This window comes from Squalius cephalus, assembly GCF_949319135.1.
Source record: "Squalius cephalus genome assembly, chromosome: 9".
Classification (NCBI taxonomy): Eukaryota; Metazoa; Chordata; class Actinopteri; order Cypriniformes; family Leuciscidae; genus Squalius; species Squalius cephalus.
Window position 1 is genome coordinate 25,322,032 of NC_137130.1, and position 144,179 is coordinate 25,466,210.

The 144,179-nt window shown below is 37.4% G+C and overlaps 6 protein-coding genes across 15 annotated transcripts; 3 read left to right on the forward strand and 3 right to left on the reverse strand.

The window, feature by feature from the left end:
* Nucleotides 1-1,101: 1,101 nt before the first annotated feature.
* mgat4a (alpha-1,3-mannosyl-glycoprotein 4-beta-N-acetylglucosaminyltransferase A) lies at nt 1,102-60,888 on the forward strand. Its single transcript, XM_079882360.1, has 16 exons — nt 1,102-1,298; nt 1,643-1,933; nt 22,009-22,176; nt 24,366-24,506; nt 35,316-35,449; nt 40,462-40,508; nt 40,595-40,708; nt 44,806-44,881; nt 50,194-50,308; nt 51,470-51,600; nt 51,818-51,925; nt 52,577-52,770; nt 54,713-54,791; nt 55,242-55,302; nt 56,791-56,903; nt 57,882-60,888. Exons 2-16 carry the CDS (start codon nt 1,840-1,842, stop codon nt 57,906-57,908), a joined length of 1,602 nt encoding a protein of 533 aa, XP_079738486.1. The 5' UTR covers nt 1,102-1,298; nt 1,643-1,839; the 3' UTR covers nt 57,909-60,888.
* Nucleotides 60,889-61,597: 709 nt separating this feature from the next.
* On the forward strand, nt 61,598-64,859 carry coa5 (cytochrome C oxidase assembly factor 5). 2 transcript variants are annotated; one of them, XM_079881205.1, is made up of 4 exons: nt 61,624-61,846; nt 63,827-63,910; nt 64,645-64,714; nt 64,748-64,859. In XM_079881205.1, exons 1-3 carry the CDS (start codon nt 61,745-61,747, stop codon nt 64,684-64,686), a joined length of 228 nt encoding a protein of 75 aa, XP_079737331.1. In that variant the 5' UTR covers nt 61,624-61,744; the 3' UTR covers nt 64,687-64,714; nt 64,748-64,859. The 2 variants fall into 2 exon arrangements, with proteins under 2 accessions (XP_079737330.1, XP_079737331.1); XM_079881204.1 differs by having other exon boundaries at nt 61,598-61,846; nt 64,645-64,859.
* A 256-nt stretch (nt 64,860-65,115) lies between these two features.
* LOC307164385 (nucleoside hydrolase) lies at nt 65,116-76,915 on the reverse strand. 6 transcript variants are annotated; one of them, XM_079881201.1, is made up of 8 exons: nt 76,641-76,915; nt 72,940-73,003; nt 70,590-70,663; nt 70,174-70,358; nt 66,793-66,972; nt 66,590-66,701; nt 65,617-65,753; nt 65,116-65,482 (listed from the first exon to the last, which is right to left on the reverse strand). In XM_079881201.1, the coding sequence occupies exons 4-8, from the start codon at nt 70,348-70,350 to the stop codon at nt 65,135-65,137; spliced, it is 954 nt and encodes a 317-aa protein (XP_079737327.1). In that variant the 5' UTR covers nt 70,351-70,358; nt 70,590-70,663; nt 72,940-73,003; nt 76,641-76,915; the 3' UTR covers nt 65,116-65,134. The 6 variants fall into 6 exon arrangements, with proteins under 6 accessions (XP_079737327.1, XP_079737326.1, XP_079737325.1 ...); XM_079881200.1 differs by lacking the exon at nt 76,641-76,915 and adding an exon at nt 73,062-73,167 and having other exon boundaries at nt 72,940-73,000; XM_079881199.1 differs by lacking the exon at nt 76,641-76,915 and adding an exon at nt 73,082-73,131 and having other exon boundaries at nt 72,940-73,000.
* Nucleotides 75,219-103,758, reverse strand: inpp4aa (inositol polyphosphate-4-phosphatase type I Aa). Of its 4 annotated transcripts, none has more exons than XM_079881193.1 (24): nt 103,623-103,758; nt 92,988-93,199; nt 92,144-92,188; nt 91,456-91,574; nt 89,643-89,759; nt 89,481-89,560; nt 89,259-89,367; nt 88,280-88,370; nt 86,813-86,960; nt 86,468-86,598; nt 86,244-86,348; nt 86,053-86,161; nt 84,701-84,718; nt 84,157-84,343; nt 82,866-83,084; nt 82,650-82,791; nt 81,516-81,545; nt 81,239-81,411; nt 80,265-80,388; nt 79,890-80,157; nt 79,661-79,758; nt 79,095-79,207; nt 77,113-77,267; nt 75,219-77,030 (listed from the first exon to the last, which is right to left on the reverse strand). In XM_079881193.1, exons 2-24 carry the CDS (start codon nt 93,085-93,087, stop codon nt 76,898-76,900), a joined length of 2,814 nt encoding a protein of 937 aa, XP_079737319.1. In that variant the 5' UTR covers nt 93,088-93,199; nt 103,623-103,758; the 3' UTR covers nt 75,219-76,897. The 4 variants fall into 4 exon arrangements, with proteins under 4 accessions (XP_079737319.1, XP_079737317.1, XP_079737320.1 ...); XM_079881191.1 differs by having other exon boundaries at nt 82,485-82,791; XM_079881194.1 differs by lacking the exon at nt 84,701-84,718.
* A 2,759-nt stretch (nt 103,759-106,517) lies between these two features.
* On the forward strand, nt 106,518-120,911 carry slc9a2 (solute carrier family 9 member 2). The gene is made up of 12 exons (XM_079881196.1): nt 106,518-107,090; nt 108,811-109,274; nt 112,940-113,190; nt 113,634-113,851; nt 114,828-115,027; nt 116,772-116,861; nt 116,957-117,027; nt 117,473-117,640; nt 117,837-117,942; nt 119,014-119,127; nt 119,478-119,568; nt 120,195-120,911. Exons 1-12 carry the CDS (start codon nt 106,820-106,822, stop codon nt 120,530-120,532), a joined length of 2,382 nt encoding a protein of 793 aa, XP_079737322.1. The 5' UTR covers nt 106,518-106,819; the 3' UTR covers nt 120,533-120,911.
* On the reverse strand, nt 120,911-132,791 carry mfsd9 (major facilitator superfamily domain containing 9). The gene is made up of 6 exons (XM_079881203.1): nt 132,662-132,791; nt 131,687-131,774; nt 130,260-130,303; nt 126,968-127,097; nt 126,664-126,873; nt 120,911-124,349 (listed from the first exon to the last, which is right to left on the reverse strand). The coding sequence occupies exons 1-6, from the start codon at nt 132,743-132,745 to the stop codon at nt 123,496-123,498; spliced, it is 1,410 nt and encodes a 469-aa protein (XP_079737329.1). The 5' UTR covers nt 132,746-132,791; the 3' UTR covers nt 120,911-123,495.
* Nucleotides 132,792-144,179: the final 11,388 nt, after the last annotated feature.

A 144,179-nucleotide genomic window follows, 5' to 3' on the forward strand; every position in this document is an offset into this window, starting at 1 on the left:
CGGTGAGACATACTGAACAAATATGAAAATAAGCACATAGATACACAACAATAAATATATGACTAGGCAGGCTTTAGTGTTTAAAAGGAAGAGATATGCATAGAAATAAAAATAGACAAGGAGACAGAGTGCAGTCTATGAAAAGACTACGTCAACGAGAGATTAGGAAAGACGAAAGCAAAAGTATAGGCTTTAGTGTACTTTAAAAGTATAGACTGCAATTGGTATGGGGAGCAGTAATATCACTTTTGATGACACTACATTACAATAACAAGAATAGGGAAAATAAATGAAAAGATATGAGAGAGGGTTGCATACAATAAAGGTTTAGGCCCACAAGCTATCAGTGATAGTGAAGGTCAGATAAGCCAATCAATTATTCATCAAATGTGTGTGCCCTCTGGCGCCCACATTCATACATGGCATACACGCACATCTAAATGTATCTAAATATGACAGATGACTTATGAGCAGTATTATTATATGAGTAGTATAAGTAGGCTATTCTCAGGAAAGAAGAAATTAGGACATTTTATGGCTTGCAATATTTATGGGTAAGTTTTCCATTTTTAAAGTAATGTATAAAATAAAAAATATAATATATTTTATAATTCCATTGTATGTATGCAACTTCCTTATAACATTAACTGTAAAAAACAAAAAAAACAAAAAACACACACATGAAATTTAAAAATATTATTATCATTATACCACTTACACTCAGTATTTAGATTCCTCTTTATGGATTTTCTAAATGTGAATTTAAAGTAATTTATTGACTGACTACTGACTATACAACATTCAATCTCCTAAATTGAAAAATATGTTCCAATATGAAATTTGCTGTGTGCATGTGTGCCGTGTGAGCTTACTTGCACATGGTACTTTGACAATGGAATATATTAAATTTAATAGAAAGAAAAATAGTAACTAAAAAAATCAATAAGTAAATAAATAATACTTTGAGTGAGTGTGCGATAGGTTCAGTCCGCCGTGTGGCGGCAGACAGGAGCTGTTGCTGGCTCCTGCCAATCAACGTCATTGATGGGTGGGGTCTGTTGACTCCAGCCAATCATGTGTCTGGGTGGGCGATCGTATCTTGTGTGGGTGTGTTCTTCAGCAAAGTTTGATTGAGAGATCACACCACCGCTGAAGATTCTGGCAGGACGGTGCGTTTAATGTGGCTATTTTAACGAACATTACAAAACGTGTTTCTGCTCGTTTTTTTGTTGTTGCTGGATCTTCAGTTCTTATGAGATCGAGGCGGACCGGTTGGTTGTTCGACAACAGGCTGAAAGGTAAGAAGTGTTGAACTTGGGGCTGTTGATCATGCCAGTCTGACAATTGGGGTCCTCCGACAGGTAGTCAACTCTGTTTATCTTACAGCCCCTAATTATGTGTCCTTTTCTAACCATTCAATGTTTTATTTTACTCAATCACCCCTCCCCCTATATACATTTACCTCTGCAGTGATTCATTTCCTTTGAAATACGGTTGCATATTTAAACAGCTATGTTATCTGTTAAACTATGTTGTAATCAATGCGGTGGAAAAAAAGAAGACCGAAACAAAGACAATATATGTTCTCACGTCTATTTCTGTGCCTTTCCGTGAATCTTCATTTATTCATGATCTCTTCCAGTAACGGCAGACATGAGGATTGCACATCTTTCACTGGAAATGCATCAGTTCCGCTGGGCTGCCTCGTGACTCCAGCAGCGACCGAGAGGAGGAGGAGGAGGAGGAGGAAGAGGACAGTATATGATCCTCTGAAACGCGTATGCACGCCTGGATCTGGAGGACCAGAGGACCAGCTGCACGGGGAGGCGCTGAAATGAGATGAGGCTCAGACATGGAACTGTTGCCACTGCGATTGTTTTCTTCACGTCGTTTCTCAGTCTGTCCTGGTACACGGCTTGGCAAAATGGCAAAGGTGAGTTCATCTCTGAGAATCATTCAGTTATGCTGTATCACACAATTGCAAGTGCAAGTTTTAAACAAAAGTTCAACAAATGTATTGTTATCCAGTAATTTACAGTGCAGAATAAATTTGGCCTTTTAGTTGGTTTATTACTTCTCCGGCCAAATTAAATAGTTCCAGTAGAAACCAACAAACTTTGTGTCACCCAAGCATCACTGAGTCTAAAATCTGGTCTTAAAAGTCATCAACAAGATTTCCCTGCCACCCACTCAAGTCATTCAGTTATCACTCCGCTCCACCTCCGGGTTTTTCATTTGTCACTCTAGTGAGAGAAACCCACTCTAAGCGAACGAAGAGTAAAATGAAAGAAACACTTGTTGCCTCCGAAATCGCATACTGTCTCAGTACTAGTACATTTGATCAAGAACTTACTTGGCTACTGATAAAAAAGTATTTTCTATAATGAATGTATGTAGTATGAATGGAATCCGGAGGCGCTACATTCGCCATGTTGTCGATGTCATGTGACCCACAGCGTAAGTTGCATCAAAGCCACTTGAAGTCAAGCCTGCAAGGTTAGAAAAAAAGTGCAGTGCCTGCTAACACTGTGGTATGCAGGGAAAAAGACCAGAAGCCCTCTTTTCTTGAATGGATGTCAACGGAGGATGGGTTTCACTACGCTGAATGAACCGCTTTTGTTGCAAACCGGCTTATTTAACAAATCGACAGTCCATCGGCTGATCTTCAACATGTTTGCTCTTAAAAATTAGTTTTGGATTTATTTATTTTTAACAAATGAAAACAAAATGCTGTTTTATTAGAGAAGTCACTGACATGATTCCGTTTACGGCACTTCTCAATCATTTCTATGGTATCGGCAAACAGTGATTGACTGTCACGCAACTCTGAACGAAAACCAATGACGTCAAGACTGTAATGTGATTGGTTATCAAGGCACACTTGATCTAAGTTAGCCGATACGCTTTCTCTAATAGTAGAGCCACAGACCCTCCCAATAATAAGACCAGTAATGCAATAATAAGACTTGTGATGCAACCTGAACCATAATCACATTGTGTTTGTTCATTGGCCAGAGGAGAACTGGTCTCCTGACTGAACCTGGTTTCTCCCAAGGTTTTTGTTTTCTCCATTCTGTCCCCGATGGAGTTCGGTTTCCTTGCCGCTGTCGCCTCTGGCTTGCTTAGTTGGGGATACTTAATATTCAACAATATTATTGATCTGACTGTACTGACGCTGTTGTATGAGAACTGAACTGAGCTGGACGATGACATCATTTGTTGCAGAACTGCTTTATAGATGAAATGAACTAATTTAATAATTGATGATCTTCACAATGGAACTGAATCCACACTGAACAGACTTCAGCTGAACAGCAGCCGAAATGCATCATGTTCCTGGTATCACTGTAAAGCTGTATTGAAATCTGTAATCTATATTGTATAAAGCGCTATATAAATAAAGCTGACTTGACTTAATGTAGTTTTCGGCTATACTGTTTTATGAATACTGTGAATTCGGACATAATACTCTTCATGTACTGTTTTTTTCTGGACTAACTGACTTCCTGAGCATTGCTCACCTAGGCTGAATTCTGAATAGCATTCTACTCTTACTGTTTCTGCCATATATGGATATGATATCAGTGCTTCAGTGCTTAAATATCGACATGCTTGGAATGCCACCTCACCAATCAATGTAGAGGACCAGAACTGGTGTATAATTAATATGCAATTCCTTAAAACAAACTAAGACACCCTTTTTGTTTAATTTCCATTTTTGGTGAAAGTGGTAGGGTGCGTGAATTTTATTAATTGTAGTAACTGTGGTATTTTGGCCTAAACTACTGAATACTTTGGTTATACTTTACAAGGTGCTTGATGGTTAAATAGCTGAGCTGGTGACCAAAAGGTTATAAGTTCAAACCCCACAAGAGGGGATCAATAAACTGATAATGGACACCACAGGTTGTGAGAACACTTCCAGTTAGCTGCACTATAGTTGACATTAACCTTAAAGGAATTCATATTTTCTGGCCATAAAGTGTCTCTGGACATGTCTTAATGTTGGAAATTTGAGTTGAGAGAATAATACCCCAGGTACTCTAGTTGGAAATCGATGAGCTCTGGTGCACATTGTGACAGCTCATTGCTCTATGGTCGATCATTCTCTAGTTAAATCCATCCCTGTATTGATTAGAATTGTATACAGCAAAATATACAGTTCTATATGCTTGTTGATGATCTTTGCCAAACTCTGCTCTGATCTGATTTTCGCTTCTGTGTTATGCAAGATTTCTCCTTGGGATTTAGCCAAATGTAGAGGTTGGCCAATTTGCATTCCGCATCATTTATATTCCCATCACAAACAAATGGGAAAACATTTGTAATTGCTACGAGATGTTGTAACACAATGCGTTATCACAGATATTTCATTCCATTTTCATGCAACTGTTGAAAGACATTTTTGCTCTTTGGTACTTGGGAGATTTGTGTTGCAAATCCGTTTGTTTGATTTTGGTGAATTGAATTTCTGTATGTCTTTTTTTCTCTCTCTCTACCATTTTATTAAGCAGTACACACATTCACATTATACAGACATTTCGATTACTATATATTTGTCTCTTTGTACCATCAAGCTATAAACAGGTTCTTCTACAAAATCAACCTTAAAATTCAAGACTCAAGGCTGTATAGTAGACCACAGTCCTGGAGAGGAATCTTAAAAATTAAAAATCCTGTTAAGGTTAATTTCATTGAAGATGCTGTTTATAGCTTGAAGGTACAAAGAGACACTTGTGTGTCAGCTTGTTGGATTCATCTCTGAAATGTAAGCTAAATCTAAAAAATGTGATGCATAACTTTAGCTGATGAATATTGTAGTCAGATCGAAAAAGCTTTAAGAGAGAAAGGTCACAGAATTCATTGACATGATGAAACCCTCCCACATATGTACACACCTCGGAAGTTCGTGGAGGGCATTGATGTCACTGTATGTAGTGACTCATTATGGCATAGCTCGATGCCACTCGGGTCTGAATAATTCTCTTATTGACTTGCTGCTATGTTGCCTTTTCTCAGTCAGGCTTGCTCTGCATGATATCGAGTGTTGTTCGCTGTTTGTATGGGCCAACACATTTACAATCTTGTAATTTCAGTCTTATTGCACTGTTATTTCCCTTTAAGGTTTAAAGTTCAACCTGATAAGAACTTCAATATATTTGCAGTTGTTGTGGGTGTCTTACTGGTATGCAAAGCTCATTCTCATACTATATACTTGTCAGAGTAGTTGATTTGTTCACTTCAGTGAATGCTACATGAAATGGAAAGTAAAATAGGGCTGTGCTGACTGCTGAGTCAGTTATGAATATGATCTTGTGTTGTGATGCATCATGGTTTATTGAATCACATATGTATTGTGTCATGACAAGCTTGTTCAAATTAAACTGAAAGGGGGAGGGGATTGTCTCCTTTAATCAACTTAACGATCATTGCTGTATGGTTTTAATAACACTTTCAATACCACAGCAACAACTTATATTTACTTACATTATTTTAAAGTATTTTGTTCATTTTTATGTAACGTTAAAACAATGCACACAATTTCAAACATATGGGCTCTGTAAGATTTTGTTTTTAAAAGAAATTAATGTTACACTTTATTTTAAGGTGTCACTGTCACAGTGTAATTATATATTTAAGTACTGAGTAATATTAAGCAACTACATGTACTTACTATAGGGTTAGGGTAGGATTAGGATTTGGTTGAAGGTTAATTGCATGTAATTATGCATAATTTACTGTTATTACTATGGTAAGTACATGTAACAAATGTAACAAGGACATTGTAAAATAAAGTGTTACCGAAATCAATAGTTGTATTCAGCAAGAATGCTTTAAATTGATCAAAAGTAAAGGTAAAGACATTTATAATGTTATAATAAAGATTTCTATTTCAAATAAATGCTTTTTTTTATTACTTTCTTTTCATCAATGAATCCTGGAAAAAGTTGGCCTATTACGGTTTCCATAAAAATATTAAGCAACTGTTTTCAACATTGATAATTAATAAGAAATATTTCTTGAGCATCAAAACAGCATATAGAATAAAGGATCATGTGGCACTGAAGACTGGATTAGTGAAAGAAAATTCAGCTTTGCCATCACAGGAATAAATTGCATTTAAAAAAAAAGTAATATTTAACAATGTTACTGTTTTTACTGTATTTTTGTTTTGGTTAACAATATTTTTAATTATCGGCTAAGGCTTCTGTAGTTTACTGTGGCACGGGGAAAGATCTGGCCTCTTAACTGAAAGGTTATATCTTCAGAGCCCATAAGTGTTGATCTGTGACTCTTCATTATGCCTTTGATCAAAGCACTTAACTCCAGGGGACCCTTTAATATGTTCGCTGGAAGTTACTTTGGATAAAAGTGACAGCTAAATCAAATTAGTAATTAGATGGCACCTTACATCATTCCACTCGCTTTCCTGTTTTAGTACCAGAGGTTAAAATTGCACCATTGGCTTATACATCCTATTTTCTTTTCTTCTCCTCCGCTGAGCCCACAGAGGCTTCGCATCCTCAGGGTGTGTGGAAAGCACAATGGGCCAAAAATAGCGGGCCGGGGAAGGCTTGATAAGCCTGAGAGGAGCAGTGAGGGAGGGCGCAGTTTCCTAATGGAGCTCCCGGAGAAGACTCAACGCTCATCACATACACTTAATGCTTGTGCTTCTGTTTGGGCTGGATTGTTTAGCTTCGGGAGGAGCCCACGCGTGCCCTGTCGAGAGGAGAGCGAGGGGGCCGCGTTAAGCACGCTTCTGAGAGAGAAAAAGAGTTTTACAATAGAAAGATAATGAACTCTGAGACTCTTCAGCATGTAAGGAACCAGAATGTTCTCATTAATAACCATTGTCTTGTTCAGAGTGATGCTAGTTGCATAATTCCCTGCTCTGGCTCCAAGATCATTCCAGATCATTCTGCTATCAGCGTTTCAGACAAGTCCTCATTGAGTCACCATTATACTCTTATCACTGTGGCATCCTTCGCCATTCTTCCTCCATATTAGGCTGGAGAACGCAACCATTGTCGTCGAGCCGAGTCCTTGAACATTTCCAGCCCTTGACATTTTTCAGTTTCACCATCTCATGCGCCCCATTTTTCCGGTGCCAACGGCAGCAGTTCTCGATAGCTGTCACTTGAGCTTCTGTGATGTAATTTCTGGAAGGTGTTTTTTGCCTCTCTTTGTAACCTCTCTGTCACACTCACACACACACTCACTCACTCAATGTCAGGTGTTGTGTAGGTATAAAATAATGTGTGCTACATTCTTTCTCTGTAGGGTTGGTAATTGAGAACCGGAAAATACTGGAACATTTGGTTCTATTATAGGAACATTGTATTAAAATACTTAAGGAACGTTCATTCTGCAGGTGCCATTTGTTTCCTTCATATTCATACACGTGTAAAAAATAATTTTGCAATTTATAGTCAGTGCCAACTTTACTATGTTAATATACTTGATAAATGTCAATAAAAATTTGGTAACTTTATATCATGTTGTTTAGATTATATACTGCAAACTGGTACCATTGCAGTTTTTCCTTTTTAAGTAATTAGCTATTCCATAAATAAAAAAGCTGTCATAATGACAATCAGAAAATTTTGGTCGTGTTGAGTGAGATTCACCAGCTTTGTCCATTTTGTTCCTCAGTGTCACATTTGTGTGGGTAGTACAATGCCACCTAGCGTTCAGAACAGCAGCGTATCATGTACCCGAAATAAGCAATATCATGATATCGCTATTTATCGTAAATAAAATATATACAGATATTTTCCCAATACTGATATACCGTGCAACCCTAATTAGCATTAGCTTAACGTTAGCCACTTTACATGGCCGCGCGCTCTAACATTAATGTTAACCGAGATAAATGTACGTTCTTATCAGACACAAAGTGTTTGTGTGGAGTGTGGAAGCTAAATAAGTACAGTACAGCGACGTCTAACTTAGCATGCATTCATCATCTACTATTCTGTGGAGATGAGTCAGCGTCACCTCTGACATTGACTTGGAAAACACTAGTGTATTAATAAATATTAAAGTGTTTAGACAGTCTTTTTTTTTTTTGTCACATTTAGAATCATTACTTTTGCCGTTGCGTTGTGGCAAGCTTTATGCATTTGCATGAGTACTTCATTTATGTTTTAAATGCTCATTATCATGGTTTAATATTTCTCTGTAATGTCGAACAATGTTAGCAATGCTAAACACAAACCTAATATTCTTTATGAGCCATGAAACTCAACCATTTTCTGGTGGTATGTATTTAAGTAATTAAAAATAATATCATAAACGGGCGATTAGTCAGCTAAAGGCTTAAATAAACAACTAGTAGTCGACTAGAAAAAAATCTTAAGTCGGGGGCAGCCCTAGTAAAGATTGTCCTTTGTATTATTATTGAACTGCATACGCCCAACAAAAATGAACACGATAGGCTGAATCTGAAACATTTTTAAATTTCGCATTAACTTTGAGTGTTTCAATGTAAATGTTCTTTAGCTAGTGTTTCGAAATGTCCCTTATTGATGGCTCCATTTTCACGGCACCAGATTACCACACCTCAAGTGAACCAGTATTTAATGCAGTAATAATGTTTATGTGATTTTGTTCATGGTTTTAGATCGCTTTCTCTCTGACTCTCATTCCCCCTTAATCTCTTTCCCTCTGGAGGAATGGGATTGGATTTTTTTCCTACAGTGCTCACGTTAGTCAAACTTGCTACAGAGAACATAATAACAGTGCTATCATATTTGTAGATGTTTGTTTGTGCAGTGGGTCTGACTAGGTGTTTTACAGATGTACACTGCATCGGTGTGTGTGTGTGTGTTTTAATGTGATTACTCATCAGATTTAGCCTACAGCTATTTGAGGATTTTCCACTCTCTCATATTTCATCATTGATCTGTTTATTTTATGGTGGTTTTTGCTTATATAAATACAGAATTCTGCTCATACCGCTTGCAGAATCTACAAGATGTGCATCTTTTTTTGATATGATGAATTATATATATATTTTTTTAGTTCTGCCCTGATAAAGCTTTTTACAAAACCCGATATTTACAATTATTCCACAAGACATATAGTTTATAGTTATTTTAACTTGGTTCTAATAGAGTGGTGTTGGTATTTTTGTAGGCCAGCCCAAATGTTAGCATCTCCCGGGTTCCCTCGTCAAAAACCCAGTAGGATTTTTTGATTGGCTTTTGGATTATTGCAGAAAATAAATTCTGTGACTTTACACCACGGTTGCATGACTTCAGTGTCACATCACTAAGCTTCCAGCTAGAGGTCTGCGCGGGACTGTTTTTTAAGTCCCGCTCCCGCCCGCTCCCGCTGGGGTTATATCCCGCGCCCATCCGTTCCCGCTATACACTATTTGTTCACCCGCTGTCTGCTTAGAATAATTTTCTTCCCGACCCGACCATCCCGCTTTAATATAGATCTCCCAGAATTTCACATGTACATTTTCACAGAGAAAATAAAAATGTAGTCTGCACAAACATTTTTTTATTATTATTTTATTCGCCTTGTCAATATACAAAATTTAACATTTTGCTGCAGACAGTAGGGGAAAAAATATCGCAGCGAAAAAAAAAAAGAAGTGTAGGCTATTATTTTTATTCGTATTCTCAAAATTCGTAACATTTTGCTGTTAAGCAAATACAATCAATGCATGACAGAAAAAACCGTTACTGGTCCGTGCGTGCAGCGCGTGCATAACGGTCCTGAGTAGCCTACAGGGCAGACTGTAGCCTATACCGGGTGGTCGATAAGATTAAAATTAGGTAAAGCGAAGATATGCTGTTCTGAAAGAACGTCGGCGTCGGGAACGTGATATTGAATGACCGACCGCTCCCGTTCAAATTACACCAGAGTTACCGACCGCTACCGTTTTTTAGTCGGAAATTTAATCCCGCGGCGCAAAATATCTGCCGCGGGAATGCAGACCTCTACTTCCAGCAACTCTTTCAGTTTCAACATTTACCTTGAAAGTTTGTTTTCGTTATAAGTATGACACAGTAGCTGTTTCAAGCATTTAACCAACATACAACCATACAAAAAACCCATTGACTTCAGTAGAATGGAACTGGAAGTGATAAAATGCCAACTCATTTCCAGGTTTTGGCCAACAAAAATACGTTGCCCCTTCACTACTCTATTTTTGTGTGAGCGGTGCACCAACTGTTTGACACATGACATGTTACAGAAAGTTGCATATACGGTATGTAGCATATATATATATATATATATATATATATATATATATATATATATATATATATATATATATATATGGTTTACATCAATATTAATGCTGGCCAGATTATCAAGAACCAAGGGTTTGTAAACTTTTAAACAATAATGGAATGAAAATTTTATGATTTCAGATGATATTTTGTCTTGTGGAATATCTGTTATGAAGCTTCTTCAGGGCAGAACATGAAAAACAATATCACATTTTTATGATCTGTCTTATTTTTTTTTTTGTTTCTTACCGATTTTTCTACATGCCCCTTTTCTCATAAGTTTTACACATCCTTTGCCTGTGGCATGCGCAGAAATGTTTTTAGGTGCTGTGACTCTCTTGTGTCTCAACTTATTAGAAAAGACTGAGGATTTCCATCATTCTGTATGTCCTGCAATTAATGAATGCCATTGCTTGCTTGCTTTCCCGACACATGAGCTAACTAGGAGAGGAGGAAAGATGAAGTCATTCATTGTTTGTTCGGTCTGAGAACTGCATTTGTATCCCATCCATTCCAAACCCCTACCTTTCCCTTTGTTCTTGCTCATGACTCTCTCTCTCTCTCTCCCAAAACAATTCACGACCACATGTCATATGACCAACACAGTGACTGTCACATTTTCTCTGTCTGCATTCCTTATTCCCTCATTCATAGGCTTTTTATGTTTAGCTTCATTCATTTAAACAAGCCTAGTGGTGATGAATTCAAACATGATCTCAGTGCAATTGATTTGGAGATGCCAAACCCATGTATTCACTCTGAATGTGAAAACTGTTGCCGTCAGTCTGGCTTCATGATGGGAGTAACACATTTTTTAGTAAAATAAAAAAAAAAGATTTTGATTTTAAAATCTGCTTACGTGCATTTCCCTTTTAATTGGCCAGTTTTGTGTATAATTGCTAGCGTTAAATTAATAATTGTTCATTATATTGTAGGGCTGTCAAACGATTAATCGCGATTAATCGCATCCAAAATAAAAGTTTGTTTTTACATAATACATGTGTGTGTACGGTGTATAATTATTTTCTATATATAAATACACACACATGCATGTATATATTTAAGAAATATTTGCATGTATATACTGTGTATATATATTTCTATTATATATAATTTATATTATATATAAATATTTTATATATGAATAACACATTTTCTTAAATATATACATGCATGTGTGTGTATTTATATATAGAAAATAATTATACTCCGTACACAGACATAAATTATGTAAACACAAACTTTTATTTTGGATGCGATTAATCGCGATTAATCGTTTGACAGCCCTATTATATTGTTATTTATTTATAGATGTCTTTTAAAAAATGTATTTTATTTTTTCAAATTAGTGTTCAGCAATTTTGTTCATACACATACACAAACATGCATACACACATATATACATATACATATATATATATATATATATATATATATATATATATATATATATATAATATAATATAATATAATATAATATAATATAATATAATAAATATAATCAAAATTATTTCAGTTATTTCAAAGGTCCTTATAGACACTGGCCAAGCAAATAAATATAGTAAAGAATAGGATAAAAACAACAATGTTTTGGGCACAAAATTCATTTTATTATGTATTATACATTTATTAGTTATTATGTAAATCACATATCTTTCTCGTGCTCTCTCTGTCTCCCACTCAAACGCACACACATACAGTACGTGCCTGGTATGGACACACACTTGCGTGTTTTCAGCGCTGCTCTGAAGATTTTATCAGTCAAATAGTTTAGCAACTTAAAAGCTACATGACGTTTTTCACGAGGTGCAGATAAACGTAGTTCCGCTATTAGTAGACGCTGGTAGAGACGGACGGACTGAGGTATTCACACATGCTTAATCTGTCTCTCTCTATATAACTGTACTAGACTGCTATCAGTGGCTGAAGCCTCCAGTACTAGCTCTAAAACGACGTTTTGGAATTAGCAACGGAGGCTTGGGGTGAGATGCATAAGAAATTAGTCAAATTAGGACAAAAACCTGACAAACGTCTTTAAATACATCATCTGAACAATTTTTTGAGGTGTGGTAACCGGTGTAACTCGGGTGTGCATTATTTTTCTAATAATTTAATGGCCCGTCGTCAATTATTCCTTACGTGTGTGTGTGTAATTATACAAAAAACCTGCTAAACATTTATTTGGAAAAAATACTTTTTAAAGATATTTATAAATGAGGCCATTAGGGTATTATTATTACTGTTACTATGATCACTAACATTTTTGAGAATGGTTACTGTAAATGAGCCGTAGAGGAGGAAATAAAGAGGGTGGGTTAGTTTCCTTTGGCGAGCTGATCTTGGTTGCAAACAGCTGCAACTCTCTCCCTGTTTCTCATTTATTGTGTATGCGACAGAAGGAACATGTTGTGAACTTTGCGTATCCCTTTGGGTCTCGACCTCTGCACTCTGTCCTTGTTAAAAAGCATGCGTTGAAAGCATGTGACTGTCCTCTAAAGACACTCTCTCTAACACACACACACTCTGATAACCTTGTGTTGCTGTACACCCTTGTCCCAGTGATTCTCAAAAGTGCTTGTGTCGGTTCTGCAACTATGTTTAAATAACTTCCTGTTCCTCTGTTTAACGTGCAGTATTCATCATCATTAGAAAGTAGCCAAATCTAATTTCCAGTCTAAAGCAGCTAGAGGCTTCCTGTTTTAAAATGATAAACTTCAGTTTTTAATCTCTCATCAGTTTTCAGTCTGGCATCTGGTGCAACATCCAATCTACTTTAACCGTTTTTAATTTCTTAATGCACATTTCTGGTCTAAAATGAAATGATTTATTGGTGCATGTTATTCCAAATATAAATGTTTGTTTAAAATGTATTAACTCACTTACAGTAGGCCACACTGGCTAAAGGATACTATTGGCTAAAATAGCTAGTATAATGTCATTGTTTTAGCAAACTGGCCTTTTTCCACTCAACTCCCAATTAAGGGTGGGCGATATGGCAAAAATACTGTAAATTAGAAGGTGATCAGGGAAGTAAATTTGCAAGGAGGGTGTGACAAATGTTAATTTCCTTTGTTTTCTCAGAGAGTAGCCCTCTCTTCCAGTTCTTCCAGTTCTTCCAGTTCTTCCAGTCTTACAATACCATATCACATTTTTTTTCCAGGAAAATCACGATTCAAGATTTTATCACGATTCTTTTTCATGTTGGTTATACTATTTTGCAAGTGACTGAGCTGTACAGCCAAACTAATGTCCCTATTTTAAAAACAAAGCCTTATTACGTAACAAAATATAAAAGAATGCCAGACATTTAGGCCAAAGTGGCGAAGAAAAAAATCTGAGAGATCTGAGATCTGCTTGGTTACAAAATAAAACATATACATAAAACCCTACTGTACATAACGGATAGCAAAAAACTAGGAAGAAACAATTATTCAAATGAAAAAACATTTTTTTTTTTACTTTTTTTTTTTTATAAATGTGGAAAATATAGCTTTTCATAATCCCCTCAAAAAAGTACACTGCGGTCACATTTACCGCTGCTTGCCAAAATATCGCCGTTTGAATTGAAATCCACTTCAATCCAATTCTGGAGTGTTCAATGATTGAATATAAAAGTTCACACATATTTCGCCCATGTTCAAGTTGTTAACGCAAATCGCCATGTTGACAGCAGAAAGCTGCTTGGTTTGAAGGGTAAGTTCTGTATGAGCAATGCTTCATGCAGTCATGGGCAGTGGACCTTTTTTTTGCCTGTGAAATTTCACCAAAATTTCACTAATGTGACTTCGTTTTAATTAATCCTACATGCTGGTCTGAAAAATGTTATTCTGATTGGTCAGTCGCAGAATTTTTTTATTACTTTTCTATAATAACTGCTAAACTCTATAAATGACAATTGTCCTGTTCAGCTGATTTCCTGCATAACTGTGCAAGATCCATATGTCTCAAGTAGCAGTGTAAGTGAGCTAATACAGTCAGCCAGTCATTATAGTAAACACAGGGTTTATTTTGTGATTTATATGACTACATTATGCCTTATTTCATTGCATTACATATACAGTATTTCACCTCTTCGGGCTCCAGTCAAATCCCAATAGATAAAATAAGCTCTTGCCCTACATTATTTCCACCTCAATATTCTCTTTCACTCGGGCATGTGTCACGTTATATAAGTTTAATGGGTTGCAAATGCAGTTTTCTGTTGTCAGATACACTGATTACTATGATGCCTCCAGATGGGTATCTGAATGGACCTGAGTATGTGTCTATATTGCCTGCTTTTTGATGATATATGACATTGTGCATCAAGACACATCAAATATGTTTGTGTAATGAAATACAGAAGCAACAACAACCCCATTTTAAAACCCATTTATTTGGTGCAGGATTAAGATTATTTTCCTTAGAGCTGTTCATTAACATGCTGTTGACAGGCAGGTTGACAGCGTGATTGAACAATATGTCAATTTTTTGTCATCTCTGTGTAAATCAACAGCTCTTTTCTTAGCAAAGTAAGCTTTATCCAGCACCAAATGGATTTAAAAACTTGGTTGGAACTTTTGTATTACATCAGAAATGCAGTGAATGTCCCCACACACTCTGTCCCATCCATCACATGCACTTCTTATATATACATCTGGGTAAAGACCTGAGAGAAACAATGCAAAGAGAAAGGAGGCAGGGATTGTGGGGGAGAGAAAAAGATAACAAGATTAGTGGGATGTGCAACAGTTTATGTGCTAATCCATTTAGAGTGACTGCAGTCCGTCAGGATATTAGGTGGACTATCTGTGGTTGAGACAAACACTAGGGTAATGCTGATATAAGGGCTGGTTTGTAGATTCTTGCATGATATTGTGATGCATAAAGAACTAATTGAGAAGTACTTCTCAACTAGTGGCCTGGGTTTTCCTCAGTAAACTTCCAATGGGGCCGCAGGATGAGTTTAGTATTTCAATTAATTAAAAGCCCCTAAAGGGACATGGTTGTGGAAAAAAAGTGAACGCAAACATTTGCGCAAGAACACAAAAGCGTTGACATACTTTTTCCTATATATATTTCATTTCATCACCATGTCCCTTTAGGGGATCTGTAGAAATCATATTTCATATATTTCTTTTTCCCACCTCAATAACCAATTTATTTTTATGAAGAATATACAGTTCTTGAAACTTCAGGAATCACAAAATGAAACATGGTTAATTAAATATAGCCTGTCATTAGACTGTACTTCTGTTAATAAACAGTTGGAAAATAAGCAGCTTTTCCATATTTACAGATATAAACCCAAAAATATTTTAGCCTATATGAGAAAGGGGGCCTTTCAATCAAAAAGGTTGAGAACCACTGATCTATACCAAACACATGCACAATGCAAAGAAATTGTACCAGTCTGTTTTGTGAAATTGGACTAACAGACCTAGACCTGGACTTAGAAGTAGCTTGGCGTTGTTCATTAAACGTTATCCAGACTACAGTTGGCCTCGGCATAGTGCGTTTGCTTTGAAAGTGAGAGGCGACGTATTCAATACTTAAATTATATTTGTTTATGCCTTGTTTTATGTATATACCTAGACAGACTAAATGAATGAAGACTGTTGAACGACTACACAAGCTTCATTATAACTGTGCTTGTTCTTGTGTGAACAGGGAATTAGAATTAAACAGGTTTTTAATGCTTTTCTCACTGCTATTTTTCAAGACTTCTATAAATCATGTGAAACTGTATGTATCAGGACAGGGAGGTTACTAAATACTGCAGAGGCGTATGTAGGTATGTAAACACAGGCAGTAAAGAGCTCCGGTTCTGACGTCAATTTCATGAAAATTTCCAAAGGAGATGTTTTTCTGCGGCGTGAATGGTCTGAGTGTACTGAGGAGGGAGCTCTGGATTGAGAAAGTGTCACTGAGATTTTATTGAAAGAAGTCTCTTATGGTTGCAGTTATTTGACAAAAAAATACAGTAAAAGCTAATGTTTTTTTTTACCATCTAAAATAACTATATTTTAAAATGTACTTTATTCCTGTGATGGCAAAGCTGAATTCAGCATCATTACTCCAATCTTCAGTGTCACATGATCTTTCAGAAATCATTCTAATATACAGCTCAAGAAACATTTCTTTTTAAGCAGTTTTTTGCTGCTTAATATTTTTGCGGAAACTGTGGCACATTTCAGAATAGTTTGACGAATAGATACAATGTTTTTAATAGGCCTGTTTACACCTGGTCACTTAATGCATTTTCTCTGATTGGATAGCTATCCGATTGTGAAAAGACCAGGTGTAAATGCCCTCCCAAACGCTTTCGAGACGGATTTAAATCCGATCACTCAAACCACTTCAGACGAAACTGGGAATTGTTAAATGCATCTAGAATGAAACTGAAAGTAAGTCGCAGATGCTCAACACACATTTTCATTTAAAGTAGTGTGACTAAGCTGACGCAGCTCTTTCTCCTATTGAGGTCTTTGATCTTGAAATTAGCTGACGATAAATAAAACGCAACGCATCTGTTGCTTTCATTGACGTGAACTCTGTTAAATGTGCATTTAGTGTGGGAATTAAAAGATCAGATTTGTATTCGTTTTTTCGGAGACACATTTATGTAGCCAAGTGTAAATGCAACTGTTTTAACAAATCATATAGCTATATGATCAGTAGAAACAAATGATGTGACCAGGTGTGCAGGCCCAATATGTACTGAGCTGTTCAGTATACAGGTTTTTGTTTGAGCCAAAACACTTTTCTCATCTTGTGTGTGTGTGGTGTAAAGCCCTTAAGGATGGAAGCAGCTGATTCTGCACACGTCTATTGTCTCTCGTACATCACTCAGCCCCCAACAAGCTCTCTGCCCAGGGCTGCAGCAACACCGTACGTCTTATTAAACTTGTGGTTATGTGCGCGTGCGTGTGTCTGAGTGACACTAACACATAACAGCCGTGCAGCCCTTCAAAGTGTGCCTTCTTAATTTAGATTGCAACCTAGAAGCCTGAACACGTCTTTCCCACACTCAGCGTAATGTCATTTTCTTTACAGCAACACAGGCCTAACATTTACATTTTGTTTGCCGACGGTGTCAGATGTATTATGAAAATGTGCTGATCTGCTAACAAACATGTCATTTGATGCCCTTGTTATTGTTGGATGGAGTGCCTTTTCTCTTCAACATACTAAAGTCATTATCTTTTGGAATATGAGCGTTTCCCATTAGCACTGGCTGATTGCCTGCCCAAACCACAGAGGAGTTCAGTAACAGTTCAGCTTGATCAGTAATGTGGTATTGAGCACAGTGAGCTGTTGTGATTTTCTTCTTGTATAGATATATTACTCAGAATTGGTTTACCAGACACCATCTTCCTAGCCTGGAAATCCAGACCTAAATCTAAAAGATGAATGGTCTGGCGTCGACTAATGAAAATCGGCCAGCTCGAGGGGCGGCACCAAGCATGCAATTGAAAATCTCACTGCACGCAATTGGATAACACTACGACTAATCACAACAATAAACCCCATATGCTTAGCTTCCAGCGAAGCTAACTGGTACATTATACTCTTACTGTATCTGGTCGGCAAAACAGCAAAAACTTCCTTCTTGCAAAGGAACGATTCGAGCGCCGTCTTCTGTTCCTGTTTTAGATAAAAAGCCAAGTCTAACTCGTTCATTGTAGCGGCCAAAGCCGTTTCAAACAACTGGTGTTCATCCATAGCCATCTTGCAATGTTTACTAATGACTTCGACGTCACAGCGCTGTCGTCACCTCTTAGCTCGCCTCTGGCCCTCCTATATCAGATAACCCGATGTGATTGGTGCAGCTCAGATCGAGGGGCATATTTAATGAGCATCATTACTCGACACCAGAGTAACTCGCTGAGGAAATTCAACTTGTGCTCTCGCGAGAACTCTGGATTACCAGGGTACCATCTTCCTGCAGGTTTTGTTGTCTTGTGTAAATTGTATCTGTCTAGCTATATATATTTTAGCTGTTTCTTTAACCACAGGAATTTTTTATAATTTGTGTATATTTTTTAAAATGTACGACTGGCTCTCATTTGTTGAATTATTTCCACCACAACCAGCAATTTTACCACCAATAAAGGTTCTTTTCAAAAGGTTGTGTCAAAAACAGCAGTTCACTATATTTTGTTAGACTATTTAGCATACAAATTGTCATTTAGTATACACTGTCATTTTGCTTTTTTATAGAAAATGTAATTTAATTCAGTTGGACAATTATAAGTCGCAGCAAGAGTCAGATTTCACTTATAATGTGGCGAGAGTAAGGAGAGATGACTGACAGGGCGATGGCGGAGGATTTGGTGCACAACAGATCCTGAGCGTCATTGACAAATATCTTGTAAAATGTTAGGTCAGTATACTACCTATACACCGGTTACGCGTGATAGAAATTTCCAAAAGCAAGGGCCACATTCAAAAGCGATTTCAATACCCCCGTGTAGAAAGCGGCTCCCTGATGGCTTTAAATTATAGGCCTATACACAGAGTAAGCGTGATTGTGAACTCAAAAGCAAAGCTAGCGCACATTCAAAAGCAATTCTTCTCCACCCCCCTCCTGGTGTTAGCTGTAATACCGGTGTTGTCGCAAGTTCATATATCGGTGTGAGAATTTCCTCACTGTGACATCCCTATTATAAACCCTGTCCTACTGTAGCTGAAGGGGAAACTACAATGCTGAGATTCTGGATCCTTGCAAAACCCCCTCGTTTGTAAGATAGAGCTCGCTGGGACTGTAGAAGTTTGGGATAAAAGCGAGATCAAGAGGAAACCTGTGAGAGACTTGCAGAGGTCAAACAAACAGTCATTCTTCCAGCTGTCATAGCGGAAGTTCAAAGCGATCAGGCTCCCGTCTGAATGAAGAGAGTCTGACATTTCTACACATAAATCGATGTTCTTGCGGACAATTGGACATGAAAATCCTCACAAAAACTGAACCATGAGTTTTCCGATCCTTAGAAGAAAATCAAAGTTGATTTTGACCGTTTGTTTCAGTCAGATACAAACCACACGCACAGCCTACGTTGTGTGTAGAGCCAAAACATTGAGCTTCCTGAAGCTCTGAGACCGTTTCAGATGCATTAAATGCAAGGTCTTGTTTCAGGGTGAGGTCTGAGTCATTGCATGTTGAGTCTGCAAATAAAGCAGGCGGTGTTACTCAAGGCTAATCTGCTGTAACAGAGGGCACTTCCCACTGGCTCTGCCTCAGACCTCAAGCTGTCTCTCTCTCTTCTCTCGCTCTTCTTCAAGATGAGCAGCAGTAAGATAGCCTTCCTGGAAACCCATGTTTCACAGAAACTGATGGAATCAGGAAAAGGAAGGTCTGTTTCCTGAAAATAATGCTTTTGCTGGCTTTAGGTGTTGGACAGTTATTAACGTTTTAACGAGTTTTTATTTTTTTATTCAGCCCAAACTTGAGACAATCCCATGTTGATGTTTGTTGATCTGTTTTTTTGTTGCAACCAACTGTTACACACACTATTATATATTGTTGTGCTACATCCAAACATTTTGAATAGTAAGCCTTGTCTTGGCTATATGAAAATGTAAATAATGTTGTGCAGCACAATAAGGCTGGAATAGGGTTGGCGTTAGTTTTTTTGTTTGTTTGTGTGTTGACTCTCTCTCTCTCTCTCTCTCTCTCTCTCGCTCTCATTCTCATTTGTGTTAATTTATGTAAATGTAAGTTGTTTACATATTCCCCAATGATTCAACTTACCCACTCACTGTTTGATGTGACAGTTCACCCTTAAAGGGATAGTTCACCCAAAAATGAAAATTCTGTCATCATTTACTCACCCTTAAGTTGTTTCAAACCTGTATGAATTTCTTTTTTCTGCTGAACACAAAAGAAGATATTTTGAAAAATGTCTGCAACCAAACAGTTGATGGACCCCATTGACTAACATAGTAGGAAAAAAATATACTATGGAAGTCAATGGGGTCCATCAACTGTTTGGTTGCAGACATTTTTCAAAATATCTTCTTTTGTGTTCAGCAGAAAAAAGAAATTCTTACAGGTTTGAAACAACTTGAGGGTGAGTAAATGATGACAGAATTTTCATTTTTGGGTGAACTATCCCTTTAATGTTGGGCACATTTTCAATTATAGCTTTAAGTTATCACATTTTTTTATAACTTAAATCATACCTCTCTTATATTTCCTTGCTTGGAGCAGTGTTATTTTAGTATTATTTATATTATCTTGTATTTTTTATTTGCAGTTTTTATTTTAGTTATGTTTTAATAGTGTTGTTATGTGTTGTATTATTATGTTTAACATTTCTATTTAACTATTTTAATTCAGTTTTCTTCAGAATTTTTAATCTTATTTCTATTATTTATTTCAAAAATGTAAAATAACACTGGCCTAGAGAACAACAACTCAATAAAAAAGGGGCACAACTTACGCCCGTTTCACACATACTCCGTTTGCAGTGCGTGTGCGGTGCGTATTTTTTTCCGTACCCATGTTAACAGGTTAGAGCTTTCACACTGCACACGGATGCAGTCCGTCGATCCGTTCCAGTTGCGGTGCGTATACAGCAGTGCCGCGATTGTTTCCGCACCGAGTCTATTTCTGCTGTGCTGCAAACGCTGAATTAAAGTGACAGCGCATGTTTCGTGGTCAAAATGAACACAGATTGACCTGTAGTAATTTCACCATAAATGCGATTAATTAAATAAAATGTAGTAATCTCACCATAAATGTATTTAATTAAATACTACTTTTTTCACTTTAAGACCGGGGTAAAGCAAGGAAAGCTACAATTTACCTCAACAAGGCGACATAATGAACAACTCATTCGTGGAGGTGGAAAAACAAGTTCTTTGTGACATGCAAGATTTATTGTAGCCTATTCAAATTTAAATGAAAAAGAAAATGCATGAGAGTCGGCTGTTTTTGTCAATTTTAAGTTTTAATTTAAAATGTTTGCGATTTAATATAACTACATGGTTAAATATTTGACCACTTGCTTGAGCAACTTAATATAAGTAGAAGTAATGCATTGAATAATAGGCTGACGTACGTTGTTTAAATTGTTTAAATTGTGAGAGAATCGCAATGCTGAGACGTTAAGGGTAAATCAAGGGAAAATACAATTTACTTCAACAAGGCAACATAATGAACAACACTCGTCTCATTCGTGGAAGTGGAAAAACAAGTTCTTTGTGACATGTAAGATTTATTGTATAAAGATTTAAATCATGCAAAAGAAAGGATATGAGTCTGCTGTTTTTGTCAATTTTAAGTTTTAATTTAAAATGTAGGCTATGCGAAGTACATGGTAAAAAATGTACCACTTGCTTGAGGAACTTAATATATAATTATATAGAAGTAGCCTAATGCATTTAATAATATGTTGTTTAAATTGTGTTTAAACGTGAATATGTCTATTAAATGTGTACAATGTGTACAAAGAGAATCACAATGCTGAAGAAAAACTTTTTTTAAATAAAAGTTGCTGATAACTTCTGGATTTGAAATACAAATAGACTAGTGAGTATGTATTTGTGGTACAGCCTGCAGCAGCGGATCAGTTACGCACTGCAAATGCAGCATATGTGAAAGCACTATTGCGCGTGCTGCTCCTGCACCGCATACACACTGCAACATGCACCGCATACGCACTGCACACGGAGTATGTGTGAAACGGGCATTCCCCCACTTTCCCGTGTGAGGACTTGAGCACTGCTTCAGTCTGGCCTCACGTTATCCTTCTCTCTCTGTCTATTCTCTTTGCAGAAAAACTGGTAGCCTATCAGAGGGAGTTTCATGCCCTGAGGGAGCGTCTGCGCGTGGCAGAGCACCGAACCCTTCAGCGCTCCTCTGAGCTCAACGCCATCCTCGAGCAGTTCAGACGTGCCATCGCAGAGACCAACGGCAGCAAAGATGCTCTCGCCAACTTCTCAGGTTACTGCATGTTAACAAGTACACAAAAGAGTTGTGTGTGTGTGTGTCATTATCAACTTACTATTATTATCTGTCATGCCGTAAACTGGCATGTGTATCGCATAAATTAGTGGGAACAAATATATGCTTTGTATAGCTGCTTCCTTCAAGGAATTCATTTATCTCCACATTATTATAGAATGCCAAAGTGCTCATCCACTTTTTCAGTGTCCTTGGTTCTGGAAGTATTTTTCCTATTCATTTTTCCTTTTGACATTTATAAAAAGTCTTTGTTAAAGACTTATAAGCCAGGAACCAAAGCATGAAAGCACGTGAATTATGACATTGAACATTGAAGCAAAAAGTAGTATTTGAAAGTCGGAAAATCTTTAATGAGGGAAAAAACTACAAGCCTGTGTAGCTTTGCAAACAATATAACCTAATGAAAACAATGGAGAAATATGAAACTATCCATTTAAAGATGTTGGTTGTGTATATAGAAACTAAATTTTTTGTTTATTGCATATAAACACAAAATAAGTAGTTTGAGAGTGTAGAGCAGTGGTTCCCAAACTCTTTGAAAGCATGGCACCGCTTTGTAGTGTTTTTTCTTCTTCTTTTTTTTCACAGCACCCAATTAAAATAAACGTACATGTTTACATACATATAGAACATGTTTTATCTAGTTGAGCAAACAACAAATGAAGCATAAACAGCAGCATGAATTTATCATAACAGATGGCCTAACACCATGTCCTATCCAGCTGCGACGGCGACACTCGAAGATTCTATTTTAGAAACGGTTTCTATTTCTGCGACGTCACGGCTAGAACAACAACAGAAAGTATGATAACCTCAGGTACTGTTTATATGCTTTATTTAATGTTAAAAGCGTCTGTGTGAGTTTGAATATCATTTTGTGTGTATTTTATAGCCTTACTGAAAGCAACAATTCACCTCAGATCTTCAAAATAAATAAGTGAACAAGATCGTTCAAACTATCAACTCATTGTTAACAGACAAGTGTATTCTATGACAATGATTGTTTCAGTAAGTGATTTGAACCAAATCATTGGAACAAAACACATTTAAAGATTGATACTCAACTTAACTGATACCTAACACTTTTTTCTTTTAGTTTCTCATTTGCTTTGTTCAAAGCTGACATTATAACTTAAAAAATGAAACTAAAATATCTGTGCATGGAACTGTGTCGTGGACTCGCGGGCATTGGTAGATTGAGGATCTGACAGGCGCTGCCTTTTTTGTTTTTCTAGAATGCTCGCTACATCTTTGCCCTTTCCTGTCAATCTCTGCATGAAATATAAAATTGAGCGCGCACCAGTTCAAAGGGCAGAGCTGAGCTCATTGGGCGATTTAAACTTTAAATATGAATGAAATATATCAGTGTTTTTTCGCTTATGTATTTTCGTTTTGGACATGCTCATATGTTGGTGTTTTTATATATTTTTTTAATATATGTTGTAAAAAGTTATTATATGGTACGAAAGTTATTTTAGGCTGTTTAAATTGGAAAAAAGCTGAAATTCTGCGGCACCCCTAGCCGGTTGTTGGCGCCCACTTTGGGAACTACTGGTGTAGAGGACTGTCTTTAAATGTTTAAAAGTTTACGTTCAAAATCAATTCCCATATGAAGAAAATGAATGGGATATTTACTTCCAGAACCTGATTGTTGCACTCACAGAGCATCTTGTAAGCTCATTATTTTGACTAATTTGATAATGCTTTCAGCAACCAATACTACTAGAGTGCTGTAATTTCAGCTCAGTTTTGCACATTTTGCACATTTTTGCCCATAGTCAGCACATAAAAATATGTGCAGGAGAATTAAGCCACATCTTTCAAAGAAGCCACATCTCTCAAATGCCTTAGATGATGTCTTGTAAAATGTTAACAACAGAAGAAACACACACCCCAAGCCAAACATTAATTTAGGGCAAATACTTGTTGATTATGTTTCCAAGGAACATTCTTATACTTGACAATTCAGTTGTGTCCTGAGTGTGGTTTGCTTTCCCTATTTGGATTATGTATTTAAACCACTCTTACCTGCTGCTTAGTACTGAGGATCAATAAGTGAGTGTTTTGATGAATTTTAGGGGTTTGAATTTTACTTTTTACTTGGGATTAGAACATTCACATAGTTTATGCATCCTTTAATAATGCTGAAATACTCTGGTTTCTTACAGATGAGACGCAGAAGTTGTTAAAGGATTTGGCTCACAAGAAGCCCCTCCAGGTGCCAAATATCTATCACCATCTGCCTCACTTGCTCAACAATGAAGGCAGTCTGCACCCCGCCGTACAGGTGGGCCAGGGACGTACCGGAGGTGAGCGAAACAACTTACTTCATCAGCTTTTCAAGTAGTCTGATAAACCAACTGAAATAGCTCTTTCTCTAAAGAGAGTTTCTTTAGTGTGTAATGTTGCTGTTTGAGCATGAAAAAGGTCTGCTAAGTTACAAAGAACAAAGTCACTCCAAAGAATGTTATTCGCTATATCAGTAAGCACTGTTTCTGAACTCACTGAAACGCCTCGATTGTAGTCTTTAGTTTTCTTCCGGGAACTTCCGGGATTCCTCATTAAAATAATTCCCTCACAAGGCATATGCAACAAAAAGGGGGCGAGGCCTAGTTGAGTTGCATTAGTAGTGTGTTGAAACTTGCAGTTATGGTAAGGGTTGTGACATTTCAGAAACACGCTTGAAGCAGTTGACCAATCACAACACACTGGTCCAGCCGACCAATCAGAGCACATTGTGCTTTTCGGAAGGAGGGTCTTCATAAGCCTCACTGACTTCTCACTGATTCTCAATATTATAGTAATGTAATATCAACTGACTCCCTGTTTAGTTCATATCCAAATGAATTGATATCAAATCAAATCGAATTAAAACGCAAGCTTGCGAATCGAATTGGGAAATTTGTGACAATATCCAGTAGGGCTGAAACGATTCATCGAGTCACTCGATTTACTCGATTACAAAAATTCCTCGAGGCAAAAACTCTGCCTCGAAGCCTCGTTAAATTCCTATGACGCGCAGGGATGATTGTTTCACACAGACCGTTGTTCAATGTTCAGGAAGCACACCATAGCGCGTGATATATTTTGAATTTAGTTGGCGCGATGGCGGAGAGTAAAGATAAACACAGAGAATGTTATTGTAAAGATAAATGCAGAGATTTTGTTGTCGTCGTCCCGTCGTAAATTTTTAAAAACGAAATTATAGGCTTAAGTGCAGGGTCTGAAAGTTGGTCGTTTTGTCGCTATGGTTACACACACACACACACACACACCGTTGGCGGTGCGTTCAAAGTCATCTGTCAGTTGTGCAGTTACCCAAAATCTCCTGAATGAAGTTAAAACCCATCATGTCACTGAAATGTGTTTTTTAAATCAAGTGATCAAAGTGCTCGTTGCCGCTGCGATCAGTGGCGCGGATACAGTGTTTTCTCGCGTGGCTCGCGCACACGCCACAATATCTTTCACTCGGACGCGCGCTTCAATCCGTTGCGGCAATGCATCACATATGCTTAAACTTTTATGTAGCCACGCAACAATAATTTCAGCATGCATTCACTGTATACACTGGGACGTCATGGAGGAACAAATATTGTATTGCAGTCTTTGCGAGACCTTGTTTGTATGTCACGTCTGCCAAATAGTTACAGACAACAACAAAAAATGAAACTCCCCAGCCTGCTTCTCCAAATCCACTTGTACTTTTGGGGAAGACATTATAGGCCTAATCGGCTACCAAAGTAATTGAGCATAGAACATTTTCAATTAACAAAAAATATAATACTACAAAACGTGCTATACTTCAACTAGCCTAAGTGAAAAATAAAATGCTGTTCTTTTTCTATTTAACAAAATGCATATTTGCTATAAAACATTCCCCTTTTCAAAGCTACACTTTGTGTAGGTGTCTCCAACGAATGCAATTTGAAGTTAAATTGCAGTTAAATGCAATCCTTTTTTTGTATTAAGAAGACAAAACTAAGGCCAAATGGCTTTTACTATTTAAGTTTGTATTCATAGTTTTACATGTTATACATGTTTTACAGTAAGTTGACTTAACTGTATTGTTATATAATTGTTGGCACTGGCACTTATAAACACTAAATGGGTAAAAATTGCAATAAATAGGGCTTAGTTTTGGAGCCAAATGTTGGAGTTGGAATAAATACCTCTTTTTTTTTTTTGAGAAATAAAAGCCAAATGCTTGATCATTTTACAACCACATCATTTTCGTTATGCATTATTTGTTTTGGTTGTTTAAAAATACAAAATAAAAAATATCCGATTAATCGATCGATTAAGTGCTAGATTAATCGATTACAAAAAGAATCGATAGAATCGATAAAAACAGAGGTATTTATTCCAACTCCAACATTTGGCTCCAAAACTAAGCCTATTTATTGCAATTTTTACCCATTTAGTGTTTATAAGTGCCAGTGCCAACAATTATATAACAATACAGTTAAGTCAACTTACTGTAAAACATGTATAACATGTATAACATGTAAAACTATGAATACAAACTTAAATAGTAAAGGCCATTTGGCCTTAGTTTTGTCTTCTTAATACAACATTACAAAAAAAGGATTGCACCTTCTGCAAATTACCCACCTCAGAACAAAAATAAATGAATATAAAATATCAAGCCAAACAGGTACACAATGTATACAATTTATAAAAAAATAAATGTAAATAAAACAGTTATAAATAAGAATCAGACTTTTTCAGCTGTAATCTCAAAACAAACATCAAAATGTACTTTTATAAACTTTTATAAACCCAGCCAATATAATCACAATGAACACATCCAAAATAAAATCTTTAACATATATGTAACAACTGCAAAGCGTCTAATTTGTAAACAAAATGATTTACGCACTAAATCCAATGCTGTGAGGTTCGGGATGTGACGTCTGTTTTGAGAGTTTAAAATATGCAAATTGTGCTGAGTTTATGCTGGATTTAATGCGTAAATCATTTTGTTTACAAATTAGACGCTTTGCAGTTGTTACATAAATGTTAAAGATTTTATTTTGGATGTGTTCATTTTGATTATATTGACTGGGTTTATAAAAGTTTATAAAATTGAAAGGATCTTTGCTTGGTCATGCAATCAGAATTCATAAGCGGTTAAGATTTAAAGGTGACATTATTCCCCTTTTCACAAGATGTATTATAAATCTATGGTGTCCCCAGAATGTGTCTGTGAAATTTCAGCTCAAAATAAAATCCATTTATTATAGCTTGTCAAAGTTGACCCTTTTTGGGTGTGAGCAAAATCACACTGTTTTTGTGTGTGTCCCTTAAAATGCAAATGAGCTGCTTTTGAGCTGAGGTCTTTATAAGACAGCTGTGACATTTTTGGTCAAATAGTGTTCTGTGCTCGTCTGTGCAGCCATTGACGGGACAGTTTGCATTAGGGATGTCCCGATACCACTTTTTCACTTCCGATACCGATACCGATGCCGCAGCTTTGGCTATTTGCCGATACCGATATCAATCCGATATTTTTATTTTATTCTTGAACTAATACTAATAATAATAAAATATAATGGAAGCACTTTGCTCAATTAGCCACATAAAAACATCTCACTCAAATGGAGAACAAATACTTCTCCAGTATATAGTCCACAACAACAGTTGATAATGAAAGACTGCCAGCCTTTATTCAAAAGACCTTGAGATATGTATAACCTGAATGAATTTAATTTGCTTAATTTGCTATATTTCAGATCAATATATTTGTTTCCTTAAAATTTTAATTAACCTTAACTTTATTCTCATCTGAATTATAAATAATTTATTTCTGTATAAAATAATACTACTTTTAAAAACACATTTGATTTTATTTTTTATTCAATGTAGAATGTGTAACTTAAAAATAAACAGATTAGTGCTCTGTTTTAGGACAAGAAATGAAAACCAATGCAATGATGAATGTCCAAAAGATGAGATAATTTTTGCTTTTAAACAGCTCGTGTGTGTGTGTGTGTGTGTGTGTGTGTGTGTGTGTGATTTTGGTTGGGTGACAGTTACAGTTTGACAAGAGTTGACAGTTTGACAAAAGCACAATGTTGTGTTTTACACAAATATAAGTAGGCTAAACACTTTTTGCATACACTTTTTCCTGTATGAAAATGACGGAGTATGTTTTTATGTTTCCACTGTTCGATCGCGCCCGTGCCTCTCTCTCTCTCTGACACACACACACACACACACTCCAGCATTGCAATCTTGACATCGCAGCCTGTTAATTTTGCTGCGTCCAAACGCGAATAGAGCGTCACATTTGCGTCTATCGCGTCTAGTTCGATGCTTGAACAGTTTGAATCCATTCGCGCGTCCAAAGCGAATAGGACGCGCCGCGCGCGTATAATGATAAAGTGAGCGTTTGAAGCGATATAGACGCGCGTTCAGAGCTAAGGCGGGCTACAGATTAGGTGTCACTAAAGAACCCGCATATGCGCGTATCTAACAGTAACGTTAGTTCCGTATTACATTAATTAATGTGCACGCGAGATTTATTTATTTTTATACCATGGGCTGTTTAAATACTCGATTCTGATTGGCTGGAAGGTGTGCAGTAAAACCGTTTAATGCACAGGTAGTTCCAGTCAGTTTGATTACAGTTCGAAATTAATCCGCTACATTGGTAACCATAGTAACACAGATACACTTGCAAGCAGAGTGAGAGACGCATATGAAAACGTTTAGGTAGGCTAAATGGATGATTTTTGAATATCGTTTAATTTGTATCAGTGTTGCCTGTCATTCATAAATAATTGTAATAAATCCATTAAAGAATCATTAAGTTAGCTATATGCTTAAGCAACGAGGGGACTGTAGCTGCTAGACTTTAAAGAAGAGATCGACGCACACAGGTAACTCGCGCACGCATCTCTCTCTCTCTCTCTGTTCCTTCTCCTTCAGTTCTCTGTCTCTCTCTTTTAATAATTAATTTAAATAAATGTGAATTCATTCAAATAAAAGCAATCCGATGGCTCTACTTTATTTAAAGCGGACGGAGTGCAAGAACTTAAGAAATAACCGTCATTTTTACACGTCTGTTAAAAAATTACACTGTAAACATCAGTTACAGCTTTAACTTATTTTTAACTTGGCAAATAACCAAGGTATAAGCGGGATAATCCACGGCTAGCCATGCATTAAAGAATTTAAATGCACTTCGTAGAGGCAACCACCCTCCGCTTCGCGTCGGGTGGTTCTTCGCCTCTACGTCGTGCATTAAAATCCTTTAATGCATGGCTAGCCGTGGATTATCCCTTACTTATACCGTGTATTCTCTGTGTAAATCCATGCACCGAACGTACGTTCAGTACGAATACGTACCGTTCCACCCCTAGCTGCTAATGGGTATCGGATCATAGGTATCGGATAAATTTTTTTCTCCCCTCCGATATCCGATCTAGCGTTTTGGGCCAGTATCGGCACGATACCGATGCCGTGGATCGGATCGGGACATCCCTAGTTTGCATGCTTTGTTCAAACTTTTGCCATTGCGTTAGAACTGGTTACACTGTTGTAAACCAAATGGCGGCACTGTGGTTGGAAACAGATTAAGATTAAGATTAAGATTTGCAGATTAAGGGGCGGTAATATTATAATAAGATCCCCTTTCTACGTCAGAAGGGGAGCGAAATCTGATCGGCTTATTTTTTGACATGCTTGCAGATAAAGGCTTACCAAAACAAAATTACTGGGTTGTCACTTTTCACGTTTTCTGGGTTGGTAGATGCAAAAAATGGAAACAAGTCAGATTTTCATGAAATGTCACCTTTAAAAACTCCTGTAGTCTGAGCCCGGCTTTAGCCAAGTTCACTAGACAAATGTTAATCACTGTAATGGCCTTGTTAAGAGCTGTCATGTGAGATTTGTTTTTCACCCTCCATTTCTCACGTTTTCAGCCAAGCAGCGGGGTGTTGCGGTCTGCTGTGTCCTTGCTTGTCGTATTGTGTTACACGCCTGTTATCTACAGGCTGTCACAGGCCCGGGTCAGTGTGTCAGAGCTGAAGCTGCAGCCAGCGGCCCTGAATGGAGGCCCGGAGACCTTTTGTCCCTCCTTCACACACCCACAGCAGGCCTATCAGATTCTCATTTGAGGAATCAAGCCCTCCTGGGTTCAGCGAGGGTTATGGAGAGGACAGTTGTAGTACGGGAAGAAAGAGGACATGAACGAAAAAGAAGTAATGGAGGAAGCTGCAAGAATGGGAATGGGACTTCCGAAACTTGATTTATACTGCAGTCTTGATTTTGAATCAGTGGTTTAAAGCAAACTGGTTTTGCTTTAGAACCCAGATTTTACATCAGACACAAAGCAAGAACCCAACACACTTCCAGAATTGTTCATAATTCAAAAGTAAGAAAAACATTTGTTACACTGAATCTACAATTTGAGTATTAGATGACCGCAATCTGATGAAGGTTAAAGTTTACAGTGTAAAGTTTACAGCTTTCTTTAAAAATACTAATCTAATAGTATTGTTACATGTAAATTGAATATTTGTCTTTCATACAGTACCTGTCAAAAGTTTGGAAACATAAAAAAAAAGAATGTTTTTGCAAATAAGTCTAACCAAGGCTGCATTTAATTAATAAAAATACAGTAAAAACAGGAATATTACTATATATAAAATAACTGTTTTCTATTTGAATATATTTTAAAATGTGATTCATCAGTCTTTAGGGCCACATGATCCTTCACAAAGCATTATAATATGATGATTTTCTGTATGGGTAACATTTCTTCTTATTATTATTATCAATGTTGAAAACAGTTTGTGCTGCTTAATCTTTTGTGGAAATGGTGATACTTTTATCTAGACTGGGTAAACCCAGCCATTCGTTACGGCTCTGTCCAATTCCTTTTAGCCTCTCGATGATGCTCAATGGCTTCTTTTTAGCACGTTGATATTAATAATGATAAATGTTTCTTCAGCAGCAAATCGACATATTAATATGATTTCTGAAGGATCATGTGACACTGGAGTAATGATTATTGCACTGGAGATGATAATAATTTAAGTATATTCAAATGAGAAAACAATTATTTTAAATTGTAATAATATTTCATAATATTACTGTTTTTACTGTATTTTCGATTAAATAAATGCAGCATTGGTGAGCATAATATACATCTTTCATAAAAAAAGTTTCCAAACTTTTCACAGGTACGGTATCTTTACATTTTAATGTTATTGTTAATCATTAACATTGACTTTGAAACTGCCAGGTAAACTGGCAACATTCTAAATGCACAATTTATTTTCCAGCTCAACACATGAACAAACACAGGACTAAATATAAAAATATGAAATCATTTTCTCCTCTCTTTGAGTTGTCAAGCCTATTTGTTTTTCTTCTGTGTGCACACATATGCGGTTAGTTGCATTTTGCATCACTTTCCACAACAGTACCAGTGCAGACATGCACCGATGTGCAACACATTTCTGGATCACACCCAGTTGAGAACTACTGGATCACTTAAGAACTACCGGATTCAATTATCACAAATTAACCAAATACACAAGATTGGAAGACGAAATGTAAAAGTTTAAGAATCGCTTGAATGTTAATGTGCATATTGTGGGTTCCATGTCCCCCTCAATGTCTATAGTGGTTGCTTGATTGGCTGGAATTTTTTTTACTGGCGAAGTGACCAATCCACTGATCTGGCTAGTCGATACCATAAGCCTGGAGCTGTCGTGCTCTTTTGTGGTGAGCTTTATTTTGTTCTTGTTTGTATGACACATTGTACCACACTATACTGTATCAGGCGGTATGTGGGTTAACGACAGATGAGTTAAGTCAGCGTCTAGATGGCTTTATTACAAGCGACATCCTATGCTGGGACAGACTGCAGTGAATGACAACAATGACGTTAGAGAATGTCAAAAAAAACCTTGTGTGACTGACCTCTGTCACACGAGGAGGGTGTTTTTCTGAGCATATAAAAAGAGTGAGAACTCGTTGTTTTTGGACCGGTGAAGCCCACCCATGCTTTATGCCCGCCTCCTCCAAACCCACAGATGGACCTCCCCTACTGGCTAACAGTAATCTCAGCCGCCTCTTCCACGCTGTCTGTGTGGCAAGACTGCGTCTGGCTCTGGCTCGTGCCCATGCCAGCGGTCCCTCTCTTCTCAATGAGATCGTGGCTTAGGAGAGGATAATTTTTGAGCTGTAAATGGGGACATCTTGTTCTGTCCAGACCTTAGAGACTGTATTTCTCACACTCATCGCCACCCCCTTATCGATGTAGACCTAGGGGTTTGTAAACAGTTGAAAAGTCAAGGGCCCATGGAGGAGATCTATACAAATATTTATGACATTTGTATGAACATTATTGAATGGTCTAATAAGCATTGAGTCGATGACAAAGATGAAGAAAAGGAAATTAAATTTATGGTGTAACCAAGTAATGTCATATTTCTTTTAGTGCTATCAAATTGATTAATCACTATTAATTGTATCAAACAGTTTTTGTGTATTTAATATATGTGTGTATAAATATGGTTAATGCCTTTTAAATCAGAACTAAAAACATCTAATGAATGAGCTTCATGCCATTCAATATGTGATGTAATGCTGTTAATTTTTGTAATTTAAAGTTATCATCAATCATTAATTTTTTATTCTGTGTTTGCTAAGAGTCTGATTGGAGGGTCTCTGAACCTGCAAAGGTTGAAAACTCTTGATATACACAATGAGAAAGAGCGGTCTGACAAGTTTGAGAGGATTGTTTGAGAGACGCTCCCATTAGAAAATGAAAATGCTCAACAATACAGTGCTTCAGTGAAATCCCCTACTGTCTCAAACACTCGTTTTCTCCTCAGTAAGGCACTGTAACATCCCTGGAGACCGTCTGGATATAATTTGCCATAGTTTAGTCTCAAGGCACGTCGAGTGTTTGTCTCAAAGAGAAGCATAAAGACTTCACACCGCTGCTGAAGAGAGAAGAAAGAGCATTCTTGGAGAATGGTGCAGCTCAGCATCTCTTTATGTAACCGAGTGCTTGAAGGCCAAACGCTACTTTTGTGAAAGAGAAGATGTGGCGTAGGAGAGGATGACTTGTATTGAATGCACATTAACTTAAAACATGCTTCTTCTTTTTTTTCTACAAAATGCTCCTTTCATTTTTTTTCTTTCTTGGTGTCTCAGGTGCTTTACCTCTGTCTGATAAGCTTGTTCTCCCTCATGTGCGCTTTCTCTTTGTCTCTCTTTCATCCTCAACCTACTTTACTCTTTCACCACGTGGTGTTCTTTTTCAAAACACTCTTTTCTGTCTTCCAGTGGGAAGCAGTGCAAAACGGGGACATATTTTACTGTCTTCTGTTTGGTGCTGATGAAGTGTGACAGAGCTTCTGTCAGTCTGTCACTCAAATCTGCTTACACGCGCACACACACACACACACACACACACACACACACACACACACACACACACACACACACACACACACACACACACACACACACACACACACACACACACACACACACACACACACACACACACACACACACAGCAGCTCAATCCAGCACTCGAATGAAAAGTGCCCGTCTGTTGCTGACATTTTGTCTCTGTGCTTAATTTCTTTCTGGGTAAGCATGTAAATCACTGATATATTTTTTCTTTCTTTTTTCTATTTTTTTTTTCTATTCAAAGACCAGGTTTACTGTTTAAAAAAATTCCAGATTTATTTATTTTTGTAGTTTGTAATTTAAGAAAATACATAAAAAATTAAAAAATAATAATAATAATACAATAAAAAAACATGGAATGCATTATGGAATGTACACAGAGCACCACACATGACATGGGGTGGAAAAAAAGATATTATCGTGGCCACAAATTAAGAGTTTGTTCCCTCGCTTTAGTTAAACCATGGCCATGATTTAACTAAATTAAAATGAGGGAATGAATTAGTATAACACAGCCACGATTTAACAAAAATGTGGGAACAAATTAATCAAATGTATTTTGAACGAATTCTGACCTCGACGGATTGAGCAAAAGAAATGAACCTGTAGAACATTTCCACGTCCAAGAGTTAGTTCGAAGGTGTATACCAGCCAGACCGAACTTTAAAGTTCGTTTTGGCAAACTGTTTCTGTCTCCTAAAACAAACTTTTTTTTTGCCTGGTCACACAAGATCCTTTGTCGATTTTGCTTTAAAGGGGTGGTTCAGGATTTTCGACATCGGACCTCATTTTCAAGTGAGCCTGGTTGTTATTCATCAGTGGAGACAGTTTTCAAAAAAATTCATCCAGTCCTTACTTTTGGATAGTTCGCCTATGCTAGGCTAGCGCGAGTCAACGGTGCACGTTAGCCTGCCATTAAAAACAGTTTTACCCACTCCACAGTACACCAAAACCAAATAAATTATAATGCCAGACTATCGATGTAAATGTCTGTTGAGAGAATAATGTTAGAAATCAAACTACCCTTTCATCACATTGCATTAGTTATCATTTGTTCCCTGTATTTATAAGCAGTCTACAGCAGCGGCGGAGTGATATTTGGTTACCTAGGAAACCGAGAGAGCCGGTCCACATAACAATCACGCAAGTGTATAACCTGCCGCAGATAATTGAGATACAAGAGTACTTTGATTTCTAACATTATTCTCTCAATAGACATTTACATCGATAGTCTGGCGTTATAATTTATTTGCTTTTGGTGTACTGTGGAGTGGGTAAAACTGTTTTTAATGGCAGGCTAATGTGCACCGTTGACTCGCGCTAGCCTAGCATAGGCGAACTATCCAAAAGTAAGGACTGGATGAATTTTTTTGAAAACTGTCTCCACTGATGAATAACAACCAGGCTCACTTGAAAATGAGGTCCGATGTCAAAAATCCTGAACCACCCCTTTAAGTATATTGGGGTCTTTATTCTCTGACTGTATCAGGAGTCAGAATCTCCTTTATGTTCCTCTGAGATGCAGTACAATAGAGCAGAGTAATATTTGCCCTGGGCACCTTCATATGTGGACTTCACTCTTGTGCCACTGTGGAAACCCCCTCTGCATGAGTGCATGATGTTCTTGTGAATTGGGTTTATGAGCCTCGAATTGAGTTTTTGTTCTCTTTTCTACGCAGTTTCCATGGTGATGGGCATCCCCACGGTGAAGCGGAAAGTAAAGTCATACCTGTCAGAGACGCTTCATTCGCTCATCGATAAACTCTCGGCGGAGGAGAAGCTCGACTGCGTCATCATAGTGTTCGTGGGAGAGGTGAGCATTCTCGCGGTTTGAGGCGGTGTTTGTGTGCGAGCATTGTGGCTTGCTTTGTCTTCCTGTGTGTGAAGAAGTAGTTCTGAGGGAAATGCCAAGCCATGCTCACCACGCAAACAACAACGTTCTAATGGGTTAGTGACAACTGGGGGGAAAAGCATTTTAAGAACATTTTGTTTACTTTTGTTCAGTTTTAATAGGTTTGTGTTGCATCTCCACTTGATGTACTGAGACCATCATTGCCTTTGTGAATGGTTAAATTGGGTCATATCAACAGTTTGTCTGTTGTCTTGTTACCACCCGTGGAGGGGTGTGGGCGGTACACACTGAGAACAGGGGTCTTGATGCTTTCATGATGCTGTCTGAAGGGCAGAGTAAGAGGAGACATGCAGACATACCCGGCAGGATTTGTCTCTCGCTTCATCTGTTGCCACAATGTTGTACGTCTGAACACAGTGGTAGGGAAAAATTGTTCTTGAATTTAGTAAGTCTAAAAGTAGAGAAAGCATAGTGATATTGTTGAGTTATTTCTCTATATTTGTTGCATTTTTGATTGTACTTAATTTATACTTTGTTCTGAAATTGATTGGGTGGTCATTTGAGCCAAAAATACATTGTTGCCAGCTTAGCCGCCGAGTTATGTTTCTGCCAGTGGATGCCCACATTCCCCACGTGCAAATACATTCCCAGCCAAATACAAAACACATTTTTAATCACCTCTGTTTCCACGAGCAAATGATAACTGGGCTAATTATACACATACGCAACAAATGCCCCTTAAAACATTTTAATATTCTCATTACTCATTAATTATAGCCTACTGTTAGTTTTTCAAGAGTAGGCTACTGCCGTTTTTTTTCGTTCGATGGTGCGCTTGATGAATGAATTACACACAAGTTATTAGTGTCTTATTAAACAAGTTATTAAAAGCACAAATTGCAAATACATTACCAACCAAACAAAAGCACATTCTATCCATGAGTGTTGTCGCAAGTCACGCTCTCGCTGATATCTATACTACTTGATGATCAGTAGCGGTCAAGCGTGCCGCACAAGCCCTGAAAAGTGAAGCCAAAACGTCTCGATCGCCCCCCGGTGACTGGTCCTAGTATAGGTCATAAGCCCCGCCTCCCCGTGTTATTCAACGGGACGTGAGACCAACTAAACAATTAAATTACACTTCAAATATCTTTTTCCAAAGGTGGTTTCTTTCATTTGCTGTTGTTTTTATCACGCTGATGTAAGTTCAAGTGTCTGTTTCAAAAATAAGTTGGTTTTTAGTTAGTTACGTGATGCGGTGGTGTAACGTCATGATTGACAGCTGTGATTGACAGGTTCTCCGAGCGAAGTAGTCACTGAAGCACCAACGGACATTTTTTCGGGATCTTCGGAGGACTGAGGAGATTGTATTTACTTTATTTTAACAAGCCTCTTGTCATACTGCAATCAATTTTTAAAAAAGTGTGCAGAATGCACTCTCCCGACGAGAGTGAGGGCGGAGCGTTGATTTCACGGCTTTACTTCCTGCTCGCTACTGTGCAGACTCAAGTTCCAATATGTCAGCGCCATATCGGGACTCTGGCGGCTTCAGTTCTCATCAATGGAAGAGAGCGAAGGGGCGTCGTCCATCTTTTTTTACAGTCTATGGTAGCGGTTCACAAAATTCATTACATGGATGTTCTCTTGTGTTACAATAATGCACTAGACATTTGTCATTAAAATAACGCCATAGAAATGTCCTCGAATGACCTATAAAAATGAGAAGAAAGTCTATTTAGTTTATTTTATTATATTTATTTTTTTTGCTTAAAATGAAAGTATATCTTGTGTTTTTGCGTGCTTGGATCGACGCTTATGGTTGCCAGGACTATTTACCTACATAGATTTTTCACAGAAATCTTATCTTTTTATTAAGATTGATTAAAAATGACAGTTAAGACATTTATAATGTTACAAAAGCTTTCTGTTTCAAATATTTGCTGTTCTTTTAAACTTTCTATTCTTCAAAGAATCCTGAAAAAGAAAATGTGCCATGGTTTCCACAAAAATATTAAGCAGCACAACTTCTTTCAAAAACATCAACATATAATTGATCTAATTAAGGACATGACCTTACATATTATATATTAAAATGTAAAAATGTTGGTGGTTTCCAATAATTACTAGTAGAGCCCGACCGATATGGATTTTTGGGCGCCGATGCCGATACCGATAAAAAAAAGCCAGATACCGATATATCGGCCGATATTATTTATGTGTATATTATAATACAGTAGCAATATTATTTATGTGTATTATAGTACAGTAAGTTTTGACACACTTTCCAATTGGTGTGTACAAACTTTTGATGGATACTGTATATAGAATACACAGTATAAACAGAATAAATATATAAACATTTTGCAATGATAACTCAAATGTGGTGATTAAACACTTGTGTGACAAAGATATGTAATGGAGGCATGGTGAATGATAGAATGAGAATTTGAGCTGTAACCAAACTAGTTTGCATTGCATTTTATATTATATTATATTCTAAATACTGTTGCATAATCTTCACTAACGACTTTGTCTTTTAATTTAGTCACGTTATTTAAAACATAACTTGTATCAATAAATATATCAAAAGTGTCACTGACAAAACCTTATCTTCTATTTTTAATCTTAATTTCTCTAATATCTACCAGTGGAGGAAGAACTCAGATTTTTTTAGTAAAGTAAAATTAATAATATCATAATGAAAACGTTTATAATTACATATGTACAGTAGTTTTATACTATTTTAAATAAGTAGTAAGCAAAATGTACTAAACGTGAAACTAGGCTATAGGGCTGGACCCGAATATTCGAATATTCGTTCGGTGGGTTGGTATTCGATTTGAAAATTTGACATTCGAATTATTATTATTATTTTTTTTTTCACATCTGGGATCCCCCGCGAAACGGTTCTCATTTGCGCTTGAATAAGGCCGGCGACACACTGACTGCGTGGCATGGCCGTTATTATTTCGGCTCCCATGTTAACAGGTTGGAGTTTGCACACTGCCTGCGTGAGACACGCGTCTCTCAGGCGCGGCTCGAGCCACGCGGAAAACGTATGCATGCTAGAAATAGAACCGACGCCTTAGTGTTCCAGCAACGGGAGTGTTCTCTGGCTAGAGCTCAGAACAGCGGAGTTTGTATGGACGAAGTGCATGCCTGAGCTTGTGTTTTGGATTAAGCTGTGTTGCTTTGACATTGTGGAAAATAGAATAATAGAAACAAAATGTATTAGCCTTTTTACCCGTTATTATCAATCTAAATTAATCTCGTTTTTTAATTTAACTTAATTTCGTTTTTCTTTATTTAAATTTCGTTTTTTCTTTATTTAAATTTCGTTTAATTTCTTTATTTAAATTTCGTTTTTCTTTATTTAAATTTCGTTTTTCTTTATTTAAATTTCGTTTAATTTCTTTATTTAAATTTCGTTTTTCTTTATTTAAATTTCGTTTTTCTTTATTTAAATTTCGTTTTTCTGTATTTAAATCTACCCTTTACTGTGTCAGTAATTTTGTTAGTCAGAAAAATATTAGACTACCTTAAAAGTATTGCTTCATTTAACAGACCTGTGTGTGTGCGTTTTATATCACTAACAGTGTCCGTTCTCGGACGCGTTCTCTGCCCGCGTGAGGTGCGCCGCTTCCCGCTCGCGCTGTTCTGTAGTTTACTAAAAGTGTATTAATTCTGAACGTGTCGCGTCTCGCGTATCCATCTGGCTACTTTTACTGCAAAATGGCCCTATATAAAGTGTTATAATTACATAAATTATTGGAATATTGCTTGATGTTGTAACAGAATGAGCTTTAACACTGTGTCTACACCTGATGCGGCTGTTATTTTTTTGCCACTTTTGCCAGTTCTTTGTAACAGCTTTTAGGTGCTTTATTGGCAGCGCCATCCTTACATAAATCACTGCACGCTGCATTTTTTTAAATATTAATTTATCGGCCGTTATAAATGCCGATACCGATAGTTAGGAAAATGCCTAATATCGGCCCGCCGATATATCGGTCGGGCTCTAATTACTAGTGTTTGTTAGTAATACAAACTTGTTTTTATATAAAAAGAGGCGTTTTTTTTCTTTCGAAGTTTATAATCATTCATAAGTTATATAGTAATTATAATCAGAGAATGCAGTTACTGTGTTGCAGTGGGCTTTTCTACAAACATCCTCTTGTACACTGGACAAAAAGACACGTTGATGTAATCGTCAACATTGCTTTGAGTTGCACTGTTTATGTTAGGGTTGCAGAGGTATACCAGTCTCACTGTATATCATGGTATGAAATTTGATGGTTATCATAACATGGCATGTACATTTGCTTATCTACAGTATTGGAAAAAAGGCAACCAGTAGAAGAGAACAAATGATTGGATTAATCGTTATATGGAGCCTTGCACAGTGTTTCGATGCATTGCCTGTCTCTGCGTAATAAATTCAGTTAATTTCCTCCAGTTTTTCCTCCAGTGCTTGTACGGTATGTATCCGCCTCAGTGTCTGTGGGCTGTGGTTAGATCTGCTAGCTGATGTTCTTTGCGTGATCTGTCATCAGCTGCTCTCGTGGCTGTCTGGAACAATGGTATTTAGGTTCTGAGGGAACACCCAGTGGCAGTGGATCTAAAATGTGTTACCCTAGCACATGTGTGTGTGAGAGAAAGGATATCCCTTCCCACATCATCACGTGGTGTAGTCTGAACAAAATCAGTGAGAAAAGACAAATCATCCTCCTCACCAAGATAACAAACATCCCGGAGCAGTCACTCCAATTCTGGTATTTTTCCAGGCTGTCAGGCACTGCCGTTGTATTTACTTCCAGTTGTTACTCCACCTGTATTTTTGCCGAGCCTTTGCTTGTGTGTGTGTGTGTGTGTGTGTGTGTGTGTGTGTGTGTGTGTGTGTGTGTGTGTGTGTGTGTGTGTGTGTGTGTGTGTGTGTGTGTGTGCTGACCAGTTCTTTGTTTGCTTCCTCACAGACAGACGTAGATTATGTAAACAGTGTGGTTGCAGGCCTTGAAAAAGAGTAAGTGATGTTTTCTTTTGCCACTTCCTCAAGTTATGGTTAAGATACCTTGCTAACCGTTGTTCTTGGCTATCGTTGTCCATAAGGTTCTACACAGAACTGAATTCTGGGTTACTGGAGGTCATATCTCCCCCTGCCAGCTACTATCCAGACTTCAACAATTTGAAGGAGACCTTTGGTGACTCGAAGGAGAGGGTGAAGTAAGTATTCAGGAAATATTATCCCCTACAGTAGCCAGATACTTAGAAAGAATGTACATACTTCTGGTTGTGTAAGTAACAGTTCTCTTGTTGCGTACATCTATCTAAATGTATTACCTACAATTGACTAATTTATTACCTGAAAATTGCAACATACACTGTCATTCAAAAGTTTGGAGTCGGTGAGATTTTTTAAAATGTTTTTGAAAGAAGTCTCAACAAGGCCTCATTTATTTGATAAAAAATACAGTAAAAACAGTAATATTGTGAAATATTACAATTGAAAAGAACTGTTTTCTATTTGAATATATTTGAAAGTATAATTCCTGTGATAGCAAAGCTGAATTTTCAGCATCATTACTCCAGTCTTCAGTGTCACATGATCCTTCAGAAATCATTCTAATATGATGATTTGATGATTACTAGTGTATTATATTATATTATATTATATTATATTATATTATATTATATTATATTATATTATATTATATTATATTATATTATATTATATTATATTATTTGTTTTCAGGATTCTTTAAAGAATAAAAAGTTCCAAAGAACAGCATTTATTTGAAAACAACAACAACAACAAAAAAAAACATAATAAATGTCACATTTTATCAATGTAATTTTATCCTTGTTAATAAAAGTATTAGGGCCAGATTTACTAACAGCTTGCTCCAGCACAAACCCTCTTTTGCATTAAAAAACTACTGGCAGGATTTACTAAAGACACACAGTGAGGAATTAGCGCTGAAAAGGCATGGACACGGTTATTTATTTCAGCTGACCCTATTGCATATGCATTTGTAGGAGTTTCCCTTTCAGACGCAACATGTATGGGAGGAGAATATTTAAATGAATCACGCAGGGTGATTTACTAAGGTTTGCGGTTGTCAATTTGCTGGTATTTGCACCATTATTTACCACCCCAAAAAAGCACGCTTTAAACCAGATGTTAACTGTTAGATTGTGTTGGTCATTATAGAGATGATCCGGCTGTGTTGGTGTTCTTTAATTTGCAGTAGATCACGAGCAGAACTTTCCACTCTCATCTGCGTTTTTGTGGAATTGTGCTCTCATGCTAATTTTCACCGTTTAATAAATCTGGTCCTTAATTTCTTTAAAAAAAATCTTTTGAACAGTAGTATGCATGTTGTTCTTTTTTCTCCCTCAAAAACATGCCTATGGATAACTGAACTTGAATTCTGTAGCGAGTAAAATAGTAAACATATTTTAAACTTTACTTTATATAAACTATCATAATTAAGCTTCCTCAAAGTCATCACTCTTTGTCTATACACAATCCTTGAGTTGAGATGCAAGGACAATCTTTGGTCTTTGCAAAAAGATGTCATTTGTATTTGTCGACAAATATAGTTTTAAGCATTTACATAAAAATGTAAGATCAAGAGAAACATAATTTCAGTCAAGCGTGTCAAACGTTTGACTGGTGGTGTGAATAGGTGTTTGTGGTCTGTTGTTTTGTTGCGCTACCCATCGGGCGTCGCTGCGGTGGGTGTGCGTGACAGTATTTATGCGCATAGAGATTGTGGGCAATTTTTGTGGTGAGGGTGAAATAAAGTTTTGATTGGACCGGATCTCCTATTTCAGTTCCAGAGTCAGAGATGATTTACTGTCACAAATGTGATTAGGGAGGGAGAGCTGTCAGAGAGAGAGAGAGGCATTGCAGATTTGTTGTGAGACAGGAAGTGAGTAAAGCTCAAGGTCAAAGACATCAACTCCTTCACTCCCTCCTTCCTCCTCTCTTTCTCTTTCTTTCTCTACCCTAAAAGGACTCCTCTTCTCATCTCTTCCTAAATCTTTCATCCACAGCTGTCTCAATTTAATCTCAGTCACTCTGGGTATCTCTTTCTTTCTTTCACTGCCTCTTCTATCTCTTGGTGTCACGCTCCCTCGTTCATAACTTTGATTCTGTGTGTGTTGTCACAATTGAAAAATATTCTGTGCCAATGCTGAATATTATTATTTTCAAAACCAATTTAAATGCCACAGAAATATTCAATAGCAGTGAATGTGCTATTCAACACTGCTTTATTTAAATTAAATGGCAATATAACAAATTAAATAAAATCAGTGCTATGTAGCCTTCGACTATTTCTAAATTAAGTAAACAACTTTTTCAAGTAAACAATTATTTATTTAGCTAAATGGCAATTAATTAGTAAAAAATGAAAGCAATATGTGATTTTTTTTTCTCTTTTTCAAACAATATTATCCAAACTACTGTTCAAAAGTTTATTTTTTATAGCGCTTTTTACAATATATATTGTTTCAAAGCAGCTTTACAGAAAAAAAAAGTATTTTTATTCAGCAAAGATGCATTAAATTGATTAAAAGTGACAGTAAAGACATTTAGAATGTTACAAAAGATTTCTATTTCAAATAAATGCTGTTTCTTCAAGTGTTATGGAGACATTGCCGCATTTCTTCTGGATTTAGTCTGTCTCAGTTTTTTCATGTAATCACATACAGACTCGATGATGGTGAGATCAGATCATACCGGCTGTTGTCAGACTCCTTGTGCATACACAAATCTAACTGGATTATTGCAGTTATTGGCAAAAGGAATGTTTGGAAATGTAAAGTGATATTTCCTACTGGATGTCAGGATGTGAAGAGACTTTCAACAAGCAAATGTTGCCTACCCTGCCTTTAAAGTAGCCTAACCTGGTTGCCTTAAAACTGAGTTCATTTGAACTAAAAATTTGAGTTGATACAAAGAGATTAGTTTATTCAACAGAAACTCAAAATATTAAAGGGTTAGTTCACCCAAAAATGAAAATTCTGTCAGTAATTACTCATCCTCATGTTGTTCAAACTCCGTAAGACTTTCGTTCATCTTCAGAACACAAATTAAGATATTTTTTGATGAAATCTGAGAGCTGGCTCACTGCTTCATAGGCTGCTAGTTAATCGATATCTGCCATCCCAGAAAAGTTAGTAAAGACATCGTTAAAATAGTCCAAGTTACTACAGTGGCTCAACCTTAAGTTTATCAAGTGACGAGAATACGTTTTGTGGGCAAAACAAAGCAAAAATAACGACTTTATTCAACTATTCATTTTCTTCTGTGTGGGCCTCTGAGTGAGTTCACGTAGTGTAACAGCGCAGCGCTTCTGGGTTGTACGTCATAACGTATTGGCCAGCATCACACGCATCACACACATGACCAGCGTCGGCCAATAGTGAGCCTACGTTCTGACGTACAACCCAGAAGCGCTGCACTGTTACACTACGTCAACAGCTTAGGATAATGACATGGAAGAGAAGAGATGGTTGAATAAAGTTGTTATTTTTTTTATTTCTTTTGCGCACAAAAAGTATTCTCGTCGCTTGATAAACTTTTGGTTGAGCCACTGTAGTCACTTGGACTATTTTAAACGTTGTCTTTACTAACTTTCTGGGCCAGCAAGTTTCAATAACATAGAAGCCTATGGAGGGACAGAAAGCTCTCAGATTTCATCAAAAATATCTTCATTTGTGTTCCGAAGATGAACGAAAGTCTTACGGGGGTTGGAACAACATGAGGGTGAGTAATTACTGACAGAATTTTCATTTTTGGGTGAACTAACCCTTTAATGTGTGTGTGTGTGTGTGTGTGTGTGTGTGTGTGTGTGTGTGTGTGTGATTTAAGTCTGTGATTTTGAGTTCTTATTCTATACCACAATCTCTCCTCTCATCCACTTATCTGAGTCAGATCAAAGGAAATGAGCTGCTTTGATGCACATCGTATTTAATATTCTTTTTGATTATTTAATCTATTTTCTGAACCCCTTACTGCAGAGGACGAATGAATAACAAAGGTTATATTGAGGACATGTGAGTGATGTGTTTTTGTTTGTAGCCTCAAACTGCCCTTATTTAGCTTTTGCAGTGTGTATGTTTCTGGTTCCTGTAACTGTCAGTCACATTCGTCGTACACCTGCCATCTAGAGTTTCACTCCTGGTCAGTTAGCTGACTCATCCACAGGCTAACTCCCACGTTCAACCTCGGCTTTCAGGCTACTGGACATGCACTGTGTATCTCTCTTTTTGAACATATTATGATGTATTGTATTTATGTTTCTTTGTAGATGGAGGACCAAGCAGAATTTGGACTATTCCTTTCTAATGATGTATGCCGTCAACAAAGGGGTCTATTATGTGCAGGTAATCAAATTACCAGTTTTAAAGATGAATTGTTTACACTACAAGTGTACCTGAACAGAATGACTTGTCATAAAGGTTCCCAAAACCCCTATCTGCTATTGTTTGGCAAACAGATCGTCCCGCCCCAAACTCACTCCTTTGGTTGAGTCGGTGTGGTTGTCTCAGGCTGGTCAGAATGCAAATAGAAACAGAGCAATGTTTTGAAAGCTTTAGTGTTTACACTCTTTTGGTAACGCAAGCTATGCATTGCTTGCTTATAGATCTTTCTGCATATAAAATATGTTAAAAATATTTGTCTCTGCTACAATTACATCACCTGTATGACGATCAAAACTGTCAATTGACAGCATTTGTGTCAGCATTTTGTCCATTTTGTGTGTGTGTGTGTGTGTGTGTTTGTGTATACACTAAAGAGCCAAAACATTATGACCACTCACAGGTAAAGCGGAAAAATGTTGATAATTTCCTAACAATGACACATGCCAAGATCTGAGTAGTTCTAGTTCTAGATTAAATGATTACTGAGCAATCAGTTATTGTAATCGATGTGTAAAGACCTGAGAGATTTTGTCAAGGGCTAAATTGTTATGGCAGGATGACTTGGGTCAAGGCATCTCTGAAAAGCCAAGCCTTGTGGGATGCTCATGGTCCGAGGATTGACAAACAATCGCTAACATGGCTTTGTGCGTCCAAGGCTCATTGATGCACAAGGGCAATGAAGGCTATTGTGGCATAAGTCACAGAAAATTTTAATGATGGTTATGGGAGGAATGTGTAACAACATCGCACCCTGCTGCGTAGCTGCAGACCGGTCAGAGTGCACATGATGACCGTCGAAAGCGCTTGTTCGATTGTAGAATGGTAACGCAAGCATCGGAAATGGACCTTGGAGCAGTGAAAGAAGGTCGTCTGGTCCAATGAGTCCTGTTTTCTTTTACATCATGTGGACAGCCATGTACATGTGCGCCGTTTACCAGGGGAAGTGATGGCACCAGGATCCACTGTGGGATGACGACAAGCCGCTAGAGGGAGTATGATCCACAATGTTCTGATGGGAAACCCCAGGTCTGGCTATTCATGTGGACGTCAGTTTGACACGTGCCACCTTCCTAAACATTGTTTCAGACCAGGTACACTCCTTCATGACAGGTGTGTTCCCTGGTGGAAGCGTCCTCTTCCAGCAGGATAAAGCCCCCTGCCACACTGCACACATCGTCCAGGAATGATTTGAGGAACATGATGAAGAGTTAAAGATATTTCCCTGGCCTCCAAATTCCCCAGAATTCAATTCAATTGAGCATCTGTGGGATGTGCTGGACCAACAAGTTCAATTCATATCACCACATCGCGGTGGCTCCACTTCGCAACCTACAGGACTTGAAGGATCTGCTGATAATGTATTGGTGCCAGATCCCACAGGACACCTTCAGGGGTCTTGAAGAGCCCATGCCTTGTTCGGTCGGCACGGTTTTGTCAGCACCCGGAGGACCAACAGCATATTAGGCAGGTAGTCATAATGTTTTGGCTCATCGGTTTATATAGACACATATATTTAATTGCAAAGGGTAGTTCCCACTTTTTTTTTTTTTTTACATTTAGATTACCTTTTAAGTTCATTTTTAAAAACGCTAATAATTAAATAACAGTGTTAAATGTAATCTTTAGCCAATCTCAAAATGAATATGTTCATATGGTACTTTGTAATGCCCAAATTCACTTTTAAGAAAATTTGTATTAGTGTTTTGTTTTTATTTTATTTAGAAATAAATATATAAATATAATTATACCTCAGTCTGTGCATCTCTATTGTTTTGGCTAAGTGATGGCCTGTCACACATACATGTGAAATTTAACAATTGAGACCCTTAAAATGCTTATGAAATATCTTTTGATTGAATTTTCCTCTTACAGTCAGTTTCCCGAGCGATGCATATTTCTGTTTAGGTTTCTAGTTAGTGCGCCAGATCCCCACTGGAAGCTCTTCAGTTCAGAATCAGAATCAGATACACCAAAAGCTCTTTGCTCAAGGGTTGCCGTGGTAACTCATTTATCTGGATATACCCTAAAGACACCCTTTGGCTCTGTAGCGGTTGTCATGGGAACGTGACTTTGTGGTTTGGGGAGTTCAGTTTTTGTGAAGTGATGATGATTTTACAGCTGGGAATATGATCAGGGGAAAGCATTCGCTACAGTCAGAGCAGCTGTACATGGTCGCAGCAGATTTAAAGCGGTTTAGCACTCGACATGACACCTCTTATTTGTTTCTCTGTGGAGGACAAACAAACGTGAAAACCGTAACATGATGTAAGAGACCAAGCAGAAGCCTCTGCCAACTGGTAATTTTGTTAGCATGCGAGATGTAAACCGTAATCCCTCATGGTTAGTGCTCTGCAACCAATGTGTGCTTTTCATCAAATCAGTTACAGTGAACATTATGCATAATAAATTCTATTTATGTCTCAAGCCACGCCTGGCACAGTTCATGTGCTGCAACAAGACTTCGAGTATTAAATGCATTTTTATATTCATAGTTGTCCCAAATTATGTTAAGGATATAAGCGATATCACATGGCATGAAGGCCTCAGTATTTGTCCTCTGCAGTATTGAGAATCGAACCCACAACCTTCAGTTTGCAAGTCTAACGCTCTAACCATCAAAACCCCGGTCTTCCGTGTGACTGGTGGAGATACTGTCCACTATACTAATGAGGAGTTAGTATCAATCTTGTAAATAGAGGATGATGAGATTTTATAATATGTTTTAACTTTTCCAATTGTTCTTGATTAAAAAGCTTTTATTTAAAACATTCAATGTATTTTATTGCATTTTCACTATCTTTCAAAATTTGGGGTCAGTGAGACTTTTTTGACAGAAAGAAATTAATACTTTTATTTGGAAGTTTTTTTTAAATAAATACTGTTATTTTGAAATTCTGCTCAATGAATCCTGAGAAAAATGTATCACAGTTTCCATGAAAATATTATGCACAATTTCCCAAAATGTATGATACAAAATATTTCTTAAACGGCAAAATCAGCATATTAGCAATGCTATTATATGCTATTATCATGTGACACTGAAGAATTGGAGTAATGATGCTGAAACTTCAGCTTTGCCATCACAGGAATAAATTACATTTCAAAAATGTATTAAAATACAATAAAGTTATTTTAAATTGTAATAAAATTTCAGAATATTCATAGTATATTTGATCAAATAAACGCAGCCTCGGTGAGCATAAGAGACTTCTTTCAAAAACATTAAAAAGTCTAACCAACCCCAAACTTTTGAATGGTAGTGATTTGTTGTGCGTATTAAAGTTGCAGTAAGCGTTTTCTGGTAAATGATGTTGACATTTGAAATCTCCAAAAACAAACACAACCCAACCCAAAAGGAAAACCCTATCTTGATTCCTCCGCCCCCACATTCACAGTTCACACACACGTTATGCAACACAGGCAATGACTATAGTGGAATCTGCTGTGGGGATGTGAAACCGAGGGGATGATATCATGATTAAGTGAAAACAGTTTGTGTCGCTATGATAATTCAAGTCAAATGTTTAATAGCAATTTAGCTCCTCTACTCATTTGTTGGCAAATTCCAAAATTCTATCCCAAAAAAAGAAAAGATCATAACACAATAGTAAGTAATATATCACAAATGAGACAAGAAAGGGTTATAGCGATCACTAAAAGGGGAACCAAAAGAAAAGAAAAACCATACATTAGGAGTATGTAATCTCACTTTTCTGACACACTTTGGGAGCAGATGCTTGAAACGGGCAGTGGAGGCTTAGACGTTCCAGGCTAATAATAATGCTATGAGCAAACAAGTGAACATGGTTAATGAGTATATTCAAGTAAAGACAGCATATCTTAGTTCTGTGAAAAACCTCAGCAAAACAAACTCGAAACCAATTTGTGTATCGAGAAGCAATAAAGCAACCTCGGCGTCCGTTTTCAGGACTTCCTGCTCCTTAAAGGGTTAGTTCACCCAAAAATGAAAATTATCCTATAACTTACTCATCCTCGGTGTATATGACTTTCTTCTTTCAATCCAAACACAATCAGAGTTATATTAAAAATACCCTCGCTCTTCCAAGCTTTATAATGGGATTAAATGTTAACAAAAAAAAAATAAAAGGCCAAAAAAGCGCTAGCCTGGTTCTACCAGACTCTCGTACATTTCATTTGTAGAGTCTGGCCTCTCTCCATTGACAAGCGTTAACTTCCTTGTATGCGGGTACTCTGTTGAAGTTTAAAACTATTGGATCTGCCCAGAGTCACTCTGGATCTGCCATAACCAATCGCTAACGTTTGGTCGTGACGTAACCCTATACTCAAACTAGCGCACGACCTCAACGTCATCGTTCTCAGCCACTCCCTCTGTTTGCTGATTGGACCGGTAAAAAAATGATCGGAGAAAACCAAAGAATACACCACAATCCCAAACGTAGTACTGAAGGGAAATAAAATTGAGCAGAAGTACGCAGGAGGGCGGAGCCAGGCTAAAAAAGCGCACCCATCCATCATAAACGTAATCCAGCTCCAGTGGGTTAATAAAGGCCTTCTGAAGCGAAGCAATGCGGGGTTTTTTTTTTTAAAGAAAAATATCAGTATTTATCCGGCCGTACACAAGTCTGGTTCCGGCGGAAAGGTGACCTCTGACCTCTTGTGCACTGAGTTCTCTCTCCTCCTCCATCATGAGTGTATACGCCCCTTACTGCTGATTGGCTACAAGTGTGTTTTGGTGCTCAGTCTGATCTACTTTTCAACAGCGTATTTCAAAAATCACTTACTGCACCTTTAAGTGTCTTTCTTGCCTAACTTTTTCACCTTTTCCCAAGACAAAAAAAAAAAAAAAAGCATAATTTTGTATTCATGTTCATTTATGTCTTTCAACTTTCATGTCTTCCTCATTTTCACGTGCTTCTGTCAGTCTGTGTGTTGCATTTATTTTTTTTGGTTTAATTTTCAATAAATCTCTCCAGTGTCTTCATGTCTTTGTGCTCTCAGTACACGCTGTGCTCTCTTAGGAGAGGGGAAAGGTATTGCTTTCATGTTTTTTGGGGGGAACTCAAGTTACTCAAGGATATAGGACGACATGCTTTAACTTAGTGTTTGTGTGTGCTTGCGTATATTAGTGGCAAGAGTGTCTGTGTGTGAAGTGTGATGTTAGAATTTTTTTTTTATTCTTGGGGTTTTTAGTTAGAAGTAATATTTTTAGTAGGCGCAGCTTGTGTCAATAAATGTATCTGGTTCATGAGCTGTGCTGTATGATTCATATCTGTTTCCTGTTGTTCTTACAGTTAGAGGATGACATCGTCGCCAAGCCCAACTATTTTGCAACCATGAAAAACTTTGCCCTTCAACTCGCCACTGAGGACTGGATGATCCTTGAGTTTTCACAGCTGGGCTTCATTGGTGTGACACTTATGTTTTTAATATCTTTATTTGTTTAATATGTACAGCTATTCAGATATCACTTTAATTGTCATCATTTATTCACCCTCATGTTGTTCCAAACCTGTATGACTTACTTTATTCTGTGGACCACTGAAAGAGATTTTAAAGAATGATCCCACTGCTCTTGGCCATACAACAGAGGCACACAGTGTCCAGGAGATATCAAGCCCCAAAAAGCACCATAATAGTGTTTCATATATATTTGAGTTACATAAACATTCTTCAAAAACATTTCTTTTGGTTACACTTTATTTCGATGGTCCAATTTAGACATTCTAGATTCTACTAACTATAAGTAACTTTGCAACTACATGTCAACTAACTCTCATTAGAGTTTTACTAGACTGTTGGGTTAGGTGTTAGTTTGGTTTAGTAATATAAGTTGACATGTAGTTGTGAAGTTACTTCTAGTCAGTAGAATGTCTGTTTGCGGACCATCAAAATAAAGTGTTAGCAGATATTAATAAGACATTCTACTAATACTCTAATGACTGTAGTTGACGTAGTTAAAAGGGTATTTATGGTTTGTAGAATGTCTAAAGTGGACCATCAAATTAAAGTGTTACCCTCCTGTTGTGTCCCACTGAGGAAAGAACAGGTTTGGAATGACATGAGGGCGAGTAAATGAAGACAGAATTATTGTTTGAGTGAACCATCTCTTTAAGACTTCCTGTCATTTGTTGTAAATCCACTTGCGTCAGTAAAAAATGTATTTCTTTCAGAAAAGTTTGTTCAGCAAGGATGTGTTAAATTGATCAAAAGTGACATTAAAGTCATTTACTGTCACAAAAGATTTCTATTTCAAATAAATGCTGTTCTTTTGAACTTTCTGTTCGTCAAAGAAACCTTAAAAAATGTATCACGGTTCACACATAAATATTAAGCAGCACAATTGTTTTCAACACTGATAATAATGTTTCTTGAGCATCAAATCAGCATATTAGAATGATTTCTGAGGGATCATGTGACCTGATTTATTAAAACAGAAAAGAGTTATTTTAAACTAATAATATTTCATATACATTTTTTTTTATCAAATAAATGCAGCCTTTGTCTTAACTTGGTTTGTCCCAAAATTTTGAATGAATTTTTTTTTTTTTTTCTTCTTCTCTCTCTCAGGTAAAATGTTCCAAGCCCCAGATCTAAATCTGATTGTGGAGTTTATCTTCATGTTTTATAAGGAGAAGCCCATTGATTGGCTGCTAGATCACATACTCTGGGTCAAAGTATGCAACCCAGAGAAAGATGCCGTAAGTTAATACTCTCTGCCTGCGAGTGTCTTTCTGTGACCATGAGAGGCTTTTAGCAGAACGGGAACTTTTTTTGTGTGTGTTTTTCTTATTTATTTTTCTTTCTCTCTACAAACACACACACACATTATGCCACTATTTATAACTTTTACCCTATTTTCATTCCTTCGTTCTTACAGTTTAATGTACGTGTCCTCCTCATTTTTTCTCTCTTCAGAAACACTGTGAGAGACAGAAGTCGAGTCTGCGCATTCGTTTCAGACCCTCTTTGTTTCAGCATGTAGGCCTGCACTCCTCCCTTGCTGGGAAAATCCAGAAACTGACGGTAACTCTTATTTCATGATTGTTATTTTTTTCTAGCCACTCTTTACACCTAGTATAAACATTCTTGGATGACCTAACCAGCAAAGTTTAAAACCCTTGTTTTAGCATAATGGATAATTGACAAGCCAGTAGATGGACCTTCATTTGTTATCCAGAACAAATTATTGTTTGCTTTACAAATGTAGTTTTAGTGATCATTGTCCAAAACCTGTAGCTGACAACTTGTGATCAGATCTGACAACTGTCAAATCTTTCATCTTTCACTGTAAAAAGAAAAAAGAAAAAAAAGTTGTTTCAACTTAAAATTTTAAGTTTAGTCAACTTGAAATGTGAGGTTGTACTAAGTGACTTAAGAAATTTGAGTTGACTAAACTTTGCAGCACGAACACTTACTTTTTTAAGCTGAAACAACAGTGTGCTCTTAAAGTTTGATTCTCTTCCATACAAAGCTTCCTGTTATCTTATAACATCTCGTCTTACCCCTGTATCCTGTTTTCTTTTGACAAACTTTCTTTTTTTTCTTGAATAGCTGAACTTTTCCCAAATCTAGTTAGCTGTGTTTACTTTTAAGGACTGTTATAAATCAGCCTGGCCATCAGCCATACTTCCTGTTGACTTAAGTCATAACTTCCTCTGTCTTTTACTCTGTCAGGATAAAGATTTCCTGAAACCTCTACTGCATAAGATTCACGTGAACCCACCGGCGGAGGTGTCCACTTCTCTTAAAGTGTATCAAGGCCACACGCTTGAGAAGACCTACATGGGCGAGGATTTCTTCTGGGCCATTACTCCAATGGCTGGAGACTATGTCTTGTTCAAGTTTGATCGGCCTGTCAACATAGAAAGGTCAGTCTGTCTGCGACTGAGAGAGATACACAGACATTTACAGGGATGGGCGGTAATGATGGCCTGATGACCTGGGGCTGGTGTGAGAGAGGTTCTGGCCAAACTAAAGAGCAGTGCTGCATTTAGACGTATTGCTGTAATTCACCATTCATACACACACCCAAATTATTTCTTTTTGTAATCTTCACCTTCTCCTAAAAGTGATGTTCACTGAGCTCGAATCAGGAGACATCATTCACACGTCTCCATATCTCACTGCCCTCACAGGGGAGGAGAGGTGGCTAATGAGAAGCTTCTAAAATAAGACGCGGTAACCAAAAACCTCTGGAGAGGAAGGCAGAGAGAGGTGTAATGGAGAAAACATTGCTGAGCAGATGCACAGATCTCCATGAAATTAGATTTCTTGCTTTATTTGAAAGACTGATTTTTATTTATTTATTTTGCTGGCCAAATCTGGGTCAGTACATCAAATTCAGATTTTTGGTTGCCCTGCCAGTAGTGCCCGTATTTTTAGCATCGAGTCTGTATGTGTGTCAGAAAACATGGTAACATTAGTTAATGCATTCAATTAGCAATACATTTGTTACAGTATTTATTAATCTCTGTTAATGTAAGTTAATGTTAGCTCATTAAATAATATGAACAAACTTTGGATTTTAATAATGTATTAGCAAATGTTAAAAAATGAACTAATGTAACAAATGCTTTGGAAGTGTTTTCATAGTACCAGTGTAGTTCATGTTAGCAAAGGAACCTTACAGTAAAGTGCTAACAAAAATACATTTAGAATTGACTTTAAATGTTAAGTTTTCTTTTAAGTTTACGACAAATTATTTATTTTGAAATGAGTCAAATTGCAATTTGTAAAAACACTCATCTATGTCAGCCAACTGGATATTAAGTTGATGACACTTAAAAATAAACAGAATTCTGTCATCATTTACTCATCTTCATGTCATTCCAAACCTGTTTGACTTACTTTCTTCTGAGGAACATGAATGCTTTCACTGTGTCTGGGATGGCAGATATCGATTACCTAGAAGCCTATGAAGGAGTGATCCAGCTGTCAGATTTCATCAAAAATATCTTCATTTGTGTTCCGAAGATGAACGAAAGTCTTACGGGGTTGGAACAACATGAGGGAGAGTAATTGCTGACAGAATTTTCATTTTTGGGTGAACTAACCCTTTAAGCATTTTTCAAAATATCTTGTTTCATGTTCTACAGAAAGAAAGTCATACAGGTTTGGAATAACAGTAAAAAAAATTAATGAACTGTCTCTTAAAATTTCTGTTTAGTACAAAAAAAAAAAATGTATCACAGTTTCCACAAAAATATTAAGCAGCTCAACTTTTTTTTTAACGTTAATAATAATAACAAATGTTTCTTGAGCATCAAATCAGCATTTTAGAATGATTTCTGAAGGATCATGTGACTCTGAAGACTGGAGTAATGATGCTGACAATTCAGCGTTCAATCACAGGAATAAATTACATTTTAAAATATATTTGATATATTTTAAATAAATATATTTATTTTAAATTGTAATATTTTAAAGTATGACTGTTTTTACTGTATTTTCAAAGGCCCAAAACTCTCTCGCACTGGTCCTGTAACATCAAGCATGGGACAGAGAGATGATGAGTACTTCAGATCAAGACTGTCTGTCCGCATCTATATCCGTTCAAATGTTTCTTGTCTTGAGTAGAAGCAGTGCTGACCAGATGGAAGTGTCATTTTACTTACGTGTGACTGTATTTAATTATCAGCTCAAGTAGGGGCCTGTTTAGAGTCCCCTTATCTGTGTGCATGCCAGTGTGTGTTCAGTGTAAGTTAGACTCTTGTCCATGTCCTGCCAATGTTTGTACATGCGTGTTGACGAATATTCATGAGTTTGTGCCTGTACATGCATATTCATTAACAATCAGCCTTTGATTGGCAGGTTCCTTTTTCGCAGTGGAAACCAGGAGCACCCAGGAGACAAAATCGAGAACACTACTGTCGAGATCCTGCCATTTTCGGTAAGAAAAAAAAAAAAAAAAAAAATTATATTTCCATGGTTTCCTCTAAATGTCCAAACAAGCCCCAGGTGACAGAGTCTAACATCAGCAGGTTGACAGGAATATCTGGTGTAGGTCTCCTGTGTACGCTGCCACCAGGGCTCATTTCAGTCCATCGCAGGTTGAGCTACCGTGGTAATGAGGCAGCGTACTGCCATCCTGCTGTGATACAGAGCTTAAAAAGCCTTCAAAAGGGCTTTGATGTTTGTTTTTGAAGACTTTCCTTGAATAAATGAGGCCGGTAATACATCCGAGTTTGTGTAAATGGGTTCGTGTGCTTGGTTTTACTTACTTTTTTATCATGATATACAAACAATGCTCTCACAGTTGTGTAACATTGTTAAGCATAGCGCTGGTCCCTTGCACACAGGCTCTTTAAGTGCTTCTAAATGAGGATGCTATCTCTTGCAGGACACTGAGGTGAAGACCAAAGAGAAATATAAACGGACAGAAGATCGCTTCTATAAACTTGGTGAGTTATTACATGCACGCTCAAATCAGCAGTTTTGCACTTGAAGCAAATTATTGTGCTTTGCTTGCAAATAGGGGAGACCATTGACTCTTTAAAGGGTCTCTTTTACAAAGTCTTGATTTTGTTTTTGGGTCTACTAGTATAGGTTTTCATGCCTAAATGTTCAAAAAACAATATTTTTCCAATTTTTTCAGTCTGTCAGTAACTAGTTTAGTTCCTGTCTCTATAAAGCCCCTCCTTCTGAAAAGCACAATGTGCTCTGATTGGTCGGCTGGACCAGTGTGTTGTGATTGGTCAACTGCTTCAAGCGTGTTTCTGAAATGTCACAGCCCTTACCTTAACTGCAAGTTTCAACACACTACTAATGCAACTCAACCAGGCCTTGCCCCCTATTATTTTGCATTATTTTGCATATGTTTTGGGCTCTTTATTTAAATAAGGAATATTGTGCCATGCAAGTTCCTGATAGAAAACTCAAGACTACAACTGAGGCGTTTCAATGAGTTCAGAAACAGTGATTACTTATATAGTGAATAACTTTTTGTTTTGTGACTTAGCAGACCTTCTTCATCATTACACTGCAACTTTACACACTAAAGCAATTTATGCTTTTTTACAATGATAACAATTATTCAGCATATGCTCTTACTTTGTTTTTTATTTATGTCTTTAGATCATGTGACCATGTTTTTAAATGTAAGCTTATATCTGTTTTATCACAAACATGATTTGCAAATGCTAACACTTGAACTGGTAGCTACCATACACTGTTTTACTAGACCATGGGTTCAGTAAGATATTTAGTTTTTATATTTTTAATAGAAAACTGCATTTATTTGCATGATACCACATTAAAACAGTAATATTGTGAAATATTATTACAACTTAAAATAACTGTTTTCTATTTCATTTTTTTTTTAAATGTAATTTATTCCTGTGCATTTTTTTTTCAGCTAAAAGTTCAACAGAACATCATTGATTTTAAATAGAAATCTTTTGTAACATTAGAAATTTCTTTAGTGTCACTTTTGATCAATTTAATGCATCCTTGCTGAATAAAAGGTTTTTTTTTTTTTTTATATTGTTCCACATTTTTTGAACAGTAGTGTAGGTCCCAAAAGTACTTTAGCTTTCAAAACACAAAGCTAAAAAGAATCATTATTTATATATATACCCAGTATACACCATTACAACCTTCAGGAAACCGTTGAAGACACACCTCTTCCAATAACTAAACCACATAACCTTTTTTTTTTTTCTCTGCGGGTTTTTTTTTTGTTTGTTTGTTTTTTTTTTTTTGCTTTTTTTTCCCTGCTGTCTGCTTACTTGGCATTGCAGTATTTCAAGTGTTGTTCTCTTGTTCAAATTGCTTCTGATTTTCTTTATTTGTAAGTCGCCTCGGATAAAAGTGTCTGCTAAATGAATATTGTAAAATATTACAATCGCTCCTATTCTCCCCTTTTAATGTAACAATATTTCTTTCTTCAGCTCAGTTTGAGAAAGGACTGGCAGAGGGGACGGTTGAGCCCGCCTTTAACCCTGTGGTGGCTGTGCGTCTGACGGTCCAGAAAGACTCCGCCGTGTGGGCGATTATTAGCGAGGTCTGCTTGCTTCCTCTGCTTTAGACCAGTCTAGGGTTGGGCAGTATATCAAAGTATATGCTAGCAGAGATTTTGCTGTATTTTTACTGTTGCAGGTTGCATTATATTCATTATTATTGGTTTTGTTTTAATTCAAGTATTGCATAATGTGAGACTCTTTTTGAACTGATCCAGACTTAACATTTATTTGTTATTTTGGTATTTAATCTTACTAATCTTATCTTTTGCTGTACACAAATGGCTCGTTTCCACCAAGCGGTACGGTACAGTACAATACAGTACGATTTGGAACGGTAAACCCTAATCCGGCTTGTGTTTCCACCGCCAACAGTACCTTTACTTGATAGGCGTGGTGTAGCCTATGCCGGAAAGAAGCGATCAACGTCATTTTCGACATTGTAAACAACAATGGATGACATAGGGCCTACAGATCTTGTTCTTGCTTCTCGCCGTGTTTGTCACATGAAGACAAGCGCTGACATTAGGCGTTTCTCAATACCAAGTACGCAAAGTTCGGACTTCCTAAGTCCGACTCAGGAGAATGACTCCCGAGGCCGCGAGTCCGGTAATTCTGCAAATGGAACAGCTGTGTTTTTTTGAAAGCGCCACTCAGCTCGCTCTGCTACTCCGGTTATCTCTGTATGTATATTAAAAAATGGCGCCTCTTATGTTGTCATTCCCCTTGTAGCATGCGCAAGTGACAATACTCTGTCAACCAATCAATGTTTAACCCTTTAGCACCGTACCACTGTACTAGGTACCCCAACGGAAGGGTGGTGCGGTACGGTCCGGCATTTTTGTTCCATTCACAACTTTTGACAGTGGAAACGGAAATAATTGCGTACCGTACTGTACCGTACCACTCAGTGGAAGCGAGCCAAAAGATATCTTATGTGCCCAAAACCAGAACATGTTTTTGGATTTGCGTAGATGATGATGTTAAAGTTCTTCATAGATCTGGTTTCTGTCTCTTGTCAGATCCATATCAAGAGGATACCTGGATAACTAGCTGAATGTGTCCAGTGGTTGAGACCCGCTGGTCATCTAGACAGGGACGTGCTGCTCGCATCTACAGCGCTTCAAGAGTGACCGTGACATTATATCAGAGCGTGGAGGAACCCTTGCTCTTAAACTTTACTTTTTTGTCATTTCGTCTTCCTCTGGTACCTTCGCCACTCTCTCTTCTCATCTACTTGGCTTTCCCTTCTGTCGTCAGACTTTGTTTTTTCCTTTTACTCTTGCCTGAATTCTGTTGCGTGAATGTGACTACTACTGTACAGAAAAAGACACTTTTTGACAGAATGTTTCCAGACACTGAATTTGTGTCGTGAAGAATTGCAATCATTGCTGTCATGAAGGTGTGAAGTTCAGGATTCGAGGCTGCACCCAATGCTGGAGAAAATGTCCCCTACTGATGAAGAACGTCCTCAGCGCTCTGCCGGCCTGGACTGTAACTGGCCTCAAACCCTGGGTCAGGTGACTACGGCTGGAAGATGAGCGAGTAGGGCGACAGAAACGTCAACTTTTTATTTTATTTCGGTATTAAATCTTTTTTAGGTTTTTGTTTTAGGATGTTGATGTTGGCCCTCTGTTAAAGACATTTTGAAAAACCAGTTTATTATTTTATTGACTACTTTGCCAAAATCTAAAAAGATATTTCTTAAAACGAACAGCATATCTTAGGCCTCTACCTGGTCAACACAAGTGGATTTTCCTCGGTCAATTTATTGTCTACCAATCAATAATGGCTTTCAATCAGAAGGTTTTTTTTTAATTGCTGTTGTTCTTGTTATTATTATGACGATCTATGAAGGTGAATTAATTTATTTGAAATAAATCTTTAATTTCTACAAGAAGTAAATGCTTTTATATTCATTTTGGCTTGAAGTCGAGTGAAGATGGTTGATGTTTGTATCTTTGTGTAGTTCAGAGGGGTGCAGGGCCGCCCACCTCTGTGCCTTAACATCCAGCGTCCCTTGAGGGCCTGGTAAAGGACTGCCTTGCACCCTGCCAAAACGCTTAAATCATAGAATAGGACAATTTGTTATATGCTTGATTTAAGTGGGATGTTTTAAGTTTAGAGCATGAATCGTCCATATTTGTGTTCCAGAATCTTTCGTGTTTTCATTTGTTCATTGAGCATTTTCAATTTCATTTTCATTTCAAACATCTGCTTTCAGTCAGAAAATGTTCTTCTTTCTATGCTGTATCAAGAGTATCTGAATGTTCAGTGAGTTATGATTAAGGCCAGATGGAATCTGCTGATCTTTTTTTTTTCTGGTGGTAAAATGTGAAGCTGAGGGTATTGAAAGCACAATATACTTGTGGGACCCTTAAGGGACATGATGATTGGGAAAATGAGATTGTATTTCAGCTAAAGACTACATTTCAATGCTTTTGCGAGCAAACGCAAAGTTTCTCGGGGAACGCAATACTTTGGCGAGAGAACGTCGTACGAAGTGGGAGGAAAAAAATATATTTCAATGCTTTTTTCGAGCAAATGAAAAGTTTGTCAGGGGAACGCAATACTTTTGTGAGAGAACGCAAAAAAAAAAAATATGATTGAAATAACTTGAGCTGGGAGGAAAAACTATAATTCAATGCTTTTGTGAGCAAATGCAAAGTTTCTCAGGAGAACGCAATACTTTTGTGAGAGAATGCAAAAGTTTTGCCAGGCAATGCAAAGTTTCTCGGGGAACGCAATATTTTTTAAATATAATTTCAAACAAACAAACGCAATAAGCACTGAAGCATAAATTTTACCTCCCGTCGCATATTTATTCCCATCACCATGTCCGCTTAAGGCACCGTCACTACCAAATAACCACAATATGTAAAAGCGTGTAGAACTTTGAGTGACAGCGTTCAAAGTTCTACATGTGCAGATTCTGTGTGGGCCTGGTCTGAAGCAAAATGTTACCAGAACCATAGATTTATAATGGAAATTGAATGGAACAGCTACATTTCAGTTGTAATAAGTGTGCTGCTTTCAACACATGGATTTATTACATTGTAAAGCTAAGGTTCTTATTTGTTTTGCTTGTAGCTCCTGGCGTAGTAGAGACTTGGTTTTGAATGAACTGCTGTACAGATTTCCAAAGTGCTCTCATCTCATGTGATTGTATATATCTTTAATAATATGGAAGTTTTAGTTCAGCCTGGCATAATGTATCATTGTGGAATCATTGATGCTTCAAGTTTCAGAGCATATCCTTTATCCTTAGTTGCATACACCCTCCTCTTTGTGACTACTTGGAGCTGCTTGTGAATTGCAGTACTTGAGAAATGTGTGTTTTGTAATAGAAAGCCAATGTACTGTCATAGCATTTGTTTACAGTTTGTTTATGACCTCTCCTGAGAGGAGAGACTGAGGTAGATGCTTGATCTGACATGGAGCACTGTATCACCCTTCTTTACATGCTCATGTGACGTGACTTCTTGGGAATGGACAAGTGAAAACACAAGTGAATTTCAGTGTTTTGCCATATTGCTGCCTTTTTTTTATTTTAAATTGCTGCAGATTTGCTCTCAGTGATCTGTTTCCACACCTGTTATTGCACTGAAAGATGGATTTTTATCTGTTGCTCTCTATTAAACTCCCATGAGGCGTTTCTCATCTGGGATGTCCATCTTGAAATCCACCCTTCAGTCATGCATTGAGATGAATCAGACATGAAACATGCTCCTCTTGTATGGTGCATTGTAGTCTTTCATGTGCCTTCATCTGTCTTTCTCCAGCTCTGACATTGATTTGAATAAACTGTTCCAAAATTAACCAGTCTTGACATACTTCATCATTTTCTGCATCTATAGTGTCTCCCTCATTGCATCTTACACATTTATTTACCATGCAACCGTGAGTGACATTTTCATGCTTTGAAAAGGTAGGCTAGATTGTGATGTGACATTAACATGTATGATTTATGTCATTTTAGGGCCTAAACTATATTTTCTTAATGCAGTTATTGTATTATAATAAATGTCATGCACAGTGGCCTCACAAAGTCATACTTAAAATCTGTGAATGTTCATTACATTAGACAACAAAATATCAGGCACCATCTGCAAACATATGTGCTAGAAATAACTTTTTGTGAGCCTTTTTTGCTGTGTCTTAACCACCTGGACTAACTATAAAAATGTTCCACTAACATCTGACAAAAATAAATTGTCCAAACTCTTGTCTTATAAACCTACATATATTTTTGTGAAACGTTTTTCTTTAAGTGTGCTTGCGCCGCATTTCTTTGAAATAACTGCCACGTGGTTTGACAATTAATCTAAAGCAATGAAATGCATGTAGCCTATCTTTAAGTGTGGTTTAAAGGGATAGTTCACCCAAAAATAAAGATTTTACTCACCCTCAAGTTGTTCCAAACCTGTATGAGTTTCTCCTGCTGAACACAAAATAATATATTTTAAAGAATGTTGGTAGTATATAGCCATTGACTTCCATAGTAGGAAAAAAAAAGAGAAAGGAGAAAGAAACTCATACAGGTTTGGAACAACTTGAGGGTGAGTATATGATGACAGAATTAAAAAATTTTGGGTGAACTATCCCTTTAAGTGTACAAATATTTTTGAGGACAAAATCGTTCTTTTAGCGCCATCTTCTGGTCAATGTAAATACTTTGCACTGCTACAGGGACAGTCAAATTCTTAATAAAATAACTTCAATTCCCACAACGCACTTCGGGTCCACTTCCGCTCATACGTCATATTTAACATGGCCGCTTTCATAATAATCTCACATTTGACTTATCAGTAGCTTGTTTTGCTCTTTTTGCCATATTTCTCAATCCATATTTCTCTTAAACTCATTTGGATGAAAGCGCTACAGAATGCCCAAATATTACGAAGATAAAGAGGAAGATGGCCGCGCCTGCGCTGGAGTAAGAGAGGATTTCAAAACATGTCTCCTTCAGCATGACTGTGTGGTGAAGGTAATATCACAACACATATGGATCATTCCTGTTATATTGGGTGATATATAAAACTCAAAATTTAAAAAATGGATACTATAGTAGTTTTACAATATCACAATTACATAAACATGGTCTAAATAATTTAATTACTTTGGTTTTAGCGAATGATTTTTTTCAAATGACAATACACGTACATCACGGAGTCGTCTATTTGATGTGCGTGTTTACGTATTTTTCAGTGTTTGCTCATCTGCATAGGCCTACGTCTTTTAGGACGTTTTCTGTCAGATGTCAGTTAGAAGTTTAGAAGATGTGGACCCTGGTGCGTCATCCTATACATTGCCACCAAGTGGCAAGCCGTTGTGTGGCGATTTTTTTTTTTTTAATATCCACTCATTCGTTATATCCTAGGAGACTCTTGCAGGTAAAAAAAAACAAAAAACATCTAATGAGTCATATCACAGTGAAACTTTCCAAGAATTGATTTTAGATTAATCTAAAATTAATCATCTGTCCACAATAGTGGACCTCACGCATCTATGGCTATATTTTAGCTACAATTCATACTATTACTGTGACTGTTGTTTTTGAAAATATTGGGTCTAACTTTTTTTTTTTTTTTTTTTTTTACTGAAAATACATGTATTTGTGTTATTAGAATGTAATTTGCATTAACATCAAAAAAGCAATGTGATTACATAATGCGTGACTTGTAATGCATGACTTTACTCATTACATCAAAAACGTAATCTGATTACGTAATGCACATTACTTTACTCGTAACATCAAAAAGTAATCTGATTACGTAATGCGTGTTACTTTAAATGCATTTCTTGTTAGATCAAAAAGTAATCTGTTTACGTAATGCATGACTTTACTCGTTAGATCAAAAAGTAATCTGATTACGTAATGCACGTTACTTGTAATGTGTTACTTTACTCGTTAAATCAAAAAGTAATCTGATTACCATGAATTACTTAACTTGTTAGATCAAAAAGTAATCTGATTACATAATGCACGTTACTTGTAACATATTACTTGTAACGTCAAAAAAGTAATCTGATTGCGTTATGCATGTTACTTGTAATGCGTTACCCAAAACACTGCTCATTTCGGATGATCGCTAGGTTTTCTCAAAGGAGAGCTATGTTGGAAATGTGTCCATCTCGAACATAATCAGAATTATCAGCTAATAGGGGTAAATTGTACAATTGGGGGAGCATCTGAGTTGGGTTTCCACAGTTGTACCTTGACAGGCTGTAGAGATCGTTGATGGAATCTCGTCCTCGTGTTCTGATATCAAAGATACGCAAAGTTCAACTTGTATGAAGTTCAATTGCCTTTGCAGTATTTCACATTTATATATATATATATATTTGACTATTTTTATAGTTTTCACATGATTTTATATCATTTTATTGATTGGTTAAGTTATAATAAACACAATATTGCTTTATGTATTAGCATAAATTTATGTTTAACACAGTATCTCTAAAATTTTAACCATAAACGCATGCTGTCCACTCAAGTGGACTTTTGAAAATCTCTTGTGTAAAAAACAAACAAAAAAAACCCTTTCAAATCTTGTTTTTCATGCCCTAAGAGCAATAAAAACACATAGGAGAGAAAATCCTGACTGAGGTTATCATAATTCATGCATGAAAGGGTTAATATGTGATTTAGAATGTATGTAAAACTGACATCTTAAAGAGGTCTATCAGATGCTTTCCAGATTAAGTGGTCTTTAACAGACATCTTGCAGACGTACGTTTGCTATCTGGGGCCACTGAATGACATACTAGGCGTTTGTTTTTGATTCCTTCATAACATTCTGATGTCTGGTGTGGTGTACACCAAGTTCAAAAGTTACTGTTAATAAAAAAAGTGCAGTCAGTAGCAAGACCTACAAAATACCTAAAGCTCACTGGCAGAACGTAAACAGATGTTATTTCCCCCCAGCTGTGTCTAAGTGTGTGCTGGTCTCTGTTGTGTCCACAGGAAGGTAAGAAGCCCAGTGAGTGTCTGAAGGAAGGACATTGCAAAGGCTTGCAGGTGGCTTTCTTTGAGTGCAAGAGATCCATGGTCAGTTTCCAATTTCATTTTTCCTTGGGGGAAAAGTTCTTTGATAGTCTTTTGGGGCTTGGTATCGACACAGATTTCACGAATCAATTTAATTTTCTGATTCATAAGCTCTTGATTCAATGTGATGCGTTTGAATATATATCAGTATATATAGTACATGCACATTTTTCTTAATGAAATCAGACTCTCAAAACTAATGCTGTAAACTAGCCTATACAGGGAATCCTGTCAGTTGGTACATTACTATAATATAAAATGATACAAATAACAACAGATTGGATCGCTATTCATTTCAATTGCTATTTGGCTATTTATTTTTTAGATTCAATCATCAACACTCAAATAAAAGCAGAAATTTTGAATGATATAATTATGTTTCTACACCAATTAATTGTTGAAGTATAAACTTTTAAACGGCGGCCGCCTTGGAATACCATTACACACAAATGTGTTCATCTTTCTGTACCACGTTATTAGCATTTGTACTGTGGTACAGATTATTTTAGTATCTTTGAGATGCTATTATAATTATTAAACGAAATAATGAATTAAACTTATTTCAGGTAGTTGCCAAAGCAACATAAGTTCAAGTTGTTTTAGATTTATTTTGTTTCAATTAACATTTTGGGAGTACTTTATCTTACAGTCCTTTTCTGCATATACATACTATGTATTTATTTTTTATAGTAAAAAGTGCATGTACTGTAACTAAAATCCCTTTCTTTTTATTACAGCTGGACACCCGATCTCGATTCAGAGGCAGAAAGGGAGACTGAATAACCCTGTGTTTTGTATGAAGATGACAAGACCTAAGAAAAAGCTTTCTTGTAATCTTGTAAATATTCTGCTTTTTAAGCACATTTTTCTTGTGGAAAATAGTTATCCTTCAATCATGATGCTCATGAGTGCACCAACATCAGAATTCATCGAATAAAATGTCTTTCCAGTTCTGAATGATTTCTCATTTAATCACTGCATCCACAAACTAAAACAATATCCAATAGTAGTTTATTAAAATGCATATCCCATTAAACAGGTGTACGTCATTCAAACCAATTTACTGTGTGACAAATGTTTTCATGATTTGAGTAAAAAAAAGATTTGATTAAATGTGTGACATTGATGAGGGAATGTTGCCAGTATCAAACAATTGTCAACAAAGATGTTGCTAAAATAATCTAGTAATAACATCATCCAATTATGGACATGGCTGCAAACGAACATTTATTTCAAAGCATTCATCATGAGCACTTTAAACCTCTCCAAATCCACCTTCTTCAAGATGTAGACTTTGTGAGTCTTCTTCAGAAGGCCAAGGTGATCTACAACCATCATTCCCCGGCAGTGGTTCCCCGCCAGCTCCACAGTGACCGCTCTGTGTTGGGTTTCAACAATATATTTCTCGTCTATGGCCGCTGCCATGGCATAGGAGTCACAGGAGATGAATCCCTGCCCCGCCACCAGCTCCTTCTCAATCCTCTCGCTCCGGCTGGACTCCATGCTGTGCTTAAAGATCTGCTTCATAAAGCGAGCCTTATCTGTGTCCTGGGCCAGCCAGCCATCACAGAACTCCTGAAACACAAATGCGCAAATATTATATGACAAAGATGCTGTGTATACAAGAAAACACCAACAGTTGTATTTACATTATACACAATCATCTATTTAGGTTGTTATATATATTTTTTAAGACATGAGGATCTCACCCAGGGTAATTTACTGTGACAGGTGAACTCCCAGGTTGCAATGTAAGTTGGGCAAATGAATTCATTCAGGACAATATAAGCTGCTTCAGGATCAGCTGCAAAGTTGAACTCTCCACACACAGTGGTGTTCCCACGAGCTAAAGAGAAGCGGTCGTTATTTTTCTAACCTGCTTGAAACATGTTAATATGGAAGACCAGCAATACAGATCAGATTGATAATAATGTTTGCATTTAAAGTGCTCATGATTCTGGTTTAGGGCTGGGCAATATTGCATTGCATAAAATTACTATTCATCCTTTGAAAAAATGTACACTACTGGTCAAATTAAGGAAGCAAATTAAGAAGAATTAAGAAACACAACTGTTTTCAACATTGATAACAACAAGAACCATTATTAATAACCGAGCACCAATACTAATTGAGCACCAAATCATCATATTAGAATGATTATTGAAAGATCATGTGCCACTGAAAAGTAATGATGCTGAAAATTCAGCTTTGCCATCACAGGAATAAATTACATTTTAAAATCAAAAAGAAAATAGTTTTAAATTGTAATAATAGTTCACAATATTACTGTTTTTACTGTATTTTTGAACAAATAAACACAGCCTTGGTGAGATTAAGAGACATCTTTTGTTCAAAAACATTCAAAAATCTTAATTATTACAAACATTTGACTGGTCGTGTTTATCTCTAGATTTCTATTTGTGCGTTGACATGGCTTAAAGGCCTTGATTCATTTTGTGTAAATTGTGACCATTTCCATTTATTTCATTGAGAGAAACCATCATTGCAGCTAAACTGACATCACTGCCGAGTAAAAGTTAAATCTTTTTAGATATTTACTTTGAACCAATTCATCAAAGCGGTCACATTAAACTTCACTGAAATAAATGAAACTTAACAGCTCTAATATTGGATATATTGCCCCATCCTATTCTGATATAACAGTACGTTTTAGGGACTCACAGTCTGTATTGCCACCCATAATGTAAAGGCCTTTGAGTTTCTTGGGAAAGGAGGGGTCCAGTTTCACCGCCAAAGCCACATTCGTCAGCGGAGCCGTGGCCACTAAAGACACCTTAGAGAAGCAGGAACAACACATGGTAAAATACTTGAAATGCATGTTATTTCCATTAATCAAATATTTGCAACTGTAGAATCATATACACCTCTCCAGGATTCTCATCGACTATTCGGATCATGGCGGACACGGCGCCCTCTTTCTGGACCAGTTCCAGACCAGGAGCTTGGGGGTCTGGGGCGTCCCCGAATCCATCTTTGCCATGAAAATCTCCAGCAGTGACGGTTTGCTCCAAGAGCGCTTTAGTCGTTCCACGAAATACAGGAATCTAAGAATTCAGAGACACAATCAGGTTTTCTGATTATGCTGTAAATGGCAGTCACATGCTGGATAAATACATTACTGTGCAGTAAGAAAAGTTACTCAGTTATTTGAGCTCAAAATATCTATGCAAACAGCTAGAATTATAACAGAATATATTTCTGAACATACAGAAATCCAGTATATATACAGGTGCTGGTCATAAAATTAGAATATCATCAAAAAGTTGATTTATTTCAAGAATTCAACTTAACAGGTGAAACTACTATATTATATAGACTCATTACATGCAAAGTGAGATATTTCAAGCCTTTATTTGTTATAATTTTGATGATTATGGCTTATAGCTTATGAAACCCACGAAATCAAAATCCCAGAAAATTAGAATATTACATGAAATCACACAGTAATTACAGAGTAATACCATGGTCATTGAACCAAGTTTTGGTTCTTTTGGCAGTGTGGGCCGGTGCAAATCCTGCTGGAAAATGAAGGAAGCATGAAGTGCTCTGGACATGTCCTGGTAGACGGCTGCGTTGACTCTGGATTTAATAAAGCACAGTGGACCAAAGTCCTCTTTTCTGATGAGAGCAAATTTTGCATCTCATTTGGAAACCAAGGTCCCAGAGTCTGGAGGAAGAATGGAGAGGCACACAATCCAAGATGCTTGAAGTCCAGTGTGAAGTTTCCACAGTCTGTGTTGGTTTGGGGAGCCATGTCATCGGCTGGTGTTGGTCCACTGTGCTGTCCACTCAACGCAGCCGTCTACCAGGACATTTCCAGAGCACTTCATGCTTCCTTCAGCAGACAAGCTTTATGGAGATGCTGACTTCATTTTCCAGCAGGATTTGCACCGGCCCACACTGCCAAAATAACCAAAACCTGGTTCAATGACCATGGTATCACTGTGTAATTACTGTGTGATTTCATGTAATATTCTAATTTTCTGGGATTTTGATTTCATGGGTTTCATAAGCTGTAAGCCATAATCATCAAAATTATAACAAATAAAGGCTTGAAATATCTCACTTTACATGTAATGAGTCTATATAATATATTAGTTTCACCTGTTAAGTTGAATTCTTGAAATAAATCAACTTTTTGATGATATTCTAATTTTATGACCAGCACCTGTATATATAAAGTATATATACAGTATACAGTATATATATATACACCTTGATATAACATATCCCCTGCTAATTCCCTAGACTTTTAAAAACAGTGAAGGGTCATTACGGTGCATAAGACAAAATAATTGCTGAATTAAAAAATAAATAAACCAGTTCAAAAGTTCACATATGCTTGATTCTTAATGCTGTGTCATTACCTAGATGATCCACATTTTTTTTTTCTTTTGAGCTGGTTGTTCATGAGTCCCTTTGTTAGTGCGGAGCAGAATGGTTCACCAATTTTTGCAGGTTGTCACAGTTACGCAAACATTGCACAATACTTGTAGGACATACTAATGGGTAAAAATATAAGCTCTTTGAAAAACCTCTGCATCAGGAAGTATGACATCAAATATTTACTAAATAAATAACTGACAAAAAGGAGCTAGTATTATAATTTCAAAGCCAGTATGCAATCAAAATTTTGCCTAATGACTTCATTGAAAATCCATGAAATATAAATTGACCTTTTTTATGGAATATTGCAGCATTTTTATAAATTAATCTGTGCATGCCATTATTTTTTTTAATTCATGTACCCTCGTAATCTTTAATTAAAATATCTTCTCCTCCCGCTTACAGCAACATCTCCTCTCTTCTCTTCTCTTCTCTTCTCTGATGACGTGTTTACTGGCGTGAGGGGGGGGGGGGGGGGGCAACCTGTCACTCACATCAGAACAATAGCAAAACAACAACCATTCAACCATCCAATCAATAAGCTATTTGCTGAACGACACACGAACAAACAGGAGGTCTCACTGCCTCCGCTTTTTGTATAAAGTGTTTTTTTTTTTTATAAACTTTTTTTTTTGGTGAATTAACCCTTTAACAAAGCAGGAAGCACAAACAAGAGACCTGAACCGGAACCGATGAGACCTGATTTTCAGAATACAGAAGTTTGTTGCACATAACCCCCATTACCGTTGGACAAAATCAATTCCCGCCCTTCATTTTTCCTTGTTCAAGTAGCCATTTCACTCGGATACAGAGTTGCTGAGTCCGCAATTGATTTTTCCTGTGAAATTGAGTTAATTTTAAACTTAACCCCCCCCCCTCCTTTTTAATAATTAAAATAGTAAACTGTATTTTAAACTAATAATAATTCTAACATCTAATCTTACTTCTTTAGGCCTAACATTCTAAATTTCCTGTGTCAAAACCAGTGGAACATTCTGAGCTAGACAAAATCAAAAATATAACAGTATAGAATAGTCTCATGACATATTGAGTAATCAACTGAACTTCTTTTCCATTTTTTTTAATGATTTGATCTAAGTTTGCTTCTACCTAGAAACAGAAGGGTTTGCATTTGAAGAACCAATCAACTTGTAGGGAAATTATGTAATGTTTCATGTCATTTTTGCCATGCTCCTGTTCTATAAAAACTGTTGTATTCTTTTGGCTGGTGAGATTCTCTCTGAAATTTGTCTGAGATCCTCCGGTCGTGATTAAAGCATAATCAAAGGCATTGTCTGGAGTCTGTCTGATTAATGCTACGCACCAAGATAGTTAGTGAAGCTTACTTGACACTTTGATAGTGTTATAGGGAAAGGGACGAGACGTCGTCCGAACTCGAAGCCAGTTGTCGACTGTAGACGCAGAGCTAGAGTATAAAGATTATTGGGTGTCGATTGGAGACGACCCGGGTAAATTTAAGTCAAGTCAAGTCACCTTCGTGTATATAGCGCTTTTAACAATATGAATTGTTTTAAAGCAGCTTTACAGTGATAATAGGAAATTAAAGTAACATAGATTGTTTTGGCTTTACAGCAGCTCTAGGATAAAGTTATTGTCCAGCTAAAGTTAGTTTTGATAGATTGATTCACTTCCTTTGTGAAGATCATTAGTTATTAACTTAGGGGCCGCTAACACGACACCGTTCAAACAGAAAACCCTCAACCCTGCCCATCCGCACAAAACAGTGCTTGGTGTCTCGTGAACGCACTCCCTGAAATAGGTTCCAAGGTGCAAACGATTGTCAGTCAAGTGCGAAAGAAGAAAAATCTACCACACACCACTTTCCAAGCATATCTCACCTCCAGACGCTTACACACTTTCAGGACACGCAAGACATTCTTGCAGACGTTTTCTAATGAAGTGTTGCCGTGAACGCAGGTGATGCCCAGGATCTGTACGTCCGGCACTGCCAAAGCCATCATGAGAGCCTGAGCATCATCCACACCGCAGTCCACGTCCACAAGAAATTTCTTCATGCTGACTTCTGCACAAAGATATGAGAACAATAGTAATTTAGTTGAACAACAATTGGTGGTGTATCCTGATTGTCCAGGCTGGTAAAAGTTGTACATTCAAAAACCACATGCCTTTCGAGGGCTTGAGCAAGAAACTTCATAAAAGTACTGATGGACACTTAGGATAAACATGTCAGCCAAATGACCAATTAGATTAGTAGCCTACATGAATGACTGAGGACTCTGCGGATTTATCTTACCTGTAGTGAAGTGGTTGCAGATGTTCGTGTGAGTTTCTTTAAAGCTGTCTGATGCAGTCGCGAGCTCTCGGTATCTGTAAGAGGAGTCAGTTTATTTGTCGGAGGAACTTTGGATAGTTATTACGCAATCATGTTTCATATAACGTTAAGGTTTTCCCATTAAACGTGTTAGACTAGCGCGCGCTCCCCCATAATCTGAGATATAACGTTACTGTAGGTAAGCCAACACAAAATCAACACAAAACATTCATAACATGCTGTATTGTAGCTTTGCCAAGCTAAAAGTATATGAAGTACTGTATAAAGTTTCTAGTTTGAGCATTTTTTTATTATTTTGATCCCATGGACAATACAAGAAAATGCTGGATTTTTCTTTTTTCCAATTTTTTAAAAAAAAATTCAAACTGACTTGAGGAGAACATTTGTAGGCTATATTATTTTAAAATATACAGAGATTATATTGAACGATGAATTAAATTTGATGATTATTTGGTGATGTAAATAAAGAAAATTACAGCAAGATGAGAGCTTATAAATGTGTTATGTGTATCTAGATGTGCATGTGTCAACAGGGTGCAAATTTTAAAAAGAGGATAACACGGTGTAGGCAACACCGATTTTTGTCGTTGTTCTCTGTACTGACAGCACTCCAAATTTACAAAAAAAAATTAGCTCAATGTTAAAATTGACCGGAGTTCTCCTTTAAAACCACTAAAGCCATGTAATAAGTAAGCACGTACTGTATGAGAGAGTTGACACATTAAATACTTATGAAAATTATGTATTAATACATGGACAGTGATGAATTCTAAAACAAGAAGCTGCATTGGCATAATACCATATGCAATGGACAAAAAGTTGTTAAACAAATAAAGTCTGGATGCAGAGGTGGACAGTAACAAAGTACATTTACTTGTACACTTTTTGAGTATATGTACTTTACTTGAGTATTATTTTTTCAGGAAACTTTTTACTTTAACTTCACTACATTTGAAAGACAAATATCGTATTTTTTACTCCACTACAATTCTGTCAAGGTCCTTGAGTAGAAAGTAACATCAGTAAGTGGATGATTTTGGTTGCAGGGGTTGCATTTTGGTTGGAAATGAAAGTCGGGTTGACGTCAGAACCCTGCATCTGATTGACATCAGAACCCGACGTCAGATTGACGTTGGATATTGATTGAAAATAAAAGTCGGGTTGACGTCAGAACCTGACTGATGTTGGTTTCTGACGTCAACCCGATTTTCATTTTCAACCACAATACAACGTCTGTCCAACGTTGGAGATCAACGTCAATCTGACATTGGATTCTGACATAAACCTGATTTTCATTTTCAACGTTGGGTTTGGTCTTCTAAATGCGACTTTTGTCACTTTTTTGGTGCACACTAGCTTATAGATAACAGTAAGGCTAACATATTCATACTAAAAGCCAAAAAACTTTAAATAGGGCAATATTTGAGGGAACAGCCATTTGGGTGTCCGAAACCATTGTGGACGTTATTGAGTGCACTTACTCAATCTCACATTCAATCCCACTAGAACTGTGTTCTAGAAATAAATTTGATATTGATATGAGGGTAGGTATACCTATAGGCAGGCGTAGATTCAGAGGCATAAGGTACTGTAAGTACATACAACAATGCAACAATAATAAAACAATGCATTGACATTTACTTTTTACTTTTGATACTGAAGTATTTTTAAAAACGAGTAGGCTACTTCTGTACTTTTACTTAAGTAAAAATAGGTCTTTACAACTTTTACTTGTAACGGAGTAATATTTGACCAGTAGTAGCCTATACTTTCACTCAAGTAAGGAAGTTGTGTACTTCGTCCACCTCTGTCTGGATGTAAATTTCATTTCAGTAGCCTATATTGTCCATAAATACCTACTCAGGCTACCTTTTGTCAGGTCCCAAAAAATACAGTATTCACCCTACAGCCTATAATAAATGAACAAAACAAAAATACTGTGCCAGCTGACTCACTGTTGATGAATGGTTAACAAAATAATGTTCTCAATTTCAATAAGACAACGTATTAGAGACGCATTGAAAGACATAACATATCTGATAATTGTCTTAACCAGTTGTGCACAACGTGTGGACAACTGAGGGTAACACTGAGACGTTACTAGAAAACTAACGTTACACCCGCGCGCATAAATGTATCAAGGCAAAACTGACGCAGTCATACAGCAAAGCGTGCAATTATTATTATTTTCTTTCAGTGTTATCACCATAATATTGCAAACAGCTAGTTTGTCCACCTCAAGGGGTTATTTGTTGCTACACTCATGACATAGCCTTAGTGTTTTTAGCCCAGGCTCTACACACACACTCACTCATCTTTCTCCCTCTCCTCATCCTCTTCACTGTGCGTGCCGGGTCCTCCTCCTGCTGCTGCTGCTACAGAAAACACATCGGTTATTTTTACACGTTTTGCCTGTTTCTCTTTTTCGCGCACTTCCTCCTCGCTTTCCTTACGTTTCTTCCCCATCATGACTATTCCCTGCTATTCCCCATCATGACTATTTTGACAGATGCACACCGACACTGCACGCTCGCAGCCCAAAAGGGGAGGTGTTTAAAGATGTGATTGGGCCAGCCTAGTGTCAGTTAAGAAAGGAACCAATGGGACGCTTGTCTACGTTTTTCATGGGTCGGTCTTGTCAGAAGCAAAATAAATAAATAAATACTACACTAACTTTTTTTGACAAATGCATTACACCAGCTCAGAGACCCCAGGAGAAGAGGGTTTTTCTCTAGGAGAGGAGGTATTAACATTAAGTAACTTGGCATCTGACGCACAGAAACGCACGCGGAACTGTGTCACAGGTGTTGTGACACCTGACTGACAGATGAGTTGAGCAGCTACACTGGCATAATTCTGACACAAAATCCTAAATGAATAGCCTAATTTAGTGATATTGTAGATGTCAATTAAACGCATTGCAGTCAGTTAAATTTTTTGTCAGTTTGTGGCACATCTGTATTTGACTGGCATGTGCCACTGAATACCAGTGCTTCAGTGGGCTATGTCGTGTATCACAGGGTGGACCACTCACAGTTGTGTGCAATTTCAAAATAAAACGGAATTAATTATTTCCCAGAGATTGCTAGTTGATATTTTATAATAATGTCCATCCGTATGTATCCAAGAAAAAAAAAAAAAAAACTCTTGTAATTTGTAACGGGGCAGATTCGGCTTTCTGAGCCGCCGAGCGCCCCTTGGAGGATTGCACGGGAAACGGTGTATTAGTTGTAATACTGTTACCTATCCATCCAATACAATAACGGTACAATGCAATAACGGTATTAGCCTATTATATACTGTATATATTGGGGGTTCTCTGTAAAAAATAAATTACTATCGTATTTATATAATAATAAATAAGATAAAAATGAAGATACTTCTGTAGACTACTTATAAATGTTTGAGCTGAAAGTGATATCTTTATCTTCACACCCTTTTGAAATTAATATGATGACATCATATCACATGCATCCCCCCCCCGACAAAAGTATCTTAATTTTTATCTTATTTATTTCTATTCTGAATACTATGTTGCCTTCTAACCCGTAAAACTGTTGTGTTTAAATTCTAATGTGAAATGCCTGTCAGCACGTAAGTGCTTTGTTTTTCATAACGCTAAATAGGCCTATTGTCTCTTCATAGAAATATATTATCTTAAAACGGAGAAAAAAATGGTCTCTTCATTTTAAATAGACAGAAATATATTTAATCATGTCTATCAATGTAACAAATGTGTTTTTAATATAGTTATGTAAAATTAACATTTAATGATCTATTAAATACATATTTATTTGTAAACTAACTATATAAATCTATATTGTCAGTGCATAGTTCTACAAATAAACTGATTCTAAGCATTTATTTATCATTCAAACAGGTGGAAATAGATAAAGATTGGACATAAGAGATTTCTTATCTGGTGAAACTTGCTCAGAATGACTTGCTCTCCATATATACAAAGCTGTGAGAAGTTTGGACTTTGTGCACACAAGATATATAAGTAACAGTCAGAATGAGCCACACCCAGCAAATATGTCAGATCGTATCTGCTGAACACTTTTATGGAGCAAAATTCTTTTGATACATTTTTGCCAGCATAGAGCTGACATTTGCAAAGGGCCTAAGAGGAGTTTGGAAAACATAAAACGCTGTAGAATGAACATAGAATGGTGGATCCATTTTATAGATAAACATAAAATGTACATACATACACACACGTCTATATACGCGCTTCACGTCACTGATTTCACACTCCATCAGTAAGAGCAGAGTGTGAAGGTTGAATTATAGCACAGAAATATTTTTGAGCCACTTTGAGAGTATTTTGGAGTTTAGAAGTCAGAAACCCCTTTTCCTTTACCAGCATCACAGTGCCCTGGCCACTGTTCTGGAAGAAGAATGGCTCAGATTCACTCTGACCACTGCGAAGGACGTGTATCTTGTCAAATTGATGCTGTATTTGCTGCAAAAGGAGGGTCTACATCATACTAATAAATTATTGTGGTCTAAAACCAAGTGTTTCATTTCAGTTTCTTGTCTGTCTATATAACATAGCAGTGAACAAAGCAATAAAGTAGCTTAACATTTACGCTGGTATGTTATTTTAATTTTAAAGCTGTATGTTTGGGGAAAGAAAGAGGCATTTTGTACAGCAAGGTATTTGAACATACATAAAAAAAAAAAAAAAACACACTGAAAGACCAATAGGACACCATTCTCTGACAACATAGCAGTGCTTTTGCACTTACAATAGTGAAGAAAGAAACATAATAAATTAAATGATCAAAGTGGTAAAATAATTAAATATACATTTATTAAAAATAGCAATTAAGTATAATCTGAAATAACACTAGTAGCCTACCTTCCATGCAGTGCATCTGGTTCAAATCTAAATAATTTTAGCAGAGGTTAAGAAAGACACATGCTCTTGTCTCCCAAGTTGCAAATTTAAGCTTTCAGTAGTTCAATCTTGCAATATACAAACCAGGAACTACACTCCAGTTGTGCATTTATTTGTGCAGATACAAAGGCTGATGATTTCTCACTGTGGTCATTACATATAGTCTTTTATTATGTTCAGTAATGCAACATTACGGATTTCTTATAACTATTACAATAAAATAAATAGTCTAAATGCACCCTTCTGCTTTCCGGAAAACAAAAAAATTCAAGAAATATTCTTCACATTGTAGGACCAGTTGCAGCAGTGCTCCTTATTAGATAAGTACGGACATTCATATCAACCAATACAAACGTCCATCAAAGAAACTTTGAACTATGAAAACATATACAGACAGTCAATGAACATATCAATAGTGTCTTCTCACATATTTCTCATATATTCACACTGTATGCTCACTGTACAGAGACTAGCTGTGCTTGGCAACAGTACGAGGAAGCTTGTCCTCTTAAACTTAAACTCTACAACCCGTACAATGCAAGTCAGGAGGGCAGAGGCCTGCATTAAAGCACTAACACTTTCGTAAAGAGAGAGTCTTACGGTAAATAAATAAAACAATCTGCCACGTCACAAATAGTCACATACAGATTTCGAAATATCTACATATTTATCTAAACAAATGAGTTTGCAATGGTGGACTCTCTTAAGGCAGCTAGTTTTGTGTATACTTGAAATGAAGTGATGATTAACAATGGGGTCTATACATTGATTCTCTAACTTAACCTGACTTATCCTTATAAATGTTAAAACTGGCTTTGGGAACAAATCATCTACTATACCACAGCACATACACGTTACCTATAACCTACTGAACTTTGAATACAATCTAAAGTATGATAAAAACACAGCTTTGCTTCAGTGCTGATAGTTTCAACCTTTGCATTTCAATACAAAGACCAAGTGTGGTGCTGGAAATGATTTAAAATGTACTTAACTAAACACAGATGGAATGAATTTGGGATTTTTTGGGAACTGCTCTGATAAATTAAATCAGGGTCTTTTTTTAAAAAAAAAAGAAAAGTAATTTAGAATCTAACAGGTCTTCTTACCTGCATTCAGTGCAACAACCAAGCGAGCTACTCATATACCTTCACGTTCTTTCCCTATCTCCTTTCTTCTCAGAGCCACGGTTCATAGAAGAGGTTCGGGGATCTGAAAATATTAACAGTGTCATCTGGATGATAACCAGAGTATGACTGTGCATAATAAAACTTTTCCTTCAGATATGTGGTAATAAAGTAAAGCGAACAAGGAGAAACATGCAGCTCTAGTCCCAGCGGGCCAGAACAGCGGACTGCTTGTCAGCTCAAGTCTCCACTTTCCCATAGGTGCCCTCTGGTGGTCTGTACTGCCTAGGGAAAGTCTTCAGCTGGAGGGAGTTGAAGGCATATTTGCGACTGCCTACGTTTTTCATGGTGTTTTCTCGCCGGCAGCCCTCGCTGTGGGACCAGAGAGGGGATTGAGAGACGGGGATAGAATAATGCGTAAATGAAAGACCCCTAACTGTAAGTGTGGTCTCACCTGCGCATACAATCCAAAGCCTGGGTGAAGACCTGCGGGGCCATGCAGTGCTCCTGCTGGAGGATATGACATTGCTCCAGGGTCACAGACATGGCCGTGCGATCCTTTGCGCTCTTGCAGCTGGTCACGCGCACACCATTCAGACGCCGACAAACCTGAAGCAACGAATGAGAAAGATGTCGTTGCGTTAATGGCTGTTACTAGAAGTTGTGAGAAGTTCCCATATTTATACTATTTCGGTAACACTATTTTATGGTGTCCGTGTTACAGAGTAATTACTTAATTAATTACTTAGTAGTAGACGTTGTAATAACATGTAACAAAATGTAATTAACATGTAACTAAGTTATGGAACAGCCTGTACTTACAGATTGTAATTACGCACATGTAATAGGCAGCTACTGTTACACATGTGTAACAAGCCGAGATGGATAAGGTTTATAGATACACATGAAGTACACTTAAGTACAATCTTGATACACTTTATTTTACGTAGCTTATCCCTGTGTAATATTATGTAATTGCAATGTAATTAGGAAGCTACTGCATGTATTTAAGCTGTGAACTAGTGAGTTTAAATCAAACTAAGGCAGAGATGGATAAGGTATGTATACACAAAGTACACTTAAGTACAATCTTGATACACTTTATTTTACGTAGCTTATACCTGTGTAACATTCTGTAATTTTAATGTAATTAAGAAGCTACTGCATGTATTTAAGCTGTAAACTAGTGGGTTAATTAAGATGGATAAGGTATGTAGATACACATGAAGTGCACTTAAGTACAATCTTGATACACTTTATTTTATGTTACATATGTGTAATGCTACAGAACGTACAAAATTACCATGTGTAACTGAAGGCTTTTCCCGACCTTAGTAGCCTAAGTACTTGTGTTACATTGTGTAGTACTAAGTACTTTCTTATATAGTTACACTGTACCAAGTCTGTAACATGCATGTAACCGACTCGGCTTATTACATATGTGTAACAGTAGCTGCCTATTACATGTGCATAATTACAATCTGTAAGTACAGGCTGTTCCATAACTTAGTTACATGATAATTACATTTTGTTACATGTTATTACAACGTCTACTACTAAGTAATTAATTAAGTAATTACTCTGTAACACGGACACCGTAAAATAAAGTGTTACCGTGTAGATAATTAATGCACAAAACATTCGAATTTTGTCGATCGACAAGGACTGTAAAGCAACCAATCAGTTTGTTTTGTTCCGTGTCATGTTTAGTGGCATTAGTCAACGTATTTAGAGATTCTATGACTTTACATGCTTCACATACTTTTGAAAATCCAGCATTTAGTTGATTCTGATAAGCACTTATTGTCACAGTTGTAAACACAATGGCTTTTTTCCATGAGGGGGTTTGGCTTCACGACATCTTTGTTTCCAGGCGGACTGTTAAAGAACGCGACACACACGTCTCCTGAAAATCCTGTACAATTCAACCAATCAGATGACGACTTCATGTTTCCAATTTTGTGCGCCATACGCATCAGACGATTAGCCAACGGACCGTGGGCTCACATCTGAGGCTGATCGCATGCACACTTCAGAAACTCGCCAGAAGTAGTTGGTCATCTGGGTACTTTTTGCCTACTCTTTTATGAGTACTGTGAATTCGGACATACTTCTTTTGTAACATACTGTTTTACGTCTACTATAGGGAAGTATGAGATTTCAGACGCAGCCCAGAACTGGCTCTCTTTTCATGAAAACATGTGACAAGTAGGTGGCAAAAAAAAGTTGCGCAGCGCTTTGTGTACCGGGGAGTATTTCTGCTTTTCTAAAAGCGCCATCTACTGTCAGAGAGTGAATCTGCATTTTCTTTCAACCCGCCTGCTGTTTTTCACTCATTGGTCTGAAAAATTGTGTGCATTTTTGTGCCGAACATTATAAGTGGTATGAACAGACCTCTAGGCACAAATGAACAATAGTAATGGTGGATTGCTGTACCTCTGCTGCCAGCAACAGGATATCCACATTCTTGCTCTTCCTGGCATTGACATTTTGACTGAGGAATTTGAGTAGCTCAGGCACACAGTTTTGACTGCGAGAGCGGGGGAGACCTATGGATGGAGACAATTAACTTGTTAGGACCGACAGAAAACACCTACTAACTTTCTTTCATAAAGGGACATGTGAAAAAGACTAGTTAATATATTTTAAATGTACTAAATTGCAACTTCATCATTACAAATGTGTAATTAGTTACAAATATATTTAAATACATGACATATAATGACATTAAGGTATATTTTAGTTTACCATAAATGCTTGTCAGTCCATTCGACAGTTCACTTTAACCATATTTCAAAGATATGTACATATTACATATAAAGTATTTAAGTACAAATTGAGTGGTTCACTCAAACATAAAACATGCAATTAAGTGTCTGAAAACATTACAATCACTTCACTCTTAAGTATATTCTTTGAAAGTATTTTATATCTTTATCTCTTTTTAAAGCATGAGCAGTATAGGTCAGTCAGTGTATTAAAAATGAGTGTTCAGGACTCACAGTCTTCAGGCAGCACTTCTTTAAACTGGTCATAATAAGATGTAAGACGAGCTAGACTCTCCATATTCAATACTTCCTGCAGCGAAGTGTCTCCAAACCTTAATAATGATATAAACAAATATATTAAAGCTGAACTGTAGAACTATTTTTATACAGAATGTACAATGAATAAATACATTACTTGTTAAAATCGGGCTGCAAACTGCTTGGTAGATTTCACTACACTTACTTTTCTGCTAGCGTTTGTTGCTCATTGATTCCTACATTGAACAACACTGGTTGAACACGCAACAGCATCCCATTTTGGATCTCCCTTGGCAACGCATCAAACATCACCCCCGGTAACGGAACACGCACGTTAAACCCATCTCTGTTGCCCGTGATGACAGGCAGCATGTCGGGGCTGAAGCTGGAGGTTGCCTGTGTGACTTTAAAGGTGACATTCCGAAGGTCCATGACGCCTACGCTCATGTCTTCCATCATGGAGAGTTCCTCCCCTTAGAGACGAAAGAAGAGATCTGAGTTAACATATTCAGATACATTTACCACCATACATAAATAAGCTGAATGTCAAAGCTGAATTGAAATGTGCTTGTGTGTTTACCATAGGTGCTCAGGAGACCCTCAAACTGGACCAATAAGCCGATGGTGTGGAGTTGTCGGAGGAAGCCACTGTCACTTAGACAGTTCCTCAGCTTTATCACAAATCCACAGATCAATGTCGTCAGCTACGGAGGAAAATGCATTTTATTAGAATGGATATGAAATGTTAATTTGCAGTCAGCTGGGAAAATTTCTGTACACTGGACAATGCAGCATTATTGCATTACTAAAGTTATCTTTTTAGAGTACTCTGAAAGTAGAACCAATTTTTAAGGAATTGCAACTTTTTATTTCTCAATTCTGACTTTTTTCTTGCCATTTCTAATTTATATCTCACAATGCAGTTTTTTGACCCCCAGAATTTTTCAGAAAGTCGCAATGATTTTGCCATCACTGCCAATCCTGGTAAAACTAATGCATTATGGGACAAACATCCATATGGCAAAAATAAATAAATACTGTGCCTGGCCACAGTATCAAATATATGCTAAATATATTTAGTTATATTTATTCAAATTGAAAATATATTTAGTTTAAGCCTTAAATATAAAGGTTTAATATATTACAAAATATATCACAAAATGTACTTAAAATTGGCAGGAAAATACATTTCCAATCTTAAAAAACATTTGGGTAAATGCAAAAATATATATAAAAATAAATAGGACAAATACTAAATAGGAAATATAAAGTAACAAAATCTTATCAAAGATATATTTATGTAAATATAGCCATATAATTTGGACCTTTTTGATATATTTGAAAATGTATATTTTTCAGTATGGGCAGGCCCTGAAAAAATGACTATGTATTTTTATTGATACTCTGACAATTTAACAGAATTAATTTCACAGAATGTTATAAATGAAAAGGGGTCCCAGTCCCTTTCTACGGAGCACATTTCATGTGGGCCGGGTTATATCTGACTCTCAGTAAAGTGATGTTGTGTATCTCTTTAATTAATCTTGTACTAACTGTCTGACAGAACACCACATCTCTGCGGTACTGTAGTGACAAACTCATGGCGATAGTGGGAGCGCTGTCTTGCATCAGTAGAAACACCATGGACTTCTTGGCTTTGTCGCTCATCATGGCTACACACTCGTTCAGAGTGGTCAGGAGGGGATACAGAGCATCGCTCCATTCACCTAGAGCCATAAACCACACAGCTAACATCAGGAACAGACATAAAACTGGACAGCCGACATATATAGTTGCAGATGGTAAACATGATTTGCATTGAGAAGCTTACCAGGAGAGGAGCCCTCAACACTGGGACTATCTAGATTAGGATAGATAGAGAATAAGGGTTGTTAAAGACAACTATGATAATACTAATTATTTTAATATTATAATTTAATAATACATTAATCAGTACAAAAAAAAGCCAACACCATGCAAACACTGTTCATGAATCTTGTGATGTCGTTTTAGGGTTGTTAGCATAGACGCATATATATCCCAATATAAGCAACAACAACCATGTATTATGCTGCATTCCATTCAACACGGAAAATGCTGGAAATTAATTTACTACTTTAAATAGTGCAATTTTAGAAATCCATAATTTTGCGATGCAGATGTCACACAAATATGGTGACACCCAAAGAGATATAAAAAGTTACAAAATAAACAATATTTTTTGAAGCAAATCAAATGTTTGAATGAGTCAAAAGTTCCTCGTTGCTGATGATCATGCACATGCAGAACAAATGCTAACATTGCATACTTCAATATTATATTTAAAGTTAATATATTGTAAATCAAATGTACTTCATCATTACAAATATATTTAAATACATGACAAGTTTAAATAGAATGTTTACCATAAATGCGTGTCAAGTAAATTTAGGAGTACAACTTAACCCCTACTCAAAAAAGCACTCTAAAGTTCAGCTAATTACATTTAATATAAATTTACACTATAATACTTTTCATTTAAATCCAAATAGCATGAAATTGAGTGTTAAAAACATAACATTCAGTTCCCACTTAACTATATTCTTGTAAGGTATATTATTTACGTAAAAAGTACTCTTTTAAAACTATGCTAAAGTGTACTTCTTTTTCCACTTTCATTGTTTTTAATTTGGCGATATCAAGTAGAAATGCAGCATTATCACATGTGCCACTAAAAGAGGATGTAAAACTGAAAGCATATGTGGTATTTGAGCAGTTTTTAAAAGGAATTAAAAGAAAACTAACACAGGATGGAACCTACAGGAGTGAGTGTTAGGACTGGATGGGCATGCAGGGTTCAGTAAGTGTGATGAGGAAGGTGAAGAGGACTGATCTGAAAGAGGTTGTGATGAGGTCAGGGCGGTGGAGGAGGAAGGGGAGAAGAGCCTGTCACCAGGGTTGATCCAGAATGCATTGCCCTGGCTACCTCTCTTGCTAGTGTCGGCCTGTTGGTCAGACAGGAAGACGTCTTCACTGCTGTCGCTCTGCAACCGTTCTCTCGTCAGCAGCCTGTCCACACAGCGGATCACACACTCCAGACTCTTATCCACATTTTGCCAGATCTTTTCCTGGAGGAGAAAGCGAACATTACAGAGGACATATTTTCAGAAGTCAAATCATGAAGGTCTCTGAATGACCTTACCCACTCCTCCTCCTGCCAGTTTAAATTCATGGATGCTCTGTTCCCCTTCCCGCTCCATTTGGCCTGTGGAGAGCCTTGATCGCTCCTCAGGACCACACGCTCAGTGTCGTGGGTGGACGGAGAGCCTCTGGATGCGATGAACTCCGGGCGCGCAGCACTCAGTGCCTGGATAGCTGTAGTTAGCAGCTTACTGTCACACACTGTCACCAGCTGCCGCGTCTGAGAGAGACAGAGAGGATGGCGCAGACATTGCACTTACTCATTAAGGGGATATCAAAAGCTTTTACTTGGAAGATCTGTTGAGCATGAGAAACATTACATAATAGCTACAATAGTTCTGGGGTTCTCAGAAGCAGAAGTCATCATAGTTGTGTAAACTTCTAATAATGCGGAATGAAAACTACTACTTGCTTTCCCTTTCGCTCTAATAGCAAAAAAAAAAAAAAAAAAAAAAAGATTACACAATAGCGTTTCAATGACTTTCCAAAAGACATATTTTTATTATAAATTGGCATTAAAAAATAAAAAAATAAAAAAAATAAATTATTTATATATATATATATATATATATATATATATATATATATATATATATATATATATATATATATATATATAAAAAATTATTTATGATGTTATGATGTCTTTCTAACTGTGGAAATGTGTCATCACAATCTGTGAAAACATAACATTTACAAACTAATGCTTAAATATAAAATAAAGATTTACTGCACAAGAACTACAGATCTGTTAAACATTATAAAATGTCTTAAGAAGAGCCACCCACCCAGACAGGATTGACATATAAAGTGACCAACCAAAAATTGGTTTCATTTATGTGCCATTTAGAGCGGGTTAATCTGAAATATATTATACCACAATAATACAGTTGTAATGATATATAACATTAAAGTTAACAGAAAATGAATTAATAGAGAGTAATAGAGATATAACATTCTAAAGGCCGCCGCAGACTACAAGATATACGGGGCGATTTTGGAGCGATCTCTCCCCCTCCGACAATCCTAGGTAAAGTCAGATTATGGGATTCTCTTGATGGTTCAACAGATTATTTTATCAGATTTTCCTGTGGTGTGAGGTGTTTTAACTAATTTAATTGCTAGTTTAAGTGCCTCAGGCAAAACTCAGACTATATCTTTCAAAGAGTTGTACTGTGTGCCCTTATTAAGTTGCGTAAAGTCAGCCAATCAGATGAATTCAGCCTGCTCTTGTGTGCAATATGCATTAGACGGTCAGTAAACAGTACGTGGTCCGTGCAAAAGCCTCTAACCTTTTCTGTCAGGATAGCGAGAGTCCTCTCCAGTGCATTGGTTGAGCGTTCTTTGGCAGCGCGGGACAGCCGCTCAGTGTAGTAGCTGACCTGCGTCTTGAGAGTGTTGATATGGGAAATGATTTCTTTAGCTTTCACCACATCCTGTGGCTGGTATCGCATTGAGAGTGGAGCTGACTCTCCAGCACTGAAACGAGACAGAGCATTAAAAACAAAACAACAACACAGTCTCCAATTCCCCATTAGTTATCACTTGTTCAGCTGCGCAAGCTGTGACCAAGAGGACTATACTGCAAATGAGATGGTGTGATATTCAAGCACACACAGAAGACGTACACAAACACAAAGTGCACACGATCGGATGGAGTAGGAAAGCAGTTTTGTGCTAACACATCATCATTGAAAACACAAATGTTGGTGCAAACAAGAAAGATCCTTCAGATGTAATGGAAGTAAAGGACTCGACGCTGACTGATCATAAACAGGATGAAACACCTTCACATGTGAAAATGACAGGAAAACAGTCAACAACCCTGAAACTCACCCTTCACCCTCATTTGCACTGATCAGAAAGCAAACAACATAAGGGCAACTGATTACAATCACAGTCATGTAATAAGTGTGAAATAAAATGTCAATATATTAAAAAAATGTGAGACGGATAAGAAAGCAAACAACATAAGGGCAACTGATTACAGTCGCAGTTAATGCGCTAAATGTGAAATAAAACAGCAACATATACACACACATATATATATATATATATTATAAGTTCCTCACACTACAAGAATTAAGGCCCGTTCACACCAAGAACAATAACTGTAATGATTATAATATTAGCGTCCACACCAATGGATGATATAGGTCTGGCAAGTCTAAGCAGGCACTGCAGTTTTGTTTGTCTGCAACTTTAAATGCTGAGTTCAAGATTAATAATTCCAATAATATTGTTTCTCTATGCTGTTATCATTATAGTTGTGGTGTGGACTCTGCTTTTTTTATATTAACCCTGTTAGACATCAACCTTCTTAGTATTCCCCAATCAAGTGATTATAAACAATATAACAAGAACTTTGTTTTATAAAAAAATGCCTGTTTCCCATTCATTTTTTGTAAAAATTGTATAGGGTTGCTAAATAGCCGAGGTGTGTAACAGTGTAAGTATATATTTTTCTGCACAACAATAATTGAATCTTTAATGACTTTATTCCACAAGGTGGTAATGTCTGTTACACAATGATGAAGTGAAGTTTCACTCATAGTTACTGCAGGCAGAAAACAAAAGAATAGGAAGTGTCATCAGCAAAACTTGAAATGGCTCAGAGATTTACTGCAGAGCAAATACTGAACGCAATCAAATATTAGTGTCACTGTCACTTGATGGTGGATCTGGTGAAGAAGCTGTCAGCGATCAAAATATTGATTTTGAAGATTTTGAAAATTATAGTTTTAAGTTTGAGAACCTGTTTGAGATTGTGAATATGATCCAGATGCTGAATGTACTGAGAAATGAGCTCTGATGAGGACAGTGATGATGGTATAAAACATCCGCTCAAACTGAACCCTTCCAAGCTCTAAAAGGTAACAAAATATGCTTTATTTTATTCTTCTGTAATTGTTACTCTAATATCAGGAGAGTTTTATATTACCGCGACAGGTAGAGATCCATCCGTGTTAGATATAGATCCGGGTCGCTAAAGATCCAAATATGTAATTATGATTAGCGAAACATTCATGCATTTAAAGGTTAAGAACGATATTTAGAACTATATCTTTATTGTTATCATCCTTGGCGTAAACAGGTCTTAACACACTAAAAAAGCCAAAAACCTAGCAGAGCAACACAAAAAAGTTTATTAATATTTTTCACCAAGACTTTTTAATAAAAGGTCTTACTGCTTTTTGGCTTCCTCAAATTTTTGAATGAGTTTCCTCAGTCCACTGCCCTTAAAGCCCTGATGATGCGCCGCAGGAGCCCCTGTGGTCACCACGTCATATGTGCGATCTGATCAAAGATGTACGTTATGTAAAGACCAGCCCTCCACTGAAGAATGTCTGTTATGAAATGCACATATTGACCATCTCACCATAGCCAGACTCGCCATGCACTCTCATCCTCTGAACGTGGAGGTTTGTAGGCATGAACTCTAGTTTTTTCTCTCCTTTCAGAGAGCTAGATTTGAAGGAAGGACCTGCAGGATAGTAGGTGAGAGGAATCAGAGAAATAATACAATGTTGAAATATCTCTTCCTCTGTGACAGCGGCTTTACACATGAAATCTTTCTGGTTGAGTAGGAGCCACCAAACTTACCCTTGTATTCGTGTAGATTACTGAGAGTCTCCTGATAGGTGAGGATGATAGTCTGGTACTGAGTAATGATCTGTCTCCTCAGATTCTCCCAGCAAGGGGACAACTCGCCCAACTCTTCTAGCTCACAAACCCTGCGTGCAGATAGAAATGTGCAACAACATACCATAATCTCATTTAGAAATATGATATACATTCATAGTGTTTGAGTGTGGTTAGTTAGAGGCTAATGACACGCTAATGTCACATTACTGCAATGCTCTGCACAAATAAAAGGCTTGACTGATTCTTCAAAAGAACTCAAAAGATTCTTTCTGAGCATGAACACTAACTGTGAATTGGGTTTACCTGGCAGCATCTTCCTCCAGCAGTAGTTTGGCGAACTGTCTTGGTATGTGCAGGGAAAGCACGCTCTCTGCCATCTGCTCCAGCACACGCAGGTGATTTCCATCCGTGGTGGGAAATCGGTACATCCGTGAAATAGTGCCTCCAAACACTGCAATCAATCAATCAATCAATCAATCAATCAATCAATCAATCAATCAATCAATCAATCAACCAACCAACCAACCAATCAATCAAACAATCAATCAATCCACCAATCAATCAATCAGACAGTCAGTCAGTGAATCGCTGTACGCAACTGGAAAATGCATGGAAAAGAAAAGCTATACATTTTTGTCCTACATTTTACTGCATTGAATCATTGTAACTGAAGCATTGTGTACTACTACTTGAAATCATTCGTTTGAAATAAAATGATGTAATCGGCATTGATGAAGGTTTGACATTATACTTTCATATTGAATTGTAAGTGGTATTATCTTGCATATCCGTTCAAAAGTTTGGGGTCAGTACAATTTTCTTAAATTTTTTTTTTTTGAAAGAAATGAATAGTTTTATTAAGCAAGGATGCATTAAATTGATCAAAAGTGATAGTAAAAACTTTTATATCATAAATTATTTCTATTTTAAATAAATGCTGTTTCCACAAACATGTTAAGCAACATTGATAATAAGAGGAAATGTTTCTTGAGCATCAAATCAGCATATTAGAATGATTTCTGAAAGATCACGTGACATTGAAGACTGGAGGAATGATGCTGAAAATTCAGCTTTGCCATCACAGGAATAAATGACATTTTAAAATATGTTAAAATAGATAACACTTATTTGAAATGGGAAAAATATTTCACAACATTATGTTTTTACTTTATTTTTGATCAAATAAATCCAGCCTTGGTGAGCATAAGAGACTTCTTATGCAAAAAAAAAAAATCTTCATTAAAATCATAAAAATCCCCAAACTTTTGAACAGTAGGTTGTATCTAATCATTCATTTATCATGCATTTACACTTGACTACTGTTGATTCTTGCGTGCAGTAACTGAAAACAAGATATATGCTAAATAATGCAGCATTTTACTTATGCAGAACTAAAGTCTAAAACCTAAACTTAATTAACACAAAATGTTGCTTCCTCAAAGCACTAGTATTTCTTTAAGGCAATCCTAATCTAATTATAGTCTTTATAATCTATTCACATCCAATATTTAACGCTCTAGAAATAACTGCTCTTGTGTTTCTTTAATGGATGCAGGAACCATTTTCCGAACCTCTTTCACAGCTGTCATGATGCCTGTGGCATTCATGAATCTTCACAGCGGGAAGTGAACGCTATGGCCCATTGATTCAGTTATGAGGGGCACATTTAGAAATAAACCGCAGCCTCCAGATGGAATGTAGCTGCAATAATTAAGAAATAAAAATGCACAGGTTTTGTACAGTATATAGACATCAAAATTAGACACTCACCTGCCTTTAAAAGACTGTCTTTACATAAGGAGGCAGATTTAGCTTTTACTCCCATAGATTCGGTCAGACTTTCATCCACCGGTAACACCATCTGTGAGAAACATAAAAATTATTATATTGAAGATTTGTCATCAGACACAGGTTTACAGAATTAAATAGAGACTTATGGCTTAAATGGAGGGTTATTCACCCAAAAATTTAAATTCCATCATTAATTACTCATCCTTATATCATTCCCAACCCGTAAGACCTTCGTTCAACTTCAGAACACAAATGAAGATGTTTTTGATGAAATCTGAGAGCTTTCTGTCCCTCCATTGACAGCTAAGCAACTACCACTTTGACGCTTCAAAAAGTTTATAAAAAGATCATAAAACTGATCCATATGAATTGAGTGGTTTAATCCATATTTTCTGAAGAGACTCGATCGCTTTATATGATGAACAGATTGAATTTAGGCTTTTATATAAAGTGGTAGTTGCGTAACTGTCAACAGAGGGACAGAAAGCTCTCAGATTTCATTAAAAAGATCTTAATTTGTGTTCCGAAGATGAACGAAAGTCTTACAGGTTGGGAACGGCACGTGAGTGAGCAATTAATGACAGAATAAATTTATTTTGGGGTGAAATATCCCTTTAACAGTAGTGTAGTCCCCAGTGTTATTTTAATAATATTTATATACAGTACTATTATATTTATTAACATTTTCAATTAGCTTTAGTTTTTAAATTTCAGTTTTAACTTTAATTTTAGTAATTGTAATTGTGTTTGGTGCTTTTGCCCTTTTTATTATTTTTTATTTATATATTTAACTTTAATTTATTTATTTAAATTTATTCATTTTAGTATTAATATTTTATTTTATTTCAACTTTTCTATTTTTCATTTCAGTTTTATTTTAATTAAAATAATTTTTTAATCGTTTTAAATAACCTTCATGACACTGAAACTACTGAAAGTCTTGCCAATGGACACTCACCCTGCCGTTCACGGTGTCTGAACGTGCCAGAGGAGCTCGCTGGTCTCTCCTCTCCTCCATCTGCCATGCGATGATGGTGATGTTACCCATCCGCTCACTCTCTGCTGATCTGAGCCAGCGAAATGCACACAAATACCCGTCAGACTACATTTCCTGGAATTCCTGCTAATGTTATGCTATGGGATTACATGTTGGCTTTGTACCTATATTTATCTCACATACCGCAGTGTGAGGTGTAGCCTGTGGTGTTTGTCTTGAAGCAGCTCTTTTACTGTAAACATAGCCGAACCGAGCAGGTACATCTAATAAAAAAAGAGAGTCAAGTTTATGAGGCTGAGCAAAACAGATGCAGAATGTTAAGAATAATGTGTGTTTCTGTCTTACAGTCCCCTGTGAGCGGTCCTTCACATCGTAGACAGACAGTTTGATCTGAGTCTGCTGGGTAATCAGAGAGTCCTGGAAGAAGGCAATGCTGCTCAAGAAGATTGGATTGCTGGTGCCCTGTGAAAAAATAAAGTAGGAAATGCTAAATCTGATACTTTATAGGGCAAATTTCACACCAAAGGTGGATTGTAGCAGCAAACATCCTTGAGATAAAACTGTTTCCTAAACACATGTGAAACACAGCATTTCCATATTGGTTTTGTTCGATTTCTCTATATTTGGCTGAGTGTTTGTTTGGGGGCTTGCCAATGTATTAGATTTCTCTCATTTTTGACCAGTGTTCTTGAGGGGAGAATCATTCATTGAAGGTTTGTAGTGTAACAGTTCTTTAGCAGCGATCTTAGCATGTCGTCCTTCAAAGAATCTTAACCCAAAGTCTTATACATGAATACGAAAGGGCTACAAACAATAGTGAACTGCCATATGAGACATCTACCCTGCAATCTTCTCTGAGTAATGCTGTTTCCTTGTTATTCACACCTATTTTTTTCTACGGGCCATTTGGTTCACACCTTTACTGACACTGTTAGAGTTAATTGCATTCTGAGGCACAGTCCCAATGTAAATGCATTTGACTAAAGATGACTGAAAATACATATAATCTTTCAGTTTGTTCGCAAATTATATTGGTAACACTTTATTTTACAGTGTCCATGTTACACGTTTAATGTTACTATAGTAATACATATAAACTATGCATAATTACACACAACTAACCATAAACCAAACCCTAACCCTAAAGTAATTACATGTAGTTAGCTATTATTACTTAGTGCTTCAATGCATAATTGCACTGTAAGAAGGACACCTTAAAATAAAGTGTAACCATAACCATTAGATTATCTTAACCCATGTAAAGCCTAACATAAGAAATTATAGTCAAAAGAATCTTAGTATCTTATAGTAAGAAATGGTTTTAAATAGAAATGGGTTTTGAAAAAAAAAGAAGAAGTGTTTTTTGTTGAGTATCATATTTGATATGTGACTTTTATGGCTCATATAGTATGATATAGGAGAATATGGAGCTCATACTTGAGGACGAAAAAACACAGCAGTTTTATTTAGAGGCCCAAACTGTGCAAAATTATACAGTTTGGCAGAAGTTGCTGATATTTATAAGACCAAAAAGTAAGATGAAATTCTGATAGCTTTGTAATGTAAATCAATGATATTTATATCAGTATAGCAAACTACTTAAATACATAAATTGCATATAAATATCAGTTGTCACTCTATCCCTGCATCCGTGTACGGCTACTTCCATTGTATATAGTAGGTGAAAAACAGTATGTGAGCAGATTAATATGTCTGAATTCATTGTATTCATAAAAAAGTAGACGAAAGGTGCCCGGATGACCGGCGAGATTCTGTAGTGCGCAACCGATGCATACTTTACTATCCCATGAGGCCGCGGGAGAGGATTTGTGAATGACGCAACTGATGCTGCAGGTCACATGACAGTGACAACATGATGGAGTCGCGAATCAAGGTTTAAATCAAATGTGGTACCTACTATACATTATGCAATTTCAGATGCAGCATATATCTCCCAATAATGTCTTAGTAAGATTGCATGTAAAATGTGTTTCAGCATATTCTGGTTGAGAACCACTCACTTGGACAGAAATAAACATGTAAATCGACCAGATCAGATGGTTATACCATGTAATATTGTTTGAAATGAAATCCAAAGAATAAAAACAAGGTATATCATGGTAGGTTTTCTAGCACATCTCCATGAATCCATCCTCACCTCTATAATTTCAGTCTGTGCATGTTTGGTCCAAAATGCCTGTGGAGGGGTGGTGCAACTCACTGCTACAAAGCTACTGGGCTTACGGTCCAGTGATGGAGTGACCAGCTCACTGCATGCTGGGAAAAGAAGGACAACAATTCAGTAAGTTGATCATGAAAGAAGGGAAGTGATTTAGTTGTGATTGTACTCAGAGTAGCATTATAATCCAGACTGTGTAAGCAACTATCTGAAACGAGTCTTGAGATGAAAAGTGAAATACGGCACATAAAAATGTCAAATAACTCTAGGTGGCTAATTGTAATCTACATGATGTTTCATCATGGAAAAAATAATATAACTGTCAGAGAGTACAGCTAAAATCAGACAAAACCCAGTGCTTCTAGCACAATGGAAATATTTGATTAAACAGCCCGTAGATAAGCTGCATGTTTAAGCTGCATGAATGTTTATTGCATGTGAACTAAGAGGGTATGACTGATAAACAGTTTGTTTCCTACACAAATACAGTAGGATGTTAGGAAGCCAAAAAAGGAGGAAGAATATGAGGAGATGGACTCTTCAGATGTACAACAATTTCCTGAATGAGTGGATATCTGCTTTGGCGGCTTATATTACTGAAAATAACTTCACTTTGGTAACGCGGCACCGTAATCACTTTATGATTGACTGAACTGCTGTTACTCACCCAGACTGAACTCAAGCACTGGCTCATCAGGATCCTGACTGTTTCCTAAACACATGTGAAACACAACACAGAATTTGGTAACCAAACCAGTTTAGTTGCCAACATTCTTCAGAATATCTTGTTTTTGTGTTCCACAGAAGAAAAAAACGTCATACAGGTTTGGAACAACTTGAAGGTCAGTAAATGATGAAAGAATTAAAATTTGTTTGGTGGACTGTCTCTTTAAGGTCTTTAGAGCATCTGTGGCATGCTAATTATTACCTCGGAAGATCATATTGTTACATTCCAGTTTGTGTTTGAACTTTCTGTTTGTTTCGCGCCGCTCCTTTGTTTCCATGGTTACCGACTTCATTTGTTTATTTGGTTCAGCTGTGTGTCTTTAATTATCTTGTTAAGGTCCTTTGTTTGTCTCATGTATATATACCCTGTGTTCTCCCTCAGTCTCTGTCGGTTCTCATTAACGTTTGGTGTTATGTGGTTTTCTCCAGCGGTTTTCCTGGTTCCTAAATATTAGATGATTAAAATCTTTCTTCTAGAGTTATTCCTCGTCGTGAGTATTTCTGAGCACCACGTTACGTAACACATATCTCATCTCTCAGTTTGTAAAACAAAAAAGCAGAGATTTTAAAAGCAGAAATATAATGCCGTTTCACTTTAATTCCATAAAAAAAATTCTAAACTGTCCTTTTGTAGTGTTAGCGTAACTACTTTTCTTGGTGGAGAACGTCTGATTATGTGTTACTGACATATCTTAGATCACTATGGTATGAACTTGCTGAACAGGCAAAAGTTAAATGTCCAAAACCTCAAAAGGTTAAGTGCCAAAAAGCTAATAATTGCTCACCTGCTAGCGCTAAACCCATCATCTCAGATGACAAGTCAAAGGTGTTGGCTCGGTACACAGACCACGGCCTGTGGCGTGGACTGCGCTCTCTTCCCGCCATCTTGCCGCCAGCTACAGTGACCAATAGGATTACCCCTTACACTCACACTTTATGTTGCAAGTACAGTTCTTTCCAGTAATCCAGGCTCTGCTTCAGTCTAAAAGTTTTGAATCTAAAAGTAAAAGAGAAAATGGGACAAAAAGGATGAGTCAATATTTGCGTCACCAACTGTGTGGAGACTAAAGAGCCAGCAAACCCCGAGGCGGTTAACCTGAGACAACTAAAGAATGAGACTTGTCCTTGATCTCAAGACATTATGTATGTGTGCATTATTTATGCAGTTTCATAGGAGGGCATTTATAATTGAACACAATGATAGACCTGCAATCAGAGAGAGTCATGCCAGAGAATTGTTTTAAGTTTATGACTGGATAATTCATGACTAAAAGGAAATGTTTCACAAACAGGATGCTGTTAGCTTCAGGCCATCAATTTATATAGATATAGCTTAATGAGGATCATACATGCTTCAAATGACACCAAACATCACATACGGCAGAATACAATCATCCTTATTTCACAACCATTTTACAAATGTAGCCTAGGCCTATTAACTATCATTCTGATAAGCTGATTTGGTACTCAATTATTATCATTTTTACTATCAATTATTTATCATTCATAGCCTATATATTTGAATAGGGACTTAAGTATTAATAATGGTTCTTATCAATGTTGAATTTTTTTTATGTGAAAATCATGATACAATTTTTAGGATTTCTGATGAATAGAAAGTTAAAAAGAACAGCATTTATTTGAAATCAAAACATTTTCTAACATTATAAATGTCTTTACTGTCACTTTTGATCAATTTAATGTATCACGGCTGAATAAAAGTACCAAACATTTGATTGGATCATGGTTTCCACAAAAAATATTCAAATATTTTCAGCAATGTTAATAATAAGAAATGTTGAGCATCAAATAAGCATATTAGAATGATTTCTGAAGGATTGTGTGACACTGAATGGCTGTTGAAAAATTGGCTTTGCCATCATAGAAATAAATTACATTTTAATATTCAAATAAACAGTATTTTTAATTGTAAAATTATTCCACAATATTACTGTATTTTTGATAAATGCAGCCTTGGTGAGCATAATAGACTTTGTTCAAAAACACCAGCTTTCATTTCTAAGAGTAAAATGGACAATATTACTATCACAAATATAACATAGAATAAAGAAACAAAATTGCTGTGTGCCACTGATATAAAATATAAATAAAATAAATACATATCTAAGCTCTGAATGCCATTTTATTATTGTTTAACAAAATATACTATAAGTAATGTATTTTTATTAACCTATATTACTTTTATATTATGTTTTCAGCTGATGCTGATATGACTGTTACTATATAATGCATCCCTTCATAAAATGAATTGGTGGTGGTGTTGACTTTGCCCTAGATAAAGAATATGAGACATAGTGAAGGATTATATCTACCACCAAAACCTGAAAATAAGGTTGCAAGTCTTTCAGCATTCACTAAGAATGAACCGGGCACAGTGGTGATAGTGATATTTATTTGCTCTATACGCTGTTTTAGCATCCAGTTCACTGAAGAAATTATGCAAACCAACTAAGTACTAACGCACATACCAAATTATTTCGACAAAAATAGCTGTACGCAATTATTCGTGGTGCAACTTCCCATTCTGAGTCTTTAGCTGCAAAGAATGCAGCAAACTTTTACAGTATGCTGGGACTGAACAACCCAATTGAATCCTGACATAGAGGTGGGGGGACCGAAAATGGATGAGGATGCAAATACGCTAGTGGCGGATGGAGGGTTTTGGGCTGTGGCGTAGGCAAAACAGCAGGTAGTATGGCTGCAGTCTGGGGCTGAAGGGGTGGACGGCTGATTCATACACAACCAACAACCCACCAGCCATCCATCTGCCTGTTATAGTCCACCACACAGCCTAGAAACTAATCACAATGAACAACACTTTATCATAATGTGTTAAAACCAATCAAGAATAGAAATGGCCATCATCAGAATAGTCATCTCCCGCCTCCATGGCAGAAGCATTGATAATTACCTCAGACACTCATATTAGCATTGACATTTCATGCATAGTAACCACAAATCTCAGCAGTTTCATTCTCAAGCCGCATTCAGACTTCATGCATGTTTAGGTTATGTCTAAAAAGTAGTTAGGCCAAATGGATAATGATAATATGGAAACACATGGAAAAACAGATGACAGTGAATGTGTTGAGAAGTTTGTTGATGCTAATTAAATGTCTCTCACCCTGAGGCTTTTGCTGTAGTCACTCATCTGAATCCCTCACAGCACAACAAACACATTTAACAGAGACATGCTGCCTCTTCCACTTACAATATGAAAAGACAGGTTTATGGAGTGAAGAATGGAGCTGGGTGATGATGATTTTCAACAAAAAGATTGAGGTTAAACCATAATGAGGTTATTCTTTCAATTACACACTATCTTCAAATGTTTGAGGTCAGTAAGATTTTTTTAAAGAAATTAATACAGTACTTTTATTCAGTAAGGAAGCATCAAATTGATCAAAAGTAAAAGACATTCTTATTAAATAATCCTTAAAGGGATACTCCACTTTAAAATGAAAATTCTGTCATCATATACTCACCCTCATGTTGTTTCAAACCTGTATGAATTTCTTTCTTCTGCTGAACAGAAAGGATGATATTTAGAAGAATGTCAGTAACCAGACAGTTTCTGGTACCATTGACTTCCATAGTATATTTTTTTTCCTACTATGGAAGTCAATGGTACCAGAAACTGTCTGGTTACTGACATTCTTCTAAATATCTTCCTTTATGTTCAGCAGTAGAAAGAAATTCAAACAGGTTTGAAACAACATGAGGGTGAGTATATGATGACAGAATTTTCATTTTAAAGTGGAGTATCCCTTTAAGGGTTGTCAAACGTACCAGTACTACCAGTACCAGTTAGTCAAAAAAAAGTTGAAGTTACCAGCCTTTCTGCAGTACTGGTAGTACCGACTGAGTACCGGGTATGTTCGGTACCCGGTGATAGACGCTGCTTTCAAACGTTCTCGTTCGTGTTTGTGTGAGCGCTCTCTGAGCGTCAAAGGTTTCTATTTACAGCATGTTTTTTACAAGCGTTGAGCATTGTATCCAATCACAATCAAATATGCTGAGCATGTGAGCGCAATGCAATGGCCTATCAGAGGTGCTAATCAATAAGTTAGTCAGAATCCGCTTAGCACCGCTGAAATCGCACAAGGTTTTGTTTTGTTCAACATGAGCCGCGTGCTTGCTAATTCTTTCATTGTAACCATGATATAAATACATTGTACAATTAATTTTTTTATTATAATGGGAGTTTTTGCGTGCTAAATTCAGAGAGCTTGCGCTTTAGAGATTGACAGCTTTAGTTATTATAAAGGTATGACTCTTCTCATATTTTATTACCCATTCACAATCTGAAAAGTTTAGTTTTTCATACTGCTAATGCTAAATACACTGCAAAGTTTCTGGATTAACAACCATATTTAAATTGCAATTGAATCAGAAACGGATGAGACAAAAATGGGACAAATACTTTTATAGTAGGGTCAGTTTCTGCTCTGAGAGAACTGAAATGTGACTGGTATTGGAACAGACTACTGGTGCTTTGGTGATGTGACAACCCTAATCCCTATTAATCTCATAATAATCCCCAGTAAAGATTTTTATGAGCATACAATACTTTTTTCAAAAACATTTTAAAATCTTACAGACCACAGTGGTAGCCGTTTTTTTTTTTTTTTTTTTCTTAGGGAAGGGTTACATTTTCCGAGTCTACTCAGCGAAGACGTATTTTGTGGGCGGAGCCTGCCTGGTGGCAATGACAATTCTGCAGTAGCAGTGGAAGCAGCTTTTTATCTTACAATTCTGACCTTTTTTATTGCAATTTCGAGTTTAGGCTATATCTCACCATTCTGAGAAGAAAACTTACTTCCCTTTTACATGAATTTCACCAAAATAAGAAATGACCTACATGCAAAAATTACCTATTGTTATGGCTGAATCATGATGCAACAGTCATGGAAATTCTCAATACGAATATAACTCTAAATCTGACTTCTTACTACAGTATCTCAAGGTAATTACCTGAATCCTTACAACACAATACTTCCCTGAAGTATGCTGACGGCATCCCGTCAAGAAGCTACTATCACTGTTGTTTCTTTTGTTGTTTTTTGAGCGTAGAATCCTTAGCACTTCAATTCCTCAGGTGCGCAGCATATATCTGACACGACTCCCGAGCAGAGATGAAGTTTTATTCACGATCAGAAGATCACTGGTCACAACAACCAAGTGAGTCTCCTGAATAGAAAGATAGATGTAGGCCTACATTTAAATCACAGTTGAGTAAAAATCAATGTCACTCAAGTCTTCTTAACTGTGATTTGTTCTGGTGATTGGTTTGTAATGATCTAAGCTAATCATATGACTGTTAGTTCTACCGTGTTAAGCACTTTTTGGGTAAGTATTTTTAGTAACTGTATGGTCTTTGACCTGCGCATCCTTAGTCTGCATTTCTCATTTAAATGTTGAAAATACCCATTACATAAAATATTTCTATCACACAACTCATGGGGTATAACTTTACGCTGAATGTGTGTGTTGTGTATTTGCTATATCCGTGAAAAATTAAATTCAACAAATACAGACCCTTTACGATTTAGTCATATAATGATGAGTAAATCATCATCCAATATGATATGACTGTTACTATATAATGCATCCCTTCATAAAATGAATTGGTGGTGGTGTTGACTTTGCCCTAGATAAAGAATATGAGACATAGTGAAGGATTATATCTACCACCAAAACCTGAAAATAAGGTTGCAAGTCTTTCAGCATTCCCTAAGAATGAACCGTTACGTGATGTAACGATACGTGGCTTGGCGAGGAGTTTGTTAAAGAAAACGTTTACATCAGATCTAACTGAGCATAAAAAGTGTTTGGATGCCCCAGTGAGCACTGTTGGTTCAATTATCAGGAAGTGGAAGTTACAACCAACACTGCTTCAAAGAAGTCATTTCTCTAAGCTCTTTGTGTAAAAATGGAGATGACTTGTGAGAGAAGTCACAGAGAAGCCCACTTTAAAAGGAACTAGAGCACAGGTCAGCCATATATTGAGCTTTGTGCAGGAGACTGGTACAGAAGAAGCCACTGATTAAAAAACAGAGCCAATGGTGAGCATAAGAGACTTCGTTCAAAAACATTAAGAAATCATATACCGATTTTTAAATTCATGATTAAATAAATGAATAACATTTTATGTTTGTAGGCAAAAATATTACAGTTCAGGCAGGGATTATCAGTGCAGTGTCAGAAATACAGACCGTCAGAGAATACAAATACAGGTGTCCGTCAACTGAAAGCTCAATGTCATGGACACTTCGAATGTAGATAATAATAAAGGGAGTGCAATTTATTTCTGGCTCATCACGCCACATTGCTTGTGCCAGTTGTGCACATGACGCTGGGACAAAGACAACTCACGTTTCAGTATTCAACAAACTGAGGACGGAGTGATATTCATTTCTCTTCTTTTTCTTCTGGACAATTCTTTTGTGCAATTTATTCAGCTCAAACTACTTACACACATTCAAGACCTGATTGAAAACAGTTGGTGATGGACCAAACACAACTATGCCTAAGCATACAGACCATCACACACATGCTGTTGCAGTCTCGTGCTAAACTGTCAGTTCTCAGTCTGCCACACAGTCCACCTCCTCTCACAACCACATCCTGACCTTTTGCTTAATCAGGAAGTGTGAGTGACTTTCTCTTCAGCTGAGCTTTCTGGGACTGTCAATAAGCAGAGAATTTCGGTTAAACTGTTACCTCAGCAGAGATGTGTGTGCTATGCATGCTACAGACCTGCATATTCAGGCCTAATAATCAATACTTCTGTTGCAGTGCTGTTTCTAGGGTCATAATGCAGAGGTTTCATCCAGTGTGGGCTTGACAACAACATGGTGCAAAGTGGCCGCAAACATAGCACTCGTGAGCACCTTCTTGAAACCTAAAATGTCAACTGGGACTGTGGGACACCCCACGGTCTCATGGACTTCATGGATGTAAAATGCAACTCTGCGAGTACACAACAAGAGAACCTGTCTCCTCTATGTTTTTGTAATCAAAATACATGACAGGAAACTGGAAATGAAACAAAAATAAAGAATATCAAAAGAGTGCTGGATGTATTGTATCCTTTGAAACATTTAGAAAAAAAAAAAAAAAAAAAATACAATGAAAAGAGATCTAATGTAGGTGAGATGTAATTGGTATGGAAAACAGTTTTGCTGAAACCAAAAGAGGAACAGAGGCAATACTACAGAGGAGGCGGTATAGTCAGTGAAGGCGTTTTATACAGTATACATCTTTCAAGTCTAAACACAGATTAGAGTGAGATGAATCTTGAGGCCTACTAACATTTAGTCAGGGTTAAGTTAGAAAAAGCTAGCAGACATTTACACTTTGAGGTTGAGTGGAAATTCTGTGCTGGACTATATAAATATTAATGTGTGTATCATTGACATAGCAATGTAATGTGAAACCATGCCACAAAATTATTTGTAAAAGAAAACATTAATAATAAAAATAAGCCAAGAACTGAGCCTTGTTTCTATTTATGCACAGTTCTTATGTGCATGATAAACATTATAGAGGAAATGAATCCATGCGTGAGAATGTTTCTGCATGAACAGCACTTTACGAGCATGTGGGTCTGTGCATAAATAAACTAATCCATGAGTACACGTTCAAAAGTTTTTTGTTTGTTTGTTTGAATATATTTTTTTTATTCAGCACAGGTGCATTAAACTGATTTCAACATTGATAATAATTTGAGAAGTTTCTTGAGCGGCAAATCATCATATTAGAATGATTTCTGAGGGATCATGTGACACTGAAGACTGGAGTAGTGATGCTGAAAATTCAGCTTTGCGTCACAATTACATTTCAAAATAGGCTAATATAGAAACAGATGTTTTAAATTGTAATAATATTTCACAATATAACTTTTTACTGCGTGTTTGATCAAATAAACGCATACGAGACTTCTTTTAAAATCATTGAAAAATCTTACCGTCCCCAAACTTTTTAACTAGTGCTTGGAAGTTTCGCCTTTTACCCATTTTTGTTTTTCAGAGAAAAAGAGTGGATGCTTTACTTAATGAAATGGTGCATCTCTAAACTTTAATACAGAGTCTTTATATGATCAAACATGTCATCTTTAATAGGAATATTTCATCCAAAATTAAAATTCTGTTAATATCTAATCACCCTTATGCCAATTCAAACCTTTGCTTTTGTTGTCAATGTCCAGACTGCTGGCAAATCAGATTTTTTTTCCTCAAATCAAATCTTTTCAGGCAGAATGTCAGCACTAATAATTGCAATTGCAAGTGATCAAATAAGATTTGTGCGTCCAGACTCCAGACATAACCAACCTATCTGCATCTGCAAGGCCTTCAAAATGGATGCAGGAAAAATGGAGGTGCATCCTCTCACTCTCCAAATAAGGTGCAGATCTCCATCGCACAGGAAAATGCCAAAATCTTTGGACATACCATTTTAACCACCAGTTTTGACGCTTGTTGTGTGCCGCGTAAAGAGTGATGCAAAAGACAGTACGAAATCCAATTTGAGCAGCCAGAGCGTCCAGACTGAGATGCACCCGTAAAGATCTGATTGGAATCACATTTCAAACCACCTCCATTTTTTTTTTTGCTGTCTAGACTTTCAAAAACCCATCTGGATAAAATCCGGATATGCAAAAATCTTGATTTTTTTCTGGCAGTCTGAACTGGCCATAGTGAAATGTCAAGCTCCAAAACACCATTAAAGGAGTCCATATGACTCATGCATAAGTCTTCTGAACTCTGAATATTATTGAACAGACTCAAATTTAAATCTGAAATTTGAGCCCTTACCTTCTGCACCATGTTTGACATCATTGCCAGATGCTAGTTGTTCTCATGTGTGCTATAAACAAATGTGACTTGGCAGTCAAATGATTAGAACTGGAGCAAATAATTACAGTTTTCATTTCATTTTTGGGTGAACTAGCCTATACCTTTAAGTCTCTAATAAGTTAATTCAAGCGAAGACTAAAAAAAAGTCTACCCTAAATTCTGTGTATGCCAAATTATCAAATTTGATCTCTGTTCATTTACTCTCTGTTTTGATTGGATTCATATCAAACTGTGTAATTAAAGCTGTAACAATCATAATGAACAGCCATTTCCTTTTAGTGATGAGTCATCGTCTGGGTGAAAACATGATTATCCATGCTCTCCTTTCATCTCTAGACCTAACATCATTTCATCTGGCTGAGGAAAATTCTGCTTCTCTTAAGAATGAGCAGCCAATCAATCCGTCACTGTCTGTCTCATGGCACACAGCTGAATGGTGTGAAGAAATCATAACAAGTGCAGAAGGGCAGACAAGAGACATACAGTAACATATGTTCTGTATGTGTTTCAAGCATGAATTGGCAGAATAACCGTAAAACACCTGTCATTGGCAGCAATTGTCTTGCCAATAGAATATCCATGAACTTTAGGTTCATGGACCATCGTGACACTGGTCAGACAGGGGAAAAAAAAGGATAATTTGTTATAAACCTACACAACATCAGTTGTCTCTGTAAAGGTCAGTGAGTATTGGTGACACTTGGATATTGTTTTTTTTTTTTTTTTAAATAGGGAAATAAAGTATTTGCCTGATCAGTTTATATCAAGCCAAATTATATAGAACAGAAACAAAGCACCAGACTTTCGTTAACAGTTTTCAATTCTAGAATTCTTCCCAGATCAATCATATATTTACCTCCTTTTCACACAGCAAAAAATAAATAAATAAATAATTCACTAGTGAATCCACTAAGTATAGGACTGAGAAACTAATCTTTGTATTAGTAACCCAGATCTCTCACTGGAAGGCTTTTGTGAACTGTTGCATAAGTACAGCATGTGAGAATTTGGCATATCCACCAATCAATAGTGCCATTAATCCAGGTACTGAGAATATTAAAGACCAGTGAACCTTCAACAACAAGAACAGGTCACAATTGAAAAAGACAATCATATATATAACGAACAACTAGAAAAAGTTTTGAGGAAGAAAGAGACAGCCCTGAGGCCCTTGTATTTACAATGGAAAAAACTACACAGACTTTAACATAAAATGTGACACTATCACACATCTTTTTATTTTCATTCTTTCTGATTGCGACGTAGGGTTGATATCAAATCAAGTCATATCAGCGCTATTAAAGATTCTGCAACTAGTTATCTGACCTGTAACTGGGGCCTGGCTCTCTACGTAAACCTTGTGTTTTCTAGGGATCAAGGGCTAAGTGATAAGATCATTTCAGATTTCATATTACAAATCAGAAATAAATGTAATACAATTATTGCAAAAGGTGTTACAATGAATCTTTTCTCAGATATTTTGCAGGTGGCATAAATGCAAGCCTTTGAAATTGTTCCTAAATGTAAAATTCAAATACTAAAACAAAATAGTGGCGACATGTTTCATTCATTCATTTTTATAAAATAGGCCTACCACTGATTCCAGAACTCTAGTAGGCCTATGTAATTTACGGTTAAGTAAGTAAGTCAGATGTATTCAGTACTAATAGTTCTGACTGATTCAGAAGCGTTACTGATTCAAAAAGAATTATTTAATAATTGCTTAAAAAGAACGACTCAAACAAGTCGTTCGTTTAGGAATCGTACAACACTGTTGGCGCTGTTTGTTTTGAGTCACTAAGGAGAACCGATTCAAATTATTCATTCGTTTAGGAATCGTACAACACTGGTCGCACTGTTTGTTTTGATTCACTACGGAGAACCGGCTCAACCGAGTCATTCTTCAGTAGGGGGAATGTACGCTGCCTGTGTCGTGTTGTAATTTTTAATAATGATGTTGTGTCACCGCTGTATAGAGACCGTTGTCCTAGTAGTATTTTAGTACAGTGTTCCGTCTGCGCTGACAGAAGTCGAAAACCAAACGTCTAGAAAATAATTCCGGAATTTTATGGAAACAGTAATTGGGTCTAGGTTTCCATCCATAATGTGTTCAAGGCACCTTGTAAATAATGTCAACAGACAATGTATGACCCATCTGATTATTTTACCTCCAGGAACATTATTAGAGCGCATTGAAACAACGTAACGTTAAAGCTTCTGCAGCAGCAAAAGCTGACAACATCTAACGTTAGACATTTGAACAGCTCTCATGACGGAATAATAAAGAGTGATGACGACTGAATGAACGATTGCGTCCTCCGTTATGCCTTATAATACGCTTTATAATAAAACTTTTCAAAATACATCACTCGACCTGCTAATATCACTCTCGCCCAATTTCTGCCATATTACGGACTTTGTGCATATCAAAAGAAAATTGATTCCCTTTTCTTTATTCCTTCCAAGCGTTTAACCACTACTAACGTTACACACGGACTGCAAACATTACCAGCTTTAAAAAAGGCAGAAGTGATCACTTACGTTCCAGTCACCGATATGCTCCATGATTTTAAGGTAGTATGCAGATCAGTGTTTTGATACACGGCGATCTCCGCAATTCGTTCACTTGCTCTGCATTGTGGACTCGCCCTGCCGTGACGTCACCGCGCATTACGTCAGAGATGTTGTCCTAAAACCCCCGCCTCGTTCACAAATACGGTGAGCCAAAAGAAGATGTCTTTATAAGATGTGGAAATAGTGTAGGCTATTATTAATTGTTTATTCGGCCACCTGTATTTAAAGAACGCTTCATGGAAATGTTTTCGATGGATAAATACAGACCTAAACGAGCGCGTTGTCGGAAGACCTTGACACCCATCTAGTGGTTATGCCTAGCAGTTCTCATAGAAGATAAACTGCAGCTGGATGAGGTTGAATTTACATTATCCTCCTGGGACCCAGGAATAGACTTTTGTTCACTGTAGCTGACATTATATTTCAGTGAATTCCTCTGACAACATACATGTCACAGTTTTAAGTCTGGATGTCCTTGTAAAGATTTGCAGGCTTTTCAGTGATACCAAACCTGGCAAGACCATGGAGTGCTTTGAATGTGATAAGGTGTATCTTATATTGAATACGAAAGCAAATGGGTAGCCAATGGAGACTGAGTAGCACATGAGTAGGGAAGATTTCTTTGTAGCCTATATGTGAGGACCCTAGCTGCAGAGTTTTGAACATATTGGATCTTATTTATTAATGTATTGGGTAAACCATAGAAAAGAGAATTACAGTTAAGCTGTGAAGTGATGAAAGCGTGATCTAGGGTCTCAGCATTGTTTGTATTTAAAAACGGATGCATGCAAGCGTGCAATATTATGTAGGTGAAAGAAGGCAAACTTAGTGAGAGAGGAAATGTGAGGAAGGAAGGAGAGAGAGGAGCCAAAGATTATGCTGAGGTTTTTAACAGTGGTAGAAGGTTGAACCTAGATACCAGCCATATTAACATTGTCAACACAGAAATGGGATGTAGTTTGAGGTGAACCAACAAGAAGTAGATCTGTTTTATCAGTGTTGAGTTTGAGGAAATTACTGGTCATCCAATAATTTATAGCATCAATATACAGTATATATAAGCTGATATGGAATCAGTGGGGAGAGGAGCAATTGCGTTGGGAAAGTTGTGTGTCGTCTGCGTAGCAATGTAAGTTAAAGCCATGATGACGGATAATGTGACCTAGTGGAAGCATGTAGATGATGAAGAGAAGAGGCCAGAGTACTGAACCCTGGGGAACACCGTGTGAGACAGGGGCAGTAGTGGACTTAGTCTGGCGGATAGAGATGTAATGCTGGCGGTCAGACAGGAAGTGAACCAGGATAGGACAGTGCCAGAAATCCCAAGAGCCAGAGAGTCGTAAGATGAGAATACTGTGAGAGATTGTGTAGAAGAAAAGTCTAAAAGAATTAGAATGCAGATGGAGTAAATGGCCATAAGGAGATCATTTACAACCTTAAGAAGTGCTGTCTCAGTGCTGTGGAAAGCCAGATTGAAAACATTCGTATAGGTTATGAGATGAGATGACACATACATTTTAAGTTGAGCAGCGACTACTTTCTCAAGCAGCTTTGACAGAAATGGAAGATTCGAGATTGGTCTGTAGTTGGCCATGTCAGAGGGGTCAAGGCCAGGTTTCTTTAGGACCGGGGTGACGGCAGCAGTTTTCAATTCCAGAGGAACAACACCAGTACTGAGAAGTTGGGAAATGAGAAATGAAATATCAATGAAGTAACACTGATGTCATACATGTCCACTGTAGAGGACACCAGGACCTACAGCGTGTTTATCAGATGGGAGACAGAACAAGTGAATAGGGAAATAAATTATTATATATCAATATTCATTCATATACATATTCATGAAATATTATTATAAAAATGTTGCCAATCATTACTCTCATTATTACACTTCTTTTTTCATTACATGTTGCCCCAAGAACACATTATGGCATTTTTAACCACATATTGCATAAAGTAAAATGGTATATCAATTCATTCCATTATATCTTTTATAACATAGTTAAGACATGCAAAGCCATACAAAGTTTGGTTAAAAAAATCCTGAAACTTAAAAAATTGATTGGTGAATGAAAATAAATCCCATTGTTTTTTCCTAGACATGCAATTCCATGCCTTTTTTTTTAAACAACTGTTTTTTTATTTTTTGATGTTTTAAAAATCCATTGTTTCTTATGCTCTAAAAAATTTAATGACATGAAAAAATACTTTATATAAAATTCAGAAACCTTTTTTTGTGGTTCTCAGGAGGTTATAACATCACACTACTCCATATTTTTCAATTCTGCAACAAACATGCTGCCTTTCCTGCCATACATGCAGTAACATCATTATTATGTCATATATGTATTTGACAGTTTATTAGCTAAAAAGGGGTGAAATGTGTTTTAGTGTTTGTGAAACAAATAATGTTTCGCTCGTTTGACTCTCTGGACCACCTTCAGACAGTTAGGCTATATTCTATAATTTAATTAGCATGCACTGTATAAAATTTGCTGCCTTAAATTTTTAAGTACAATCAATTTGAAGTCATTAACTTACATTACATTAAACTGACTTAAAAAACGAGTTGATTCTTGTAATTTATAAAAAGTTGAAAATAGCTTAGCTTATTTTGATGAGTTAAAGCAAAGTAAAAAAAAACATATGTTGTCAAAACTTATTGATCAAGTATAATTTTTTACAGTGTTTAAATAAAATATAAGAGGCTTTCTTTCACACGTAATACAGTTTACTTTAATAACTGTAGCCTAGTTATGCTACTGTTTAGGCGGAAACTATCATGACAACATGTTTGTATTTGAGATATAATTGGACTAACTCTGAACACAATACGCGGGAAACAATAGGTTTTACTTCGAAGTGTTTGTTTGTGGCATTTAGGGACTCTATTAAAAAAATCCTTTTAGAGCCTACCACACACACCTGCTGAGAGATAGAGAGCCAAAATCCAGTCGAGACAGTGCGGAATCGGATCATCACACGCAAACGACGATCGCTATGTAATGACCCAAAGAAATATGGACGTGTAGGCTTAGGCTATATGAAGGGACTTTGCAGGAATGTAAACGGTTTTAACATTTACTTTTTATCTTTTACAATATTTGCGGTATGCTATAGGTTACCTTTTATTTCAACTTCTGGCATATATAATCGGATAAAATATGGTGCTTAAATTTGATGTAAGGATGACGCATCTTACCTTTTTGATTTTGTGCGTAATTTTTGTATCAGAATATGGAGCAAACGGCAGTGTTGCTTATAGACTGACTACCTCTCCATCTAAACTTCCCCCTTGGAAAACGATGGGTGAGACTGGTGCTGATCCCGACCCGGGCAAAACAACCCAAACGATGTTTAGACTGAATTACCCCCGTATCCAGATCCCGTTTGAGATTACTTTATGGGTGCTGCTTGCTTCCTTTGCCAAAATAGGTGAGCAATCACATATTCTATGGAAAGCTGTTTTAATATATTCTTTTAAAATAACTAACTAGTGTATTTTTGATGTTAGTAGCTTGGTTTTATTTATTTAATTTTAAATGACTGTTAAGTACCAACTCTATTCCAGTTTTACCAGTAGCCTATAGCATTTGTTAAACAATAGTATCTCTGCCGGTTGTTACTAGCAACATTTCTCACAATAGTTTTTATTTATTTTTAAATTGTTTTGTCATATGGTTAGTCAGAATGGTAGTTAAATTAAAATGTAAGATAATAAGATTAAAAATGTACTTAATGTACCTATATAGGTCTATATTTATAAGACAGATCAATTACCATGGTCCCCTCTGATTAAATAATTTTCCATTATAACTATTTTAATTTTCCACAGTTAATGCATGAATGAATTTCTCTGACTCACTTTAACATGTTTGGGTAGGCTATAAAATCACAGCCGTGCTGATATAGAGCCATTATCGCACAACTGCGAGTGTGATATCTCTTAAATCCCTTACAAAAAAGAGGTGTATTCAAGTGTTACTTCTTTTAATCTAAAAATAAGAAAGTACTTTGTCTACTTTTTGTGTACTTCTCAGAAATACACTTAAATTTACATTTAAGTATACCTGGCAGGATACTTATACTGACAGAAAAGTTTAAGTATGTGGCCTACACTTTAATCTTTTGATCGAGATACTTGAAAGTATAATTAAGTATTAGGCTACTTGGCTTGTAATTCTACTCTTTTGATTGAGTAGCCTATTAAATCTTTTTTTTTTTTCACACAGTTTTACATAGGCCTACTGTCTTATAAACTTAATTTTTTTGAAAATATTGATTTATAAAGAAAATAGATATGTTCCTATACTGAGCATCTGAATTTTTGTGTAGTCCACTGGCAGTGTACATAGGGATTTACTTCAAATCTATTTAAAGTACAGTTAAATACTTTAAAGGTTTTTCAAGACAAAAACTAAAAAACTAAACTGGAACACTTTAGAAGGCTGTGAAAACACTAAAAGTGCTGAAATAATATATAAATACTATATACAATAATATATAACTAAGTACTGTATGATGTTAAGTTCATTTAATGAAAAGTATACTTGCAGTATTCATCTAAACTAGTAATTTACTGAGAGTATACTTCATAGTGTACTTTCATAAACTAAAAAATGTGCTAAAAGTATTTGACTATATCAGTATACATATAAGTTCACACTTGTTGTACAGTTGCAGTACAAACAAAAAACATAGTTGTAAAGTTGTGTTCTCAAAGTTTACCACTGTTACATTTACTTAAATGTTTACTTTAAACAGGGGGGCATTTAGTCCCAAGCAGAATAGTACACTTACAAGTACACCACTAGAACACTGGATACTTACAACATAAAGTATACTTAAAATATACTTGAACTTTACTTAAGTATAAGTAATAAAATTAACTTGATGTATACTTATTTTTAGTAAGGGAAACAATAGATCGGTGGTATGTAAATATAAAAGAAACAACCACAGAGTGTCTTAAAAAAATCTCTATTGTGAACTACTTTCTTCATCAATGGATTCAGACAAGATGAGTGAAACGGTTAACATTCCCAGTGATTCTGTTGAAATATCAGCCCTCCTGGAAGGCCTCTCAGCCAATCAGATTTGAGGACCAGAACTAACTGTTATGTATTATGTATATGTATTGCTTTTTTCTAAATAGGATTCCATGTCTACCATAAGATCACGGTCTGGGTGCCAGAATCCTGTTTGCTGATCTCCATTGGTCTCATAGTGGGGGGAATCATGCACTCGGTGAATGAGGAGCCACCGGCAGTGCTTACCTCCAGTGCCTTTTTCCTATACATGTTGCCACCCATTGTTCTAGACTCAAGCTACTTCATGCCCACTCGGCCTTTCTTTGAGAATTTCGGCACGGTGCTGTGGTTTGCTGTTGTTGGCACCTTGTGGAATTCCATTGGCATTGGCATCTCCCTGTTTGCCATCTGCCAGATCGAGGCTTTTGGTGTACAGGACATTAACCTGCAGGAGAACCTCCTCTTCGCCTCGATCATCTCAACAGTGGAACCGGTTGCTGTGCTCACTGTGTTTGAGGACATCAGTATCCACGAGCAGCTTTATATTGTTGTATTTGGAGAGTGCCTGTTCAATGATGCTGTCACTGTGGTAAGTGATGTGTGCAATCTTGACATACAAAACCAAATGAAAAGTGTGAGTCAGCGAAAGGGATTTGGGACTAAGAATAAAACATAATTCTGAGCAATAAACTGCCATACTCTCAATGGGAAATGTGCTTTAAACATGCTTTTATTTGGCACATCAGTCATAAATATTCTCTAATCAAGAACTGTTTTTAAGATGTTGTGCCTGTGTAAAAGCGGGCAGAGATCAAAGAGTTACGTCATTCATCAAAAAGAATCACAGTTTGTTTCAAAAGAAAAATGCTGGTCTCCTTTCAAATCGTTCCTTAGTAACAGATAATCTGAAGTCCAAAACTCAACACAAGCCAGTGTAACCGCTCGGTCATTTGATACAGGCTTAAACACCATGATAAACACAATTAGCTTTAGAAGCTATGAATTTAATCTCACCTTTCTTTTTTTGTCAACATAAAACAACTATTTAGGCACAATTAAATGTCTTACTTTTTACTACATTTTAACTAGAATAGCAAGGAGGAAAAGAATAGTAATAGCTAGAATAGTAAGAGGGACGTTTTTGTGAATTTTGCTTTCAAATTCAGATAAAAAAATTCAGAGCAGTGTTTTGGCTTCTTGACACTGGAATGCTCTGAAACAAACAACAAAATTCTGTGTGATTTTATATGTGCTACAATTACCAGGGATGCAAAGTATTTGATTAATTTATTACTGTAAGTATTTATTATTTTAAGGAATATGTACTTATCAAGTATGTTTTGAAGCTGTATGCTTAAAGCCTGTTCACACCAAGAACAATAACTGTAAAGACAACTAAACAATAATTATTTAGCATGCATGCCAACACACAATATTGTAATGTTTATTATAAGCTTTTGCTGTAGCTTCAAAACTGGATTCTGATTGGCTTTAAATGTTTTTATCATTCATCAGTTGGAATAAAATCCTTCTGAAAGTGTTGTATTTGTGCATCAATTGTGTATAATGTACGTGTCAGTAGTTCCCTATCACTCAGTCAGGTTTCGCATTGGGATCTCGCCTGAGAGACCAATCACCTTCGAGTGTTAATAAAACAAGCCAATGTACATTGGCGAGTGAGATTTGCATGGCAAGCCACTCCCTGTACATACCTGTATATAAGGCAGCGTGCAACTCACTCATTCAAGCTTTCGCTTCGAAGCCGAGCGGAGCCAGACACTGACGTAAATCATTTATCGTGTGAGCTGACAAGAGCAGGAAGCAGTTCTGAGTTGGAGAGATGGCGCATTCAGCGGTGCTCGCAGTTAAAGAGCAAACTTGCACAGGTAAGTGCAGCGATTTCATCACTGGATGCTTCAACTATTAAAAGAGCAGTTTTCCCTAAAAGAGCAAGCATGGGCGACGTTTTGTCTTTTTCAAGATGGCATTCTACCTGAGTGTTTCTGGATGCGGTCGTTTCCTGGCCCCGTCTGACAGCTACGATCACTGCCTCATGTGTCTGGGCCATAAGCACGAACATGAACATGGCTATCGCAATGTTGAGATTGAGACTCTAATACCTTGAAAAATGTGGAGTCCCCTCTGTTATTCCCTGTTCTGGTTTCTCTGCACTGCAGAGGACCACTTCAGGTAATACTCAGGGTGATCTGATGGTTATAGTGGGAGCTCTCCCGCCGGGCCAGTCCCAATGGGCCTCCCACTCCCCCACCCCATCGAAGGCTGTGGAGTTTCTGGGTGAGGCTGCTGGTCTTTCTCACGAGGTGATGTCCTTCTCCTGGATGTCGATAGCTGCATCGGAGAGCGGGTATGAGTCCTCTGGGGATGAAGACTCGCCTGTGCTGCCCCCATCAGGGAGCGCAATTCGAAGAGTTGTCAGAGTTATCTGCCACGCATCCCCCAGGCCGCCTCCAATAGGTCCCAAACATTCACGACTGGATGATTGGTATCTGCCCGGTTCCTTTCTTCCCAGAGTTGTATGAGGAGGTCACCAAGTCGTGGAAGGCACCTTTTACTGCCAGAAGCTGCTTCACTGCTTCCTCCGCTCTCACTACCCTTGACAGTGGGGCAGCCAAGTGTTACATGGAGATTCCTCAGGTGGAGTGTGCAATTGTGGTGCATTTATGCCTGCAAAGTGCTGCCACCTGGCGGAATCGCGCGCGCCTCCCATCCAAGGCCTATAAGTTCTCGGTCACTCTTGCCGCCAAGCAAGTACACCAGGCCAAAGCTCTAAAAGAGCTGTACGAGAGTCGTTCTAAACCGGGGTTGACGCAGGAACTGCAAATGGCAACAAAAATCACAGCGCAGGCCCTCGGTCAGACGATGTCCACTCTAGTGGTCCAGGAAAGTCATCTCTGGCTGAATCTGGCTGAGATGAAGGAGGCCGACCAAGTTCGCTTTTCTCAACTCCCCCATCTCCCAGGCCGGCCTCTTCTACGACAATGACCAGCAGTTCTCTGCAGTACAGAAGCAGACGGAGGCGATCAAACACAAGATGCTGCTGCCACCAGACCGCCAGGAGCTGCCCCTCCGCCTGCCTGTCACAGAGGGCGCCCCCCTGCGGCGTCTACATCTGCTCTGGTGTGGCCACAGCAGCAGCCTTTACCCAAGCCCCAATGTTGAGCTGTTTCAGTGTATGCTAAACCCTCTAAGCTGTCGGTGAAACACCATCCCTGAGACGGGCAACCAAGAGATGGAGGGAGCTGCTCTTTAGGAGACGGTGGACGCACTGCTCTTTCCCCCGGAGTAGGGCCAGGTGGAGAATCTTCAAAAGTTTCGGCAATTTCTGTCCCAGCGCTGGCTCAGCGGCCAGCGGTACCCACTTTTGGGCCCGTCACAAGCTTTCATTCAAGATGTTAATGCAGAGACACATCGTCATGAACAGCAGCTAACGATTATCCCCTAAAGTTATGTCCTTCCGTCCCACCAGGTACAGAGGTCTATGCGACTTTCACGGGGCGCTGCAAAGTGGCAGTGGTTGTGACGCTTTCCATAGGGATCCCAATGGATCAGTCAGTTCTGACATAACTTTGAACGTGAACTGATAGGGAACGCCTGTCTCAGATCCTCAGTGCAAACTTGAATGAGTGAGTTGCGGGCTGCCTTATATACCCGTATGTACGGGGAGTGCCAATCTCACTTGCCAATGTACATTCGCTTGTTTTGTTACAACTCGAAGGTGATTGGACTCTCAGGCGAGATCCCAATGCGTCAGTCAGTTGACGTAACGTCTCTGTCCCGTCCTTCAGGGAACGGGGGTTACATTAGTAACTGGGATGTCCTCACTGTTTTTAGCGCAATTTTCCACCGGACAAAATTGCGATTGTTAACTCATGATTTCTGTTCTGTCTGTGCGCACCAATCTTGCACTTCTATCTACTCCTCAACCAGACCACCTAGAGACTTCAGGTTTTTGGCATTATGTTAAGGAAGGTCTAATCTCGGGAACGCACAAAAAAGATGTAAAAAATAATGAGCTAATAAAAAAAATGATGTTCACCTAGTCAAGTGATTGTGCCTTTTTTATTATCCATTGCTGATTTGATTTCAGAAAGTTCATTTGAATTTCAAGAGAAAGTTATATTCTCTAGCAACTTATTTTCTCTTTCATTTACTATCTCTTAGTGTTGTGATCCCATGACGTGAGAAAATTGCGCTAAAACACTCACTGAGTTTTTATTACTTGTTTTTTTCCAGGTGCTGTATAATCTTTTCAATCATGTAGCAGTGATGCCTGAGGTTGACGCTGGAGAAGTTTTTCTGGACATAGGTAGTTTCTTTGTCGTGGGTTTGGGTGGTGTGTTTTTCGGCCTTCTGTTTGGCTTTGTGGCAGCCTTCACCACACGCTTTACTGGAAAAGTGAGAGAGATCGAGCCTCTAATCATCTTCCTGTACAGTTACCTGGCCTACCTTTTAGCTGAGCTCTTTGCCATCTCCAGCATCATGGCGTAAGTACTGTAAGGGGTCCATACCCAGCTAACAAAAATATGTTCTAAGACCATTTTGCTAACGTTACCATTAAGTTATAAAACTTTAATTCTGAACGTTAACTGACTGTTCAAAACAATTTTGCAAACATTATGGGATTGTTACTTTTGAATTTCTCTGAACATTCAAAAACAGGTAATAACATTTAAAAATGTTTGACTAGCATCCAACAAAAAATTTTCCATAATGTTTTTGTGCTAAAGTTTTGGGAACATCATTAACCAGATAACTTTGAACAAACATTCTATTAATATTACTGTAAAGATGTTTGTTCATAACTTTGAGAGAACCTTGAGAAAAGTAGGAAAGTTCTGAAAACATTCCTTGTCAGCTGAGTAAAAGCTTGCTTCCAGATATCTGAAACTAACAAATTTTCCTGAACGTTGTGCTCCTGTTTCTACAGTATTGTAACCTGTGCTTTGACTATGAAGTATTACGTGGAGGAGAATGTATCCCAGCATTCCTGCACCACTATTCGCCATGTCATTAAGATGCTCGGAAGTGTGTCAGAAACTCTGATCTTTTTTTTCCTGGGTTTTGTTACCATAACAACAGAGCATGAGTGGAACTGGGGCTACATACTCTTTACTCTGCTATTTGCTTTGCTTTGGAGAGGCCTGGGTATGGGAGATCATTTGTGAATTATAACAAATTCTCAAATTATTAGGAAGTTTTTAATAGTACCAGGTCGTTTTCTTATTGTCATCAGTTACAATTAAACAGTATCGCCACAGCTGTGTTTTGACACACCAGTATGATTGCGATTATGTAAGGGATAATGCCCGACGAGGTGTCCATTAACAGAAATTAATGGACGATGCGGAGGCTTCCGCGAAGTCCATTAATTTCTGTTAATGGACACCTCGAAGGGCATTATCCCGCTTATACCATGGTCACTTACGAAAGAAAGAAATATGTAATCAATTAATAATACTTTAATGTGTTTTAGAGTAAAAATCGTGAGGGTTTTTATTTATTAAGTCGAGCGCACTATTTAATATCTCCCGTATACAGGCATTGCCAAGCAACGTGGCCACAGCGACCCGACCGCAGCAGTTGATCAGTGAGTTTGAGCCAGCGCAATCATTTAGAACTGTCATCAGGCAAATTGACGGGACGCCTTTCCTAGGTGTACATTATCACTTTTTAATGGACACCCTGCAGCCAATCAGAATCGTGTATTCACCCAGACCATGGTATAATGCTATTTGATATTACTTTTAACAAACAATTCAACAAACAAGAAATATAAGTAATGTACAGTAGACACAGTTGCCAGTTAGTTTGCCCATTTTATCTCCACCAACAGAAATAGATCCAATCAAAGCATAGTCAATAGTCATGTCTTCGAGCATCAAACAGTTGTGTGTTGTTCCTGAATGAATCAGTGTTCTGAACTTACAAACTTTAGGAATGATTCTACAAATCATATAGACGGTCACTTGTTGCCATGTGCTGGTCTAATGATCTAACCTGTAAATTCCACACCACTAATGCACAGACTGACAGTATGTCTGGAACAAATACAAATTGTCATCTGAAATTACATAACTTGAGCTACTGGCTCAAATGTTACTATTTTTCCATTTTCTTTTAGGAATCCTGGTCCTAACGCAGATCATTAACCCCTTCCGTACAATTCCTTTTAACTTCAAAGATCAGTTTGGTTTAACCTATGGTGGTCTGAGAGGAGCCGTGTCCTTTGCCTTGGCCTTCACTCTCCCTGAGAGTATTGGTCGCAAGAAGCTATTCATCACAGGCACGATTGTTGTCATCATCTTCACAGTGTTCATTCAGGTACCTTTACACAGCAACTGAGTCTTGCTGACAAGTGCTTGTTTTTCAAACAAGCCTTTTTAATGAACCATCTTTACAAGTACAGCATTAACTTGTTCATATATTTGTTCAACACTTTGCATTGAAGTTAGGCCATTAATATGAGGCCCTGTTTACACCTGATATTAAGCGTTATGCGCTTTGGTCGTGGTTGTGATCAGATCACAAGTGGACGACACTAAATAAAGGTGTAAACAGGGTCTAAAATGTTTTGTCCACTTTCAACCACTTCCAGAGGTAGACAAAAACGCAAACTCCTTGTGATCCATATATGGCTTTTACATTTACACTACAATTAAAATGTTTGGGTCAGCAAGATTTAAAAAAAATCTTATGCTCTCTTATGCTCACCAGTGCTGCTTTTATTTGACCAAAAATACAGTAAAAACAGCAATTGTCATGGTCACTGGTTGCAGCACAAAGGAAAGTTAGCACGAGATGCAGCAGCTACTATTGGTCTGGAGCAGACACTGGAACGGGCTCTTGGGCTGGAGCGGACTCAGCTCAGGGGCTGGAGTGGACGAGTGTGGCCCAGAGACACAATGCCAGAGCCATTATGGTCAGTGCTGAACTCTCTGGGCTTGGGTCTGGAATTTCACTCACAGGAACAGACTGGGGAATTTCTCACTGGAACGGACTTGGGAATCTCACACTCTGGAACAGTCTCAAGAATTTCTCTCACTGGAACGGACTCGGGAAATTCTCTCACTGGAACGTACTCTGGAATTTCTTTCACAGGAATGGACTAGGAAATTTCTCTCACTGGAACGAACTGGGGAATTTCTCTGACTGGAACAGACACCGGAATTCCTCTCACAGGAACTGACAGGGGGATTTCTCTTACTGGAACAGACACAGGAAATTATCACTAGAACAGACCCAGGAGTTTCTCTCACTGGAGCGGACTCTGTGGCTGGCATGTTGGTTTTCTCCTCGCTCTCGCTGATGGTAAAAGTGGAAACATTGTCCGTCTCCAGGCAGGCGCACTGTAGTCTCTGCTTTGAGGCCAATTAATTCCTGTGATGCAAAGCTGAATTTTCAGCATCATTATCATCATTATCATTCTCCAGTCTTAAATGTCACATTATCCTTCAGAATTCATTCTAATATGCTGATTTGCTGCTCAAGAAACATTCTCGAGGAATCCGTGCTTACCGAGTATTGTGCGTGGGTTCTTGGCTATTTTCTGTATCTGTCGTGGTCACTTGATAGAGGAGTCAGACCAAGACTTCTGTGCTCAGAACTCAGTGTTTATTTCAACATTTCTCTTACTATGACTCTACATCGTTACACCCGATTACATCGTCCATTTCTCCAACCATCTCATTCTCATCTCTCTTCTTCCTCTTTTTAACTCCTGCCCTTTTCGCGTTTCTTACGCTCGCGATATCTCGCGTACCATCTAACTTTATTTAAACCTTATTTCAATTCTTACATTATCAATGTTGAAAACAGTTTATTATGCTGCATAATATTTTTTGTGGAAAGTTATATATTTATTCAGGATTCTTTGATGAATAGAAAGTTGAAAAGAACAGCATTTATTTAAAATAAAATAAATTGTAACAATATAAATGCCATTATTGTCAGATAATCAATTACTTTTAATCAATTTAATGCATCCTTGCTGAATAAATGTAAGAAAATCAGACTGACAGCAGAATTTTAAACGGTAGTGTATAGTAAAGACTATTTCTCTTTGCAGGGAATTACAATAAGACCTCTTCTAAAATTAATGAATGTCCGTAAGACAAATCGAAACCAAGAGACCATCAGTGTTGAGATTCACAAAAGGGTATGTTTTCAGTGGTTTCATTCATTTAATTTAAACAAACTTAATGAATAATCTTAATCAGTTTATTTAGTCTTGATGCCATTACTCTGTTTCAGTTAATGGAGCACACTGTTGCAGGCATTGAAGATCTATGTGGACAATGGAGTCACTACTACTGGAAAGACAAGTAAGAGTTAGACTCTTACATTTTAGTTATTTTTTCCTCTACACAGCTTTTCTGAATATAAAAAAACAGTTCTCTGCTGATAGTGGCTTAGAAGTATTTCTGTGTCATGTTTCCACTTTCCTCATTTCTTTTTTGTTTTAAAATTGTGCCACCAGTTAGACTGGTCTAACAGTTCTGTCTCAGTCTAGTCTATATGTGAACCATGCGTCATAACATCAGCCTCAGGCTTATGTAAATTAATTTGTCATAAAGACTATTCCTGTTAGTTACTACCACAGCTATTACCCTAAGATAGTTATGTTCAAAAAGAGACATTTATTCAGTGACTCAGTTTATATGTAGAAGCTAAATATAAATGTAAAGTCCAGTACACTCTGTTATCTACTTTATGTGATTTTGATTGTGAGATTAATTTGTTTTGATCTATAAAATCTTTGATTGTCAGGTTCATGAAGTTTAATAACCGGATCATTCGCAAGATTTTAATCCGTGATACTCGTCCTGAATCGAGCATTGTGGCTCTGTATAAGAAACTGGAGCTTCAGAACGCCATGGAGATTCTGGACACAATGTCTGGTGACATCAGTGCAGCCCCCTCTTTAATTTCATTACAGTACGTCTCCTTTTTGCACAGTCACTTCTTTTCCTGTCCTACGCTTCTCAGAAATCTCAGAAACTGGTTTTGCTTTTTTTTTGTTGTTGCTGAATTTAGCTTTCACTAATAGATTAATCATTTTACTAGAAGTCACAGGAGAATCCCAATGATTTGCTTCCTGTTGATTTCTGTTCTCTGTTCTCGTTTACTATAGTGAAGAAATAAAGAATGCCTCAAAGTCCAGGAAGAAGTTCTTGTCATCTGATGTGACAAGTATGCATGAACTCTTATCAAAAAACATGTACAAGATCAGACAGAGGGTGAGTTGTGACAGAATGTCCTGAACTTACAATATTGGAATTGCTAAAAGTACTAAAAATGCAAAGATATTAGGTGTTATATTAAATTCAAAGCTAATATTTTTTATATCATAGCTTTGCTATTGTAACGGAGACAAGCTATTAAAAGCCGTCCGGGTAAACCTCACATCCCTGGCCTCAAGAGGCGCTCTAGCGACTGACGATAGAGACAGACGCTAGAGACTGTGGTCTTTAGCGTCCTTTTCTAGCATTCTTTTGCGACCACCACCCATGCTGGACACACCGTTCGAATCCCATTCAGAGCAGGTAGAGTTGAACTGGTTACATTTGGTGCCGTGACCCGGAGTGAGTGTAAAAAAGGCAAGCTAGTGAGAACTGTGTGGGTAAACCTCACTCCCCTTGCCTCAAGAGGTGAGCTAGAGACTGTGATTCCCATGCCGGAGACGCCGGTTCAAATCCCGCTTGGAGCAGGTCGAGTTACATTTGGTGCCATGACCCAGATGGGAGTGAGGTTTAGGGGGTGAGTGTAAAGGAGGCTAGCTAGTGAGAACTGTGTGGGTAAAACTTACTCCCCTGGCCTCAAGAGGCGGAGATGCCTGTTTGGATCGCTCGGACCAGGTCGAGTAGGACTGGTTACGCTATTTATAACAATATGCAAAGTAATGCTCTGAAGGTGCTTTTTTATATATTATCATAAAGGTTTCAACCAAAAACACCACAAAAAAGGGTCAAATGTTCAATAAGAAGTTTCAGAACATCCCAGTACCATAACTGAAATTTGACAACAGTATTAGAGTTTTAGTATATTTTAGGGTACAGACTGTCATTAGATATAACAATTATTTTGTGTGGCATTTGTATGACGTTATTGGTTATTCATGACACTGAACAAAAACTACCATGTTTATAGAAAAGTTTAAGGTTTTCTTGAATGATTCAGTTGTAGTATTTAGTATATGTTGAATAAGTAGTGGGACATAACATTGTTAATAATGTCCCTACTACTTTATTGTGCCTTGCAATATTTCACAAATTGTGATCTATATATTTTTTATCCATTATGCTTAACAGACAGTGTCTTATACCAAGCATTCATTACCCAATGATATCACAGCCAGAGAGATCCTGATGAGACGGCACACAAGTTTACGTCGCAGCCTCAGAGCTGGAAGCTTCCATGGCACTGTATGTAACACTACATAAATTAATACAGAGCACTTATTTATACAGGGTAAAAGAATGATGAGATATATGAAAAAAACTTTTGGTTTTTGCCATTTAAAGGGCACTTTTTGAATTTGAAGATCAGCGTAAATTGTACTAAATTTGTCTTCCGGGAAACATGTAAGTCTCTTCTGCTGCTTTTTCAAAGGGTAGTACTAAATACAAATTAATTGATATTTAAACAAAATAAGAAAAATGTTGACATCTTCATCCCGTTCCAAAGTTTTCACCCCCCGTATACTTCTTAATATGGACACGAGAGTCTTATTTTCTGTCATGGACCCTTTCCTTGCTCTTCTCTGCCACACCAGAAAGCTGCAAAAATGTCCCAGAAGTTTTTGTCTCTGCCGATGGGTCAGAGTCTGAACTCTGGATTTCCTCCACGGAGATTCGGTCACACCGGTGAGAGAATATACAGTATTATAGCAGTAATTAAACCATCTCTAGTTCACCCTCTGGTCCTTGTAGCAAAACAGATTCAACATGTTTTGCATATAGACAGCAACTGACTTACATTCAGTAGATGATCTCAGAGATTATGTACAAGACCTCAATTCTGTCTCTTCACACTGTAAAACTGTTCAGCCTGTATTTATTTGATCACAACTATAGTAAAAACTATTTCAAATAACGGTTTTCCATTTTAATATATTTTAAACTGTAATGTATTCCTGTGATGGCAAAGCTATCATTACTCCAGTCTTCACTGTCACATGCTGGTCAAGAAACATTTATTATTAATATCAATGTTGAAAACAGTTGTGCTGCTTACTATTTTTTTGTGGAAACTGTGATACATTTTTCAGGGTTCTTGGATCAATAGACAATTCAAAAGAACAGCATTTATTTGAATTTGTTTTTGTGTTTTTTGTCATGTATAGTTTGTCATGCTTTTCTAATGAACATCTAGTGCAGAGTTGTAAATATTACAACGATTTAGGTCAAGGGATTTTCATAACTATATTGATTTTAAGCATTTATATATTGACAGTAATATAGATAGTAATGTACAGTATCTTTTATCTTAGGAGATGGTGATAGAGAAACTGAGATTGACTATCCGTCAACCAGGCCTATGTTCAAGCATCCACAGAGATTGTCATCTAAAGCAGTGATGCCTCTAGCTTCCTCTGTGAACATGTTGGATGAACAAAATGAGGAGCAGAGGGGCAACAGGACGTCACATCTGAGGTCAAACATCAGCCATTCAGGGCATCAGACCTCAAATCTGCCTTATGGCTCATCTAGAAACTATAGTGACAAAGACTGTGAGGGTGGAGAGCAGCAATCATGTCTGTCTCCCCACACATGGGTACAGGAACCACAGAATGATGTACAACAGCCTTTGATGAGGAGGCCATACTGATCTGTTAATGCAGCTGTACTGCTATTATCTGTGGATGAGATCACACAACTTTGAAGCAAACTAAAACACTTACACTAGAGAGAAAGGGAAGAATTTACTCCATGTTAAACACAATCATAAAATATTCCTATGTGATAATTTACATAAAAGCTTTCTACAACACTAAAGCCATCAGAAATTGTGAAATATAGGTCTTAAAATCACATACTGTATGCTTCATGTGCATTTAAATTGAGTGCATTTTCAAGTTTTTTATTATTATTTTTTGTAATTCACTGAATTGAACTTTAGTTTTTGGAACTAAAATATTGCTATTCATGAGATTTAACTGGATTTAAGTTAATTACATTATTTAGGCACAAATAAATATAAATATGTGAAATGAAACAATTTATTGATCCATGAAAGTGGAATTTTGTGTAGGCTCAGGCTACTTTTATTTTCATTTGTTGGAAAATAAAACATTATGTTCTTAGACAAAAAAAAAGTGCTATTATTCTCAGGTGTGAACACAATTCCTAACATTAAATTTAAAGTAATAATTGTAAAACATAAATTCAGATGATGCTAAAAATCTAAACAAAAACATTTCCCACACATGCACTACCGTTCAAAAGTTTGGGGTTGATACAATTTTTGAATGTTTTTGAAAGAAGTCTCTTATGCTCACCATGGCTGCATTTATTTGATCAAACATGTAATAAAAACAGTAATAGTGTGAAATATCATTACAAGATATTTAAAATAACTTTTCTATTTTTAATATTGCATTTATGAAATCTTTTTTTAAATATCTTCACTGTCACTTTTGATCAATATAATGCATCCTTGCTGAACAATATTATTAAACAGCAAACAAACAAACAAAAACATCTTATTGACCCCAGACTTTTGAACAGTAGTGTATGTGATCTATTGTTTAGTATTTTTGTATAGTTTTATGGAAAACATTATTGCTAGCCTTTGGAGAACTACAGAAGGAAGTGCGTATTCTGAAGTACACCAATGATAAATAGTGGTTAAATGAGTATCAATGCCACAGTGAGGTAAAACTCAATCATGTAGTAAAGTTTATCCCTCCTAAAATGCTAAATTGATTTCTTGGAAGCATATAAGCCTTACCTTTCTTATGTTTATCTGACTTTTAGTGTGAAATTTGGCCAGGGAACCCAGATAAAAGTTTTTCAACGATGAATGTCCCACTTCTGATGTCTTGAAATAGAATATCCTTGGTTCCCCATATAGGTTCACTTCAATGCTGCGATAGCCGTCGCTATGGGAACACCTTCGGTGTGACAAATGTCTGAAGCCCTTATACCATCACGCCATTAATTGGCCATTAGCGCTAAGCACTGCCCGGAGAAATCCGTCACGAATGCTTCATATCAATATGCTTCGTGCCATTTCATCAGCTTTCATTTCCTTCAGGAAGAGAATTTTCTGTTGCCCGTCGGAAAGAGATTCTCGTGTTCTAAGCCTACTATTTTAGAGCAGTATATTACTCCTCTCAGGCGGATACGATGAGTTTCTGAAAGTGTATATCTGAAAGTGTACAGCTATATCTGCTGAGCATGTGCCCATGGGAGGTGTTTCTGTTGGACGTCACCCCCTGGTTTCCTGTTTTCTGCAAGGGTCGAGACAGCTTAGGCCTTTCCGCCCTGCACAAATTCCTTCTTGGGATTTATCTATCGTCCTGGAGGGTCTAGCAGGCCATCCATTTGAGCCATTGGAGTCGATGTCAGATAAGTTTTTGACCCTTAAGATGGTTCTTTTTGGTGGCTCTATCCTCGACCTAGGCCGAGGTACATTCCTACGGTTGTGTCGTATTTTGCTTAAGCAGCTGGTCTTGGAGGCTTTTTCCCCTTCTGATTCGGGGACTGAGAGTGATGTACAACCTCTTGGCCTTTGCCCAGTGAGGGCGTTGAAGATCTATATCAACCGCACAGTCTAGTGGCATAGATCTGACCAACTGTTTGTGTGTTTTTGCGGTAAAAACAAAGGAGCTGCTGTCACCAAACAGAGGATGCCTCATTGGGTGATCGAGGTTATCTCTGCGACCTATGAGGCGCATGGCATGGCTTTGCCTCTAGGTGTGCGTGCTCATTCCACCAGAGGAATGGCTTCTTCTCAGGCTCTCTTTAAGGGCTCTTCTTTGGAAGATATTTTTGTTGCGGCAAGATGATCCTCTCCGAACACCTTTATCAAGTTCTGTGGTCTGGATGTGAAGATGGCTCCTGGCTCCCAGGTTTAATTTGCTTGTGCGGACTCTTTTCTCGGTCTTCCAGCTATCTTCAGGTATGGGAAGGCGTTATGGTATATCGTTCCCATAGCGACAGCTATCGCAGCATTGAAGTGAACCTATGAAAGGGAATGTCTCGTTTACTTATGTAACATTGGTTCCCTGAATAGGGAATGAGATGCTGCGATGCCTTTCGATAATTGCTTCCTTTGTCATAGAAATCTTATGAAATGGCGCATATCATGCTGATATGAAGCATACGTGACGTATTTCTTGGGTGGTGCTAAGCGCTACTGGCCAATAAATGGCATGATGGTGTTAAGGCTTCAGACATTCGTCACACCGAATGTGTTCCCATAGAGACGGCTATAGCAGCGTCTTGTTCCCTATTCAGGGAACCAGTGTTACATACGTAACCGACATATTTTAAACTAGTTTTGCCATTGGTGTTGGACCATTTAACAGCAAAATGTTCTGACAGAAACATTCATCTTATTAGACTTTGCATCAAACTCTGCCAGTCTGCATTTGTACAGGCAGTTGCTCTCTTTCAGCATGGCGGCACAGAAGGCAGTCTTACTGACGGCCGTCTCTCACATTGACGTCCTGACATTCTATAGCTGGTATACAGATCCAAACTCCCACAATCACATTACCTGAGAGGAAAAAAAGACAGCTGCCATCACAGTCCTTTATCTTTCCTTCACTTTAAGTGGTTTACACCTCATTGTTTGGGACTCTTGTCTTTAACCTTTGTCTTACTGTCCCACTTAGGAGTCCTCACGAGTAGCAAGCCCACAGCTAGCAGACCCAGCACGACCCCCAAACTAGGAGGTCCACAGGGGCTGAATTCTTGAGCCAGACCAGACAGCAGTGGTGCGAGGACCCGTCCCACAGCTGTGACTGACTGTCCCGCTCCGATTAACGTCCCGCTAGCTTGGGCTCCCCCACGCTGCAGCTCCAAGTCGGTGATGCAAGTGCGGCCGATAGTGGTAGAGATTGCAAAGAAGGTGGAGGTCAGCAGGACCTGCCAGACATTGGGTGCCGTGGCATACAGGAAGATCAACGTGCAGGTGAGCGCTGTAGAGTGCAACAATAAAGCAGACATGTTGTTGCCATAGAGGTGTGTTACGGGTCCCACCAAGCAGCCAGCAAGGGCTCCCAACATACTGCTGTAGCTGATCAAATATCCTGTCATCTTTGGTTTGAGCTGAAAACGTTCCTCCATGGCTAAGGAGAAGTTACTGTAGTACAGCATTATAGATACAGCCATTAGAAGCCGCACCAAGAACACGTCCCACATATCCGAGGATGCCACCATGCAGATCCGCATCCACACTGAGGTCAGCTGTCTCCAGGCAGACTGGAAGATAGACATGTCCCTCCAGCCCCTTCCTTCATTTGCTCGACTATGGACAGCAGGTGCATCAGGATGCCGAATGTAGTTTTTGTCTAAGCAGTTCTGCTGGACTGAGTTCTTTAACCCATCATAGGTTTTGCTGGTTTTGGTTTTACTATTAGCATTTGCATCTATACGGTGATTTAGTGTCTCGCTCCACGGTAACATCCAGACCAAACCTGAGAAGAAAATATCTGGATAAGTAAACTGTAGTTTATGTTGCTTTGTAGCAGACATCTGAAGGGATCACTTGTGAAAAAGAAATGTACTAAATTGTATTAAATGTGTTAAAAGTGGGTCAAAAAAGCACTCTAAAGTTCAGCTAACTGCATGTAATATAAATTCAAAAACTATAATATATTTTAATTTAATTACAATTAACATGAATTAAGTGTCAGAAAACATTACATTCAATTCGCACTTAAAGGGTTAGTTCACCCAAAACTGAAAATGATCCCATAATTTACTCACCCTCAAGCCATCCTAGGTGTTTATGACTTTCTTCTTTCAGCCAAACACAATTAGAGTTGTATTAAAAAATGTCCTGGCTCTTCCAAGCTTTATATTGGGAGTGAATAGAAACTGAGATTTTGAAGCCCAAAAAAGTGCATCCATCCATCATAAAAGTAATCCATACGGCTCCAGGGGGTAAATAAAGGCCTTCTGAAGTGAAGCGATGCGTTTTTGTAAGAAGAATATCCATATTAAAAACTTTATAAACTAGAATCTTTCGTACGCGAGTCGAGTTCTGGCCGAAGGGTGACCTCTGACCCGACGCATGACGTATTGATGAACGCGGAAGCGCAGAGGATAGAGCAAAACAAAATACCGGTCACGAATTTGAAGTCTTAAACGAGAATTTTTAAAGAGAAATGTCGGAGGAGCTTGAGTTTGTTGCCCAGCCCTATTTGTTTGAACCACGAGAGGCGTTTACTCTCACCTAAGCTTACGCTACTCTTATATCATACGTCATATGTTGGAACTCGACTCTCTTGACAACGCGCGAACAGTTTATGAAGTTAAAATTATGGAATTTTTTTTTTTCTTACAAAAACACATCACTTCCCTTCAGAAGGCCTTTATTTACCCCCTGGATCAGTATGGATTACTTTTATGATGGATTGATGCTTTTTTGGGCTTCAAAATCTCAGTTACTATTCACTCCCATTATAAAGCTTGGAAGAGCCAGGATATTTTTTAAGATAACTTCGATTGTGTTTGGCAGAAAGAAGAAAGTCATATACTCCTAGGATGGCTTGTGGGTGAGTAAATTATGGGATTATTTCATTTTTTGGGTAAACTAACCCAAGTGAAAAAACCTATACCTAATTTCATACTAAGTATACTAAAAATCCATTAACATATTTACTGACATATCGCTTGAGACTTCCTGATATAAATATTTTAATTAAACTTTATTTGGAGTACTTCTTTATTGCACAATGCACATTTCTTAAAATTAAGCCTAAAATGTGTTTTAATATCACTATAAGGATAGTATGACATAAAATATCAGTCTTTAAATGCAAGATATTTAAAGTGTACCTAAAGTATACTTGCAATAGTTTCACTTCAGCATAATCAAATATACTTAAGTATACCTTTAGTTGGACCTCAGCACTATTTTTGGATAACTAAAGTGCATTAAGTACAAAATTAGTTGTTGCAATTTAGCAGACTTTAAGTATACCAATTTAGTACAATAGTAAAAATTGCAGGATATTTATATTAAGTACATATATGTACATGTATTTGTAGTATATTTAGCATAAAATAAATGTATTTCAAATATATTTGAGTATAATTATTTTTCACTAGAGAACCCTTTTAGTATGATTTTTTAAAGTATATTATTTCCATATGTTTTTCTTTTTTTTTTAAAGTATGCTAAAGTGTACCTTATTTTTTAATAAGGGATAGTTTCAAAATTCTGATATAAAAATTATGTAATCATTTACTCATTCTCATGGCATTCCAAACTCATGTCTTTCTTTCTTCAGTGGAACAAAAAATATGACATTTAGCAGAATGCCAATGCTGCTCTTTTCCATGCAATGACTGTAAAAAATAGGGACTGAAGCTTTCAAGCTTCAAAAAAAGATACATGAAAAATGGTTTGGACTTCAGACATCACTTATCTCATGATATGGCTTCAAACTTGGTATATAGTTCATATACTTTACATATGAAGCACCTTTATAATTCTTCATGGTTCTTTTGTGTCTTATTTGAAGTTTGAAAGCTTCAGCCCACATTCATTGCAATTGAATGGCAAACAGTCTTTAACATTTTTCCTTTTGTGTGCAGAGGAAGAAAGTCATGTTGTTTTGGAATGAGGTGAGTAAACAATGACAAATGTCATTGGGTGAACTATACTGTACCTAATGCATTAAAAAACAACAGCAATCTCATAAAACATTGTCTGTACTTGTCTGTACTTTTAAGGAATAAGTTACTTCCTTTAATCATGTGACTACAGTCAGTCTTGCTCACCTGCATTTAGAAAGAAAATGGCTGCACAGACGAATGAGGATAAGTAAAACCCCCCCTCATGTTCAGTGAGATATCCACCCACCACTGGTCCCAGGATGAATCCCACACTTGAGGCTGCATTAAAGTGACCCATCACTAGAGGCCGTTCTTTCTCCGACACAAGATCTGACAGGAGCGCTCGGCAGATAGACAGGGAGTGTTTAAAGAGCCCTATCGACAGAAAAGGAAATCACATTAATGTGTGACTTGAAACAATAATGCGCATCCTAATTTGCTACATGAACAAAAGTTCTCCACTACTCACCCACTGGTATCCTGGCCAGAACAAAGAGCGCAATACTAGTGGACAGACCCAGCAGGCCATATCCAAAGGCACTGAGCAAAAGGCACGTCAGTAGTGAATAGCGCCTCCCAACCACATCACTCCAACTTCCCTGCCGACGAAACAATATAAGATACAATGAAAGATACCTGTATATAAATGTCTCCATGGAGAAATAAACACAGAATTGCAGACTAATCAAATTTCAGCATGGTTTTATTAAGGGTGTGTCCACACTTGTAGTTCAGTTCGCTTGGATCATTTGGTCCAGACCAAAAAAACACACACAAAAAAACAAACACATGTAGTCCTGGTCCACAATGGCATTTTAACACCGCACCTAGGGGTATAGGGATATGTTCACAACCTGATTGGTCTACTTTTATATTGTATATTTTGCAACAGAACTTACCGAACATCCAAAACAATGCTGTGTGCTGGGATAAATGTGCTTGCTGAATGTGCGTAGCCTACATATGATGGTATTTTAACCAGCTGAGAACTCGTGAAGAGCTTATAAAATGTGTAAAGGAGTTAAAACAGCGCCAGGAATCCCTCCGTCACACACACAAATGAAGACCTGCTGCATGGAGATTTTGTACCGAATTGTGATGGGAAACATCACGACTATGACGAAAAAAAAAAAAAACAGGTATGCGTAAGCATTCTGTCCATTTTAGGGTCGCATCTTGTGACATCATGTCCAGTTTTAGGTTCGTTTACATGCCTTTGGTCTGTGTTGCATTCATATTTCATATTTTATGCTAGGCAGTAGGCACAAACATTTCAAATACTTTAGAAGGAATTATGAAATTACATATAAAGATGATGTGGGTCAACTCTAAAGTTCGGCTAATTATTTAATATGAATACATTTTCATTTGATTGCAATTAACATGCAATTAAGGATCAGTAAACATTACATTACATTCAGTTAATTAAGTAGGCCTATAATCTTTTAAAATATTACTTCAGTTATAAATACTACTTTACAAAAGTATGCTAAAGTGCACTTCTTTTCCACAATTAGGGTAGTAGCAGCTAATGTGAAAACAGCTAACCCTCCTTAAAGGAACCGTATGTAAGAAATGTATTTCAATTAATCATAAAATGGCCCTGATATGTCACTAGACATTAAGAAATCATGTTCATTTCAAATACTTATATCACTGACAACAGTAGTCCGGCCAGGATATTGTCATTTAAAAGTGAAGTTGCAGCCCTCAACTGATGTTGATGTTGTCATATTTTGTTTTGGCCTGATGCCCCACCCTCCACCTATCTACTAATAACGAAGTCAGTAGTGTTTCGGCATCCGGGTTGCCAGCTCTGCTCTAGTTACCACAGCTGCAGCTATAAACGTGTCGGATAAAAAATGTCTAACGTTACGAAACCTAAAAGACCTTGTTATGAATCCGAAATACGTCGTGACAAAGTCCGAAATAAAACAAGGATTTGTATAGGAGATGCCTTTGAAAGATGGAGACGGCTGAAAACGGAGAACGTTTTGTAGCCTACTTGTTTTCCATGCAAGTTCTACAGCCAAAAATAGTAGAATGTAATGTAATCTTTCACATCACATATTTTAGCGTTATGGACGTGTACTGCAGGGTAAGTTAAAAAATACAGCTGGTCGCTTTCACTTATAGTGTCAGCTAAATGAATAGCTGTATCTTTGATATCTGTAACACATAGTCACTTAGGCTTGTGCTTGTACTTACGTTAATGACAGATACCTACCGTTACAAGTTAGACTAACAGCTACTGTTCTAACAATGTACTGTCACATACGAGCGTACATCTTTACGATTATATTTGGCTAATCGCCATTAGTAAATTTTTGCGATACATAATTACTTCGCAAAACATCTCTCATGAAGCATAAACATAATTAACAGAAAAAAAAATTACTGTGTAGGACTCGTCACTTGCCATTGGAAGCTCCTTGTAGCAGCCTACTTTCCTGCTGGATCCTGCTAGCCTGGCAAGCCAGACCTACATCAAGATGTTTCGTCTGGCAACTCACCATAGATAGACACGGCTCAATCCGAGGGGCGGGATAAACGGCTGTCGCTCTACAGTAATTTGAAAGTGATTGCAGTACCAGTTTTGGCCACAATCTTACATACGGTTCCTTTAATCCTAGCAAAACAGCTAATCTTAGCAAAATAGCTCACTCCAAAACCCTGCCCTCCATGTCAAACCCAAAGATTTAAAATGACTGAGATGTTGAGTACCATGGTCAGATTCTTTTTGTTGTTAACAGATCCTAGTGTCTTCAGGACAGTAGCGTAGCCACGAGGGGGCCGGTTAAGGAATTGCTGATTTGTTGCTCTAATTAATAGATTGAACTATGCTGCACGGTAAAATGCAAAATGCTTTTTCAAGAAATCACAGAAAGATGTGCGAGAAGGAGAAAAAGTGCTATCTACATCTGAGCCTACTTCACCTTTCCACAAGGAGACAGCGAGTGAAGCAGCACCTGAGGCTTAATCTTATTCAGTTTTTCTCCATTCACAGAAACGCTGCAGGTGCATGATGTATCGATGTGCGAATCTTCATGTTCTGTTGTTCCCCCCAAAAATAAAATTCTGGCAATGCAACTGCTTCAGGACACTACCTATCACACTTTTTTTTAGCGTGCGATTCATTTCAGAACCTTTGAGTCAGAATCTTAGTTGTTTATTAAAGAAAAGCATTTCACCAAAGAAAGCTACAATTTATAGCCTACAGGCAGACAGATCGGACCTCACAAATGAAACGGCTCAGGCTTGCCTGAGGCAAGCACTGCAGGCATCTCCATACCAGCACTCATTAGACACACACACACACACAAGACACGCATAATGCAATAAAAACTTAAATTGGATTTACTATGTTCTCTCTGTTTCTAGCCTACAGGCATGTCATAGAGGCTCACTATTCCTGTCTGCTATCTCTATGCTTAACATCCAAGAGAAGACAAACATCTCATTCACTTCTTAACTAGCCCCGTGACCTTCAGACTTTAACCACTTTAAATATGTGTGTCGTGTGTTTGTGAATGGTAATATGATGACTCATTTTACAGTAACACACTCCAAACGTGGGTGCAATATGCAGTTTGAGGTGTAATGTTGATTGTAATAAACAATTACAGTGATATGTGCTTTAAACTCTATGGAGACAGATCGGAAGAAGTAAACATTAATTATTAAATTGAGAGTTATCATATTACTGTAGCAAATGCTGCTCACTAAAAAAAAATACACACAAAAAAAAACACACTACTTACCACAACAGTGCTAGAGAAGAGTTGTAATACTCCATAGGTAGATCCTGCAACAATGGGAAACAGCTTTTTTTATTTGTCATGACAGCAGAGGGAAATTAATCACGAAAAAAAAAGAACATTTTTAGTTTCACATTCAAGCGGTTGAGGCAACGAGACCTTGTGATCACAATTTAATGAAATCAGTGAAAATATCTTTTGAGCTGGTGATTTCCACTGACATTACATGGGCCATGTTTAAGCAGCCCTTTTAATCAGAGACGAGGCGCAGGCAATGTACTGCTGATTTCAAAGACCTGCTTGTCTTTGCCCTAAAAATTACAATCCGCCAGCAATGAAGTCATCTGTTGACTGAAAAAGTAATAAAAGTAAATTAACATTGGCTCTATTGAGAACAGGATGTGCAGAATTAAACTAAATTGGACTTATATATTTACAAAAACACAATAAAATGAATTTGCACTAATTGTATCAATTGAATTGATTTTGTGCACCCTCAAAAATCACTATTCAGACCTACAGCTGCAACATTCTCATTAGAGAACATATTCATTCCTCAAGACCTGAAAAACATACAAATATTGATGTGGCAAACTGCTTTAATGAATTTTATAAAATCGATAGTCTAATTCTAGGAGCATTTGAAAGCAAACCAGTATGACTGTTGGTCTCCATTTAGAATAATGAACTATAAAACTTGCCAGAAAATTAATCTAACTATTTACACGCGAGCGCGCGCACACACAATTTAAAATTCCTACAATTTTTTTGGTAGATTTTTGTTCAAATCTATGCAAATTTATTTTGTTGTAGCCTTGATCGTTTTAGAGTCCTAAATGTGAGCCTTTTCTCTTGATCACAGCAGAAAAGAGGCTGTCTAACTCATTTTCATACTAGTTAATAACGATAGGCAACAATTTTCTAAACTAGTTTGTAATAGTGAAATATGCTGCTAATACTGAAACTCAGTGCCACCATGGAATTTTAAGTCACCATGAAATAAAAATGTAAAAGAATATTGCAGTATTTATTATAAATGATTTATCCGTGCACATTATTATTTTTTAAATTCATGTGCCCACATAATCTCTAATCAAAATATCTTCCCCTCCCGCTTGCAGCAACATCTCTTCTCTTCTCTTCTCTTCTCTTCTCTTCTCTTCTCTTCTCTTCTCTTCTCTTCTCTTCTCTTCTCTTCTCTGATGACGTGTTTACTGGTGTGATAAACCGGTCACTTACATGACATCACAGCAATAGCAAACCACAACCATCCAATGATCCAATCAATTCCTGCTGGAAAAAAAAGTCCTGCCAACATTTTTCTTGCGATAAGCCGTTTCACTCAGATATACAGTACATCACGATAGGACAGAAAAGACGATCGCAAGTTCCTTCACATGCCGACTTTAACAACAACACCAGAGACTTACCTACAATCCCAGCCACTGTAGGACTTGCTCCCAGAAACTTCACATGATGACTCAGCAAAGGGATAATCATACTGACCCCAAAGAGATCCTGAAAACACACACACATAAAATGGATTTATACATCAGCAAAGCAAAAACAGCTCAAGAAAGGGATTTCTAGTATTTAAAGGGATAGTTAACCCAAAACTGAAAATCGTGTCATCATTTACTCAACCTCAAGTTGTTCCAATCCTGTATGAATTTCTAATTCTGAACAAAAAATAAGATATTTTGAACATGGATAACCAAACGGTTGGCTTAAATAGCCTGAAGGCAATACTGAAACAATAGTCTTTCGCCGTTGAGCCAGTTTATCTAGATTTGTGAGTGTTCTGCAGTCAGGCAAGCCAAGCACTTAATTTGAAGTCACACAGTACCTCAATCCAGTGTCACGGCACTTTCTATAAAACTAAAACTTTTAATCTGAGAGAAACTATGGATGAATTAAAACCAGGAAGAACTCAATCTGTCTGAGAGGGAAAGAAGAGGAGAGACAATGTGTTCTTTCTCATGGGAGTTGGCAAAATCCACAGACAGGACAAAAGATTTCTGCACATGCAAACATATAAGTTGCCAAAGCATCTATTATGTAAAATCCTGAATTTAAAAGAGCAAATGTGAAAATATTGTTTTCATACAGACCACTATATTATGAATATCTTGCTTATGTAAAATCAATGAGCCTTTGTAAACAACAGTCTTATATTTCAACAGTTCTAGCAAATTCTTCTTATCTAAGTGTTAAAAATGAATACATGGGAATCTTTGTCATGTCACTGAGAATATGTCAGTATGGGAATATGGATCAGATGTGTAGAACAGGGGCATCAGATCTAACGTATGCAAATATATTGACAGCAGCTTAAAAATGAAGTCATTGCGATCAATGCCATAGAAGAGCTCTGACCATCGGCAAATACAAAAGAGAATACTCACCATGAATCCCACCACGTATATACATCGTATGATGCGTTTTGGTCTCCGTCGTTTTTGGGTAATGGCACATTTTGAGTTATTCATTCTCCCGCATTGACAGAACTGCAGTCAATGCGGAAGCGATGGACAGCGTTGCTATGCTGCTCTTTACGAGACATCACGAGGATCAGACCATCTGTCCTTTAAAAGGGAGAACGATGTGTAACCAGAGTACTATCCTACTGGAAATCACGAATATTCTGTTCTGAATGTGTTTATTTAATTCAAAAAGAGGTAACTCATTTCGTTGCGTACGAATGGGCGGGTGTTTCACACGGTGAAATGCTGAGTGGTGGTTAATTTCATGTACAGGATCTCATGTTTATGGTACAGTCCATTGAACTAAGGCATCGAGCAGTGGCACGCGCTTTATTTGAACTGCGATCAAACATACCTGATATTATAATCTTTTTTTCTTCTTTTTTTTTCTGAAGTGAAGTAAAAATGTTTGTTCTTAAAAAAAATAATAATCATAGGTCCTAAGCAAGTTAGGCAGCAGGTGTGGTTTTGGTCGAAAAAGATCAAGTGAACAATCAGTGAGTATTATCAATGGGTTTGATGATTTGGCTAAAATTATGTTTTATGATGTTGGATGGTTTGTTCCACTTTAAAACATTTCATTTGGGTCATTACATGAATTGGAAGGTAAATATTGCCTAATATCAACATCAACTGAAAACAAATTAAAATCTTATTTAGGTCTACTTTTATATATTGTTTTCGTTTATATTGTGTGTTTGTTTTCTTTATTTTTCCTTTTATTTTTTACGATTGGATGGCTTCAAAAATGTAAGTAATCCTAGTACAACAATAGCATAATTATTATTTTTATCACTTAATAAATTGCTTAATGAATAATTTGATTGATTTCTCACTTGCGACACTGGAAATTCAGTTCACTCATCACTACAGCAACATTTTTCTTTTTCTAACCATGTCATAGTTTACTATTAGTTTTTATTATTTTATTATAGTTTATAATTAGTGGTGTCAAATCGATTAATTGCGATTAAGCGCATCTAACTTGATATATATAAATATAAATATATATATATAATTTATATATTATTTATTCATGTATGTCTGTGTGAATACACACACAGATATATTTATTCACTGTGTACATAGACACGTGCACACACACATAAAAAATATATAAATATAATTATAGGTTTCACTTTATTTTGATGGTCCCTTTAACACATTCTGTTGACTATAAGTAGCATTGCATATGTCAACTAACTCTCATTACAGTGTTAGCAGAGTATTAGTAGGGTTAGGGTTAGAATAAGTTGATATGTAGTAGCAAGAATGTTCAAAAGGGACCATCAAATTAAAGTGTAACCTATACACACAAATAGCCAATTATGTAAACAAAAACTTTATGTTAGATGTGATTAATCGTGATTAATTGATTTGACAGCACTATTTATAACATATTATTATTATTATGTATGACATGGTTAGAAAAAGATAAATATTGCTGTATAGTGATTATGAATCGAGTCGATACCTCAAAGTGAGAAAACAATGAAATAATTTAAGCAATTTATTAAATTATTATTTTTACACATTAACTTATTTTAAAGCTGCAGTTCGTAGTTTTTCATCTTTGTCGCCCTCTCTGTTCGAAATCTGCAATTGCAGTTATTCGCGGAATTATCAACTTTACGTGGGTTGTGCTTCGGCACGGCACAGCGTGGATAAATCCAATGTTTTGAGGAGAATGTGCGGCTGTCAGTCGCCGTGCCGGTGTGGAAACTGTCATTCGGAATCACAGATTCTACTTTTTGGAAGTATGACCAACATAAGAATTTTCACCGGAAAATGTCGTCTGAACAAGTAAGTAACTTTTGTTTTACACTTTTGTTCTGACCAACTAAGGGGGAAAAAAAAGTGTTACAGTAAATTGCATTGATTAAATCTAACGATTGCTTTATCATATCACGTCAAACTGTGCAAATTATACTTTGTTCTCAAATTGTTAATGTTAAAAACATCAGCATTGCATGTAATATGTATTAGGGCTACCTGTAGTTCAGTTTCCATTTCTGCGCAGTCTAATTTCTAATTGTCTTACCAACAAATTAATGTTCCTCAGAACTGGTTCCCTTTGAAATACAAACACATGTAGCCTATCTGTAATCAGATGCATATTTAAAACTGGAATATAATCTAATTTTTACCTTTCAAAAGCCATTCCGATATTTATCCTTGTTTTCGCATGAGCCCGGTTGCAGTCTCTTTTTTTCTGTAGTGATCCGAAGTCCGAAGTCTTTTGCATTTTACAACGGGTGAATCTCCAGTTGTCACTGGTGATTGTCGTTTGAACCTTTCTGGATCTGCCATCAAATTGATAAGTTTAATGATATCAAGTGCTGTGAGAAAAGGCTATAAATCTCCACCTCCAACATCCTCACGCAATATAGCCTACTAGCTGCCTGGGACACCTTCTTTATGTGTACAGATGTGACGTAATGACGCAAAGACATGCTCAAATTTCCCGCGGAAATCCACCAGTACCGAATTAAAAACATTATTACAAGCTTACCATTTTGAATCGAGCTAAGGCAAGCAGAGAGTTTTGACACTGGCTGGATATGTACTTGCTCAAAAATTTATTTTATTTTAAAATATATAACTTTTTAACCCAAAAAAGTTACAGACTGCAGCTTTAAATAAAATACTTAAATCTCTCTCTCTCTCTAATATTGTGCCTGATCGATACATCTATTCTATAAAATATTCAAATATTCTAGTCTAATCACAAAAATCATTGGCAGCGTAGTTCTTGGTTATTTAATAAAAGTTCTTATTGTACCATTATATTATTTATTGTAGCACAGATTGTGTTACTTTTTTGTATTTTGTAGCATACAGTATACAATACTCTATACTCTGAATGCTTGAGATCCATCTACTGGCAGTCTTCCTAATATTTGTCAGGCTGTGCCAACCTGTTGGTTCTCTAAAGTGGGTGAGAGGGTGGGTGCCATGCCTTAGAGAACTCGCGTTACCTCCTATTTATATTTCTCACATAACCTTAAACTGCCTTGATATACAAACCTCACAGTCTTTTCTTCTTTTTTGTTGAATTTGACTGCGTACTTGTTGTCGTTATTCACATAGTGTCAGGTGAGCATGACTCAGTCCAAGCTTATGTCATGGTCATTTTAGAGCTAAACTGCCCTCTGAAATTTTGTTTACAAATCCTCTACGGCATTGGATATGAAATTGGGGAAACCATGACACTCGATCATCCCAGTACAGCTGATACAGTGATGTTCCCAAGACAGTTTACATAAATACACTCGCATGAACCCACTCAAGTAGTCCTCACATCTTGGGCTAAAGGAATGCTTTTGATTCTGTATAGCAGAACATATAACAGCTTAAATTACAACAATGAATCCGAATCGACATTAAAATAGCACTAACTCTTTCTGTGCAGATGAAAAGGACTGTTGTTTCTCAGTATATAACAAGATGCCGAGATAAATTTAGCTCTACTCTATGAAACTGCCCCTGCTCTGCTGTGCAGAAACACCACAGACAGTCATTACTACACCAGAAAAGACTTCCAACACTTGTAGTCATCAATGGACATCTGCTGCAATTATTTTTAATTTTAGCTTACATATTGTTTTTCCCTGTATCTCTAGAGTCTAATCCCTAAATATCCCTCCACGTACCCAGCTTAAATTAAGGATGGCTTCTCAGGCAAAGCCCTTTTGGACAGCCTTGTTTCCACTTCAGTGGCTCTGGCCTTCATTCACAGCACAGTGATAATTGGTCACAGGTTTATCTGCTCAGTGCAAAATGCCCCACTTGAAATATAATGAGCTTATATTGTATTTTTCCCAGGTATTGACAGTTTCAATCTATATATTCAAGTGGAATCTGAAGTCCTACGATACAGTGGAAGCAGTTAAAGTTTGGGATGTTTGAAAGAAACCTCTTTTGCTCATCTAGGTGGCATTTATTTGATAAAAAATACAGTAATATTGTGAACTATTACAATTTAAAATAACTGTTTTCTATTTTAATATATTTTAAAATGCAATTTGAGATTTGAGATTCTTGAGATGGCAAAGCTGAATTTCCAGCATCATTACTCCAGTCTTAAGTGTCCTTCAGAAATCATTATAATATGATGATTTGTATTAAGCAGTTGTGCTGCTTAATATGTTTGTGGAAGCCATGATAGATTTTTCTTCCGGATTCTTTGATGAATAGAAAGATTTATAAAAAATTAAAAAAAAAAAACAATTATTTGAAATATAAATCTTTTGTAAAATTATAAATGTATTCACTGTCACTTTTTTTTGTGATTATGATTTTTTATTTTCAATCAATGAACAACACATATCATACAGAGAGAGCATTCGGATGAGAATATAAATAAAATAAAGTAAAATAAAAAACACACACATGCGCACAGAACACAACACACTTAACAAACACTGGCAGCAAACTCATATTGACTGTATTATTCAAAGAAGCTCTTTAAGGGCAGAGGCTATATTCATCCAGGTGTTCACAGTGGTTGTCTTTGCCTTATTGATCTTTGCAGTTGTACACTCAAGGCATATAATGAAATGAGACTATCCAAAATTGCTTCAGGTTTGTATCTGGGGTTATCCACTGCTGTAAAATAGCTTTTTTTGCATCTGTGAACACTGCCATCAACACTCTTTTGTCACATAAAGAAAATTGGTACTTTGAATCATCATTAAATAATAGTAAACAGGGGTCAAAATCCAAATATAGACCTGTGAGATCATGTAACATAACAATCACATACTTCCAGAATGGCTGAATCATTGGACAGTCCCAAAACACATGTAGAAATGTACCAGTGGCGTCAGTGTTACAGAAACTGCAGTATGGATTGGGTATAAGTTTCATGCAATATCGCTTGTAAGGTGTGTAGTAGAGACGATGAATAGTCTTTAAAGGGCACCTATTATGCCCCTTTTTAGAAGATGTAATATTGGTCTTGGGTGTCCCCAGAATGCATTTGTGAAGTTTCAGCACAAAATACCCCACAGTTAATTTATTATAACCATTTGAAAATGTCATTTTTGGGGCCTGTTTTAAAAAGAGCTGTTTTGTGGTGTACCACTTTAAATGTAAATGAGCTGCATATCCCCGCCCTGCTGCTGGACCCAGATGATGAAGAGACTCCGGTACAGAATAAACACGAATGAGAATTTATGTACTTACAAAGTTTTAATCGCGTCCCTTTTGCCATTATGGATGTGCAACACACACACACACACACACACACACACACACACACACACGAACTGTGATAACGTTCGTGCAATTTTTTGAAACTACACACACACACACTACTGTGATAACGTTTGCTAAGTACAAACGATTTTTTTTATTTATTTCTAGGGGAGGGAGATAGACGTTTATATAGCCTACTGTCTGTGGAGATAGAGCAGACCTTAATTTATTTACATTTGTAAATGCTGCAAAAAAAAAATGCCTACGTGACATAAAACTGTCTGACGTTGTTTGTTGAGACATCCTATGACGACGACAATAAATAGCTTTAGACGCATTTGCTGTTGAACTGGCTGACATCGATTGAAATGACTATTTGCTCAAAAATCATAAAATACACTTACTTTTTCTGGAGGTGACGTTGGATCGTGAACAGTAGGCAACAATCCACACTTGAGGATTAACTTTGACCCTCGTTAACAGTCAGTCAGAAAATGATTCTTGTATTTAGGAAGTTTAAGTGGTGCCTTTTCTTCATAAATTAAATCCATCCGCTGCGTTTTCAGTGGCTCTGATGTCAGTGAAGACTAGTATGTCCATTCTTACATCCCACAACACACTTCTTAGGAGACATTACCGGCTGTCGTTGAAACAATGGAGGATGCAGATCACCGAGGGCGGGGTCTATGCCAAAACCAGATGTCAATCAAATCACGTCGGTGGGGCTTAGCTCATTTCTACGTCACAATGAGGGAAATCTAGAACAGGGTGTTCTGAGACAGTGCTTATGATTTATTGAGATAGTAAAAAAACTACTGGGTGGATTTTTATCATTCTAGGGTGGTTTTGCTCACACACTGCCAACACACATTTATGTTCAAACACCATGTAAAAGTGAATTTTGCATAATAGGTGCCCTTTAAAATTAAAGGAGAACTCCGGTCAATTTTAACATTGAGCTAATTTTTTTGTACATTTGGAGTGCTGTCAGTACAGAGAACAACGACAAAAATCGGTGTTGCCTACACCGTGTTATCCTCTTTTTAAAATATGAACTGTTGACTTAAATGGGGCAAGTTTTAAACCTGCTTTTAGCCTCTTAACATCCTTGATGTGTCATTACAAGTGCACAGCCAATGTGAGTGATTCCTTCAGAGTGAACACGGTGAATCTGACTGCAGTAGATGTGAAAGATATGAATAAAAATGATGTTATTTCAGCCAGCGCACATACTGTACCTGTATTTTCTTCCTGTATTCGGTCGAAGTCCACAGTAGTCGATTGTCGAGTTCACCCTCATAGGTTATCACGCATCTAGATACTGCAGAGTTTAGCTCTCTAAAATATTTGGGAGGTGGTGTGAATGGGATCATAAAGAACAAGAAGTTCAGGCGTGGTAGAATATTCATCTTGACTGTACTGATTCTGGCTTGCATTGAGATCTGAAGGTTAGTCCATCTTTGAAGATCAAGTTTTATTTTCTGGCTGAATTCACTGAAATTTACCTGGATGATTCTTGACAGAGAATCCGTTATTTTGTATTCACTGTCACTTTTGATCAATTTAATGCATTCTTGATGAATATTAATTTCTTAAAAAAATAAATAAACCCCCCCCAGCCCCCCCAAACTTACAGTACGGATGTAGATGTATATCCGTATGGTATGTGAAAATGGATATACAGGATTCGTCTTAATTTCATAACATCACTTCAGTTGGTGGTGGGATTTCCCTTACGAAAAAGAAGTTTATTCAAGTGTTCTATTAGTATACTTCTTTTAAACTAAAAATTAAAAAGTATACTTTCAGTCTACTTTTTATATACTTCTCAGAAATATACTTTATGTACTTCTCAGAAATATACTTCAAATTGCACTTAAGTATACTTGACTTACTGACAGAAAAGTCTAAGTATATTTGGCCTATACTTGTTGATCGAGATATACTTAAAAGTATAATTAAGTATTCTAAGTATTCTTGGCTTGTACTTGTGTTTACTATTTTGATTGAGTAGCTTATTAAATACTTTTTTAAAAACATAATATTACATACTGTCGTATAAACTAACATGTTCAGCTTTATATAGTAACAAACTTTCGGGTGGAATAGCTTATAGAGTAAATAAAATAAGCATGGAAAATAAGTTTATTCAAGTGTTCTATTAGTATACTTCTTTTCATCTAAAAAGAACAAGTCTACATTTTATATACTTCTCAAAAATATACTTAATTACACTTAAGTGTACTTGACTTATACTGAGAGAAAAGTCCAAGTATATTTGGCCTATACTTGTACTCAATCTTTTGATCGAGATATACTTACAATTTTAATTATTCAAAGTATACTTGGCTTATAGTTGTGTTAACTCTTTTGATCGAATAGCCTATTAAATATACTTTTTTTACATCGTTTTTTTATACAGTCTTATGAAACTTTGTTTGAAAATATTGATTAAAATGTTGATATAAAACAGATATGTTTCTAATTCTGCGTATCTGAATTTTTGTGTAGGCTAGTTCACTGGAAGTGTACATATTTACTTTAATTAAACTTTCCCCCACCATTGACTGAAATTTCCAGCTATCCATGTTTTCACTGGTATACGGTAGGGGGCGCTATGACACATCTTCTAGTACAGAATCTCTGGATCAAAACACAGGAGAAGAAGAAGCTGAACCATGTGATAGAAGATTGCTCACTCAAATGTAAAATAATGTGATCATCAAACATTAAACAGCGTGTAAATCAAAACTGCTTAATGTTTCCAAATGAAATGAAGCGTAGACCTAACCCATGAAGAGAAAACGACTGTGAAGCTTTGGGGGTGTTGGACTCGATCTACTCCACCTGTGTTTTGATCATCGTTCTGAATCTGATCAAGGCGTAGTCTTTGACAAAAATGTGATTTTCTCAACTATTTTCTCAACATTTTAACAAAATGTTGCCTTTCTTTATGAAACTTACTGACATTCGAGTGTTGATAAAAAAGGATGCATGAAGCTAATAAAATGTTTTTTTAAATTAAAGTAGAGTTAAAGGTATTTTTCAAGTATAAAAAATAACATTTGAACATAGTAGTATACTGTAGGCCTACTGCAAGTGCAAAAATTGTATATAAATAGTAAACTATAAGTATAATGTTAAGTTCACTTAAAGAAAACTTGTAGAATAAAACTACTAAACTAGTAGTTCACTGAGAGTACACTAAAAGAGTAAAAATAATATATAAATGGTAAACTATAAGCATGATGTTAAGTTCACTTAAAGAGAATTTGTAGTATAAAACGTACTCGGTTACTAATGTAACCTCGGTTCTCTCTAGAAGAGGGAACGAGTATTGCGTAAGGTTAGCTTACGCATCGGGAAAGTCTTCTTTCTTCGAGATCTGAAGCCAAAAAATTATCCTTAATTTTGTATACATTGTCAACGCAGTGCAGCAGCCGACAGACCTAGGCAGGCTGTATAAGCGTGCTCATTGGCTGCTCGGCAGCAACTGCTTAAGCCTATCGGTGAGCGCTCTGAACGCGGCAACCAATGAGGGCGCTTCGCGCCCTCCGCACCCTTCTAACCGTCAGAATGGGTGTGGCCAGCGTGTATATATTCAGCGCTCATAGGCTAAAATTCTGGTTTTCGCAGTCTGAAGCACAAAAGCTCGTGGCGCGACACGGCAGGTTACGCAATACTCGTTCCCTCTTCTAGAGAGAACCGAGGTTACATTAGTAACCGAGTACGTTCTCTTACGAGAGGTCTCTCGTATTGCGTAAGGTTAGCTTACGCATCGGGAACCCTTTGTCAACGCCGTGTGCGCCGAGCATCCAGCCCATGAATCCCAGGGAAACCGGGGAAAACACTCTGCTGGGAAATGTGGCCGGTCGGAGAGACGGGCCAGCGCAGTACAGGCACTTCATGCAGCATATGAAATAGAGCGGCGCGGCCGGTCTATAAACATATAACAGTACAAACAGTAGGGCCGGCAGAGCGAGCCCATACAGTACATAAGCACTCATAAGGGTAGGAGAAAAACGACATAGTCGGTCTCACATGAAGGGAAAAATTCCCGCGCGACAGAGAATAATACGGGCGGCCAGCAGCGCGGGCCAGCACCGACAACAGCGCGTAACGGGAAATAGGAAACAGAGCGGATCAGCCGGTCTGAGTCAAACACTTCACCCTGAGTATAGTACCAGAATAGCGCCAGCATATGAACGTAGTCTGCACACGAGAAATGGGCAGAGCATACATGTCACTTATGCTGACAGTATTTTTGCCTGTAGGGCAGGAACTTCCAGGTTATAAAACCTCACGAATGTTGATGGGGAGGCCCAGCCCGCCGCCATACAAATACCGTGATTAGAAATTCCGCTGGACCAGGCCCACGACGAGGCCATGCCTCTAGTGGAGTGGGCTCTGATGCCCAGAGGGCACTGCAGGTGTCTGGAGGCATAAGCTGCTGCTATCGCGTCCACCTGGACAAGCTCTGTTTCGAGGCGGCAAGACCCTTGGTGCGTCCGCCGAAGGAAACAAAGAGCTGCTCTGAACGCCTGAAAGCGGCGGAGCGCGTGATGTAAACTCTCAGCGCCCGGACAGGGCATAGGAGGTTATCACTGTCCCCACTGTCGGATGCTGGCAGAGCCGAGAGGGACATAACTTGTGCCCTAAACGGGGTTCCAATCGCTTTGGGGATGTAACCGTGTCTCGGTCTGAGAATGACTTTCGAGTCATTCGGCCCGAACTCAAGACATGCAGGGCTAACAGATAGCGCGTGCAAATCACCCACTCGTTTGACTGAAGACAGAGCTATCAGAAAAACGGTTTTAAGCGACAGATACTTTAGATCCGCGGATTCAAGCGGTTCAAAGGGAAAAGCCTCTAGGGCCGCTAGGACCAAGGACAGATCCCACGAGGGAACCGAGGGGGGCCGCGGGGGATTCATCTGTCTAGCTCCTCTGAGGAAGCGGATAATGAGCTCATTCCTTCCCATTGCCCGGCCGCGCGTCGTCTCAGCGAACGCTGCAATAGCGGCCACATATACTTTGAGCGTGGAAGGGGATCTGCCCTTTTCCAACAGCTCTTGTAAGAAGGAGAGCACCCGCGGGACCCCGCATGCGCGCGGATCCAAGTTTTTAGTAGCGCACCATTTAGAAAACACCGACCATTTAGACGCGTAGAGCCATCTCGTGGAGGGGGCTCTCGACTGTGTGATCGTGTTCACGACCCCTTCTGACAGGTCAACGGGTATCCGTTGATCACCCATGCATGCAGCGACCAGCGCTCTGGATGGGGATGCCAGATCGATCCACCGGCTTGGGAGAGGAGATCCTTTCTCACCGGGATCGGCCATGGGGGTGAGTGCGACAGCCTCACTAGCTCTGGGTACCAAGTTTGGTTTTCCCATCGCGGGGCTATAAGCAGCACTGAGTGGTGCGTTTCTCTGATCCTCGAAATGACCTGTGGCAACAGGGAGATCGGAGGAAAAGCATACAGCGGGAGGCTGGGCCATGTCTGGGACAGCGCGTCCTCGCTCTTCGAATAAAACTTCGGGCATTGAGCATTGTCTTTCGACGCAAAGAGGTCGATTTCCGCTCTGCCGAATAGGCGCCAGAGAAACTGGACTGTCTGGGGGTGCAGAGACCATTCTCCCGGGGGAATGTTGTCCCTGGACAGTCTGTCTGGACCGACATTCAGGTGGCCCGGCACGTGCGCGGCTCTCAGCGAGCGCAGCGAGCGGTAAGCCCACACGAGAAGGCGTTCTGTCAGCCTGCACAGATTCCTGGATCTGACACCGCCCTGTCGGTTCACATAGGATACCACGGACGTGTTGTCCGAGCGGACTAGCACATGGTGATCCCGTATGAATGGGAGGAAGCGCCTGAGCGCGTTCTCGACCGCTATCATCTCCAAACAGTTTATGTGGAGGCATTTTTCCCGGTCTGACCACAGGCCAAAAGCCGGTTTGCCCTCGAACAGAGCGCCCCAGCCTGAGGTGGAAGCGTCCGTCGAGATAACTTTGCGGTGTGAGATAGCTCCCATTGTCACTCCCCGCTGGTACCAGTCGGCCGCTAACCAGGGCTTCAGAGCTGAAACGCAGCTCTGAGTCACTCTGATGCGGATACTGCCGGAAGCCCATGCTCTGTGAGGCACTCGGGCATTCAGCCAGCGTTGTAGCGGGCGCATTCGTAAAAGACCCAGCCGAAGCACTGCTGCGGCTGAGGCCATACAACCTAGTAACCTCTGAAATGTT

Bases quoted from the DNA above. Each gene is read 5' to 3' on its own strand.
- mgat4a (XM_079882360.1), top strand. From the start codon at position 1,840: ATGAGGCTCAGACATGGAACTGTTGCCACTGCGATTGTTTTCTTCACG. The intron at 50,309-51,469 runs GTGTGACACTTA...TCTCTCTCTCAG, and splicing joins TTCACAGCTGGGCTTCATTG to GTAAAATGTTCCAAGCCCCA. The intron at 54,792-55,241 runs GTAAGAAAAAAA...TATCTCTTGCAG, and splicing joins TCGAGATCCTGCCATTTTCG to GACACTGAGGTGAAGACCAA.
- coa5 (XM_079881204.1), top strand. From the start codon at position 61,745: ATGCCCAAATATTACGAAGATAAAGAGGAAGATGGCCGCGCCTGCGCT. The intron at 61,847-63,826 runs GTAATATCACAA...TTGTGTCCACAG, and splicing joins AGCATGACTGTGTGGTGAAG to GAAGGTAAGAAGCCCAGTGA. The intron at 63,911-64,644 runs GTCAGTTTCCAA...TTTTTATTACAG, and splicing joins TTGAGTGCAAGAGATCCATG to CTGGACACCCGATCTCGATT.
- LOC307164385 (XM_079881197.1), bottom strand. From the start codon at position 73,097: ATGATGGGGAAGAAACGTAAGGAAAGCGAGGAGGAAGTGCGCGAAAAA. The intron at 70,359-70,589 runs GTAAGATAAATC...ATCTTTGTGCAG, and splicing joins CTGCAACCACTTCACTACAG to AAGTCAGCATGAAGAAATTT. The intron at 66,702-66,792 runs GTGTATATGATT...TGCTTCTCTAAG, and splicing joins TCGATGAGAATCCTGGAGAG to GTGTCTTTAGTGGCCACGGC.
- inpp4aa (XM_079881191.1), bottom strand. From the start codon at position 93,087: ATGGCGGGAAGAGAGCGCAGTCCACGCCACAGGCCGTGGTCTGTGTAC. The intron at 89,368-89,480 runs GTATGTGAGATA...TCGCTGGCTCAG, and splicing joins AGGCTACACCTCACACTGCG to ATCAGCAGAGAGTGAGCGGA. The intron at 86,349-86,467 runs GTAAGTTTGGTG...ACTATCCTGCAG, and splicing joins TAATCTACACGAATACAAGG to GTCCTTCCTTCAAATCTAGC.
- slc9a2 (XM_079881196.1), top strand. From the start codon at position 106,820: ATGGTGCTTAAATTTGATGTAAGGATGACGCATCTTACCTTTTTGATT. The intron at 109,275-112,939 runs GTAAGTGATGTG...GTTTTTTTCCAG, and splicing joins TCAATGATGCTGTCACTGTG to GTGCTGTATAATCTTTTCAA. The intron at 117,028-117,472 runs GTAAGAGTTAGA...TTTGATTGTCAG, and splicing joins CACTACTACTGGAAAGACAA to GTTCATGAAGTTTAATAACC.
- mfsd9 (XM_079881203.1), bottom strand. From the start codon at position 132,745: ATGAATAACTCAAAATGTGCCATTACCCAAAAACGACGGAGACCAAAA. The intron at 130,304-131,686 runs GTAAGTCTCTGG...CCATTGTTGCAG, and splicing joins TACAGTGGCTGGGATTGTAG to GATCTACCTATGGAGTATTA. The intron at 124,350-126,663 runs GTGAGCAAGACT...TTTTCTTCTCAG, and splicing joins CATTTTCTTTCTAAATGCAG to GTTTGGTCTGGATGTTACCG.